The sequence below is a fragment of the Mastigoproctus giganteus genome, chromosome 6 (assembly GCF_048544385.1).
Source record: "Mastigoproctus giganteus isolate SK-2022 chromosome 6, ASM4854438v1, whole genome shotgun sequence".
Lineage (NCBI taxonomy): Eukaryota > Metazoa > Arthropoda > Arachnida > Uropygi > Thelyphonidae > Mastigoproctus > Mastigoproctus giganteus.
In genome coordinates, this window is record NC_143580.1 from 172,385,735 (window position 1) to 172,529,913 (window position 144,179).

The 144,179-nt window shown below is 37.5% G+C and overlaps 2 protein-coding genes across 5 annotated transcripts; both read right to left on the reverse strand.

Annotated features, from left to right (window-relative positions):
• Positions 1–806: 806 nt before the first annotated feature.
• On the reverse strand, positions 807–61,420 carry 7B2 (Secretogranin_V domain-containing protein 7B2). Of its 4 annotated transcripts, XM_090376587.1 has the most exons (7): positions 61,076–61,416; positions 33,327–33,671; positions 29,984–30,112; positions 27,112–27,317; positions 12,038–12,088; positions 4,036–4,104; positions 810–1,067 (listed from the first exon to the last, which is right to left on the reverse strand). In XM_090376587.1, the coding sequence occupies exons 2-7, from the start codon at positions 33,664–33,666 to the stop codon at positions 996–998; spliced, it is 867 nt and encodes a 288-aa protein (XP_090232713.1). In that variant the 5' UTR covers positions 33,667–33,671; positions 61,076–61,416; the 3' UTR covers positions 810–995. The 4 variants fall into 4 exon arrangements, with proteins under 4 accessions (XP_090232714.1, XP_090232713.1, XP_090232715.1 ...); XM_090376588.1 differs by lacking the exon at positions 12,038–12,088 and having other exon boundaries at positions 807–1,067; positions 61,076–61,420; XM_090376589.1 differs by lacking the exon at positions 4,036–4,104 and having other exon boundaries at positions 811–1,067; positions 61,076–61,413.
• A 64,624-nt stretch (positions 61,421–126,044) lies between these two features.
• On the reverse strand, positions 126,045–139,732 carry LOC150084751 (uncharacterized). The gene is made up of 4 exons (XM_090376347.1): positions 139,592–139,732; positions 139,332–139,484; positions 136,601–138,311; positions 126,045–126,175 (listed from the first exon to the last, which is right to left on the reverse strand). Exons 1-4 carry the CDS (start codon positions 139,730–139,732, stop codon positions 126,045–126,047), a joined length of 2,136 nt encoding a protein of 711 aa, XP_090232473.1.
• Positions 139,733–144,179: the final 4,447 nt, after the last annotated feature.

The window sequence follows — 144,179 nt, forward strand, 5'->3', positions numbered from 1 at the left end:
TGCAGCGTCGCTAGAAGAAGTGTGAGCAACTCGGAAGAACCTGTGTTTAAAAATAATACGCAACCATACGTGGCCACTGTTTCACAGTGAGGCTACGAACTCTTGAATACCCTGCAAGGTATTGCAGGGGAGGAAAAATGCGCACGATCTATGGTCAGTTAGTCCGTTTGCTGGATGGAAAATTCGAGTTTTTGGCGCGGGTGGAGGAATTGATGAAGTTCAAATAACAACGATTAGCAATTATTGTAATCTTATCTGAAATTACGAGTGACAATTTTCACAGGGAGATCAACTGTTCGATTCGCTCTTCCCCTCCTTCGCTCCCCCCATTTCTCGGAAATGCTTACGTTTCTGAGCAAAATTCTGAGGATCCAAATTGGCGATATGCTTTATGTATATCTGTTTTCATTAGACGAATCCCATCAAAATTTCTGTCGATGATTTAAATACAGACATCATGCTTTTTTTTTATGTTTTTGTTGCCTTAGTTTTTAGCAATACAATTTTAGAAGCTCACCTACCTAATTAAGCAATATAATGGAAAGAACTTTGCTGATATAAGAAACATATTTCCGAATGATCAACTTTCAGCAAAATATATTTTATTGCAAAAATTAAGAGCTCAAATATCAATGTACATCTAGCAGAACAGTGTCATATATGTACATACATACATAAACTATACATATATGTATATATCGGTACTGTACAAAATTAAAATATTAATGCAGATATTGGTAATAAAATGTTTACAATATCACTATATGATTAATCCCAAATGTGTTACTAATCAGAATTTAAATACAGTTCACGAACAGAGCTTACATAAAATACAAGCATGAAAATTAGACACTTATAAAATGAAGTTTAAAACTATATATAATGTGATATAATTAAAAAGACAAAACAATATATATTTTAGGTACTGTTATAGATTTTTTTCTTTTTTAATTTTTTTTTTTATTTTTTAATCTTAACAACAATATCCAGAAGTACTACTGGGCATGTCTTGGAGCTTTTTTGGCAACAACTGGGAGTTTCTCTCCTTTCAGATATGGATTGGTTGTCTGAAAATATTCAAAATAAAAATTTTAAAAATTGGCCACTGTGAGAATTGTCTGATTTAATGGGACAAATGTTATAATAATTAAAAAAGATTAAATAAATTTCAATGAAGTATGACAACTTTCTTTTCAGGCTGGGTCAAATTGAGCCACCGAAAAAAAGATTTCACGTAAAAGATGTACTTCATCATATTGATACCAAAATCATGTCTGTGTCAATATCTTCAAACTGTGGTCGGAAGTCCCGTATCATGTCACAAGCATTCTGCATTGAATGAAACTGAGTGACCATTTGAATTTTTGAAAAAGAAAGGGCCAATAATCCTAAAACTCGAAACAAAATTTCACTCAGTGTGTTTGTTCAAGGGTGTACAACAGAGAAGGAGCACATTTATTTCACTTAATTTTTTAAAGATAAAACTCACAAATCTAAAACAGAGATATCAGCGGTTTTTTTTTTCATTAAAAAATTGTTTACTATAAAAATGTTGGTTGTTTCTGACGAATCCTGCAAACCGAAAAAAAAAAAAAAATGACCTGCAGACCGAAGTTAAAAAAAAAAAAAAAAAAAAATCATAGCACGTATATTATTGTAACAATCAACAGCTGCCTAAAATACCTAATATTATCCTTTCACAGTTTGGTATGAGATTCTTTTGCCTGGTAAGCAGTAAAAAAAAAAAAAAAAAAAAATTATTTGGGGTCACCCGGAAAGTTATTTCATCTACCATGTGTATTGTGTCTGTAAATTGCGTTCGATTTGCCTGCTTTGCTGGACGAAAAACCTCGGGTTCCGGCGGAAAAAACCTTGCTATCTACGCCTGAGACCGACTAACTAAGGCACGGAGTGAAAAAAGCCATGAAAGTTCTTTGCGTCATCCACAGGATTCGAACCCGGGCTTTTTCCATCCGGTGTGGGGAGGATGGTGACGATAAAACTGTGCTACTACACGTGAGGACCATGACGCGCACTAAGAAAACTTGCTAGCTAAGAAATGCTCGATAGTACGAGCACATACATAAAAAAAAAATATGAAGGTTGGAGTTATTTAGAATTAGCGTCAAGATAATTCAAGAGATGGGGCATCAATGAATCGTGTCTATAGGTTGTGTTCTACGACTGGTTTATTTGCAGGATGCAAAAACCATGGAAAAATCTCGAGGAAACCTACAGTGTAACAAATTACGAAGCTCCATCAGAGATGTATACAAGACTTCTGTAGCAGTGGACTACCAATTAGTGAATAACGACGCAACAATTAAAAATCGGAGATAAAGCAGCGCGTGAACTTGTAGTGGAAATGTAACAGGACTTCATTCAAGGAAGCCTTATGGAACTCCCAACGTCGGTAAGGTTTCGCTCTCATTATCTAATTTGGTAATCCATCCTGCGGTACGCAAGCATCATGTATTATACGTTAACATTTCGCCTGCTACTGTTGAAAAGCAGCTCTTTGGAATTCATTTAAAATAAACAATAAACAGCATACAAAATTCTTGCCTCGTTCATCATGGTACGTCTCTGTCAGTAGTTATCCTAATCTCGGGATCGATGCACCATACTAGAGCATGATTTAACGTTATTTAAATGTGGCGGTGACCAAGGGTCCAGTGTTTTAAAGGGATGCTTTAACACTAGTATATTCATAATATTTACAATACTAAAATAATTATAAAATTAATAATAAATAACAGGAATATTTCAATTAATATTTTAAGGGCCCTACAAAGTATTTTCGCCCAAGGGCCAGAAAAACCTTCAACTGGTCCTTCACCTCTGATGACGTCTTTAGGAAATACAATATATATACCAAATATCCAAAAATCCTTTGGCCAATTTGCAGATGCATGTTAGGTGGGCATCAATTATGGATCACCGTCTATTATATTTTTATATATAATTTAATTTTATAATTAAATTATATATAAATTATACTATTATAATTTTATATTATAGTATAATATAAAAAATATTGATGTGTGTGTGTGTGTGAGAGAGAGAGAGAGAGAGAGAGAGAGAGAGAGAGAGAGAGAGAGAGAGAGAGAGAGAGAGAGAGAGAGAGAGTCAATAAAAGCAACGTTATGCAATAGTTACTCTCGATAAATGGCAGATGAGATATTTGTGGAGTATTTAGCTAACACTTATTATCTGTCGCTAACTTTGATACATGTTACTGACAAATAGGGCAAAAGAAAATCTTTCTACGTAACCTCTAAAGACAAGGACGACGACAGCGAAAGATGGTTTCGAGATGAAATTAATTATATGGTCGTGTTATTTCAAGACGGAGTGCACGCTGATGCGCACAGAACAGACTATCGAGAGGTGAATTTAATTAATGCTGTCACACTATGAGAGGCACAAAGATGAGTACTGTTGTTCTTTCTGATATTGTTTCAACTTGACTCCTGTGTTTATCTACTACAACTGGCAGAGACGGAATGTTCCACTGTACCACGTACAAAGGGAGAACAAAAGCACTAACAGAAGTCAAATGCAACCGTTAGAATACTTCCTTCGCACGTACTTCAAATTTTTTTCTGAATTTCAACGCTTTAGATTTGTTACTATTTTTTTCTTTGCGTGTGCGTGTCCGTTCACTTAAATAGGACTACAAACGGTATCTGGAAGGCAAAGAATTCGACATAATTTTAAGAATATTTTATGCGCTCAATATTTATCTGTAAATAACAAGCATTCATATTTATAGAGCGAAAAGTTCAAATCAAATATACAGTTGTGCACTAGACAACACACATATACACAACTTATCATGCAAATATGACATGCTGCGAAACACAAAGCACAATCAGCTTTCTTCAAAGTTGCGACAGCAAAGGTTTAATTTTAAATGCATAGTAATAACAGGTGTAAACATAAAAGCAGATAGAAGGAAATGAAGATGCATATAGATAAAAGGCGTAAAAGCAAGTAAGGAGCCAAGAACAGGTTACTGTGAGAGTCACTCACAATTCCCCTGGCCTTGTGTCCTGACTTCTTCGCTACCTTCCTGAACTCGTTTAATTGTTCTTCATGCAACTGTAAGAGAAAATTCATCAACATTCCATTACAATAATAATAATAACAACAACTGAAAATACTAAATACATATCATATTTATAGTATCTATTTATGTATGAACACATGTACTGAGATAAATGTTCAAGGTTAAAAACTAACAATTTCTTTTAATTTCCTGCTACAATTAACATATTTACACATATACAGTTCTAATAAATCATGGCACATCAAATTGTTTCATCCAATTTACCACTCAGTTTAATAAATTAGCAACATTATTTTCCATTTTTCTCTACAAAGAAAGTAAATGTTAATTTGTTGTGTGTAAGTCTAAAGAGATCAGTGAGGAGAAAATATTTTTATGCATATATATTTTCCCCATATCCTCTTAATTTGAGCTTAAGATATAACTAAATTAGTGTTAAGTTCAAGAAAAAGAAAAACGCAAAATATAATTATATATACATTGTTTAATGCTCTTTTAAAAATGCGTTTTCCCCCCGATCCACTTATTTAATAAATAGCTTTTTATTCTAAGTCTAATGAATTTGGAGCATTTCTTGACAATGGATAATTTAGTTAGCACCAGTGTTATACAAGCGAAAAACGTTTCCTTACAGAATTGAGTGGGAGGCGTCAGGCTGCTACTCCGATTGTTATTGGTAAGTATCTGGCAAACTCAGTTTCACTTTTTTTTTTTTTTTTTGAGTAGCAAAACATCGTCCACAGGCGCCCTTCAAAGGTTGACGCGAGCTGGCGCATGCCTTTGTCTTCTTATTACCAAATGTTGCTCTCTTCTTATATTTTCAAATAAAACGAAAGAAAAAAATGTTAACTCTCTATTCTTCTTTCATTATTATTTTCACTTATGTAACAGCGTACAAATAAATTGTGTTTACCTTCATGTTTTCTGATTTGGAAATAAATCATTTTATAATTTGCTCTAGTGGATCTGTAATCATACGCCTTATCTTCATTTATTTTGAAATGCAGCATTTCATTTCAGGAAATATGAGCGCAAAAGAAGTTAAAAAAAAAAAAAAAAAAAAGCAGTTCCGCTTGTTACATTACTTTATGTTTTGCGCATAAAAGCGATTGGTTAAATGCAAGATAATAACTCATGAACTTCAATTCATTGTTATAGTTCAGTTTATAAAGGCTACTTTTAAGGGGATAGAAACTCCAATAAAATGACAGGCCCAGTGAACGTACTATTTCAATTTTTTTTTTAACTTGATGTGAAAAGGCATGTTATGAATATAGCATGTCTAATATATAAATACAATAAGTATCAATAAATATTATACAGTATATATAAAATAAACACACCGTGAGTAGACTAAGAAAGAAATTGGAGCCCAGGAAAAATACCACCTTAAAAACGGTCGAGAAGGAAAAAAAAACTGCCAGAGAAAAAAAGCATTAAAATAAAATGAAAACATCTGTAAATATTATCTTCACAAAAAAATTTCTTTGCCGAAGAGCTATCCGCTTCGTTGAGTGTAGTGAAATAAAGTAGTGTCTCAAAAATAGTTTCTCAGTGGTCCTGGAGGTTATACATACGCGGAAGTGGGAAAGCACGTCAGCGTATAACCCCAGGACTGTGCGTATGCAAGAAAATGTATCGCGTATACTCTAAACCTCAACTGAAATGCATTTTTTAAAGTTATTTCACTGTTGAAAATATGGCTGGCTGCACACAAATTCACTAACTCACAGCCCTATTCGGCAACATGAAAAAAGTGGCAAAGCGCCTATCGGGCATAAACACCGCAGTGATCCCACAATCATCACGAAACAGAAACTATACAGGAAATGGCAAAAAACACGGGATCTAGCCGACTACCAACTCTATAAAAAACATCGGGCACGCTTCCTACGCATTCGGAGGAAGGCGCAGAATGACTGGATTGCACACAGAATGAAACTTGGGAAAAGAATCTTCACCAACAAGAATCAACAGTCCCCCATGTCCACTGACACCTTCCTTGAATGGGCTAACTCGCTCGAAACTAAGCCCCTATCTGCCCCAAACCCCTTTATTCGGGTTAATCCACCAGCTAACCAGATCACTGGATAAAATAGCCATCACAAAGGAACGCCTTACTGAGGTCATCAACAGTCTTCCCAACAAGTCTACCACTGGCCCGGATGGATTCCCTATTTTCATGGTTAAACTGTGCAGTGTATATATCATTGATCTCTTGCTTGATGCATTCAATTCCGTCCTCGTAACAGGAGTTTACCCTGCTATCTGGAACACATATTATGTTTCTCCAGTTCCAAAAAAGTCTAACCCAAAATTGCCTAATGACTACAGACCAATTTCTGTAGGATGCACTTTTCTCAAAATCTTGGAAAAAGCCATACTTCCTGCTCTCATCCATCACATGTTCGGCCACAAACCTCCATACCTCCATAGTGTACTGCCTGGACGTTCCACGATCACCAACCTCTTGGACACACTGTTCAGAATTGAAAGTACCTTAAGCAACAAAGAGCAACTGGATATTGTGTTTCTCGACATTAAGGCGGCCTTTGACAATCTGTCCACCCATGCATTATGTACCATACTGTGCAACTATTTCAAAATCTCTGGCAACATCTTAGTTCTCCTTAGGAAACTCCTTCAGTCCAGGATCCTATGGATCAGAAATCAAAACCATAATCACCACATTCTCTGCTCCAGAGGGCTCCCCCAAGGGGGCGTTCTCTCTGCCGCCCTCTTCGCCGCATCTTTAGAACCCTTCCTATCAAACCGTACTAATTTTACCACCTACGCAGATGATATTAAGTTCTTCGTCATCACAAAATGCCCCCAGTCTCTCCAGTCTATTACTGTGAGCTCCAACCGACAGCTACATGAACTGGAAAACTACCTTCATGCGATTGGGCTCTCCATTAATAAAGAGAAAACTGCACAACTCTCTATCACCAAGAAGAAAAATACCAACGATGTGGACATCATTATTGCGAATTCTCCAGTTAAAAAAGTCACCCAACATAAAGATTTGGGTATCATCTGGGACAAAGACCTCACCTTCTTGCCTCACTTTAATGCCACTCGAACGAAAACATATTCGGCTTTATGGGCAGTAAAACAAGAGATCTCCAACTTCCATAACCCGGACCTTATCAGCAAATACATTCTTCGTTGTATTTTCCCAATTCCATTATATGCCTCGACTATATGGTCCTCAGCACCCTCATCATACCAAGCCAGGTTCCTCTCTCTGGAATTCTGGATCTTGAAATGGCTAAATAGGGTTGCCGGGCTAACACCTACAATCTCAAAATCTGTTCTGGTCACCAATCTTAATACGCTTCCTTGGAGGTATCACATCATCTCTAGGAACCTTCTTACCCTCTCTCAGCTTCTATCCGGAAAACTGAGGTCACCCGATATTTGGGATATCATCGCCAGACCGTCCGACAGGAGAAGATGCCAGTCCAACACCTCCCCATACAGATCAAAGCTGCGTAGCATGTCCTCCTTGGACAACATGTTTCCACACAACTCCTTCCAAATATTTAACAGATTAGCCATAGACGCTGAGAAACTTTGCAAGGACAGAACCTACAGATCTTCCATTCTTGCAGACATGTATGCCTTAGTCATGCTCTAGGTGGACTCTCTGTGATACCGCAATATCCACGCTTCGATGTATCCGGATGCACTTTTATTTGTTGTAACTTTATGTTTTTGTACTTGTTGTAACTTTATGTTTTTGTACTTGTTGTAACTTTATGTTTTTGTATTTGTTATAACTTTATGTTCTTGTATCTTCACCAGTGGCTGTTTAAGGCCGTATATTGTATCTGGCTCTGTATGCAATGCATATGTCTGTATTTTATGTTTTTTCTCTGTATATAACTCATGTCCTCTAGCTGCATAGCTGTAAAAGGACATTTCTTCGGAAATAAATTGATATTAATAATAATAATAATAATAATAATAATAATAATATGTCCAGAAAAATACATCTTAGTTTCACCGCCCTTGTATTTAATTTGAATATTTACTTTTGACTATTCTGATAACTCACGAATACTTATAACTCAGAATTGTTCCAAGCAACTTTTTTTTTTCAAAAAATTATGGTTTATGTTAAGAAACTACAATTTCTTTACGATCATACTAGCACCTGCATTTCCATTTAGAATAATGGGCTTTATCATTCACAGGAAATAGGAAAGGGGCTCTCAAGCCGTAGTACACGTACCACTAATAGTCTAATACAAAGTGATAGCAAATATACCAAAAAGGAAACATTTAATGCAATTTTCGTGCGGTGAACTTCAGAACAAGTTCAAGAAAGAAAATTTATGTACTTTTTCGTTAAGAAGAAAAAAAAACGAATGTATAGTTATTTCGTAAAAATTTTAATTTTTTCCCCCTTTTATTAAGTCATATATTGTGCGAAATCGAATTTTCAGTCATAAAAATGCGCTTAAAATTAACGCTGGCTACTCCGATGTGACAAAGTTATGTTCAGTAAATCAAACTCGTCTATCGCATTAAAACTTTAATTAATCCTCCAATCCTCTTACGCTCTGTAGATTATGCCCTCTGGTGACATGTGAAGTTCTATGTTTTTGATTTTGTGGTACAAAATTGAAAATGACTGAGACCCCCTGAATTATGAAAAGATGCGGGAGAATTTTCTAAACTTCCGTATAATAGAAAAGGGAAGTTTATAGCTTTACAAAAGGGTATTGCAAAGTACTAAAAAGAATAATATCATAATCTGAAAGAAAATTAAAAATTAGCGCTAAATTTTTGAATTTCTCACAGCATTTTCAGAAAAAAATAAGGACTTATGAAAAATAATTGCAAGAAGTTTCAGGATTATCTCAATTAGCACAGCAAATTCGCAACTGTTTTATAGTTCATAATTCAGTTACTGTCATACGTAAGATGTTTTTTATGGGATCTGTTGTTCTAAAGTGCAGGGTGAGCACAAATTATCTGTGCAGTTTAATTAGTAAATATAAAACTAAATTACGTAGAAAACTTTTTTTTTTTTTGGAATCTACGACATATATACGACATCTTGAGCTTGTGCAAGAAATCAAGTTCCCCTAGTCGCAGTCCTTGACTTGGGGAGTGTTTTTGTTCCCTAATAACACTAATTATGTACGATAAACAATTATTTTATATGCCAGAAACATTTTAGGTTTCTGGCATATGAAATAATTGTTTATTGTACATATTTTCCAGAAATCTAAAAGGTTTCTGGCATATGAAAATGGACCTGTCATAAGTCTCAAACTAAGACTATCCATCAAAAGATTAAAATCTTTTCTTGGGTTACTCGTAAATGCTCAACTGGTTAGTAAATCGAAATTTAGACTTATTCAAAACCACTATCTGTGGCATGCATTGTGCAATTTTTGCAGTCATCAACAGATCAGATAATCACCTGAACATTTGGAACTTTCTATCGAATTATGTTGAATTATCTATTATTCATTCCTAGAAACGCTGAAAAAATCGACTTTTACTTTGTAAAAGTTATCATTTATTATAATATTTATGATATAAATGTAAACTGAATTACAATAACTTGTAGATGAGTTAGATTTCTAGGAATCTCTCGTCTCCTATATATAATTTCTAGATATATTACGGTCTCACGCAATTCTTAAATTACTGCCGATATGACAGCTACAGAGACACAGAGTACAACTTAGGCCGTACTCTATACGCCTCATCACTCTTTCCAATTTTTGTGCTAATACCTGGTTTAACTTATGGCAAGATACTATTTAAGCCTGGATTTTATTCGAACATTTCGACAGATACATTGCAATGGCTGCTTTGTCAGCACTGACGGTAATGGAAGAACCGTCATGTAATTCGTCGAGTCCATTAATTTTTTTTATGTGTACCCAATTTTTATTTATTTTAATTCACTATGAAGGTATTAATAAAATTTAATTAATAACTGCTTAACTTTTTAACACTAATTATTACAAAGCATGGCATTTAATATTTATAATATTTATTCAAAAGTTTGCTATCAAAATATTCTCATAATATACTACCTTTTGCATTAAATATAGCATTAAATATAGTTAAAAAGCAACTATATTAATCATGGTAATGAAATGGCAGGATTTAGAAAGTATATTTTTATTTAATATAAAAACAAAAGGAGGTAAAAAAAATAAAATAAAGGAGGTTCCCAAGCCGTTGAAGATTGTAAAGCTCAAGCTTGTTTAGCTCAAGCATTTCAAGATTATCTTATGTACTCTTAGTTTTACTAAGTTTGGCCAAGCATTCCTGCTGTATAGTTTAATCTTTTATCTGTTTTACATCTAGCTTCAGTAAATATTCATAATAGTGTATTATAGGAATTGAACATACATCTGAAATCAATAAATACACCGAACATCAATTTTCAGAGTCAGTTCTGTAGTGTGAATCTCGGAAAAAATGTGGAAATGACAAATGTAAAATTAAATCATACCGAGATACAAATAAGAACTTATTTTCAAAAGCTTAAATGTTAGATTATAAACGGGTTTTTTTTTGTTTTTTCCCCCCAGTTTTTTACTGCGCAGGTAAATTGCTGCTACCTGTAACAAGTTATAATTATGAGCCGCTACCTTCCTCCAAGCAATTATTAAATTAACCAAATTAGACAAACTAATGAAACTAAAAAAGAAATCAAATTAACAAGCAAGAGCCAACACTAACCCAAGGAAGCACAAACGGCACAGAATCATTCAAAGTAAGCCGCAACTGCTGATGCCCGGAATGTCGAAAAGAAACAGTAACCATGCATAAATAAAAAATAAAGCACCGACACTCACCATGAAAGGAAAAATAACAAAGAGAAGGGGAAAGATTTTGGCGTAAACATGGTGACAACTTCGTCAAGGAGGCATTAACCACTGTTAATTCCCAAACGTCCTGCTTATTACCATGAAACAAGCACGGATACCCCCATGCGAACGATAAAACAGAAATAAAACTAAAAACATGTGCTTAAATATGGCTGGTATCATCTAAACAAAAAACCACTCAAGCAAAATAAAAGACGAATAACTTTCCCTGTCGACCAGAACTAAATTATGTTTGACTCACGTGTACAAGTTAGTGCATTTGCATCATTTCTGTACATAGCCAACTACATAAGTAGTTATAAATTGGCATCATTAAATATATCTCATATTGTGAATACCTTCACAACGAGTTGCCATGATATTGCACTACCTTGAATAAGTAACAATAGTCTTCTCCTATGGTGAAGCGTTACTTATTAAAGGTAGTGCAATATCATGGCAACTCGTTGTAAGTATTCACAATATGAGATATACTTAATGATGCCAATTTATAACTACTTATGTAGTTGGATAAGTACAGAAATGATGCAAATGCACTAACTTGTACATTAGTTAAACTATTTACGTAACCTGAGGCTTTAGCCCTAAACTATACCGTTTGAATCATGTTTAGTTGTTATTATTAATTGTTAATCTGGTTTCTTTTGTTCTGTGGTCTAATTGTTTTGTCTTTTTGGTTTATTTAATAATTGCTCGGATGCAGGTGGCGGCAGCACCTCACACAAGTATAACCTGATGCAATTACTATCGTAGCAATTTTTGTACGTGGTAGAAAATTGTTAAATCTGATAAATCATTAGCTGATCACACCACGTTTAATTCTGTTTTCATCAGCTGCACATTAAAAGTTCGTTCACCGTACCCTTATTTCCCCCACATCCAGGCTTTTTGGCTGAGTTTTTTTTTTTTTTTTACTTTGTGCATTTTTTCCATGTTAGCTTGTAGGTCAGCATCATTAGGTAGGGGTTTTGCAAATGCCAATTATTTGTCAAGCAGAAAAACTTATTAAATTAATCAATTTCTACTTTGGAACTTGCGTCAGATCAAAATATCATATAATTTAAATAAACAATCGTTATGAAATTGCAATTTTACCTACCTTAGGTGTAAAAAATTTTTTCGCAACCAGATTCTTATGTTCTCCTTCGATCTGTAACAATATTTAAAATTTGTTTCAGTTACATCGGTCACATGGGAAAATGGATGGTTGTCCGAAGACTAAGAGAACTGACAGTTGTTCAACTGTGTGGTGTGAGCTTGAATTATGTAAATAAATTCAAAGTTTCTGCCGGGTTGCTCAATGTTATTTTTGAATTTCATGAATCAACTATCAGTTTTCCTATTGGAACTTACAATTGTAACCGACAACCGCTAAGCGAAGCTTAGTTTCTATTTTTATATCAATAAATAAAGTCGCACACCTTGTTGAGGAAGTATAAAATTATCCACAGGAGGATACAGCTATATTTAATAAATCACACAGTGCATCCCTGCTAATACGAGCATTTCCTTACTAAAATAATAATAAGAATAATTAATGTCATATAATCGCTTTAAACTAATAAGAAACATCTTTTGCAATGAAATTTTTCTTTGCAAATTGTTAATTATACCAAACACGTTTATAATAATTGTGTATCAATTCATTTATAAATTCATGAAACCTTAGTAAGAAACACATGTCTGCAGGAATCACAAAATATCACTGTCAATATGCTTTGATTGCCTCTCCCCACAAAATTCTCTGCAGGAGTTCCTACTAAGTAATATCAGTGCTTTCACGCGGCAAAACGTTTACGCTGCTTTTGTAAAAGTCGTAAGTTGGAATCTCGCCATCAACGAGAGCTTTATTTTTTATATCAAATTTGACCTACGATAAGTAAGTGTATCTCGATTAAGTTGAAGGACCACCCATTTCATTTTTCATTTCACCTAATAAAACATTTAAAACATAAGCAATGATGGGGCCGTGGCTCCACAGGGAGCAGTGAGGCTTACATTATGGAACCTAGAGATATTTAAGTACTGTATTTGAAGAAAAAAAATCGATGAAAAAATTAAAGCTTCTAACGAAACACACACACACACACACACACACACACACACACACACACACACACACACACACACACACAAAAAGACGTTTTTTGATTAGTAAGACAAAAATAATGCAAGGAAGAGGACTTTATTCTGCATCAGCTAAGAAAAAAAAAATAATAATAATAATAAAACGGGAAATTCATACTATTTCTATTAGCATAAGGTAACCATGCAATACAGCTTTGAATTTAGGCAGACGCAGCTCCTCTGTCCAGTTGGGAAGCAACCGATTCCAGTATTCGACAACACGTCGCCAATAGGTTAACTTAATGGTAACCAAAAATATTATAAGTGCGTTGTTACCTGCTCAGGTGGCCTAAAAACTATGCTGATATATAAAATGCATATGCATTATCAAAGCAAAAGTTTTCACTTGGGTAGGTACGATACAAACAAGTTATTTAATGTGTGCAGTGTGTTACATTTCGTTACATCTCAAGAGAATTCGATTTCTTAAATTAATCGGATTTTTTTTTCATTTTGTTATTAATAAAAGTGAAAAGTAAATAACTGTCATGTCACCAATTAATTGTTAGTTGATTAATTAATAACATCAAATAATGAACTTCTCAAGGAGCAACTTTTATCGGCGAACCGAGAACATTTTGTTTCCACTCATCGCCCCTTTTTCCTATCCAATCTTGCAATCAACACATGGCAACAAACATAATACAGTATTATACAGCATGAGACCTTTGTCGAGTGCTTGCCAGCGTCAGGTCGCATGTTTGTGTGCTCCCAGTTTAGTTACTATGTTCTAGTATCAGCTTCACCAAACTGATCCATATTTGACGTCTACGGAATCCGGGAAGTGTAAGCTATACGTCAATCCTTTCCACTTAATTCCACAAGTAACAGGTACAGTGCAATTTCAATTTTAAAATTAATATTAGACGGCCGATAATGTTACTGCTGATTGCCAGAATTCTGGAACAATAGGCTTCCAAGGTTAAAAGTGCTAGTATAGACCCTGCAGTTGAGATAATCCAATCAATTCCCTTAGGAATTTTCCCCCAAGTCCAAGTATAGATCTACCCTACAAGTATCCTTAGGGCTTGTAAACAATTGTCTGGAAATTTCCATTTGGCCTAACAATGAAGAAATCTAAATCTTCTACCTGCCCACGAAAGGAATGTGCACAATTAAAACGTCTAAGTGACAGGCCAATACGTGCCTCCGGTGTTCAGCCAACTAAATGTAGCTCTAGGGTTTCTAGGAATAACTCCCCGACCAGCACTTTCAGATTTCCGTACAGGAAAACCACAATGAAGAAAACACTTGGAAAAGCAAAGAATACGCGAGATAATATTACAATTATTGGACACCCTGATTCTTCGGACGGCATACCTGAACCGAGGACGCCCGGAGCAGTAACCCACACAGAAGACCATAAACCACGATCTGTTGCGATCTTTGAACCCGGTAGCAAAAACAGAGATAAAAAAAGAAAAAATTCAGAATTTCATGTCACTTGTATTAGCGAGATAAATAATTTTAAAAAATATATATCGGCCAATGGGAAAAAACTAGAAAACTGGGTACAACGTCTCGAGAAAATTGAGGATTTAATATTGCACAGAGAAGGGCATGAAACAAAGGGCATTGAGATGATACTTGAAGGCATTAACAGAATAGCCGATACTCTTGAAACATACCCAAGAACCCCGAATAGCTCAAGAAAAGAAAAGGAAGCCATACTCAAAAGGGAAGTGGGTACTCAAACATCAGATCCTGTCTCTTCCGCGCCCAGTGAGACTGTACCGCAGCAACCTCAGGTGCCGATTAATAATAATAATAATAATAAACCTGCTTTTGAGGTCTCTAGTCCTCTTGAAGAAATGCTGAGGAATTCTGACTATTTAGAATTTATCAAAAAAATCACACAAAGAAAAACTCCAGATTCCTTATTAAGAGGAGACAGATCCTCTCAGCTAAACAGACCGAATCAGACTACACACCAGTTACCAGCTGCACAAGGAGAAATAACGCATCAGAACACCAAAAGACCAACTAAAGCGGCCGTCAGAGGTTCAAAACTGAACTACAAAAATTCCAAACAGCCCAAATCGAGCTATCTGCAGCAAAACATACAACAGCATTACTTCCGACCAACAATGGACAGTAATGCAACAAATACAACTGATGGTCACAACATGCCGTTTGAAAATAGTTCTAAGAAGACAGTTGAACCAAGAGCATGGAGAATGAAATCAACACCTATCAACAGTAACGTTACTTCCAAGCAAGACAAGACCTTCTTCACCCAAGCAGCTCATAATCGTGATGCAGTTATTGGCTCTAATCCGAACACATTGGGTATCAAAACAGTGCAGCGTAGAGGAAGGAGGACAAGGCCTACCAGCATTTTTATAAGTCGACTATGCCCGGAAACAACAGTAGAACAAATCGAAAACCTTCTGAAGCAGCTCAACATACCCGGTACCCCCATAAAGGTCCATACCAGGCATCCATCCTATTCCTCTTTCCGGATTAAGATCAAAAGTCCCAATATAGAAAGATATCTAAACACAGATATGTGGCCCGCAGGTCTCTTGGTAATGCCATCGTTTGGCAATCATAATGAACAGCCAGCGGTACAAGCGATCCCGAGACCAAGGACGGACAGTGTGCCTCTCTCTGCATAGCTAGGCAGCGAACCAGACTGCCCCTTCCAACTTACAATCATGCAGATCAATGCACAACACTCTAGATGCGTTGCTGATGAGATCAGGCTCATTGCAACAGAAAATTTATTTGATATAATATGCATTCAGGAACCTTATGTCTCCAAGCACATTTATGGGCAATCTTCCAAAGTTATGGGATATCCCATGACTACAAGAATCATCCAGTCCTCTGCAACAAATCCTAAATCTGCCATCGTCATATTCAACAACAAGCTGGATATCACTGTTATCTCTGGCTTATGTAATCAAAATTCCACCTGTATTTTAGTTTCTACATCAACTTTCTCGTTCTACTTACTGTCACTATATTGTCCACCATCAGCAGATATTAATTTATCACAAAGATATCTAGAACAGGTGTTTGCTATTTTAAATCCCACATATTTAATAATTACAACTGATTCAAACGCAAAATCTTTCTTATGGTTCAGCAGTGTCTTGGACAACAGAGGTAGGATTTTGGAGGAATTTTTATTCACCTACAATTTAAATCTGCACAACTTACCCAACCAACCGCATTACCTTCTCAAACGTCCACGGAGAATCAAACATTGATTTAACCATTTCAACGTCGGCCATGTCGTCGAGGATCTCTGATTGGACCATACATACTGACTACACAAACAGTGACCACCGAGCAATCACTTTTAAGGTATCTCTCCTTCCAAATTCTACAGGTCCCCCTCCTTCTCCTCCTCCAAAAGATCTCAGAAGATTTTCTATCAAAACCATCAAATGGCCTTTATTTATGTCTTCAATTCACCAGGATTTTAACGTTGACACTCGCCGGTCTTTGAACCAGTTCAATTCCTCAGAATATGCATTCTATGTACAGGCTGCCTTACTTCGTGCTACAGAACGCTCCGCTAAGAAGAAAATTAGCAAGCATACTACAGTTCCATGGTGGACAGCTGAACTTTCCACTCTGCGCAAAAAAGTACACAAAGCACGCAAAGACTTTCAACGGAGAAGGTACTGGCCTGAACCAGAAGTCACCAGACTAAAAAATATCTATAAAGGCCAGCGGAATGAATACGTAAATACAATTGCAAAACAAAAACTTGCCTCCTGGTAACACTTAGTTCACTCCACAGGAAATTCTGATCCCTGGGGTCTATTATATAAAATTAGCAAAAACAAGTATCACTCTCATGAAGTGTACAACACTGTAGTGAACAACAACACAGAAACCACTAACTGGAATGATTCAGTTAACGCCATCCTGGATCGCTTGCTTCCCCTGGACGATCTCACCACAGAAACTCCAGAACAAATATCTATCAGGAATAGTAACTCAACCTACCACTCCTCATATGCAACAGATCTCTTCACTCTTCCCGAGCTAAAGCTGGCCCTAAGCAAAATAAATATCCATAAATGTCCGGGTTTAGATCTTGTGGAAAATGCTGTAATTATCAAATTTGCTGAAATCTTTCCAGAAATACTTCTAACTATGTACAACAAATGTCTTACTGAGGGGATATTTCCAAATCTCTGGAAGGTAGCTCTGATCAAAATTATTCACAAGCCGGACAAAAATAAATCTGATCCCAAAGCATACAGACCCATCTCTCTTTTGGCAAACTATTTGAAAGACTGTTAGCACCCAGAGTAGCAGATTTAATTGAAGGCCAAAACTTAATGTCTCCATCCCAATTTGGCTTCAAGAAGGGAAAATCCTGTGAAGACGCCTTGGTCTCTTTAGTTAACCACATATCAGCTTCGAGGGCAAAATATGAAATGGCCATATTCATTGACTTCGAGGGAGCTTTCGATTCCCTCTGGTGGGAGAGCGCTCTCAATCGTCTTACCAAAGCCAAGTGCTCTCAGCAACTATTCCAAGTTATTAGAAGCTACTTCCAAAATAGACTCATCCAAGTAATCTCAAAACAGCAATCTCTCTCAAGGACCATCTCAAGAGGATGCCCCCAGGGATCAGTTCTGGGGCCCCTCTTCTGGAACATAGTTCTGGACAGCTGGCTCACGCAAAAACCTGACAATATCTCTGCCTTCGCCTACGCCGATGATTTGGTTCTTCTAATTCCAGGTCGATCACGTCTGCAACTAGAACAATCAGCCAATATAACTCTTTCTCAGCTAAACAAGTGGTCAAGTATACATAAACTGCGAATATCTGCCACAAAAACAAAACTGATGATTTTTAAAGGCAAGTTAGATTATAGAAGACCTCCAAATGTAAAGATAGACGGAAAGCAAATCCCTTTTGTTCCTGAATTAAAACATCTTGGCGTAATTTTAGACGACAGGTTAACCTTCTCCTCTCATATTAATCACCTCGCCTCGAAGATTAAGAAGTTCACTGCAGCAGTTATCCGAATTTCCAAATCGGACTGGGGACTAAACAGGAAGACTCTCTTACTATATTATACAGCAGTATTCGTACCAATAACAACATATGCTTCGGGAGTCTGGTTCCATAGAGCCGTTAATGTTAAACTCCGTTCCAAGCTCATCTCCATTCAACGGATTATGCTGCTTGCCATGCTCCGGGCCTGCAGGACAGTGTCCTCTGCTGCTCTGCAGGTCCTTGCTGGAGTCTTACCACTAGACCTGCATGTAATTTTCAAAGGACTATGCTATCGTCTAAAGCACGGAGTTCCCGGTGAGATTCTCGGCATCTCATGCAACTTAACTGCTAACATCAAAGACGAGAAACGGAGAATCTGGAATGAACTTATCAGTGTGTGGCAATCACGATGGGATTCCAGTACTACTGGTCAAGTCACCCACTCTTTTGTTCCTGCAGTTACCTTCCCTCTCAACAAGAGCGTCCGCCAATGGTTTTCTCCTAGCCTAACAACATCGTATATACTTACTGGGCACGGCTCCATCAACTCCAAACTATTTCAATTTGCCTTGTCTGACACCAATCTCTGCTTGTGTGGTGCTGAGGAAACCTGGACGCACATTCTGTATCGCTGCAACCTGTACCACGATGACAGAAATACATTACAAGCTGCTGTCAGCAACTTCTCTGAAGGAAATGAAGTGGCGCTGACTGAAAATTCTCAATCGTTCTCAGCTCTACAACAGTTCTGCTCTGCTGTTTTCACTAAAAGAAAGCAACTCTTCTCAAGTTTATCAACATATCAACAACAAGGAACCAACCCAACACCTGCAATGTCTATTATACAGCATCAGCCAAAAATAGATACTTCCCATTTCACCTATTTATTTCCTCCAATAGGTCTGGTTCTTCCTTGAATTTATTTAAACTACATCTACAACAACAAATGGAAGTTTGTTCCAGCAATCAACCACCCTCTGGCTAAAGGCAAATTCCCGCACGTCTATTCTAAAACCGTCCTTCCTCAATTTGAATTTGTGCTCCCTCATGGGTGTGGTCTGAGCAAGAGGAAGAATCCCATCAGCATTGAATTTGCTCAATCACTCTGTCTTAAACACCTCAGTAGGATCACCTCTCAGGTGCCTAGTCTCCAGAGTCTACAGAACTGAAGCCTTTCTTAGTAAGAGCAGCTCTTTGTTCCGATCACCAATCTTGTTTTCCTTCTCTGTAATTGTTCCAGCAGCTTCTCATACTTCCTAAAATGAGGCCTCCAGATCTAAATAGAGTACTCAAGATTTGGCCTGACCAATGGGATAATTAACTCCTTATCCCTGCAAGCAAAATTCCTGTATATCATTGACAAAACCCCATTAGCTTTCATGGCTTCACTGCTTGGAGGACTTCATATCTGACCGCACAATTACCCCCAGGTCTTTTCATTTTCCACTACACTGAGTGTAGTACCACACAGTCGGTATGTTAATCTGGGATTACTGTTATCCATACGCAGTACTTTGCATTTATAAATGATAAACTGCAATTGCCATTTTTCAGCCCATTTGCCTAACTTTTCTAGATAGTGTTGCAGTATCATACCACCCTGTCAACCTTTGTATCATCTGCAAACTTAAGGCATTAAGCCTAATATACCTTCTTCTTCCACTCAACCATCCCTTTATCCATAGCAGAAAATTTCCCTTAATGCCACACTGCTTCAATTTGTACAGCAGTCTTTTATGTGCAACAGTAACAAAAGCTTACCCAAGTACTGTATATGATATCAAAATTATTTTTTACATCCAGTTTTCCTTTGTGACCACATCGTAGTAACTAATCACACTAGTCGAACAAGAGTTCCCCTTAACAAACCCAAGCTGTGTCTGAAGTACAATTCCAGCCTTGTATAGATGATCCTGCATTACTTCTTTTACCAGTGACTCCATTATTTTCCCTGGAACAGAAGTTAAACTAACAGATCTGTAATTACTCGTGTCACACTTTGATCCCTCTTTATGAACTGGCGATACATTCGCACATCTCCAGTCTGCGGGGACCTTCCTTGAATCCAAGGGTGTTCTCATAATTATGGCTAAGGGTTTGCTTACTTCCTTTGCAGCCTCTCTTAATATAATTGGATAGATCTCATCCACCTCAGGTGCCTTTTTTATGTTCAGCTTCAACAATTTCTCTTCCACTTTCCTCTCAGTTATTAAATTTAGTTCCCTGTTAGGGTTTGATAAACTTCCGGAATCCTCTTCCTCAAAGAATTCCTGATGCGTGAATGTAGATGCAAAATACTCAATCGATTTGTCAACAACGTGAACAGGTTCGTCAACAGTCAAACCACCATAATCGAGTGGACCAATTTGATTCAACCCCTTCTTTTCAGTGTTTACATAAGTAAAGAAGTCTTTGCTGTTTTTTTTTTCTTTGCATCCTTTATCAAAGATTTCTCGTAATCTGCCTTTGCTTGCCTAACCTCCTTTGTGACTTGATCACAGGACACTTTATATCTACCATAAGCTTCCTTGTCGCCCGATAATTTATATGCGTTCATGCAATTTTCTTCTCTAACACGAGTTTCATTAGTTCATCTGACATCCATTTAGGTCTATACCTTAAACAATATTTCTTAGTTAGTATGAAACACCTAGTATCTTCCAAGATTAATTCCTTGAACGCTTCTATTTTAGAATTTGCTGATGGTAAGATCAGTTGGTTCCACTGTATAGGAGTCAAAAACTGTCAGATTTCACTGTAGTCATCTTTAAGAAAGCAGAAACCCCTCCTTTTACTGTTCATGGTAGTTATATCTTTAAGTAAATCCCAAATTAATACACTGTGATCACTGCTACCTAGTGGTTGTTTTATCTGCAAATTCTTTAATGCACGAATAATCACTGTTGATAATCAGACCAAGAGTATTACTCCCTCTTGCTGCTGTAGAAGATAGTTATCCAATAAATCCACAAACGTCTTGCTAGTCTGTGAGTGACCAACCAACAAGTTCTAGTCAATATTTGGAATGTTAAAATCCCCCATTATAAGGCATTCTGATTTACTGGCCCACTTATTTCTCTGTACAAGCTGTTCGTTGTACTCATCAGGTTTATTAGGCCGATAACACAATCGTACTCTCATTTTTGCTTTCCCAGTGCTTATGTCCCTGACATAACTGACAGGACATAACAAACTGACTGAACATTTCATCCCCTATTCTGCATTCCTTAGTGACACCACGTCGCTGAAATCCCAACACTCTGCATTTGATGTCTTGAGGAACACTTCCATTCCAATTCATGAAATTTATTTATTATACTCCTAAAATTGGTGTATATGAAAGTATACACGCACCAGTTCTTACTCTTAGTTACCCTAACACAACCCCTGTATTTACTTGTTTCATCATGATTCCCACCAGTTCTGGAAATCTCCAGCACCTTGCTTTCAAGACTGCTGCTCATTCTAACAGAAGCAGTGCAAGAATCACTTTCATCTCTGCCAGTGGCTACTGTTAATCTATTAGTCTGTGTATCTCCCCAGGCTAGCAGTTTTTTCACATATCTAATACTGCCTCGCAGTATCAGCAAATATTCTTGCACCCTTTCTATTTAAGTTCATCCCATTCCTGTAGAAACAATCACTCCTGTTAACAAGCACAGACCACGCTGAGAAAAATTCTACCCCATGAGCCTTGCGCAATCCCCGCAGGGCCGAATTGATTAACAAGGCTCTCATCATATACTCCCTCCTATCGTATCTGGCAGAATTACAGACATATAATTGAATCACGACTTTTGTTAAACATTCCTCTTAACTTCTTAAGTAAGTCTGCAGATCTCCTACTATTAATGTCATTAGTACAACCATAGTTCTCTTACATTAGTACTCTTAATGTCATTAGTACCTGTAAAACAATACTACCTTTTTTGTGCCCTTAAAAGATGATATCTGTTCTACAACATCATCAATTTTTTACCCCTGGCAGACAATACCCTGGTCCTATTTCACCTAATAAGAAATAGAAGAAGTAGACCCATGAAAATTTAGTTTTCCTAAAATAAACAGAAAGTGTGTGAAAACTACCTTTCGCTCGCTGAGGAAGGTGGTCCTTTTATAAAACTGGAAAGATGTAGGAAATTCCTTATACAAAAATTCAGACACCATAAAGGATTTTATTTAATGTACTATTTTTTCAACCCCTAAAAAGACCAAACCTGTATCTGCTTTCGCTTACCCATTTCCTTCGAGCCACTTTAGCCATTTCTAACGAAACTTTTGCCATTTCGTTAGAAATGGCAAAAGTTCATTGCAACACAGTTATCAACAAGAAAATGCCAAAATTTTAAGAATTTCTAAGTTCTCATAGGAAAAACATGAAGTTCGGCAGTTTGAAGAGCAGCAGCCAAAGTTTATTTATTTATTTCAACCTTTACTTTCACCCCCAGGACGAAACTACTTGCGGGAAAGAAATGTCGTAAAGCTAGAAGATATAGGAGCCGTGCAATTAAGATCCAGTTTCCAAGTTTAAGGATGAAACCCTTTCTTATACCTTTCAAGGACATGTCTTCTTCGTCACTATTCACATAAAAAAAATTTTTATGAGTACAGCACATTTTTAAAGTTGGAAGCAGTCCTTTGCCTATAGGATGTTCCTATTTTCCCTTGCATATATATAAACCTGAAATATCAGAGGCGGGAAAAAAATATGATAGAAGTACTACAGTATGATACAAATAAGACAGGTTGGTCCAGCTGATAATACAAGCATTTTAAACAAAAACTATTTATTGTTAATTAGTAACTAATCTCTTATAAGAGTTACAAAAGAAGTGGAATGTATTATCAGCAGAACTTGCAATGGGGTAACTAAATCTAAAAAGAGAAATAATAAATTCTACACGCTTTATACTCCGAGACTTCCACACTAGGTTAGAGGAGTTTACAAAGTAGAGATAATACAAGAACAACACTGTATTTACTAACCACGCAGGCTTGTACCACAGTCACTCAGCTATGGCGACCTTATCTGATTTCTGTCTCATCCAATAGCGGTGATTCTGATTTTCAGGTCAGACCAGTGTACTTGTAAGCAATGGAACCTTTTCCCTTATCTACGCTGGGAGTAACCCATCTCTTCTGCATTATTGTTAAATGCCTCACGCCTTTTCTTATTCGAAAGAACTGCTGTTTTGGCTTTTTTTTTCATTTTTTAGCTTTCATCAGGAAAGATGACCTAAACAGTCTCTCGGACTGCTATTTCGGATGTTTCTGGATTCTTCAGCTTGAAAACTTGTTGGTTGCTACTAACCTGCCATGTACCTTTTCTTTGCCTATAACCTCAAACTTAAGATTTATTGAATTTAATTACAGGTATGTCTTATGTAAAACCCCCAAAACACTTTTCTGCTCTCAGAGAGTGAGACCATGTTCCTCTGAATAAATAAATGAATAATATACATATCCAGGGTTCAGTATCGTGTTGATCGTACCTTCAGGATCGGTTCCGGACCGAATGAAACATCCTACATATAAAATTTTACCAATAATAACACCCAGGACTCTTTTATTTGTGTCGCTCTTGTGTTTATTGACTATTTCTGATTAACAGATCATAAAGAAAACGAAAATATATTAATTTAAAATGCTAATGCTAATCACTGAACGCGACACCATCAGTTAATTAACATTAAATTAGCGCTAAGTTATTATTAAATTATCACTAGCTAATGAAATAATCAATTACCTGTATTCAGTTGGATTTTTTTATATTCGTATGGCCATTTGAAAAAGAATTAATCAAGCAAATGACCACTTCAGCAGAAGTGGTCATTTGACAGAGCAAATTCAGTTCACGACATTTTGACAGGTTAGTATCGGTATGAGGCGTTAAAGGTTTCGTTAATTGATTATACATAAAATTCAATATTGATTATACATAAAATTCAATATTGATTATACATAAAAAAATGATATGCGTTGGATTTTTCGAGAGATAATTAAAATAGTTCTAGTTGAAATTAAAAATAATAAGGTAAAAGCGTTGAGTCAAACATTATTGAGGAACGTTAATAATAAGAGCGTTTATGTCCATAGCCAGTTTAAGAGACTGACGGGAGTATAATGTAGTTGTAAAATTTTGGGATGCAACAATTTCAGTACTAATACAGTTACTGACTCTTCCAAAATGAATACTTTTTTTTTTTTTTTTTTCCCAGTACTTAAAAGCTGTAAAATACGGAAAAACAGTACAAAATATTACATCTGAAAATTTACTATCCTTTAACAAACTTGGTCTAATCCCACCTTCATATGTTTACTTAGCAAACTTAATTTTTACACGTTTTTATATCACAATCTATGCTAACCAATGCTTCATGCAGTTTAACACATTTTTCAGTCGATGTTTTTCAGAGGTTTCAATAGTTTCCATTACCTCAGTTTATTTGCTTTTTCTTATTAAGTTTTTATTAACTGTTTCTTTTTTTCCTTTTTCTTATCGCGCGCGCGCACACACACACTGCAAAATACAATAAAGAACAAGAAAATAAAAATGACACACACACTACAAAATACAATGAAGAACAAGAAAATAAAAATGACACAAACAACACACAATTAATAGGGATCATGCAAAAAAGCAGATCAATGCTACAATACACTGTGTCTAAAAGTTTCATAGTGAATTTAAACAAATAATTTGAAATAATTAATAAACTCAAAAGTTTTATAATAAATTTAAACAAATAATTAACAAGCACTGAAAATAACATGCTGACTAAAATGGCATGAATTAATTTTTATAAAAGTTTTCAAAAATGTAAAACAGAGCCCGTATGGAAATGCGAAAGCAGACTTTGGACTCAAAAACGGGCCTGTTGTGACAATACATTAAAACAGGGGTTCTCAACCAGGGCAGGAGCAGTTTAGGGTTTCAGAAGGGGAATTGGGGTGACAGATTGACAGACTCAAACTGTTGGAATATTGATCTTTGTACAAACTACAATTCTACAGATTGTACATAATCTACAGGATATCACATTTTATTGGATGTGACATCTATCTGTCTATACATTCAAAATGTTTTCCTCCTACTGATATTTATTCGAGCCAATGGGAGAAGAGAGCGAGGCAATTACGTCACTACAAATGCAATTAATCATTGACAACTGCCTCATAACGTTCACTAGCATCATGCATGTGATTCACTGTCTAACATTTTATGTTCCATTGTAACGTTTTTGTATATTAATGAATATTGTATATTTGTAAATACTGTGGTTTAGTATTTTGTATATATTTTAAATATTTGTATAGTTTGTAAATATTTCAATTAAATATTTTAGTCCTGCTCTTTCGGATGCAACAATATTCCTCATGTACAGTATTATAGAATCCGAAGCAAAAGGCCTTTTCCTAATTGACCTATGTAAACGCAGGTAAATAATTACATAGTGATATTGGCTGAAGTCCGGTTTAGTATACACAGGCAGGTACTTCGATGAAAGCGAGGAAAACAGCGATAATTTACAGGTGAAGGCAACACCCTTTTCTGATTGTTTTGTGTCGTCGGGGAGGGGGAGGGGGCTTACCTTAGGTAGAGTGTTTATCCCTCCATCCCGCTGTTTTAAAATGAGAAAACGAGTTCCCGATTTAAAAACAGCGGCAAATATGGGGAAAAACACCCTAGGCATATCAACCTAGGAGGACAGTGGGCGGGGAAAGTAGTGGCATCTGCCAATCACTGCTTTGTTCGTGTCCGTTTGTCGAAATATGGCAGTCGCAACTTGTCAATCACTGCTTTCCCACTGTTTTGTTTATGGCCATGTTGGAGGGTTTACACCGTTCTGGAATTTTACCGTGATATTTATTCGACCTTGAATATGCCGCGCACTAAAAATGCACAGGTAAATAATTACATAGGTCATTTCCTGATTAGATACCGACCAGTGCGTTTCGACAGATGTCTTTTATGTAGAAAAGTTTGACTTACTCTGTATACCTCTACATTTTACGTAGAAAAGCGTGCACGGGGGTGGGCGAAGCCCTAGTTTAAATTAAAAATAAAGATAAATATTTCACTTTTTTATCTTTTTGGAATGCACCTTTTGAGTCAGACAATATTGGAAAGGGGGAGAATGACATCAGTCTTGGAAAGGGGTGGGGGAATGACATTCTGACATATTGTGAAAAGGGTGCATGGAGCAAAAAAGGTTGAGAACCACTACATTAAAATTTCTGTTTCTGTTCTTCTGCTGCTTGGAAAAACGAGGAAAGCCCTAATGTTATTAATGTTTTTAAAAATCTTCCTAGAAACATGTGTTCGATTCTATATATGGATTAGTACTATGGGAATTCAGACTAGTGTATCTACTGAAGCAACTTTACCCACTTGAGAAATAAAAGACAGCAAGAGACACTCACCTAATACCGGCTAATTCACCTGCTTATCAAAATGCCTCAAAAGGTTTTACTCTATTAATTAACAGAACTAGTTCCTAGACGTTTCAAATCACTAGCAAATAGTTGAACTGATGTTTATTTTTTTAGAATATTAAGCATGATTTATAAGCTAAAATCTGAATGAAATTCTTAGCCATTAATTCATATATTCAGTTTGCCTGTTAAAGAATTGAAAACCCGGGTTTCTTCCAGAAAAAAAAAAAACAGAGTTATGCATACGCATACAGGAATTAATAAAGATAAACAATACAATTAGTCAGAATTTAAAATACTATTACAAAAATAAATACTTGCAATGAGGACATCCATTCAAAGTAACTAAATGGTCATCACCATTCATTATTTAAAATTTTATTTTATGATCTTTATATAATTTAAACAATCTTTTTAAAATTGTATAATCTATATATTGATTAAATTTATAGTAAAAAATTTAGTTGTAAAACAACAAAACTAAACAAATTAATAAAAACAGTTTAATAAGAAAATAATTTACAATTTTATGAACTAGATAGTATGAATCAGAGCTGTAATTTTATGAACTGTAAATAATTATTTTGGAAATTAAAATTCTGAGGCATTTTTCTTCCTAAAATAAACACCTCACATCCGTACCTGCATATTCTGGACAATGCGATTCAATGTTGAATCCATAAGACCCTCATTCTGGATTGACCGAGCTAACGCATCAATTTCGTTCTCCTGAGTAGTTCCAGGACAATCGAACATGTGCTCAGTATCACACATACATTCCTGAGCTGCCTGATACTCTCTGCTGAAAGCTGCTGTGTTAACGAAGTCTACAAGACAACCGTCTTCAGCTAAAAAACCCATTTATATATTTAGATCGTACAGCAAATATAACTCATACAAAAATGTTAATAAATAATAAGAGATAACGCCGAACACAAATAGATAATTTGAATAGTTATAAAGTGAATCTACTGTGGTAAGTGAGAATGTATCAGCTCACCACAATATATCAACTTAACACTGGTAGTTTTATGGATTATGTTTTGAATCCTGTCATCAGACCCAAGAAACGGGTTGACAAAATAATCACTAACTACTTTGCCCTATCAATCATCCTTTATGGTGCTTAATTGCGAGTGCTGATGCTTATCATAGAGCGTATTCAATTTGAAATAATATGATGAAAAGATTAATTTAATAACGATGTAAATAAAAATTTGTTTTAAACGGGGAACTGGATGATATGGAAAAACTAGGAAACTTGTGTTGGACCTATTCGTTTATTGTTTATTATTAATTAACATTTTTAGTGACATGGTGCGCAAAACCCCTGCCATTGCTGCTGTGAAGGGTCTATTGTATATACCACGTTTGTATACAATAAAGATTATATATATAATGAAGGATGACGAAGTTCTAAGCACTTCAATTCGCGTACGCTGGGTAAAATCTGTCTTTAATTTTTAAAGAGGTATACAGATAACGCTGAAACGCTTTGTGTTATTTGCTGTAGCAATTCCTCAGTGACCGAATTGCCTTAGACTGTGTGAGTATGTCAACGTCACATACTCACACACCTTTGTGTAATGAGTGTGTGACGTTGACTTGTCCTCCGTTACAAGTGGCAAAATCGTTGTTTTGTCACGAGGATGAATCTTGTTATAAAAGGAAGCTGGTTAAAAAAATAAAACTTTGGAATAGCAGTGGGACGAAACGATAAATTGCTTACTTCGTTTATGTACTCGTAAAAAACTTTTAACTGCTTATTGGTCGAGAGCTTGGAAAAGGCAATTAGATGACTCCACTGATAGTATACTATTTGGAACGATAAGAGCCTAAAAAAAAAAAAAAAAGAAGAAAAATATAAAGGCATACGGACATACGTATGCGAAAACAGAGGCCGAAACAAATAACAACACACAAAAAAAAAACAAAAAAAAAAAAAAAAAAAACGGAAATGCCACCACAGAAATGGATATACTACCTATGATTACACAGTTAGATAGTATGAGTCAGAGCTGTACTACTCTAATCATAGTATTATTGTACTAATAATAAACTGTGTAAATCATAGTATTATTATACTAATACTATGATTACACAGAAATCGTGAGACAAAATTACGAGTAAATCGAACTCATAAACAACTGAATAAAATAATAGAAAACTCAAAGGTTCACCAAACAGAACAAATAGTAAAAATAGAAAAAATAAACAAATAAAGGACTGGACACCAACAGGTAAGAGGGATTTAAGAAGCCATAAATTAAGATGGAAGAATGAAATCAGACTGTAAAACTGAATGCCCAAACTAGCTAGAACTTTAATGGGGAAAGGAAGAAGAAGTTAATATTTATGTTTATAATGTAATTAATTTTTTAAATGCAAATAAAAAATTTACATTGGTTTTTATCTTTAGAATGTTGTCAATTTATTTTCTCTTCATATTTTTATTATATTATATTATTGATTGTAATTTTTATTTAAAAAAGTTTCATATTTTTAATTTAAAAAGACTCCACGAATATAATTTTTGCCTAAGGCCCAACTACACTAAAGATCGGCTTTATTTACCTTATTTTGTCATGTTCTACGACAAGGTCAGCTTGACACTACTGCAAACGTTCTGTGTAAAATTGCGTTTTAGATCAGTTGGGGCTTCCTCAACTGCTGCGGTATTTTCGGACTCCTATTGCTATAAAATTTTGTACATTTGTTATGTGTATTTAAATTTTTTGCGATTACAAATACTCGTGGTCTCTAGGCGCGCCTATGCATAAACGTATTAATGTTGATTTAATGAGGAACAAAAATTTTAACTTGTACATAAAGTAAAACATTGTTTGTTTCTTTGCTTGTACAGTTTCATTATTTGTTCAATGTATTTTGTCGAAGATCCATCGCAAATTTTTTCGCTTTGGGAGACCGCTTAATTTTCCTGCTGGTTAAACCGCCTCTGCTTGATAAACGATTCTGTGCCTACCATTAAATTATTGAATCAAGGAAAGTAATGTGCTCTGGTGATTATATCTTATTCATTAAAGTACTGATAGCGAAGTCATCTAGTTCGCTTTCCCAAGTTGTAGATCGATAAGCAGTTAAGAGTTTTTGACGAGTAGATAAACGAAATAAGTAACCGAAATACTTAAATTTGCCATTACACGCAAATTGCCTTATTTACGAAATGAAGCAATTCTGATATCGGAAACAATTTGCCACCTGTTGTTGTAAAATAAGTTATTCGTGTTTTAATTAAATTCCAACGACTATGCTTAGAAAGCAGATTGGAACATTTAGGCGTGCTGATCTCATTATGTGCCAACTTATCTTACGTGTTTTTGTAATTTCCAGTGTCACGAGAAATTACTTGCTTATTCAATAAGCGATATTACAAGAGGCTGTTACCCAACTTTTTGGAGGGGATGAAGCATTTTCGTTGGTTATAATAGGCTGGATAATATAATGGAGAAAACTTATAAAATTTTGAAAACATTCCAGTGAATTTTCCACTGACCTGAATATCCTATAGGACAAGGATTTGGGGGATTGCAATAAGCAGGCAACACTCCATCAGTCTTAACTACTTGCACGTTTTGAACACTTCCGTCGGGCTTCAGTCGCTGGAATCCCTCACCAGCGCCACCTATATAATAAATATATAAACGATGTTTGCTATTTGTTTACAGAGTGAATGGAGTTTCAATGGAATTTAACTGGAAGCATTAATTTTATAATTTATGGAAATTTGCCTAAACACAACATTTATAACTAAATACAAAAGTTTTAGTTTTTTATGTTTAGGAGAAGCTTTTGGAATAACAATTTTAATAAACAGTAAAATGCATTAGCGTCAAATAATGAAATATTGTAATTTAAATAGCGTGTGATGAAAAATGATTTCTTTACTTTTAAATATTATTAGCTTTGTGATAATGTATTAACAACAATATATCTTTTAATTAGTGTTGAACAAAAGCCTTAATATTAATTATGATCAACAGAAAAGTATAAAAAAATGCCTGTCGAATTGTTTAAATATGACAAAATGCAACGTTTCGTAATGCCTAGTCATTAACCTGAATTTCAACATTTAATGGTTATATAGTAAAAATCAAGTAAAATTTTTTTTCAAAGTACTAACCAGAATTATTAGATTATAAAGAACAACAAATTGTTTTCGTAAATAAGTTTAATTTATGTATTTTAGGCAATATATCTCATGCTTAAATCGTAGAGTATTATACGAGTATGACTGCTTATATGAGGCAAGATCAGAGAAATGGAATAAAACAAAATTTAATTCTTATGTACGCTGTCTTGCACTGTTCCACTCTAAGTGGAACCACTGTTCCACTCTAAGTGGAACAGTGCCAGACAGCGTACGCAATATAACCTAACACTGCAATTCTCAGACAAAATTATAGTTTGCCATATCAGGGAGGATGTTTATCACAATAAACATCTCTTTTCTTCAGCTTTGGAAACTGTCCAATATTTTTCATAGCTAATGTCTCGTGTGGAATGGGCACTGCATATTTTTAAAATAATTTTTGGTGGAGGATCTCTCTTTGATAAACTTCTTTTTGGTGTATTAGCATAACTGGTAATGCCCATATTCTTTTGCTCTATTTCATGAACTTTATGACAATACACAGGGTTTCACGGCAACACAATCATGCGGTAATTCTAAGTGAAAAACAAGTAAAAAGGTTAATTTATTCATGAATCGGAAAAAGATTCGTTTCCGAGTTACAGCCGTTTTTCATATGTTCAGAATGACAGGGGAAAATGCCTTCAAATTCTAACCGGCAAAATGAATGGATGATAGGAGGGTTACTCATAGGGAACGAAACATCTCTCAAAACTACATAATGGCAGCGTATCATTTGTAACCAGTCTGTATCATATCTCTCGTTCAGCAGGCATGCTTCAATAACTGCTTTCAGTGGCACACTTTTTTGTGCATCTTCTGCCAACTCGAGTGAACGTTTACTTTTGCATCTCAGTTTTGCCTTCTGTAACGGACCACCTACGGCACAATTGTATCAAAAACAGTTCCCAAATTGACAGCAGCCACATCACTCCACTTTTTCAAACAGGAGTTTTCGCACAAAAACCCTTCCACCACCACTCCCACAATTGCTGGAAATGTCGGTGCTAGTCACTCTTTTTTGTGGTAAGTGCAACACAAGTAGCAGATTCATCTGTTTGATGTGCAAAAGGTGCAAGATTTTTTAGTGCTTTAGGGGTCATAATTACGAGGGTTGTCATCTTAAAATTCTATAACATGCACTTTTGTCAGAAGTGGAATCCTCATATGACAGCTGTAGGAAGACGCCAACATCGATTTTCAATGTCCAGTGCGAAAAGTCACGTTGCTGGGTGTCTTTGGCAAGATTAATAGAATAACTCCCTGAGGGACTGGTAACTTACAAATTCATTCCAAATGTTCTTTTAACATCTGTGGAAAATGATTTTTGCGGGTTTATTCCAAACTTGTATATGTTATTTTTTATTTCCGGGCATGGGTTCCGGAACGCCAAACTGCCCGAATTCCATTTTCCATCTTACAGTTAACTCTGTGTATTTGGAGTGATACTGAAAATAGGGAACATGTCCTTTTTTAGTGTCGCCTGTATGCGGATTTACGGCAGACTGTGACACACCTTTTTCTTTCCTTTGCTCCTGGACTGGAAGAAATTCTGATAAGCTCCTAAGAGAAATTTCTTCTGCAGACCTTCGCTACCAAGGCTTTCCTTTGCCGAAAACAACTTCTTGCATCTAAACAATCATCTACTGTATATTGATGATGTTTCGATCCAACTACAACCGTATTCCTTCCCATGAGCCAGCCTATGCTTGGAACTTCACCAGCCCTGTCCACAAATGATGATGATGCCGCTGACACTGACATTGTTCACCAAACTATTCTCTTTTCTCAATTTCCCTCTCCCGACAACCTCTCTTTTTCCTTTCTTTTTTATTGTTCTAGAGGTTGAATTTTTGCATAAGGCACACATATTTTTATTTTATGTTCATGACAATAAAGTTTGATTTCAGATGTACTATACTTAGATTAGATGTGTGATAAGCTCCGAAGCAATTAAGGCTATGAAGCGTCAGTATATTGCGTCTCTAACTGCGTGTATGATTTGTGGTTTGCTGGACGAAAAACCCAGCTTCCTGAAAAAAAAAAAACAAAAAAGCACGCAATCTTTGACTAAGCCAAGTCGTTAAAATATAAATAATGATAATAATAATTAATAAACAAAAGCTCCTCCCATCACTGAAAGCACATTCGAAATCAGGCTTTTTACATCGAGTATGAGAGGACGGTGATTTACAGCGCATTGTATTATCCGCGCGGGGTTGGAAGGTAAGTTTCAAGGTGACTATTTTATTATCATGCAGTTTTACAATTGCTACAATTATTATACATTTTATAATCAAAACGTCACCTCCCCCCGACTTTCAGATCCTTGGCACCTTTCAACATGCAGTTTCTTAGGTGGTTGCTGTGATTATTACTCTAACTGCAAATAATATAATTTTTTTCCATTTAGAGTTGAAATATTCAAAAATAAAGGGGTGGGTAAAATTATTAATTACACTAAACAACTTTTTGAATCAGTAACACTTCAGCATAGTCATATAACTATTATCCGCCCAACCACAATTTTTTTTTCAGACTCAGTTACTTTGATGCATAAATACAGTATATTGGTGAAGATTTGGCACTTTTTGTATAGCTACCTCTATACCAATTTTGTCCTACCACCTCATTCTAGCTTCTAAAACATTAAAATAAATACAGGGTCGGTTCCATATTCTGCTAAAATACTTTTAATTTTTCTTACCTTGCATATACTGGTGGCCCCACAGGGAACTATGTTCCAGATATTCTTGGTCTCTCAGTGAGGGTTCTCGTCCAAGCAATCCATCATGACGAGGCCGAAATCGGTCGGGATGAACATCAAACTGCTTTGCTACTCTATTAGGAGGAAGCTGTTGCTTGGAATGAGCTAAAGAAAGATAATCTTCTGGTTGATCGCTGAGTTCACCTCCCATTCGGGCTACTACCTCTCTTAAGAGAGAGTCCGTTAAGGAGTCTAACTGGTCGAATGATTTTGCAAATGCATTAAGAGGAACTATAGCCAATACACAGACAACAAGCAGCGAAGACAAAGTAACCTTCATTTTAGCTGCAACAAAATTAACACTTGTTAAAGAGTGGTGTAAGTTTATGCGACACAAACAGCTTTATATTATATGATCAGTTCTCAAAAAAGTACTATATTGCTGTCTTTTGATCTAATATATCGAATGGAAGCAGTCCTAAGACAGATAGTTTTTATATAACAGCTGTAACAGCTACATATATTTTAAATACAGATTTCTCCAGAATCATAACGAGTGTCTATAACTGTAGCACATCGTTTAATGAACGAGCATATAAATACATTCAGTGGCTACTGAAATATGATCTACCCCATAATGGTAGACAATGAACGGTTCCAGCTTAATGAAAGAAAAGTTGAGCTGCCACTGGTGGTATTTACCACACACACACACACACACACACACACAAAGGCGCCTCCGTGGGCAGGAGCGGCAGTGCGTAGCACACGCTTCTTGATTAGACCGGGGTTCGAGCCCCTGACCACCAAATACGGAGGATGCGGAAAGGTCAGGATATGACCACCGCATACCCCCGGAGCAATATGGCTTTAGTTGCTAATGCTCCTAAAAATCAAATAACACACACACACACACACACACACACACAGTCATGGCATTTATAAACGAGTAATTGCATTAAAATTGAAAATAACGTCATATTTTGCTGTAGTCTGAAAGAGGAGTGGTTGTTAGCAACAGGAGGGCTAATGTCCTCTCTCCGAAATCTAGTGGGCTGTCCCAATAGACACATCAGCAGGAATACCATGCCGATAGACACAGACTCAGAATAGCCGGGCAGTCCAGATTTTTCTTTGCAAAACAGTGTGATGAACCTTACGCTAGATGAAATACAATAGCAAGCATTCTAGTCGCCACTCATAACTAATCCCCACATCATTGAAAACTGATATTACTTTGGGCTAAGAAAGTCTCAATTAGAAAGTTGATAACTAGAAAAGTTTGCTGGTCTGACGAAAGGCAATCTCCTTTTTTGTAGATGATGACGTTATCTAATGCCTTAAAAACGACATTAGACCACGTGCCAAAGATAGGAAGATAATTTGACAGCTAAAACTGAAGAATATTTTGTAAGAAGTTTTTCGGTCCTAAGACCCAATTCATACTAATGCAATGTAAGATTCGTGGATTACAAGAAGATTGTTGGGCCGAATAAACCTCTCAATGTTCCCCGAAAGAGACTATCTATTGACAGGATAATGCATCATATCGCCAGCCAGAAGTGTGTGATATTGTCTACAAAGTATTCCGAAGATTTGACCCTCATCATTTGACACGTCAAATTTCTAGACATACATCAAATCTGTCGAGCATCTGCGAGATGAGGTTGAATGAGTACGGAAGACCATATCTCGTAAGTTGTTTCGCAATCTCTTGATATTTATGGCATAGAGTGTTCAAGCCGTGCTCCATTGGATATCCAACAGGTTATTAGGCATCTGTTTATTTTTCAATAGCCACTGAATGCATAGATACGTAGAGAAAGTACTGCGCATAAATTTTTAAAAAATATGTAAGCAGATCAGTAATGACTGCACATAATGATGGCCATTTTTTAGTCAATATACACCTCTTCTACAGCTGAACTGGCGACAGTACTGAAGGAGGAATTAAAACAAATTTCTGTTACTTGTTACAAGGAACTGTTCGAAAGTGTTCCATGGCTGATTGATGCTGTCAATCAGCCATGGAACACTTTCGAACAGTTTTGTAGTTGGGGCTAAAGGTGTACATACGCCATATTAATTTGCTCATTAAAATCCCAAACGTAATGGCATCCAAATATTTCTGATAGAGTAAGTACAAGTAAACGAAGCGTATTTTTTAAAGACTACGCCGTCTCAACTATGATATACTGAAAATAACAAATGACTATTTCATTTTTTTTTTAAATTGCAAAATAGTGATAGTGCTTAGAATTACATCTATATGTTCACGAGCTCTATTCGAATTCCTATTTTCTTCTTTTGAGGAGCGAAACAGTAAATAAAGTATTAAAACATTTACTTGTTTGGGGAAAAGATTCTTCTGGCAAAAATTTCAGAAGTTTTCTTATTTGCAAATTCCCTAGTACTATTTTCAAGTCTTGATGTACGATATGCAATTTTTATGCAGATTCACATTATACAGTTCCCAATCCTGTTTCATTTTCTAACACCAAGTTCTATTCTGAATTGCGATATCTGGCCGATACCCAAGATCGTCAGAGCAGAATATGAAACTCTTCTTTTGTTATTTGCAAAACAGAGCATTATCTAAGCCAACGCTCTCTTTGCATGACATTACGCAGGCTACACCTTCTTCGCACGAACACATGGAAATCTAATGGCCAATGGCAGATGGATTTCCAAAAGGCATCCGATAATGACTAAGCAACCTTATGAACACTGGTATCAAAAGAAAAAAGATCTATATATCTATGTATATATATGACAGAAAAACGAATGTAAAATAGACGGAAGTGAGAAAGTGAGGAGAAAATTATTAAACTGAATATTCGTATAAAGTTAGGAAACCAGTGAACAGAAAATGATAAGCATGTTAATTAACTAAGTAAATAAATCAAATTAAAAGAAATAAAATAAAATAATATAATTAAATAAAAGGAAGGTAAGAAATTAAAAAAAAAATGTGACAGCATAACTGCCAAGGTCATTAGGATGATGATCGAGATCAACAAGGGGGCGATACAAATGACTACTGACCCTCAGCCAAACAACCCAGAAAAGTAACAGAAGATCGCAAAGCAAATAAGTGAAAGAATTAAGTCGTAAAATTTTGAAGCTTAAAATCTGAAACACAAAATAAAGTTTAATTAACAGCGCAATTCAGTGTCCAGACCTTTCATCCTCGAAGATATGGAATTGACATTGGACTGTGTAAAAGCCAATAGGCATTCACTATTTCTGATGTTAATTAATTTCTGGAAACAATAAAAATGGTTTGCTTATTAATATTGTGCCATAGAAAGCATCTGAAATTATATTCATGTTTTCTGATGATTGTTCGGTCATGAGATAAACTGCAGTAAGTTACCGGTAAGCAACGCTTTTCAATTAGAATACCAAAGACCAATGTGAAATAGCCGCTGCACTCATTTCATTTTTTCCTCTTCTCATTGCAATTGTTAAATCGTCAAAAATGTGTAGATTATCGCTGCTCTATATTCTACTGGTCTGGCTCTTAACATGTCTATTTAGATAGAACCAGACTTTGTCTTGGGGAAAAAATTGTCCAATATGGTGACACTACTTTGCATGAACGCTATCGACGTTACAGTAATCTGTCTAAGTTTGGGTTTCTAAGTTTCTACTTATCTTGGATGCAGTGAGGATGAAACCTCAAGCTGTGTAGCCCATTGTGAAATTTCTTAGGATACTCTCTGGCTTGCTGAGCTAGTTTATGGAGCAATTTTTGTAGATATTTCGATAAATAGCAATGAAAGTTATCAGCCTTTCATTAGTGAGCATCGATGGTCAACTGGATCACAACTTGCCATTGACGCTTCTTGTCTCACGAAAACGCCAAGTGAGTCGATGCAGTGGTGATTTGTTTAGAAACGGGCAGTCTGCAAAGAAATCAATATTAGGTGAGATCCATAAGAGCAACGTAGCTAGGAGTGATTTTCCACATGTTTACAATAACCACAGGGGCTCACATTTGGTGAGTATGGGCTTGGCACACCCAATATGGGCTTGGCACACCCAGGGTCTTGAGCTGGATATCATTATTCTTCTCTTTCTTGGTGATTTCCTTCTACTTCTCTCTCTCTCTCTCTTTCTCTCTCAGGGCAACTCAGAGTTTTTTTTTTGGCTGGTGCAGCATAAGCCTCAGACTTCCTTGTACCATATGGCTAATAATAATAATATTTGGACAGTCACTACTACTATGACCGCAGCTATTTACTTACCAAAACATTTATGCTAAGTAAATTTTATTATTACTGATATTGAAGATTTTAAGCCCTTACATTATGAATTTTAATCACGAAGTGTTGCCAAAGATTACACCTGTTAATAATTATTGGATTCTGTAGACTGGGTGTAATAAGAAATGTGCGTATGTGTGTGTCTTCACGTCCTGAGTTGAATGGTTCTGGGATGAAAAACGCCAAAAAAATCCAACGCTACGCCTGAGACGTTAACTCACATCCGAATTAAAAAAAAAAAAAATCAGAAATTGGTTAGAAGTGAATAATTTCTGTGACGAATCCAACCTTTTGAAACTACTGATGAGATGTTAGGCCTGCTATACAGTCTCAAAAGGATTAGTTTTGATTATACAGTACAATTATTTCAACTACAATGCCATTTTAGCAAGCAATTTTTCACTTATTATGCATATCTTCATTTAAATTTCTGTCGGATCATGATATATTAAGAAAATTGAAGCCTGCTTTCTAAGTAGGCTGAATAAATTCATAAAAAAACATGCTTTCAATTTTATAATAAACAAGATTTGCATACAATATACATTAATAATGAGACAGCATTTTGCAATTTCTTTTAGGTGCTGGCACTGAACGTTAGCCTAATGGACTGTTCAGATTTGATCTTTAGTTACAAAAATATTATTTTGGGCTTGAATTTCTCTGAGTTTATCACTGCATTCTTAGTATTTATTTATTCCATTACTCTAGTATATACCGCCAATCAAAAGCCGGCAGGGGCCGCGAGTAATCCTGAAAGAATTCCTGAGTATATCGCGGCATTTTTAGTATAGTGCAATATTGATCTTTCGAAGTTTGTGTTTTTTTTTAATGCTTTGGAATAGTTTTAATGCCAGTTTTATAATAACGATATCATCATTGTTACCAATAATTGAACTGTAATGAAAATACATTTGCAGCAGTTACTGTTTTTGCTGTCGGTTAAGTTTAGCTACCTATCTATATTAATGAAGGAGGAATTTCCATTTGATAAGTACGTTTATGTATCCAGTTAAAGGTTTGTTGTTCATATAATCACGTAGCATAATTTCTCATTATACACATATTGAAAATTCTCTTTTTTTTTGTTTCCTTTTATAAATTTAAAAATAAATTTCCTCCTTTTTGTGTGGTTGTTGTTTGAGTATAAAATCTCATAAGAAATTTTCATTTAGTTTTCTTTCGTTTACCTGTGCAAGTGGGTTTGGTTGTATTAGTGCTAAAGCTGTGATGGTGCAAAACATTTTTTTTTAAAACTCTGTGTGTATTGGGAGAACCGTTTAGCCACAGAGGCTCCTTCCAAACGAAGTTATAAGACATAACGGTGTACAGTGATACAAATATCACGCAAATAATGCATATCATTAATAATGAGAGTGAAATAACTTTCTCGGGTAAATTATTTAAATATGTGTGTGTGTCGAGAGAGAGAAAAATAAATCAATTTTTACAATATATTTCTACAACAATTTCGATAATGCTTTGATAGCATTTGTTGACTTTTAATGGGAAAATACTGAGATGTGTCTTATGATCCAGGACCTAAAAATTATGAAATATAATAATGATCCCATTTTTTGCTATATTATTTTGATTTTTCCAAATGTTGCGTAGTTTGCTAGTACAAACTATGAATGACTACAGTATTGTACATATTATCATTGAATCGCATATATGTATATATTTCGGAACGTAGAAAAAGATATATAACACTTAACATATTAACCCTCAAAAATAATTTTAAAATTCTACTGTGCCAAGTATTTTTTATTTGCCTTAATTCATTAATTAATTCATTCCATTGTAACAGAAATAATTAAAATAATAGATAAATATTATATCTGTTTACGTGAGTATCTTATGAAGGTATCCGTAAACAACTTTGATCCTTCATCTATTTTGAGAATACTGCTAAACATGAGCCCCTGCTTGGCAGATTTCCGAGTTCTTTGTCAACACAAACCTATGCCTCGGGTCTAATCTCTGTCTTCTATCACTATCACTAACTAATCCTTCCTCTGTCACATAGTGAAGACTCAGAGATTAAGGCTATCAAGACAACCACAAAATACCATCAAAGAGTTTACTACTGTACTTCGGAAATTTAGACAATACAGGATATAAGGTTATCAGATTTATGGGTTGAAATTATAAAATTTTTTCTTTCTTTTAATGAATTTTTCTTTACCAGAGGAAGGAATTGACACATTAAACTTTACTCTGTGGAACGATTAATTTAATAATCTGTCTCGGCTCGTTTTGCGCAGTGTATCCGCACACGGTTAACATTTCTGTTTCCCAAGTTTAGAAAGTGATTGTGAGGAATCAAGGTATCTTTTTTATCAGAGTTAAATTCTAATATTTGTACCATACAACGGAAGCCGCGATTTGGTAATTTTATATGTTTTTTTTTTGTTTGTTTTTAATCTTGTGAAGTTTACTTTTGGGCACGTGATGTAGATCGTAGAAGTGAATTGGCTGCCACAGTGGTCGAGGCGGATAGTTTGAAATAGTCACTTTTTGTTGACGGGGAGGATCCATTGAGCCACAGAGGCTCCTTCCAAAGTAATAAGGCATAACGGTGTATAGTGATACAGATATGCATGTACTGGTATGCATATCATCAATAAAGACAGTGAAATAACTTTCTTGGATAAATTATTTAAATTTATATAGAAAGACAGTTGTAGAATAGAAGTGCGGAAATGTGCCTTTAGCCAGCGGGTAGTTGATTGCTGGAACAAACTTCCATCTGTCGTTGCGGAAGTTGATAGCTTAAATAAATTCAAAGAAGAACTGGACAAACTTGTAGAGCGAATGGATGTGTGAAATTAGGATTTTATTTGTATTATATTTTGGCTGATGCTGTATAAGTACTATTACTACTACTATAAGCTTGCTTTCTTGCTATCACATGCCTCTACTATTGCTAATGCTAATGTTGATTTATACAGAAAATAGTGCATATCAGTATCATTAAAAATAAATCAATTTTTAGAATATTTTATGCAAACATTTCGATTAATTTAAATATCATGAGAAAGTTCTATATTTCTTAAAGATTGATTACAATTGATCACAATGGAGTTTTATTATTATTGCTGCTCTTATATTATTTCTCCCTGATTGGGGTTCCACCTCGTGACGGGTATTGCTACCAAGTACACAGGGTGGTTGTTGTTATGTCTGATGTTACTGTTGGTCGAGGAACTCTCTGACAATCCTACAGGTATTCAGGATTGCGACTTTCTGGAGTTCTTTGTAAGTGTTCGCTGGGAGATGTTGCTAGGCTATTATATAGGGTCTTTGGCACCATACCTGTGGTTGACACGATGATCGGGATGGTCGTTACTTGTTCATATGTCACATCTCTTTGATCTCCCATCTTAGGTTCGTGTACTTCCTGATTTTCTCCCCATGGGTTTTCTGCAGGTTGCCAGTGTTGGGTACTGCTATATCAATCAGAGAGGTAGCCTTTTCCTTCTTGTCTACAAGGGTTATTCCGGTCTGTTGTGCGGGATTGTCCTATCCGTTATTATGGCGCGGTCCCAGTACAGCTTGTGGGTTGGGGTCTCTAGTACTGCCTGGGGTTCGTACTTGTAGTACGGTACACTTTCTTCGATCAACTGGTATTTCCTTGCTAGCTTCTGATGTATTATCCTGGCTACTTGGTCGTGTCTATGCGTATACTCAGTTTGGGTGATCACCTTGCATCCCGCGGTGATGTGTTGGATCGTTTCTCAGGCCAGGTGGCATCGTCAACATGTGTCATCTAACTCTCCGGACTCCATGGCGATGTATTTTTCTATAGTTCCTGGTGTTGATTACCTGGTCTTGGATGGCAAGCATGAATCTTTCAGTCTCGGGGAAGAGCATCCCGCTCGTGAGCCATGCATTTGAAGCAATTTTATCAATGTGACTGTGATGGAGATCGTTGTAGTGTCTGCCATGGAGTGTCTTCTCTGCTCATCTTTCTAGCTTCGTTTGTACCTCCTGGTTGGGGGGGGGGGACTCCTCGCTAAGGTTGAGTGGGATATACCGCTTGTCTATCTTCCTTATGGTCTGTTTGTCTGGTGGAGTGCTGCTGTGCACTCTACCAGGCCATAATAATAATATTATTATTATTCTAAAGGTTGGGGATTTCCTGCCATGGCAAACGGGAACGATGCTATAGACAGCTGTTGTACTCTTAGTCAAAGCAGTTGTTAAACATTGAACTCACCAGTTACATATTCCCTGATTTTGTCGACCATGCCCATTCATTGCAGTTATACTCTAAGAATTTAATTGTAAAACAGAAATAATTCTAAATTACTCTGTAGAATTACTGTATTTATTTTCCATTTTTAATGCAATATAAATGCCTTAAGAGCAAAATTTCTCTCATTTAAAACGTTTTTGTCCTGTTGATTGTTGCTTCAATGCTTTTAAAAATAAAACAATTCTAGAGACTGAAAAATTAGTACTAATTCTAATTTTGTTTATGAAGTATGTGCATATTAATTAGATAAAAGGAAATGTATATTGTTTTTAATTCATTAGCTAAGTTATTGCTTTCTTCACGGAGGTAAACAACGAAAACAGTGCTTTAAAATAATTAATTGAAAAATTAAATCTGTATTAATTTACTACATTTTATTAATATACATAAATGAAAAGATTCACGAGCTCTGAACATGTTATGGATTTCAGCTTTAGATTGATTCTAATGTATGGAAAATATTGAAAAGTTAATCCTAATATTGATTCAAGTAAAGAATTAAAACAGAATGTAAAGTATAATTATGAATTCCAGAAACTTAAAAGAGATGACTTGGTTGGCACCATCCTTTATGTAAGCAGACGATTATGAACTTTTATACGTGATTACACGCATCACAATTCGTCATGAAAATCTCTTTCGTCTGTATCCCGGAAAGTTTGTTTATAATTTCCGATTACAAAATTAACCTTTCATTTCACGCTATAGTTTTTCAGTAATTTTACTAAGTGTAATTCAGCTTGTGGGCCTACGGAACAATTTCTGCATATCTAAATGTTGGAAACCTAAAAGAAACGTCGTATTTACAGCATTAACTCATTCTGTTATTTGTGCCTGTTTATTTTTATTAGTAATGAGATTTAGAAGGCAGTTAAACGTTAGAACTGCAAAAATCTGATGTAAATACTTGTGCATGTGCTATGTAAAAGTATTGAGACATTATAAGATAATCACATGATATGTAAAATATCAACTATATTTATAATATAGGGGTGTTATAGTAGCGAATGGATATAAATTGTATAAATTAAACCTGCAGAATGCACACATCTAGACGGATTTCGGAAACTCTGAAAAAAAAAAAAAAAAGGATCACTGTAGTTCTATGGAAGCAGGAAGAGGAAGGAGATGTAAAAGGTGAATCCTGAAGGCGCCGACCACATTTTTTTGAGAGAAAGAGACGCCTTAGATCATTCAAAAGCATATTGCCAAACAAAACAGCCACTATAGTTGGAGAAAAATCGTTCAGAAGGGCCAGAAGCGTAGAGGAGAAATTGATTCGGGATAGTTTTTTTTTGCTGTACTAGCTCTAGCACAGAAACCTATGATCACAAAACTCAGTGCTCAGCGACCGTTACAATGATGCTCTATTCTGCTTATAGAAACTGAACGTTCGAGGAGTGGAAATGCATTCGCTGGAAATTGGACGTTGAAGCAGACATAAAACACGAAAGAGAAATGATATATTCTTTAATCTTCCAGCACTGGCAGACTAGATCAAAAGGGTCGACCAAAGGGGAAGTCACTAGGAGGTTCCTCCTCTCAGTCAACGGTAGTTCCCCCTAAACCACCTTCCTGGTTTTCCCCAGGACAATATACCACTTTCTTGTTGAGAGGCCATGCCCTCTCAACAAGAAGAACACAAAGCTGTGTAAACTGGGTCTCACACAGGATCCAAAATGTATCTGTGGAGCCGATGAGGATTGCGCTCATGCTCTTTATGGCTGCCCCCAGATGTAGACTTATAACCAAGATTGGTCCTAATAAACGTGGAGATGAGCAAATACTCATCTCTGATGAGGCACATTACATCACCTTCTCTGAGTTTACTCAGAAAGTTTTTGGGACGATAAGAAGCAACCATGTTACTATTACCTAAACTGTGACGTCTTCCCCTATCTAGACAAGCATCTATATCCGAGTGTGACAACACCCAAACCTGACAGGCCTGCTAGAATGTTTCCCACGCAGTGAACTTTTTATGTTAAATTGAATTATATTAAATTTGAATTATTTTCTGGGTTTTGTACATGTAGATAGGAATTACTATTTTCATTTGTAACGTGAAATTATGATGTATATAACCGCCCTCCTTTATACAGAATATTTATATTAATGTCATGTGCACTTTGCCTGACCTTGGCCAGGCAAAGTGCACATTGATAAGGGCAGCATAATAATAATGCCCAATATATTGTAAATATTGTTCAAAGCACGATGTCTTTATGAATATGTTGTAAATAAAGTCAACAATATCTTTATGAATATAAATATTAATATAACATAATGTAAATATGAATACCTTTATTATTTCAGTGTAAATACTGTCAAAAGCATATATTCTGTAAATAATCTGACATTGATTCTATTTTATTGTTGGCACTGGGGGATTAGCCCGAACTTCGATGTGGGCTCCCTTCCCCCAAAGCTATTGTCCACCAACCAATGTAAAACCCCTGGCATTGCTGCTGTGAAGGGTCTATTGTATATACCATGTTTGTATACAATAAAGATTAAAGATGTGAATATTTATATCATATGTGACATAAATATTCATGTATGTAAACTTAAATATTCACATATATCATTCGCAGAATATTTATGTCATATGTGATTTTTGTGTATGCGTATTTTATTGCTCATGGGCGTGAATGCTTATATGTGGATGCGTAAGTTCATGGGTGTGAATGCGTATATGTTGGAAACCTAAAAGAAACGAATTCACAACCATGCCATGATCACGTGTAAACTATGTGGTGACTGATTTTGTTGGTGAATAGTATAAAAATAATAATAATAAATACAATAAAAAAAATAATATAAAAATAAGTTTTTCAAAAATATACCTTAATTCCGATAAAATCTATGGTGTGGCCTTTACCGTAGTTCTACCCTACTGCAACATAAAATGAGGCATTTTATGTTGCAGTAAGGTATATTTTTTAAAAACTTATTTTTTACATTAGTTTTTATTTTCTTATTTTTTTATTTTTATTATTTTTATGAATATAATTTTCATACATTTTTTATAAATAAAGTATGATTACGTCAAAAGAGATTGTTTACAAAATTGCACCCTTCTAATTATATAAGAAGTGGGGAAAATGTCTGAAATCTGGGTCAGGTGTAAATCCAGGTAGACATGCAATGGCTGCATGGTGCACTGCTTGATAAATTTAGCTCAAATTTTGATAGAATGCATTGTCACGCGAATTAGGACTATGGACAAAATTTCAGCCTTGTTATAAGTGACTGAAAAAAAAGCGATCGGCTGATTTGATTATAGAGCCGGTGACTTAATATAAGGTATATAAAAGTGATGGCTAGTTCAGTAGTTCTCAGAGTGGGTGCCACTTACTTTTTATAGGAGTGCCGCGACGTCAAATTTAGCATGCGCTTACATCGTGGCCGTCGCTACAAAAGGTGGTTGAATTTCATGCAACTGTGTAAATTAGAAGTCGTCATGAAATAATTGCTGAACGCGTCGCAGTGTTTATGTACATACACCTACATATACGGAACAGCCGAGCCGAGCCGTCCGTCGCGTACACTGTATTTGAAACAGCACCACCTTACAAAATATTCTGCCAGCGCCCATTGCACCAGGTGCTGGGCATTTTTCATAATGGATTTAGGGTGCCTTCACTTTAAAAAGTTTGAGAACCACTGGTCTAGGTAGTGGTATTATTTATTTGGCACTTGCTTCCTGTTTCTGAATTAGGATGAATGTAAGATGTTTAATGTGTGAGAGTGAGAACTGTGCTATATGTTCTTCTAGTCTGCTTCTAATTTGTTAAAAAAATGTGTCTCTTGTGTAAGCATGACAGGTGTGCAATTGGGTTGAGTGCATGAAGTGTGTGTGTGTGTGTGTGTGTGTGTGTGTGTGTGTGTGTGTGTGTGTGTGTGTGTGTGTGTGTGTGTGTGTGTGTGTGTGTGGTTCTAGCAGACCCTCTTTGACAGCAGCGGGAGTAACCTAGTAGGAAACTCCTCCTGCCCTGCAGACGTCGTGCCCCCAGGTGGCATGATGTGGGCTTAACTGACACCGGCTGCAGCTGGTCTGGCCGTTATGGGATCACGAAACAGAAGCACTTTACACAGCGTAGTCTCCCTCTCTCCACATAAGGCACCCTGGCCCTATGACATTTCTCCCCTACAATCCTGGTTCCCGCCCACTTCCCATCCCAACTTCTTTGCCTGGTGGACCCTACAACCACAAACCTTTTCTTATTTTTGTCAGTCCTCCCATGTGGAGGGTGAATTCCCTCCACATGGATGCCCCCAACCCTTTAACTTCTAATTTCCCCTTCTTCCTCCAACACTTGAACTATCACTCGCAAGCCTTCCAGAGGGCTCGTACTTCCCTTCCTCGGGGTCTGAAATCGATGTGGCCAGAGACATCTATAGAACGCTCCGAAATCCCTACATTAGCAGCAATAGGAAATGAAAAAGAAATCTTGGCAGGACTTAGTCTCTACAACTGGTAATAATGAGCACTGGGGAATTGTTTATGGCATTGTGACCAACAAGCTCCTCGGGGGAGAGGTCCTATGCTCTACATCTAGATCTGACGGATCACTCGCCCTGACCTGGGTTGAGTATGATGTTCAACAATATGTTGGACTCTATTTTTTCAACTGATGATCACCCAATTATAGATGAGCAAAATCTCATCATATCAAGGAACAACGAATACTTAACTGAACACACTGACCAGCCTTTCCAGCTGGACGAACTTCAAATTGCACTCTCCAAAACTAGGGAGAACAAAACCCCTGGACTCGACCTCCTTGAAGTTGACGTTATAAAAAAACTTCGCTAAAAATTCCCCACAGTACCTTTTGGCTACTTCAATATTTGCCTAGAGATTAGCCCCTTTCCCGTCATCTTGAAGGTGAAACTTCCAGAAACGTATTACTGACAGACTCCTCGAAATCTGGCAAAATCTTGGACCAATACTACCAAAGACGCTATACCCAAGCTGTTTCTTCCCTCCATTACCTTCACCTGCCCAAAGCCTCCTTCCTGGTTTTCACGGGGACTTCAAATAACCTTCATCCTCACTGGACATGGTCCTTTCAAAGAAAAACTCATCGACTTAGGGATAGAGCAGGAGAACCTGAAACTTGGGAACGTGTAACGTACGCCAGCCTCCTTTATGCCGACTTCAGGATTAGAGTCATAATCAAAATCTAGGCTAATATCCGACACCAGGAACACCTCTGTCTTCAGGATGAGACTCGTTACCTTGCCCTATTGAATTTGCACAATCAACATTGCTTGAAAAAGATCTTGTGTGTAAACTGTATGTGTAAGTCTTTCATCATAAGTATGTGTAAGTCTTTCATCGTAAGTGTATGTGTAAGTCTTTCATAAGTCTCTCTGACATCTGATCTTTCAGATCAGATGTCAGAGAGGCTTCGGTGGCTATTGTTGGATTGGTTTCGCTTGAGCTAAGGTTTAATTGTCTTTATTGGCTAATTTTTGATTTAATATTATCATGTCTGCGCGGCAGCATAGTGGTATCGTCACCGTCCTCCCCACATCGGATGAAAAAGCTCGGGTTCGAATCCCGTCGAAGACACGATGAACTTTAATGGTCTTTTTTCACTCCGTGGGTGAGATGATCGGTTTCAGGCGTAGATAGCAAAGTTCCCCCCTCCCAGAAACTGGTGTTTTTTCGTCCAGCAAAAACAGGCAAATCGACCAGAGAACACACGCATTTTACAGACATAATATATAAACGGGTATATGTAAGAAATTCCGGGTGGCCCTAGTATAATCATTTGAAATTTGATTGTTGTTTGTTTGTTTGTTATTTAGTTTTTAGGGGCATTAGCAACTGAGGCCATATTTCTTCGGGGATATGCGATGGTCTTCCTTGACCTTTCCGCATCCTCCGTATTTGGTGGTCACGGGCTCGAACCCCGGTCGAATCAAGAAGCGTGTGCTACGCACTGCTGCTCCTGGCTACGGAGGCGCCTTGAAATTTGAATTTAACATTATCTAATCGTTAACTTGCATATGTTAAAATTATTGACAATACACAATGAATTTGATTGTAATTTATTTTGAAGAGTGATTATTTGTTTCTGCTCAGTGATAATTGTTTTGTTAAATGGCCAATATGTAGTAGTTGAACAAATCTCAACCTTTTTCCCTTCTTTCTTTTCTTTTTTTTTTTTTTTTTATAAGTACACCACGGGAACTTCCTTTTTTCCCTCCTCTGGAGTGGGCCCCCAGAGGAATCTGGTCCACCTTTTAGCAACATCAGGTGAGCTAGAGTCTCGAATCTCGAATTGAGACAGTACGAGCACTGTTGGGACTGCACACCTTCCCGTGGTGTGGACAAGTACCCAGAAACATCAGGTGATTGATGCTTCTGAGTAGCCAAGTGGCCAGACACAACAACAACACAACACACACAAACCTAAATTACTCACTATCTGGCCTTTTTGCAGTTTTTGCAGTAGAACTGTTCTACTGCAAATAGACACGAGGAGGAGTTGAACTGACGTTCTAGGAGCCGCTCTTTAAAAAAACACATGGCCACTTCTGGCATTTACACAGTTCTGTTTATTTCACACGAGAAATGATGGCGCAGTTGTAGGAAACTACCGATGGTGTCCCAACCCAAAACACTATTCCATTACGCAGACCAACACTACTCACACTATCACTAGCATTTACAGATTTTGTATTGCGACACGGTATACGAGGGGGGTATCAAACAGTTCGTACTCTGACCTAGTTAAAATATCAGTATGAAGATGCCGTTTTTAATATAAGTTGTCTACATATTCAATAACTAACATGTGAAATTTCATTCCCGTAGGTGATCGTACACCAGGGGTGGAGCCCGGAATCTGAGGAAGGACGCTATGGTTGACAAAGTGGACTATCGAGCAGTCATCAAGTTCCTGCATTTGCAGGGCAAGAAAGCTCAGAAATGAAAGCTGTGTATGGGCAAAATTGTCCATCCTATGACACTGTAAAACAGTGGAAACGGGAGTTCCAGTGAGTTCATACAAGTGTCTTTGACGAGGCAAGAGAAGGACGGCCATCAACATCCACAGACAGTGAGACGGTTACAAAGATAGAGTAGCTGGTTCTGAGTGACAGACGTGTGACAATTCATTTCATCGCAAATGTAGTGGGAATTAGTTATGGGTCTGCCCATAGCATTTTAAATGACCATCTGCACATGTCTAAGGTATCCGCACGATGGTTCACGCCTTTGCAGAAGCAAGTCGAATGCAATGTTCTCGCCAACTATTGGATTTGTGTAATGCGGATGTTGAGAACTTTTTTGATCAGTTGGTGACAAATGACGAATGTTCCGGATCATACTGGGTGTACCAGTATGATCTGGAGTCTAAAGACATGTCAAAGCAGTGGAAGCACACCTCTTCCCCACTTCTCAAAAAAGGCAATGGCCACTCCATCTGCGACGAAGGTGATGTTGTCCGTGTTTTGGGACAGAAAAGGGGGTTATCCTGACAGATTACCTACCTCTTGGTTCCGATTCCACATTTACAGGAGAATACTGTACTACAAAATTCTTTTGAAAAAGTTACGCGATGTTTTGAAGGTGAAAAGGCGTGGAATGTTAACCAAAGGTGTCTGCCTTCTGTCAGACAATGCACCAGCTCATACGGCCGTTGCCAACACCAACTTTGTTGCCCAGTGCGGCTTCGAACTACTGCAGCACCCACCCTATTCGCCTGACCTAGCACCGTCAGACTTTTTCTTGTTTCGAGAAATGAAGAAACCATTGCGTGGAGGCCGCTTTGATTCGTCTCAGAAAGTCATCAATGAATTGGAATCGTGGTTTCAGGCAAAAAAGCGCAGTCTTTTAGATCAAGGCAACAACTGATGGGAGAAATGTGTTACTATACATGGAGAGTACATAGAAAAGGATTAAAGTTCCTGTGAAGTTTCACCTTTCTAGGGCTATTATCTCTAGGTAAGGGTACGAAATTTTTGATACCCCTGGAAAAAACGCTGAGTTGGGGGACCCCCTGGTGCCACTTGACAGATTACCACTGTATGCTGTTAGCCTGACTTAGCCGAGTGGTCAAGCGCGTGAGTGCAGTAGTACGCGCTCTTTGAGTTCAAGCCCGGTACTGCTAAATACGATTAACGCTTGTATTGATGATTTATTGTAAACTCCACTGACCTGATGGTCGTGCGGGAGTATAAACAAAAACATTTTTATATTGCTTCATACTGAAAAGAAGCTGAGTCTGATGGCAATTTGGAGAATGCTGCCATATGGACTACATTTGGAAGCATTCTCCTGATTCTTCTGATTGTCAGTCTGCCTAGTGTGAAGTAGAGTGGTGGAAGTGTGATGAAGTGAGGATGCTTTTCATAGTATGATGTTCGAGCAGGACAATGATCTCCGCCTTAAAATGAAATTTGCGATGTCCTGATTTTATGAGAACAGTGCTGCCCCTGGAAAAACCAACTCAGTGTTTCGTTCGTAATCCTATTGAGTATCTGCAAGATGAACTGGAGAGGATATGAAGGCTGACTTCACAAGCAGCTTTTAAAAGATTTCCTACGTGAGGAGGAAATATTTCCTGTGGGAAATATTTCCAATTCTACTGCTGCCTGCTGCGGAGAAGCACGAAATCGATTATGGCAGATCAATGCAAATTAGAATCAAATGCGGGCCTATGCCTAACTAATTTGTTCATTAATTACACGTTTTTTCCAGACTGAATGCTTTTCGTAGAAGGGTGTAAATTTTGTTCCATTTTGTCAGGTATTTCTCTTATCCACTATTTTTCTACCAGTTTTCCGCGAATTTTTTTTACACCAACATTATCTGCATTTTAAACTTCTTTATAAAATGCAGGCAAGTGAAGGCAAGTTATTGCCACAGCGCTACTGTACTGTATAAAAGCACTACTCAGCTCTACTGTACTGTATAAAAGCACTACTCAGCTCTACTGTACTGTATAAAAGCACTACTCAGCTCTACTGTACTGTATAAAAGCAAAGCAGTCTCTTCGAAATCATACAGTAGATGTTTGCCTGCACTACAGCAGCAATGCCAACAACGTTTCAGGAAAAGGCGCTATTAGTGAAGCTGTACTATCAGAACAGCAACAATGCAGCTGCGGCTATTAGAGAATTGCGGCGTCAGAAGCGCATAAGGCCCATGTGGACCTATGACTGTGCTGTCCGCAAAATGATTGCGAAATTTGAAGCGATTGGACACCTTGGTGTTCAACCAGGTAGAGGTCGAAAACGAGTGGACTCTTCCTCTCCTGTTGAAGATGTGGCTATGGCTGTCGTGGATTTCTCAAGTCAATCTCCATGCGGTAGCGCAAGTCTGCCAGCTGTTTCTCGTGAAGTGGACATGCCGTATTCCACTGTAAGGCTAGTAATGCGTCAGGTGTTGCGGTACTGTCCTTACAAAATGCACATGCTACAGCAGCCAAAGCATGGTGATGGAGATATTCGTTTCACATACGCACTTCAGTTTGTGGCGCTAATAACAGTGGATATCACTTGGCCATGGAACATCCTTTGGAGTGATGAAGCCCATTTCTGCTTAAATGGACAAGCGAATATGCACAACTGTCGTATTTGGGCAACAGAAAACCCTCGAGTTATCCAAGAGGTCCCGTTGCATTCTCCAAAAGTGGACAGTGTGGTGTGGATTTACGGCCACATTCATGATTGGGCCATATTTTTTTGAACAGGTAACACCGACTGAACCCCGCACCTGTTCCGTCACTGGACAGCGATATTAGTGTAAAGTGTGTTTAGGGTCAAACGGCACCAGGGGTTTCCCCCATCTCCGCGTAGTTTACATTGTGGGTGAACCAGTTGACTGGAAAAGCCAGAGATTTAAAAGTGTATGGACTTTGTATATGTGCGATGCCTTGTACCGTTGTTCATCTAGTCATTTAGCCGCTGGGCCCCTACTGAGGCCCAACGTTGCCCCACTTATATAGCGATATTATGAAATGTTGGCAAATTTCGCAATACCAGAGAGCAACGTGGATGCCTTCAGGATACCATATCCATACAAGATGGTGCGCCACCCCACATCCACCGTTGTGTCCAAAGTTTGCTAAGGCAACACTTAACAGACGATCGGGTCATCAGCCGTTGTTTCCAGACATCTTGGCCACCCCGATCACCGGACCTCATCCCATGCGACTTCTGGTTGTGGGGTTTTTTGAAGAACCAGGTGTTATCGAGAAGGATGTCAAACTCTGGCAGTTCTGAAGGACAGTATTAGACGTCCTTCAGATGGGTTCAGCACGCTGAATTCTGATGGGATCCTTCCACTTGTTCAGATTACGAACCTAAGGGGGCATAAATTCAAGTTAAGAAAAGACAGATGTAGATTAGATGTGCGGAAATTTGCCTTTAGCCAGGGGGTGGTTAATTGCTGGAACAAACTTCCATCTGTCGTTGTGGAAGTTGATAGGTTGAATAAATTTAAGGAGGAACTGGACAGGCATTTGGAGGGAATGGTGTGATTTTTTTTTTTTTTTTTTGGGCTGATGCTGCATAAGCTCATACACTTGCTTTCTTGCATCACATGCCACTACTACTACTACTACTACTACTACTACGTCATGTGCTGGCTATTCCAGTTGACATGTTACGTTCTGCTGTTGAAAATGTTGTTCTTCGAATCGAAACTGTTGTTGATTAAAATTGGAGGACACGTTGAACAATTGCAGTGCTGTTCAAGTGATTTGTATTGCCACAGCGCGATATAGTGACAAATTGTGTAACTAATTTTTTTTTTCAATAAATGGCGAGCGCATTCTTTATTGTACCTGTTGTCCAAATTTCTCTTCAGTACGAGCCTTAGAACTCACTTCAGAGCCCTCTACATAGGGATACTTTAATTTTAACAACCCTGTATATTAGTAGGCAAAATGATACAAGTAAGGATTATGCGACAACAACCATAAAAAACAATAAAATGAAAAATATACCCAGTTCAGTTTCCCGTCTCTTCTAAAAATTCGTCAAATCCTTTAAATTATTCAACCTACATAACACCAGGTGTAAGTTTATTCCACGACTCATTTACTTTGGCTGAAAGCAAATTTCCACGAATTTGTCCTACAACCTTTAATTCATTTTCGAATTAAATTTGTACCCATTCTCTCGAAGAGTAAGGATATCATCAACATTTAATTTACTCAATTTATTTAAAGCCTTAAACACTTCAGGCAGGTCTCCTTGCTCCTAGACGCTGCAATTTATAGAACTTGTATCTTTCCTGGTAAGAGTATCCTTTTTGTGCTTCTGACTAACCTTCGCCCTTTCAAGCAGAACCTTCCTTCCTAAAATGATGCAGCCAAACCTGTATACAAGATGCAGTCTAACCGTGCCTTATACAATGGGTTATTTGGTAGATAACTGTAAATGTTAACTCGTAATTGGAATAATTTATCGGTGGCTAATAGAAATCCGTTATTATAAGTCAAATGAAAAATTTGAATTGTAAATACGCTGTTTCTTTGTGTTGATTATAAATAAATCAGGAATGTGTCCAGAGTTGCCTAAGTATCCCCTTGATACTTAGATATCGATTTTTTTCAACGGTGTCTTTGTTGACCCTTCGAAAAAGGTCTATTTGATTAGCTGGTACACTTCATTTCCCAAATATTAGTTGTCTTGGAACTCTTTGATTACACCTGGTAGCAATTAAAAATTTTATATAACCATGTGTCTGATTGTACAAGGTTACCTAGCTTTGGTTGTTTGAATTTTAAAAAAATATGGCAGTGGATTTTCGGTGTTTAAAAATAATAAATACTAATAAGCAGACGAATTAAAATGTTTAACTAGTAAAATGTTTATTCAGACTGGTACACATTCTTATTCGTATTTGTTTTATATTGTTTTTATTATTTTTTAACCATTGAAAACTCCACAACAATTTTTTAAAATTCAAACAGCCACTGTTCCACAACCATTCAGAATCGGAAACATGTTTATATGAACCTTTTAATTGTTTTTGAATCGATCCTGGAATTATGGCCCACATATTATGAAATATCCTGTATATAAGTACTGCCCACATATTAATGAAATATCCTGTGTATAGGAAAACATATATGCGATTATATACACTGAGCGAAAATTTTATTAGATACATTTACCTAATAGCAAGTAGGCCCACCTCCTCTAGGAACAACCTCGATTTCTCGTGGGGAATCAGGATGCTGAAAGCATTCCACGGGGATGGCCCTCATTGTTGACTCAGTTTTCTTCAACCATATTTGCTTCGATGGTTAGGGATATCCACTCTAAGCAGGTCGTTCTACCTCATTCCACAAGTGCAAAATTTGATTGACAGCCGGTGACTGAGAAGGCAACCGTAATAGGTTGCATTCACTGTGACATTCCTTGAACTAGTTCTGTACAATTCTGGCCTGTTTTAAGAACCTTTTTACAGATGGATACGCTGCAGGCATGCAGTAGAGATGCCACAAGCATCTACATGGAATGTAGATGTTTGTAGCATCTAAATGCTGCTCTGCTGATATCAAGGGAACTCAAAGCCCCCAAAACACTTCTAATACCATTACACCGCCACCATCAGCCAGTATTGTAGACACCTGGTAGAATGGCTCCATGGGCTTATGTTGTTTTTTGCCATATTCCAGTGTTCCCATGAGCGCGAAACAGTGGGAACTGGGATTCGTCAGACCAGTCATCATCATCATCATCTGGAAGTCGTTGTCTTCCAGGTTTTCTTCTAGTTCCTCTTGGGTACCATTGTATTATTTTGTTAGTTCATCTGTCCTCATGTCTTCGAGCTATGTGTCCTGTCCCAGCCCATTTTAGTTCTTTAGTTTTGATAAGAATGTCCTTTCCTTGAGTTTGCTGCCTAATCCATGTGTTTCTCCTCTTATCTAACAGTCTGATTCCTAATATAATTCGTTCCATTCTTCGCTGTGTAGTTTTCAGCTTCTCTTCCATTCTTTTGGTGAGTGCCCAAGTTTCACTTCCATAAGTCATGGTGGGGAGTATATATTGGTTCATTATTTTACGTTTCAGACAAATTGGGATATTTCTCCTCAGTATGTGACTATATTTCTTGAATGCTATCAATCCAAAATTTATTCTTCTCTTGATTTCCAGCCATTTATCATTATTACAGCTAATGACTTGTCCCAGATAAGTATATGAATCCACCTTTTCAATTACTGCTCCTTCAATCAATATAACCCTTTCTGTGGCATACTCGTTCATCATTACTTTTGTTTTAGTCATATTCATCTTTAGTCCGAAATCCTTACTAACTCTGCATAATTGATTAAGATTTTCCTCTAATTCTTTGGGATCATGGCTAATGATCACAATGTCATCTGAAAATCGTAAAGGATTTAGTTACTCTCCATTCGCATTGACTGCTTTCTGCAACCAGTCTAATCTTCTGAAAGCTTCCTCAAGGACAGCAGTAAACAACTTCGGAGATATTGTGCCTCCTTGTCGAATTCCTTTCTCAATTTTAAATTTGCTATTGTCATTGTCTAGTCTAATAAAGGAGGTAGCGTTCTCATATATCATAATATATATCAGGTATGATTGCCTTGTCTTTCCAGTGCCCGAAACATTGCCTTATGCTGTATGGAGTCGAATGCCTTTTCATAATTCACAAATGTCAGACATAATGGTGTTTTATATTCATTTGCTTTCTCCATTAGCTGCGATATTACGCGAAGGTGATCCATAGTTGAGAATCCTGTCCTAAAGCCAGCTTGCTCTTTCGTTTGATTCTCATCAAGTATTCTGTCTAATCTGTTAGTAATGACCCTTGTGAACAACTTGAAGATGTGGGATAACAAGTTAATTGGTCTATAATTTCCAATTTCTGATTTATCTCCTTTCTTATGCAGCAAAACTATGCATTATTCCATTCCTTAGGCGTGACGCCTTTTCTAATGCATTTTGTGAAGTCTTGCCAGTTTCTGTGTCGTGTCTCTTCCTCCCAGTTTTAACAACTCTATAATAACTTCATCTTCCCCCGTGGCTTTCTGATTCTTCATTTTCTTTAACGCATGTTCTACCTCATCAGGAAGGATATCGGGTATGTCGTATGTGTTACTAATTTGTGATCCATCTTCCCCATTGCTGGCATCATTTCCTCGCTCCTTGTATAATTCTCTATAGTAGTCTTCTGCTATTTATAAGTACATCATCTATATTCTTCAGTCTCAATATCAGTTGTCTTTCTGTATTACTGCTCATAGCTGCTGGTTTAAGTCTTTTGTTTTCCCTTAATGCTTGTTCTACTTTTCTTGTGTTAAATCTTCTTATGTCCTCTCTGAGTCTCTATCTAATGGCTTTGCATAACTCAGTATACTCAATTTTGTCCTTGTCAGTATTTATCTTGCTCTTCATTTGTCGTCTTCGGTTCATCATGAGAAGTGTTTCTTGACTAATTTTTTTTTCTTTGGATTTCTTTTTACCTATAGGTTTCTTGGGCTTTATCACTTTCAGAAAGTTGTAATATTCCTCGTCGATATCTTGTTCCTGAACAGTCTGCAGAAGCTCAAACGTGTTCTTAAGTTCCAATACATACTGCTTTTTCACCTCTTCTGCTATCTCAAAGATCTTCGTATCATTTTCTCGAGTCAATTTTTTCCTTTCTTTTCTTACATCTATATCAAGTGTGCATCTTACCATTCTGTGATCACTTCCAACATTTACCTTGTTCAGGACAGTAACATCATTCACGATATATGTTCTGTTAGTGAGGATGAAGTCGATTTCATTAGTTAATCCATTTGGGCTCTTCCATGTCCACCTTTTTCTTGAAAAAAGTGTTCATTACGGACATGCCTCGAGATTTTGCAAATTCCACAAGTCTTTCACCTCTTTCATTTCTTTCACCAATTCTAAAATTTCTTATAGTTCCCCTTTCTGCGCTGTTTTGTTTGTTTCCAACCTTAGCATTGACCCCATAGTGATAGTGTAGTGGGTTTCCTGCTCATCTGGAAGACTCAATTTCGGTGTACGATTCCTCAACCTGTTCATCATCATGACTCGACGTTGGTGCATAAATCATTATAACCTTTAGCTTGTACCTCTTATAAATCCTGAGTAGTAATCTTGACACCCTTGGTGATGTACTTTTGAATTCCAAAATTCTGTTTTTTATATCTTTATGGACCAGAAAGCGAACTCTACCTTCGCTCCTTTCACTGTTTCCATTAGTTTACAGCAGATTTCCACTTGATAAACTTATAGGTGATTTATTTCTTCTACTTGTTTCAGCCAAACCGATGATATTCCAATTCACATTTTCTAATTCCTTTTCCAGCTCTGATGTCCTATCTTCACCGATGAGCGATCTTACGTTGTAACAGGCCAAGTTCAGTTTCCGTGCATGGCAGCCTGGTCGAACCCAGAGATTCTTAGCATCCTCTGCTTCCACTCTGATCCTCTCACTACCGTAAGAGGAGGAGTGAAAGCTTCTGGGGTCTGAAGGCCATTTGTTTCGTCGTGTCGTGATGGAGGGTTTAGTCTTTTCCACGCTGACGTGCGTGGAAAAGACTAAACCTTCACGCTGACAGGCGTCTTGAAGAGAACCACTCTACACGTTCATTGCTACCTAAGTGACGTAATAGGGCTTACCATCGAGAAGGTGTGCATAAATGGATTTTAGGGAGGCAGGCCAGCCGAACTTCTCCTAAATCTTCTGAAATAGAAAGATATTGGATCCATCAGTGTTTTAGATTGAGTGTCTTATAACACACAGAATTCCTGTTCCCATCTAAGCCCCTAGAACAGGTGACGTTTTTCAAATCCTCCAGTGTTCGATGTTGGTGTTCCTGAGCCCACCGTCACCACCTCTTCTTGTTTTATGTTTTATGGAATGGAATTCAGTTCAATCGTGGCTGCAGTACCTCATTTGTGATAAGGTACAACGAATTGTGCTTTCTGAAATACTTCTTTGGTAACTACTTTTGCACTGGGTTGTTATTTGATTGACTGTAGCCTCCTGTTAGCCCTCTCGCATCAACGAGATGTTTCCGACCACAGGATCGACTTTGCCTGTTTGTTGTTTGGATACTGGACCAATGTCGCAGTGATATTTGAAAACCGCAGCAGGTTGCAGCTTCCGAGATACTCGTGTTGCTGTTGCTGATTTTTAGGCTCATTAGCGACTTATATTCCGTGAGACACTCATACTGGCCCGTTTGGTGCCGAATACCATGCCACTTTCAAAGCCATTTAAATCTTTTATCTTGCTCATTCTACCACTGAATTGCATACGTACAGCATCCTTACGTATATGTCCACGTGTTTTATATCGCAAGTTACGAACTCTTACTGAGGGATCTACTTTACATTTAGGAATGGAACTACTTTCCATTTAGTGAAAAGGATCAACGTGCCCAATAAAGTGGCCACCTAGTGTAGTGCTTCCACTCATTATATAGCGAATAGTGGGTTGAAGTCCCATGTTATTTAGTTCTCCAAATTGGGGAATAAAGCAGTCTTCAAGCATATTTAAATAGCAGTTGTGGTTCACTATTCCTTCGAAAACATATGAACCAAGCAAATAATGATTTGACATGTTTATCTATGATATGACGTGCTATGGGTTATGTTCCAATTATTTTCCATGACCTAATAAAGAGAAGTTGTTTCGACATCCCAAACACATACACTGCATATTTAAAAAATCCAAATCCACATCAACACATAAATACAAACTTCATAAAGCTAAAAAACACACAGACACATAAACAAATCTAAAAACGAATTTTTGCCATTTCTGATTTTGTCAAATATGTCAGTAAATCTGGTGTAGTAAACCACAGTTTTTTTCTTAATATCTCTCTGATCTCATGTAAACCTGTTTACATAGAACCAGTGTCAGATGCTAGCTTAACTAGTCACATAAAGCAACAAATATCTGAAAAGTGATTACCAGCTGTATCTTCTTGTTTCTTTGCTGACAGGAATTAGTAAAGTTGGATGGGCCCAGAAACATCAAGACTACTTGGGCCCATCTTGATAAGTGTCAACAATACAGGCTGGTGGTGGCGGTGTAATGGTGTTCGGAATGTTTTCGTAGTGCACATTGATACCAGTGTAGCAACGTTTGGATGACACAAATTACTGTAAATTGCATCTCACCAGGTGCATCCTTTCATGGCTACAGTGTATCCATCTGCGAGTGCGTTCTTCCAGTAAGATAATACACCATGTTACAAGGCCAGAATTGTACAGAACTAGTTCTGAGAACATGAGAGTGAATTCGGCTTACTCTGGCTTGCCCAGTCACCAGGTCTCAATCGGATTGAGCACCTCTGGATTGAGGCGAAACGAGAGCTCTTGGGGAGTTCTCGAATAGAGATCCACAGCCATCGAATGAGTCAACATGGACCAGCATTCCTGCGGCGCGCTTTCGACACCTTGTTGGGTCCATGCCATGACGAATCCAGGCTTTTGCGAGGGTACAGAGGAACTACTTGCTATTTAGTAGGTGTACTTAATAAAATGGCTATTCAGTATATGTACACAATAATATAGAGAACGGGCCATAAATGACGCACGTTCTTTATTCCAGAAAGGATAATGGCAGAAATATTATCTAAAGAGGAAAGAGCTACCTTGGAATTACCGAGGAATTTGAGTTCACCAGATCTTATAGTCCCCCCGGTTTCTTCCCTTGGAGCAATCAGAATTCTGATATCTACTCAATAACCATTATGAACTAAAGGAAAATATGTCGGAATGCAATATTACAAAAGAAACGCGTCAAAGGGTTCAGGTGTTGCTTCAATAGATTCGTTGTGTTTTACACATTTTGAAAATACGTTATGGTTTAACATACGAGTATTGTAATTCATGCATCCCTATATTGCGAGACTGCCGATTGTTTTTTTTTTTTAAATCAATACATGTAAATATAATGTTTTACATAAATATGTGCGCTCTTTTTATTAAGAATATTTATCAACATTTTTCACTTCTCGACAAACTCTTAATGTTCTAACGTCAAATAAATGGCTGTTTACTATATAACCTCTTCGACTTCCTCTTCCTTCAAATACACCAGAGAAGAAGAGGGCAAAGAGATTAATGGTAAAAAGCCAGTACAGTCTATGATTTCTTTAATCTTTGTACTCTGATACATACTTGTCTTGTTCTCTCACTAATGCTCACTTTGTTTTCCGTTGAGCTCTGGACCTTATGATTTGTTCTGTCAATAAACATTCTCTCTCTCTCTCTCTCTCTGTACTAATAAATGTAATTAAGTGAAGATTACATAACAGAATGGTACCAGTGCCCTGTTACGCATAGTACATAACAACGATATATTTACATAAGCTTACAAGAAGTGCTTTTCAGAGACATTTATTTCCATTAATAATAGTTTCCTAATAAGATGATTTTCGGTTTCACTACTAACTTTAGTCATAAGCTATGGTCTGAATGAGATAACCTATGTTTTTGTTAAGAATTTGTACTATTTTAAAATGCGCTTTAAATCTGTTAAATGGAAAAGGAACAAATGGTAAAATTTTTAAAAAAGTGAGATTTGGAATAAATATATTATAAAGTGGTCAGAAACGTGTACCTTGTTATTACGATACCAGCAGTGGAACTAATGCCATTAGAATGATGTACGAATAATAATTCGTGCTATATTAATGTGTATAAAAATCTCACAGATGTACTTTAATGTGAATGAATATTCATTTCAGGAACTTTGGTTGCGTGCGAGAGAGAGAGAGAGAGAGAGAGAGAGAGAGAGAGAGAGAGAGAGGAGAGAGAGAGAGAGCCCATCTGCCGGAGCTGATACCAAATGTATTGTTCCGTAAATAGCTGTAATACATTTATTTTGTCTCTATTTAGTGTTATTGCATTTATTATGTCAATAATATCATCATCAGGTTCGCGAAAAAATAACTACGAATATATTTTCAGTATCATATTATAGAGAATATGAAAGCCTGTCGAAAAGGCCATGGAAGTATTTCGTCTTCAGTACAATTTCTTCATTAATAAGATCGAGGTTGTTAAGTGCAAAATGTGTTCTCTAATTACGGAAGTATCTCTACTATATAATCATTACAGAGTGATGCACTATGTAACGGATACTATACTACTGTCAGCAACCACACGCGCACACACTTACACTTGCATTTTAAATACATATACCGTTCATTTTCAGAGTACTCTAAAGTATGAATAAACAACAAACCCACCTGGAGTCGGCAATGTTACTGGATTTCGGGAGTCCTTGTGCCACTCAAGATGGCGTACGGCAACCAAAATCTACGAAGCCGCAGCGCTCTACGTCACAATAATCGATAATGCAGCAGAACGAATGTCGCTGAGCTACGCTAGTGGTGTTGATAACTACGTCAAAGCAACTTAGGATGCATGAACGATCAATATACTGTACTGTAGTAATATTCAGGGAACTTAGTTCTTGCTTTTAGTCCCATATTCATTTAAATGTTGCACTTTTACGTGTTTGCTTACGAACCTCTTTTATTGCTAGACGAAACCATGCGGGTCATATATGGGAGTCCTTTGTTGTTCTTTAATTATGTCGCCGGCTAGCGGACTCTATTTACCACCCGTGCGCTTAACTGGCTGGGTACGTTGGTGTTGAGTAGATTAGACCCATATGCCAAGTAAGAACGGCTGATAATGAATCAGCTCACTGTAGGAGTCCTGTGAAAGTAGTGGTCTATTCGTTTAGTTGGGAAAATTTGTGTATAGAACTAGTTTCAATGGCGGGTGTGTCCCAGCGGAGTTTTATGAGAAATAAACTCAGCACTGCACGTAGCTGACCTTTTTAACTTTTAAAATATCACGAGTTGTGAATGACATTGACATTGTCGTAAAATTCTGCTGTAATGAGATTCTGTCCATAGTTTAATTAATATTTATCAGTCTAAACTTTGTCTTTCTTAACGAACTCCATGAAAAGCCAATTTTTTTTTTTTCCCCTCCCACGTAAACTTGGAATTGGAATTTTTTTCCGGCATTTTCGGAATAAAGTTAATCTCGTCATGTTATTTTAGTTGGTTTTTTTTTTTTTTTTTTTTCCTGCATTGACTGCTTTGGTTATGGTTTGCTGGTCTTTATCGTGTATGTATATAAATCTGATCTGCATGTTGCAGGAAACACTTTACTTCTCACCCTGCGGAAAAATCTGCATTCCCCTCCGTATGAGATCGGCTAACTACACAGCCAACTGAAGAAGCCTTTAAGAATTCATCCAGTCTCATGGGATTGGACGATATTAAGCGTAGGGAAAGCACTTCCTTACAGCACCGCTTAGTCCATGGCCTGCATTTTTCAATAAGACTTTCGTAATACTATTGGACGTCATCCACATCAGTTCTCTTGCTTCTACAACTATCTCCTCAGGGAGATATTCGTAGGTGTATTTTTATGAGAATAATTTCAAATAAGATTTTCTGAAGAAAAGGCTGGGAGCATCTTGTGGATACTGTCAAACGTGAAATTCTACTGCGCGTAGGGATGAAAAAAAATTCATGTGGATATAGGTCCCGCAGCTCTTCACTTCCGAGTTATAGCCCGTTTTCTTTTTTTTTTTCATAGAGTGTAGATTCAGACCCCTGTCAAATAAAATGATAGATAAATTTGAATCATTTCTATGTCTGACGTCATTGTACCTGCATGCAAATTTTGGAATGAATCCATCTAATCCTTCTGGCTGAGGCAACTGTACTTAATGAAAAAATTAACTTGACAAGCGTTAACGTATCTGTGAAAAAATGAAAGCGGACTATAACTCAGAAGGAAAGCTTTTCTGGGCCTGTGTCCATAAGAAATATTTTCATCCCTAAACTCACTAGAACGCGCTCCCAAAGACATTTCGTAATAATACTATTGGACGCTTCATCCCCATCAATTCTACTCTTTGCTTCTACGACTAGTTTCAATACCCAAAGTTCTTTGCTGAATTTTGGATATTGAATTGCATGTTACCTTTAATTCATTTTCAAAAATGATGTAATAATCATTACATTTTAAAATGAAGAAAATACTTTTTATCTTTTTAAGCGATATAGGACTTTCTATGTTATACATTAGAAATATGTTTTTAATGTGCGCGTAGACGTGCGTACATGCCTACGTCTTTGGCGGCGTCATTTCTTGTGGGTTTATAAATCCTGTCATTAGCTTCGTTCTCCCTGCATGACACCTCGTAGCGAGTGATTAATACTGTGATATACTGTACTTGTCCAGAATGTGCAAAAGGCTGAACTGTTCGCATTCAACCTTTGCCCGCCGTGATTATAGCTACAAGTGTGGGAGAGAGAGAGGCAGAACAGATATAAAAGAAACCGAACTTGTAAGCCAGTGGAGTATACGGTATATAGCTTATCAAAAACTTTTTGTTAGTTAAGGTATTTTGCTATGTATAAAGAAACCCGTCAAATCCCGTTCCTGGTTATCTCTTTACTTTGCCTTAAATTATTGCGAATTAATGGAATAAATTATTGGTAATTTATTCCAATGATCAAACTTTCCGCCTCCGTCACATTGGTCAAGGTGGAGAATCGAATAAAATTCTTTGAAAAAATTGGTCAGTTTTTAGTGAGTGGGAAGTATGAGGATTTCCCGATTTTTATTTCTTTTTTTTTTTTTTTTTTTTTGTATTTTAATAGCCGCACATCTCCTATTTCTACGGGTGGACCCTCGACTGCTGGATGAAAATAAAGATAAAATCTTAATCCTATGTTAGGCCGTTCTTAGTGTGCATTTGGGTCGTGATTCCATTTTATGGACGATAACGACCTCCCCGGCCTCGCAGTAGTAATGTTACAATTGCTGGGGTTCAAATCCCATCAAGACTGAATGAATGATTTGTGATTTTTTTTTTTTTTTTTTTCATTCCGTAGTCAAGTCAGATTGGCTCGGATGAAGATTTTACGTTCCCCTGCCCAGAAAACTCGAGTTTTTCATTCAAGTAAAGAAACAAATTTACTATATATGTAATTTGAGATTTTACGATACCTTTGTGGTTTTGATTTTAGTTTATGATGCCTTACTATTTGAAGAATCTTTATTGCAACACATAGATGATAATTTACATAGTAGTGTAGTTGCAACTGCTCGTCAGGGCACAGTAGCCAGGGGTAAACAATGTACTATAAAGACAGGTTGCCTCAATAAACCAAAAAAAAAAAAAAAAAAATATATATATATATATATATATAATAAATAAAATAAAATAATAATAAAAATAAATAAAATAAAGTACTAAAAAGTCGGGAAACGACTGAGTATGCTATAGATATAGAATATTAAGTGAGTGTACAGACAACTGGTTACAAAATAGTTAACATAAACACATATACATTGAATTGCATAATTATATACAATGAATTGAATTCAGTAAAAATTTACGTTGCTCGGGACTCAGGTTATAATAGTGGTTGCCTTGGCCACCCACCACGGAGTATTCTCTTTCGATATTGTCGAACCGGACTTGTTGAGGTCCACATCTAGGTCCTGGACACGTGGTAACATCTGCTGAGGAAGGAACCGGTTCGACAACTGAAGGCGTGTTTGCTGAAGGGGGCATAGCTGTGGAGTTGCTCACAGATGCGCCACTGGGATCCTCCATGCACAGTTGTTCCAGAAGGAGGGAGAGGAGATGAGACCAGTGAAGAGTTTGACCGTTGTGACGCGTCTCCTTTCATCAATGAGCCATGTGAGCCTTGGGACGTTTAGTGTTTTGGCCATGGCGGTGGTCCGGACCTGAGGCGGTAGGCTAAGCTTGTGGCAAGCCCACTTTAGGAAAACACTGGTTTAGTGTTAGAGGGAGATGCGGATGCCCAAATGTCTGCAGCATAGAGAAGTGGGGGATAAACTACTGTTGCAATGTATCTGACCATGGTGGATTTGTCTGTTACATTGAAAATGCTGCTTGCATATCCATCTTAGTCTGGCGGCTTTTGGTGATAAGCATGTCTACATGTTGGCTGAAAAGAAGCTTTGGGTTGAAACTGACCTCTAGGTCAATGTGTTTATGAACAAGCGGAATGGAGGCTCCATTGAGGGCTGGGTGGATTTTTGTTGGGTGTTGCTTTAACGAGAAGACCATGATTTCTGACTTGGGGATTGATGCGCAGACCAAACATTTGGTTGCCAATGCTGATTTTTTTTTAACTTAAAGAATTTCAGATTTACAATATTAGCTTTTGGAATGGCCAGAGTGGAAAACAAGTCCTAAAATGCACTTCGCATTCCCAATTAGGTAAAACCTCTGACTTTAAATCTCTATTTCCATAGCTTAGAAAAAATATTATATTAAATATTTCCATAGCTTAGAAAAATTATATATATATTTAAAAAAAATATATATATATATATTTAAAAAATATATATATATATATATATTTAAAATATATATAAAAATTATATATATTTTTAATAAAAACATAAAAATTAACATAAATTAAATCAACAGGGAGGGGGAAAGTAAAGTTAACAAGACAGAAACCGTAGCCACAAGTCCCCAAATAATTTAGAATTCAATTAAGTCCAATTAATAATAATAAATCCAATTTAAATTTAAAATAATGCCAATTAAAAATAATTTAGTGGTACTCCCCCCCCCTTATAAGGTACCAGTTCCGAGAGATGTGAAATATCAACAAAAAGGGAATAAAATGAACTACTAAAAGAGCTTGTTAAGCCATTATATATATATGCACAACCTAATTAATAATAAACTTTATTAATTAATGAGTTTGAAATACTGTATATTCTGATCTGTAAAATTTGATTTATTCATATGTAAAAGACTAGAAAACTTTATATAAATAAGGTTGTATCGATGTTTTAATGTAAGACTACTCTATTTATTTATTTATTTTTATTTGTAAGACTCTTTCAGTCTAGCGTCAGTATTCCCGCATTGATTTAGAAAAGTGAAAAATGGATGGACCTCCCGTATGTGTACAGTCCTTTCCTTTCCAGCTGTCATCGTAATTAGAAAATCGTACTGATAATGCTTACTAATGAACGTGTCATGTTCGTCTGAACTTACTTTTAGCACGCTTCAACTATGATAACTGGCAAAGTGCACTCTGGGGGATTTATACCAAATAGACGCGACTAGTGGAAAAGAATTTTCTGGAATATGTTCTTCTTCTTAGTCCCTAATGTGCACACACCAAATATTGCCAAAATATCTTAACTGGTTACTTCATCCACATGTGGTTGAATAGGCTAAGTTTCATTTTGGTCACCGTATACATTTCGTTTAGTTATTTTTATGCATTTCTGGCAAACATTTCAATACTTTGACCCAGTTGAACAAACACACACAATATTGCTACTATACAATTCATTTATGTTCGTCGCTCGTGAAGTGTGTTATTATTCAACTTCATGAATAACTTGCAGCTTCTCCAGCTACGAAATAGCAAAGCTGAGCATCACGTAATGTGCGTGCATCAATATTTTCGAGACAGAGGTGTGAACTAATAAATATTAATCATGCTGAGTGCCTACCGGTAGCTACTCAGTTAAATATTCATGGCACAATTTAAATGCTGTCTTTCACATCTTATACTAAATCTCGCTATCTGTACTTTGCTGTTTTGAAACAGCATTTTTAGAAAACGGACCAAGTAGAATAGAAAAGTCCGTTTCCAACGTTGTTTATATAAAAGCCATAAAACTATAATCAGAAAGCATATCCAATGGAAAAATCAAAGTGAATAGAAGAAAATAAAGAGCAGGTGGAATATTTTAGTTAGCCAAAAGGCTGCTATCCACGTGATGATGTTGCATTTTTGATAATTTTCTTTTTTTAAACTCCAAACACGAAAGGTATTAGAACCTATAGTACTTAGTATTGTGCATGACATGATGGTGTAGAAGATGAAAGAAAATACTTGTTGACATTAGACTTGAATTTTTGTAGATTGTAATTTTCAGGAAATACGTAGTTCCAGAAGACGGGAGTTTAAGGAATAAACGAGAAAGAAGAAAAGTTGGTTCTGTGAGATTGAAGAAGAACAGTAAATGGGCGTTGACTGGTTGCGGCACGTGTTCGGATTGGTTTGGAAGAGAGAGCAGGAATTATAGAAGCCTCTTCAGAAGAACACTTCCAGGGAAGTACACTCCCTCCTAGAAGTTTGGAATCACAGTGCATGACACTAAAGTTTTCGTTTATTTTATTTTTTCTTTTTTTGAAATTAGCCATGGCATAGTGTGCATAGTATTAGGGTCAGGCGCCACCTGTGGTTTCCCACATCTGCGCCATATGTTCGCTGTGAAGGAATACAGTACTACTGTAAATGCCAGAAAAGTGTTGTGTGTTGTATATAACATATTGCGTTAGATTCTGTTGTGTGTCCTGGCATTTGGCCGCAGGGTCCCTTGGGACATGGCAATGTAAGATTTAATATATATATATATATATATATATAAACAACACACTACAAAAAATATTTTAAGCATTGAAAAATTTAGAGCAAAATATATTAAAATGATTAATATTAACAACAATGTGTTGATTTCCATAAAAGTATCCTCCACAAGATTTTAGCACTGCCCTAGATAGAGGTGGCATTTTGGCGATTAATTTTATAATAGTGTCTTACTAACATTTTTCAAAGCGATCTGCAGGGTTTCCATAAATTTTGTGAAATGGGCAGACTTCACGGATTTGACGATCTAGATGATTTCATAAAAGCTCTATTGGGTCAGGCGATTGGGGTGGCCACACCATAATTTGCTGTACCCCTTCTTGTTGTTAAGTTGCTAGAAAATCGCTGCACAGCTTAGAGCTGTGCTTCGGGTCATTGTCTTGTCGTAATATAAAATTTCTTTCACAAAGTCGAAATCCAGAGGATACTGCATTATGTTCAAGAATGTTTTTATAGCCTTCTTTTTTTTTAAATTCAGTAATTCTGACGATGTCACCCAATACAGAAAAACAAGAGCAACTCTAGATCATGATAGAACCACCAACGTGGTTCTATCATGAAGGCATTGAACAATGTGGCACCATTTTTTATTTTTATTAATTTCAGTTGATCGTCTCACGTGAACTCTATGCTCGGATCCAAAAATTTCAAATTTTTATTCATCCGTCGATAGTGCTTTTTTTTTCACTCTTCAGTTGTCCAATGTTGGTGGCGCTTAGCCCAAACGAACTGTTTCTTTCGATTTTTCTGGTTTTAATAAGGGTTTTCGGACGTGTAAGGACCCGTCCTTACATTAATTAATAAAAATGGTTAAATATTATGAGAATTTAACTGTAGTACGAATAGTGGTTTTCTGGTACAAACAACATGGATTAAGAAACACTGGAATTCAAAAATACCTTCCAGTCACTCTCTGTTTAGTAGTAGCTTGTTTGTATAGAAGTTCTTTGACGAGTGAGTGAAAGTAATATACCATGACAAATCCCCCATTAAGACAGAGGCAGATGCACCATAGTAAGGGCCAAGAGTGCTTAAGCTGACCCTCTTAAAGATTTCACGGTGAAACGCTATTAGAGGTGGGCGACGTCACCAGGTGTGCGCGCGTGAGGTCACGGGAGGAGCTGTGACGCTTCTCAGTTGACCTGAACTTCCGCTTCTCTTTCTGGATTGTTCTGGTATGTTCGAGGTCCACGGAAGTTGGGGCACAAAGAATAAAGAAGACCCGCCCACGGAAGAGGAGAGGAGACAAATGAGAACACAGGAAAAACGATGTGCAGATCTCCTATTGGCCAGGAAGAAAATAGAGGGAATTTTGAGAGGGAGATTCTGAAAAGGTTTTCGGGGCATTCTGGAAAAGTTTTCGTGAGAGTCGGAAGAAGTTTTCGGAGCGGTCTGGAGGATGATTTGAAGGAGTTGGAGAACGATACAAAGCAGAGCAGCAGTCTAGTTTGGGTGATAGCTGCATACCTGAGGTAGATGGAAGCAGTGATAGAAATTCTGCATATCCTGACAGCCAGTAGGAATGTTCACCTGTAAACATGGAAGCCATAGTGAGGAAGAATCACACCCTGAGAATTATATAGGTAAAGCCAGTCGAATGAGTGGTCGAACCATTGACCTACTCGAAAACCCCTCTATCCACGGAAGAAGAAATGCTGACCGGTAAAGAGTATGCGACCCTGATTGATTCCAGCCGTGCAGTACCCGGTAGGGAGACACCATAAATCACCGAGATCCCCAAATGAGCGCCCCCGCATTCCAGTACCTGAATGACCGATATGAAAGGAAGCCGAGCAGAGAGGGAAGTTCCAGGCCTAACACGTAAGTGCTAGAGAGTTTACCAACATAGGTGTACTTAATTTATTAAGGAGAGGACTTTAAGATAACTAGACATATATGGTTAAGGAGGGAGGTTTAAGTAATGAATATATGAATAAAAGTGTAATGTATTTAAGACGGACGTAGCCTATAATTTGAAGTGAAGCTCCTCATATTAATGCTTGCTGGAAGGAGAGATTATAATAGATAACTGAGAATTGTTTAAAGTTGAGAAAGGTTTTTATAATATATATGAAATTAAAGGTTGAAATTTCAATTTATTATGAGTTGATTTGTGGAGAGTATTTCTGATTTGAGTAGGGGCTAATTAATAAGTGATATATAAAGGTATAGAGGATTAACTGTTCAGAAGGGTAATGTTAAATTGAATTGATTAATATTTCCTGTTGACCTGATTGCAGAAAGGGTGTCTAATTGAATAAATGCAATTTTTTTTACAAATTGAGACACGAACTCTGAAGGTTTTTGTGAGCCAGTTCATTGGCTGGTAGTTGTTGGTTTATTATACAGACTGTTCAGAAGAAGAGTGGGAAGAATCTATGTAAGGTGTATGACACGACCTATTGAAGTCCCTGTAAAGAACATGAAGAGACACCATGTCATAATGAATAATAATGTGTATTAGAATAGAATATCTGATGATGAGATAATTGAGTTTGAACAAGATATTTACACATATAAAGGTTAATGAATTAACAAGTCACCAGCCAAATATAGTTTGGCCAAATACTATTGCTAATTTCTGTATGATATGTTAATAAACATTGTTTTATTTTACATTCAAGTGTTGGAGTCTGTCATTCCGAAACTCAGCCAATCCTGTGGAGAAATACTTAAAATAATTAAGGTCCCCTACGAGTCAGGTAATCTTCTGAGAACAAACAAGTCAGATGCTAAGTGGGAGGATTGGACTACGGGGATATACATTAATACAAAAGGAAAAGATACAAAAAAATAACCCCATAAGTAATAAACGTTACCCCGCCCCCCACAATTGGCGAGCCAGCCAGGATAATTCTGCACAATGGAAGGCTGAGTTCAGAACGACAGGAAAATATACATACATGTATATATATATGTAATCAGTTGCTGAAACTGTAAAATTCAGCTGGCGAGCCAGAAAGCGTAAGTTAGAATTATATATGTATTACTGAGTTGATTATTGTTGAATGAATTTAGATTGAACAAGTAAATAATGGTGGATTTTAGAGGCAAGTATTGATTTAGTGTTGAACTGGAAATTATTATTTATGTACAATTGAATTAATTAGTGAGACCGAACAGGGAAACTTCAAGGATAGATAGGTAAAACTTAAGGAGTTTTATAATTATTGGGTGTTGAACTTTTACTAATTGATTATTGACCAATCAGGTAAATGTTAATGATAGATTGAATTGGATTATCTAATATAGTTAAAGAATTGTAGAAAGATTAATCGGCAGACATATTGATTAGTTAAAGTTGATAGCTAGAGATTAATAGATATAAAATAAAAAATGCCAAGAAAGGGTAGGAAACGCGGCGAGGACTGCGAAAATTTTGGGAGAAGCGAAATCGAAGGGTTAGCTAAACATTTAAATAGCATCGAAAGAAAGATGGAGTGGATGATGGAAAGGCTCTCTTTAAGCAATGATGCTAGAGAAAATCAGCAACAAACGGAAGTGAAACAAAGATTGGGCATAGTTTCACGAACAAACGAGGGAGGAGACAAGGACGGCGGTCGTAAATGGTGTTATAAGTGCCAGAACTCAGACCATTGGACCCGCAACTGCAAAGTGAAACAGGGTGCTAAAGAAAACTGGGAAAGGGAAGAGTATTGGGAACGAGACAGGTACCCACACTTAAAAAACCCCAGAAACATGGACAAGCACAGGGAGGAAAGGCATTGCGCAAAACCAGGGGGGTATCGGAATGAACGAGAGCGCATTAACAATGCCGTAGTCAAGAGACATGGATCTTTTAGACATGCCCGCTGCGGGAGGCCATCATTACACTCAAACACCGCCAAAGGAAAAACCATATCTTTAGGTGCGGTAAGTGATAATGGCAGTAGAAACGACCTATTATATGTGAGAGGCAGCTTAGGAGGGGTACCAGGTAAGTTTCTGGTGGACACAGGAGCCTCGAGGTCTATTTTAATGTGGGACTACCTCATTAAATACTGCAAAAGGCCGAATAAGGGAGATATAAGATGTTGCCGCGATTTTCTTGTGGAGGGGGTAGGTGCTGGAGAAATTCACACCGATTATATTGTCAGAGACAAGGTAAGAATACAGGGATGTGATAACTTGGTGGCCCATTCATATTATGTGGCAAACAGAATAAACAGTCGTCGACACGACGCAATACTAGGCACGGACCTCCTAAGGAAATTAAGAGCCAAGATAGATGTGAGAAATGGCCGCATTACCTTCGGCAGTAATGCCCAGGCGAGTCCAAAGGTAGACAGGAGGCGAAAGGCAGGCGGCAGAGCCCAGTATGAGCCAGAGAAAGGGGAAACTTCGAAGGAAGCTAGTGGGAAAGAATTAGAAGGGTGTAAGGCAAGCACAGATAATAAAGTTTTGGTTACACAAAACAAATGGGAATTAAATAAGAACACCAAAACAAATAGGAATAATGAGGGAAGGTGCCAAGAGAATGGGAGGGTGTTACACGTAGGAATTTTGGAAACGAGAGAAAGGGTCGGTTTACATTCGGGAGAGAAAACACGTGAAGGGGGAGAGAATGGCTGTGATGAGAAGGATCGCAAATTAAATGGAGCAACAGAAATTAAAGGAATCGAAGGATTAGGAAATTACAGAACTGAAGCTTCCAGTGAGGAGAAGGCACACAAACTGAAGGAAATAAACAGGATGCAGCAAATGTATCTAGGAGCAGTATTCGACGAAAATATGGGATGGGAGTAGTTAATGAAGCTTAATATAAGTTTAAGTAATGTCTGGTATATAAGTGTAATTAGAAAATATAGAAAGGCAATTAGAGGAGATTGGCTGTCGATAAAGTGGATCTGGGATTAGGTCATATCCGTCTGAGGACAGAAAAGAAAAAAATTTATATATGGAATATAAATTTTTTTAGGGGAAGAGGAATGCTATGTAAGGACCCGTCCTTACATTAATTAATAAAAATGGTTAAATATTATGAGAATTTAACTGTAGTACGAATAGTGGTTTTCTGGTACAAACAACATGGATTAAGAAACACTGGAATTCAAAAATACCTTCCAGTCACTCTCTGTTTAGTAGTAGCTTGTTTGTATAGAAGTTCTTTGACGAATGAGTGAAAGTAATATACCATGACAAATCCCCCATTAAGACAGAGGCAGATGCACCATAGTAAGGGCCAAGAGTGCTTAAGCTGACCCTCTTAAAGATTTCACGGTGAAACGCTATTAGAGGTGGGCGACGTCACCAGGTGTGCGCGCGTGAGGTCACGGGAGGAGCTGTGACGCTTCTCAGTTGACCTGAACTTCCGCTTCTCTTTCTGGATTGTTCTGGTATGTTCGAGGTCCACGGAAGTTGGGGCACAAAGAATAAAGAAGACCCGCCCACGGAAGAGGAGAGGAGACAAATGAGAACACAGGAAAAACGATGTGCAGATCTCCTATTGGCCAGGAAGAAAATAGAGGGAATTTTGAGAGGGAGATTCTGAAAAGGTTTTCGGGGCATTCTGGAAAAGTTTTCGTGAGAGTCGGAAGAAGTTTTCGGAGCGGTCTGGAGGATGATTTGAAGGAGTTGGAGAACGATACAAAGCAGAGCAGCAGTCTAGTTTGGGTGATAGCTGCATACCTGAGGTAGATGGAAGCAGTGATAGAAATTCTGCATATCCTGACAGCCAGTAGGAATGTTCACCTGTAAACATGGAAGCCATAGTGAGGAAGAATCACACCCTGAGAATTATATAGGTAAAGCCAGTCGAATGAGTGGTCGAACCATTGACCTACTCGAAAACCCCTCTATCCACGGAAGAAGAAATGCTGACCGGTAAAGAGTATGCGACCCTGATTGATTCCAGCCGTGCAGTACCCGGTAGGGAGACACCATAAATCACCGAGATCCCCAAATGAGCGCCCCCGCATTCCAGTACCTGAATGACCGATATGAAAGGAAGCCGAGCAGAGAGGGAAGTTCCAGGCCTAACACGTAAGTGCTAGAGAGTTTACCAACATAGGTGTACTTAATTTATTAAGGAGAGGACTTTAAGATAACTAGACATATATGGTTAAGGAGGGAGGTTTAAGTAATGAATATATGAATAAAAGTGTAATGTATTTAAGACGGACGTAGCCTATAATTTGAAGTGAAGCTCCTCATATTAATGCTTGCTGGAAGGAGAGATTATAATAGATAACTGAGAATTGTTTAAAGTTGAGAAAGGTTTTTATAATATATATGAAATTAAAGGTTGAAATTTCAATTTATTATGAGTTGATTTGTGGAGAGTATTTCTGATTTGAGTAGGGGCTAATTAATAAGTGATATATAAAGGTATAGAGGATTAACTGTTCAGAAGGGGAATGTTAAATTGAATTGATTAATATTTCCTGTTGACCTGATTGCAGAAAGGGTGTCTAATTGAATAAATGCAATTTTTTTACAAATTGAGACACGAACTCTGAAGGTTTTTGTGAGCCAGTTCATTGGCTGGTAGTTGTTGGTTTATTATACAGACTGTTCAGAAGAAGAGTGGGAAGAATCTATGTAAGGTGTATGACACGACCTATTGAAGTCCCTGTAAAGAACATGAAGAGACACCATGTCATAATGAATAATAATGTGTATTAGAATAGAATATCTGATGATGAGACAATTGAGTTTGAACAAGATATTTACACATATAAAGGTTAATGAATTAACAAGTCACCAGCCAAATATAGTTTGGCCAAATACTATTGCTAATTTCTGTATGATATGTTAATAAACATTGTTTTATTTTACATTCAAGTGTTGGAGTCTGTCATTCCGAAACTCAGCCAATCCTGTGGAGAAATACTTAAAATAATTAAGGTCCCCTACGAGTCAGGTAATCTTCTGAGAACAAACAAGTCAGATGCTAAGTGGGAGGATTGGACTACGGGGATATACATTAATACAAAAGGAAAAGATACAAAAAAATAACCCCATAAGTAATAAACGTTACCCCGCCCCCCACAGACGCTACACGACCATGAAATCCTGCTTAAGACAGAGTTTTACAGTGGATATAGACATTGGAGTTTCTGTGTTCCTATTGAACTCAGCTCACATTTCAGGTGTAGTAAGTTGTCGATTGTGTTTAGAAATCAATGTTATGGTCTTATCATGTGTCGTGCGGTCGTCCTGATCGTGATTTGTCCTTTAAACTGCCAGTCTCCTTGAATCGTCGAATGGCAGTTTACTCCTTTAGAAGAAACACTTAGTTTATTTCCATTACTTCTCATGGAATAACTTTTTGTATACAGAGTTATATCAGCACTTCTTTTTTCAACGCTCAGTTCCTTATTATTTTTTTGGGGGGGTCAGATTGACAGAATGGGGTAGAATTTTAAGCCAGAGAAGATTCGAAATTACTAATCTCTAAACAGGGAAAATCAGAGTGGACATATGTACAAGTATCACCTTTGGAGCAAATGGAATCGTACAGCGAATTATTAGGACAGCTGAAGTGAGCAGCGGTTGAATCAACCGATAATTGGGATTCTTTGAGAAAAAGTATGTGGCATTGGCAGACTGTAAAAGAAAATAGACGTCATTGAGACTGGAAATTCTTGTAGAGCTTTTAGGCTCATCAACAACTTAGGCCATATTTCGCCGTATATAATATGCTTGTAAATTGCGTATGTTCTGCGGTTGATGTACTGGACGAAAAACCCGAGTTCTCATGTCTTCAGAGCAAAATATGGATATTAGTATTTAGTATTAGTATTAGTAACGGCCGCATGGTGCAAGAAAGCCTATGGCTTATGCTGCACCAGCCAAAAAAAAAAAAAAAAAAAAAAAATCCGAACAAAACAATGATAAAAACAAAAAAAAAAAAATAAATAAAATAAATAACTAAATAATAATAATTAATAAATAAAAAAAATAAAATAAAATATAAATAAAAAGGAAATTAAACCTATCATCCTATGCGCTTCCCTTACCCGAAAGTACTATCCAGATGACCTTTGAATTTCCCCAAACTGTCGGCCTCTACCACCCGTGAAGGCAACTTATTCCAGTAATTTATAACTCGTTGGCTAAAATAAAACTTCCTGCAGTCCAATCTAAACATTTTCCCCCGTAACTTGAATTTATGTCCCCTAGTTCTAGCATCATTTATAATCTTGAAAATTTTGTCCTCATTCATTTTACTGATGCCTCTCAGAGCCTTAAACACCTCAATCAAATCTCCTCTAAGGTGTCTAGTTTCCAAACTCTGCAACCCACATATTCGAAGTCTTTCTTCATAAGAGCGCCCTTTTGCCAATCTCACCAGGCGAGTTACCCTTCTTTGCACCCTTTCAAGAAGCTCGATGTCTTTCTTTAGGTGCGGTCTCCATACTTGAACACAGTATTCCAAGTGTGGTCTAACATAAGCCTTATATAATGGGATTATCACGTCCCTATCTCTACTTGCAAAAGTTCGATAGATCAGCGATGGGACACCATGGGCCTTCCTTGCAACCTGTTTACAATGCTCAGAGAATTTCATGTCTGACCGTATCGTAACACCCAAGTCCCTTTCCTCCAGTACTGGGTTTAGTTGAACTCCACCAAGTGAATAAGTTTTTTTGGGATTACTGTTTCCCAGGTGTAATACCGTACACTTTGTTGGATTAAAGCATAGCTGCCATTTTTCTGACCATTCTTGAAGTCTATCTAGGTCTTTCTGAAGAAGCTCAGCTTGACAGTGATCATTAACTACTCTACCAATTTTAACATCATCTGCAAATTTAGACATCACGCCCTCTATCCCTTCATCAATGAAAATTAAAAACAACAGTGGTCCTAATACTGATCCTTGGGGAACCCCACTTCTTACATCAACCCAATCTGAGGAACAGCCATTTATCACAACCCTCTGCCTCCTGCCCTGAAGCCATCCTTCTATCCATCTAAGGATTTTCCCAGTGATTCCAACCTGTCCTTATAAAGCAACCGCTCATGTGGGACTGAGTCAAAAGCTTTGCTGAAATCTAAATAAACAATGTCGAAATTATTCCCTAAATCCAGCTCTTGAGTGACCCTTTCGAAATAGCGAATCAGATTTGTTAAACATGATTTTCCCTTTACAAAACCATGCTGAGTATCCTTGAGAATTTCATTTCGATCCAAATGATCCTGAATTCCACCCTTGATCATTGCCTCCATGATTTTCCCTACTACTGAAGTCAGACTGACAGGTCGATAATTTCCAACTTCACTTTTAGAGCCACCCTTATGTATGGGAGATACATTTGCACTAGTGATGCTCGCATAATTAGCCTCAATGGTTCACTGCACTCGGTTGCCGCCTCTCTTAAGATTATAGGGTATATTCCATCAACTCCAGGAGCCTTACTGGTCTGTAGGCTGGAAAGTTTTTTCATTAAATAATCTTGCGAAATTTCAATATCATTAATTACATATTTTTTAACTTCGCTCCCACAATTTCCCATTGCCACAAAAGGCTTTTCATTTGTAAATATCGATGCAAAATAACTGTTGAGTTCATCTGCAACGGCAGCTGGTGTATTTATTACTATCCCCTTTCCCTTACGTAAAGGTTTGTCCTGCTCTTCTTGGCTTTTATATATGTGAAGAATTCTTTATCCCCTCTGTTTGCTAGTGATTTCTCATAAACTGCCTTTGCCTGTCGAACCTTTTCTGTGGCTCTATTACACATCACCTTGTAGCTGTTATAGGCTTCAGTACTTTTTATTGCTCTGTAACCTTTCCATGCCACCTTTTTCTGCTCAAGTAATGCGGCAACTTCACTATTCATCCAACTTGGAACCCTTCTCGTGGAGTATTTTTTTAATGGTATATACGCATTCAAGGCATCTGTGATTAATGTTTTAAAAGCGTACCACAGTTCAATTATATTCATTCTCTGCGCGATATCTACCCAGTTAATAGAGGCCATGTAGTACCTTAAGGCATCGTAATTTCCTTTTCTGAAATTAAAACCCATTCCTTTGCCTTTTACTTCTGCTACCTCTCTCGTCATCATCCACCGTAGAACTCCGTGATCACTTCCTGCTACTGGTTCCTCTACTGTCAGCCCTGTTATGTCATCTGATTCATGTGTGATGATGAGGTCTGGGTTATTCTTTTCTCTAGTACTTTCCCTGACATGTTGATACAAATAACAGTCATCTAGTTGATTTAAAAATTTTGTTCCCCATGTCGAGTTTCCTTCCCATTTACTCCAACCAATTAGAGGCAAATTGAAATCACCCATAATAAGGCATTGACGCTTACTTGCCCATTCCATTTGCATGTAGAGGCTTTTGTCATAATCTTCACAATCACCTGGTCTGTAGATTACTCCTACTCGCATTATGCCTTTGTTTCCAACTGTCTCACACCATACAGACTCTATACTAGCATGTGAAATGGCTGAATCCGGGAAAGCTATCGTCGCACTCAGGCTGCTTCTGATAAAAAGCATTACCCCACCACCCCTTCTATCTAACCTATCCTTCCTAAATACATTATACAAGAAGCCGTACTGAAAGTCATCATCCCCAATTTCCGAGTGGCACCACGTCTCTGTAAGCCCTATTATGTCCGCGTTACTTGTTTTAACCAGCAGTTCGAATTCGCTCATTTTATTGACGACATATTTTATTGTTTATACAATATACAATTGTTAATTGTATAAACAATTAAGATTTACTGTTCTTGTATATTTAACAACCCTAACACAACCCTTGAAGTTTTTTAGGCTCTCTTCCCTGATATTAGCTACCCGCTCATGAAACGTCTTTGCCCCCAGAACATCTAGATAATACGTCCAGTTGGGGTAACAGATAAGAACTCTTAAGGTATGTGCAAGAGTTACATTGACCAATATTATCAGATAAACGCGTGTAAGTATTACCCACATCTCCCCTAACTAGCAGTTTCCCTGAACCTTTAAGGTATCCTCAATAATACTGGCAAAAACTTTTGCACCACCTTTGTTTAAGTGTATCCCGTCTCTACAAAACAAATTCCTTCTACCTACAAGTGTGGGCCATGCTGATAGAAATTTACTCCCTAAAGCCTTGCAGATTCCTTCAAGTCTTGAGTTAATCCACAAGGCTCTTAACATATAATCCCTCCTATCGTGTCTGGGCAGAATTGCAGACACATAGACATTATGGCCTAGCTCGCGACATTTCCTCAGCATGGTCCTGTATTTTTCCAACAAATCGTCAGATCGTGTACGTTTAATATCATTTGCCCCCATATGAATAATAATATTTTCTTTACCCCCTTTAAAATCTGACAATCTGTTGGTGACATCATCAATAGTTGCTCCCGGCAGACATACCCTGGTTCTGCTCCGTCTATCTTTATTACAAAAAATATTCCCCGTTTCCCTGACAATGGAGTCTCCTAATAAAACAATGTCCTTTTTAACCAGAGTAGTTTGCACTTGGTTTTTCTGTTTTGAGGCTCGAATCGGGTGTGCATCACTTGGTAGATTGCTGGAGTTTTCAGTCCCTGACGAGCTCCCAGATGCATTATTTTCGAGGGCAAGCACTCGTTTTTTCAGGGACTCAAATTGTTCCATCAGTGCACCAAATTGTAATTTAAGATCGGTGCACTCCTTACATCGATCACAAAGAAAAGAATCCCCAGGTGAGGTAGGATTAGTCACCAGGTCGAACTTGGAAACCATCCACAGGTTCCACAACGGATTAAATCATGACTCACCCGTAAATCGCCATCTGCTATTTCCGTGTGAGTCACGATACCCTGTGACGTGTTTAAGGCAGATCTCGTAACTACCATTATAAAATTAAATAAATATCAATGAAAGTAACTTTAAAAAATTATATCTATAATATTATTAAAATCAAACAGTTACAGGAAAACCTATAACAAAATAATCCAACAATATCTAAATAAATCAAATATTTAAAAGCACTATCCAAAAGTAAACCACTTAACTGAGGAGCCCTGTCTAAGCGCGTCCGCTCACCTCGAATGCCAACGTAAATATTCACAGTAAGAGTTGACCTGTCAGAACCCGAATGGAATACTAAATTTATTTAAACATGATTAGTTCATTTTATATCTAGTTTATCTAGTTGAAGAAGATTATCATGTGGAAGGGTGATTATCTCTTTGTGGGGGGAAACAGAAGGGTAACCAAAGAAACTTCTTGTTATTGCCTAAGAGCGATCAGTGAAAAGGCATAAAATTAGAGGAAAATAAAAGTTTTTCATAAGATCAAGATCGCATTCAATGCTTATAGTTCTCTGAATGAGTTCTTATTAATGATTTTCACGATTTTTTCTGCCTACCATTTTGCTATGTCTAAGATGACGTCATACATACATCTTTCTCATCTTCTACCAATGGACAAGTGTGTAAAAATTCACGGTGTTAGAGACATTTATGTTCCTGGTTTATAATTATCCTTTCCAGATGGTGCCAATAAACTGCTGAAATATGTAAGTTGAAACGATTTTCTTTCTTTAATTATTGAACCTTCATCTTAAAAATTCTTTAAATAATGCTCGCGCATTACCAAGTCTCTCTGAAGCGAATGCCGGGGTGTTATTTATGCTGGGCAAAGCAATGGCAAAAGTAATAATTTGCATTTATGACTAATGGCGAAAATCCATTTGAGAAATATCTAATAAGAAATACGATGCCCAAAGCAGTATAACTATCATTTTTAAAGATGTGTTAATAATTTTCACCCCATATTCCATTTATAAACTAAAAAAAGTGTGTGGAGGGAAACAAAGCGAAATTCTCTTATATACATATATCTACATTTTTCATCTAACTGGAATGGGATCCTTCAAATGATGTTGGGGAAATCTCGGCAAGCCATTTCTCCAGAGTCCTTAAAAAGGTTTAAAAGAAACTGAATAATTAAACAAATTCAATTTAAAAAAAACGCAGCTAAAAAAAAAGGTACTGGATTTAGCATTGCTTCCCAAAGTTTCTGGACAAGCATTGCTAATATAATTTTCAAAAGTACTGTAATTTATTTAAATGCTGATAAAACATTTATCCGTTTTTAACAAAAAAAAAAGTGATTATCTCTAGATGCAATTATTACTTCTCATTTTTCGGTTATGAAAAATTGAATTGTTTTTATGAAAACCAAAAACACGAAATATATTAGAGCATATAGTGTTTAGTACCGTGCATAGGTTGAAGGCTGAGAAGACGGAAGATACCTTTTGACGTTAGACTTGAATTTCTGTAGACTGTAGTGTTCGGGAAATACTCGTACATGTGAAGTGAAGTTTCAGAAAATTGAAATAGAAGAGATAAATGAAAATGAGAAAAAGTTTCTTCTCTGAGTTTGAAGATGGACAGTGATTGAATGCTGACTGTTCGTAGCACATATCCCAACTGGTTTGGAAGAGAGGAACGCTGAGAGTGGAAAACAAAATTTTTAATGCAGAGGAAGTAATATGATGAGTTTATGCGAATTCCTAATAGAGATGCTTATGCATCTCTATTAGGAATTATCCTAAAAATCAGGTTAATTCCTAATAGAGATGCATGATCTTGTCTAGAAAGTTGAGTGTCATCAAAGATAAGCGTATAAATAGTTGACTCTTTTTTGCGAGAAATAAGACAGGACTCAGTTTTTCTTCGTCTCATTGGAGACCAGCACATTTAAAGAATTGGTAACAGATATTCGAGAAGTTGAAGCTATTTGAGCAAGGCCAGATTTCTTAAGTTGTTCTGTGGAATGCAATGTGACATCATCATCATCAAAACTATGGATAGGATTTCTGGTCAGCGGAAGAAGATCATTATTGTACAAGAGGAAAAAAGTGGGAGAAGAACTGAACCTTGGGAACACCATCATTAGTGGAGAAGTTGGAAGACAGCTTCGTATAAGACCACCGGTACTGAGCGTTTAGAGAGAAAACTGGGTTCCTAAAAATTGGGGTCAAAAAATAAAAAGTCGGTAGGCCACAATATAGGAGCGTGTTCAAATGACATTTATACAAAACACGACAAAAGTTTTATAAATGTCAAGAAATGCTTGAACTTAATCAAAATTTCCATCAGATTTGTCCAATGATGAATAATATAAGCCAATATATACTACTCGACAAAATTAACAGAACAAGATGTTTCTCATGAATATTTTATTGTGAATAGAGTCGCCGAAGGCGAATATTTGATGTAATAGGCATCCTGGCATAAAAATTCGTAGTATCAAATAGAAATCGATTTATTAGAAATCAAATAGAAACCTTACAAAGCCGCACATTATTCAAATTATTCATGCCTATAAAAACACTGGTTGCAACCACATCACTTCATTCCTGTTTTTTTTGGCTAGCTCAGTAGGATAGCCATATCTGCAGTACTCAGAATTGCAAGTTATCGTCGTTTAGATGATTCTTTGAGATGGTGAGCCATTGGACGACTTGTCGCCCGAAGACTTTGCCAACCAGAACAGACTGCTATCTGACTCTAAGGTTACTACTGCCTTAGCTGAAAACGTTTCCAGCCGGACAGTGTTAAGAAGGCTCAATTTAAGTGGACTCTACGAAAAGAAGCCGGTGGTTTGTATGCCATTAACCCCAAACTACCGCAGAGCTGGTCGAAACTGGTGCCATGAGCATGTGACTTGGAGCCCTGACAAATGGGGTATAGTTTTGTTTTGTGATGAGTGCTGTTTTATCCTAAAACAGATTCTAGACTATTTCACTTGGAAACAACGAGAAATGCGGTACCATCCGTCCAACATCAGAGAAAGGGACACTGAGTTGGGAGGAGATGTGGTGTGGAGATATTTTCGTGATATGGACTAGATTCACTGGTCGCAGTGCCTGGAACCACGCGAATGTTGCTCACACTGATGTTCTTGACAATTCTGTGCTGTTCATTGTGGCAATTTTATGGACCCTTGAATCTTCAAACACGAAAATGCTCCATGAAAAAAAAAAAAAAAAAAAGTAAAAAAAAGCGGTTTGAAGAGAATAACATCAGAGCATTGCATTGGCCAGCAGAGTTTTCCAACCTTAGTCCAATGAACCATCTTAGGGATGAAATGGAACGTAGAATTAAGGCACGGCCAAAATCGTCCTTATTGTTAGTGCTTGATTCGTTGGGAGGAGATGTGGTGTGGGGATATTTTCGTGATATGGACTAGATTCACTTGTCGCAATGCCTGGAACCTCACGAATTCTTTAAAGCAGGGGTCCCGAAACTTTTAGAGACGCGGGCTACATACGAATTTTTGGAATATTTGGCGGGCCGGAGAAAATTCCTAATTACTGAAAACTACATTCTTTGCATAACTTTGATGGTACGAGATATGTAGTATAAAATATACCAGTTTGTTTATATAAAATTTTAATTATTATGTATTTTACTAATCACAAAAAATACAGTTAGTAATGAAACAAAATTATAATTAATGCGATGAATGTGGTTATAGAGAGCGACTAAGTTTCGTAATATCGGGTTTTAAAGTACTAGTTCCAATTCTTAAAAAGTCATTAAATTTTCATTTTTGAAAAAGTCTGCTCACATATATATGTACTTCCGAAAATCGATGTAACCTTTCTTGCAAAATATTTAATTTTTGGATAATCTGACTCAGATGATGTTGAATAATATTGAATTAGATTTTCATTTTTAAATACTGTATTCAGTGCATCATTAGATTGAAGATCTATCAACTCTAATTGTAAATTCTTATCAACATCGTTGACTGGTACGTCAAACGGATTTTGAAAAAGTTCAAACACCTTTGAATTATTTTTAAAATCAGAAAATCTATCCACACAATTTTACTGAAACAAACTAACGTTTGGAACAAAATTTTCAGTGGGAAAATTACAACTAGGCATATTTTTATATAAATTATCGGAACATGGAAAATGTGAAAAAATATTCCGAAGTAGTTGACTTTTAAATAACTCCAGTTTTGTTTCCAATGCCAAAACATTGGAAACAAAAGTTTGTCTCGTCTTTGTAGTTTCATATTAAGAAAATTCAGGTGTTGACATGTATCTGTTAAAAAGGTAAAGTTCCACAACCATTTGAGATCTGACAGTTCCGGAACAGGTTTAAATTTTTCGTTCATAAATATATATATTTCGATCCTAAGTTCAAAAAATCGGTTCGACACGTTACCGTGACTCACGGTAACGTGTTACCGACACGTTATCGTACTTCAGTGTAGTACAAGAAATCACCGTATTCAGCCTCAATAGTTTCAAGAAAAATTTTGAATTGCCGATGATCCAGACCAGTATTCAGACTTGGGAATAAAATTTAGTGTTGATATTACAAATGACATAACTGAATCTACGCCCAAAAATTTTCAGCACAAAGACTGCTGGTATACAATGAAGTTGCATTGGTTTTTTAATATTTTTACTCTCAAGATATTTATAAAGCTGACCCATGAACCCAATTTTAGTACCGACCGTATTTTTAGCGCCATTCGTCGTAACCGTTGATTTTAAATACCAGTTCAATTTGAGGCCATCAATTGCTTCTGACACACTCAAAAATATATTTTCACCTGTTGTTGTATCTTTAAAGCTTTTTAATGCAACTAGCTCTTCAGTTACTGCAAAAGTTTGATTTACACCTCGGATATAAATTATTAATTGAACTGTATGGCTCAACTAAAAATGTGTGAATTCACGAACTTTTTCTACGAGTTGATTTTGAACATCGGCTCGTAGCTCTTCAATTCTTCTCGTTACAGTTGATGAAGATAAACTTACAAACGCAAAATTCTTTACTTTCTCAGGACATACTTGTGCATTCGGCAATGATTTGGGAGCTCGAAAACTAGCTCTAACTGCAGATAAATTTTGATGAGTAAAAGTTCTAATCTTCTGTTGTTGACTTGGAAAAGTTTGGGTTAGTTCTTGGAGTTTTTTCTGCCCTAAATCTCGAAATTTATCATAATTCTAGGCGCGTTTTGTGGTATAGTGACGTCTCAAATTATATTCCTTGAACACCGACAAGGCTTCATTGTAAATAAGACACGCGCAATTATCACTGAGCAGTGCAAAAAAGTGATTAAGTGGCCACCCCTCATTAAAAACGCGACACTCAGCATCAAGTTTTCTTTTTTTCGACATGATTTTTATGGAATAAAATAAAATACTGGAATAAAAAAAAATACTCGTGAATATTGAAGTAAATAAGCACTGACGTGTCTTAGAATTTTATGAAATATATTCATATCACGTGAAATTAATAATATAGTTTATTAGACTGTTTGCCTGATAAACTACATTATTATAATATAAAACTTATAGTTTTATATATAAAACGGATATAAAAATGGATTATCCGTTTTATTTAACGGATCCATTATATAAAACGGATATCTTTTAAACGGATTATTTTAACGATATTTCAAAGAATAGCTTTGAGTGGAAATAACAGCATTAATATCCAACAAGACTAAGCTGACGAACAGAGGCGTCAACACTATTAATCAACCGACGAATGTTAAAATAATCTGTAAAATATGTTTTTCATAAATTTTATTGTGGTCTAATATAAACATTAATTTTCACGATCTAATTGAAATATCCTCGCGCCGGCTAAAATTCTTTCGCCGACCGGATACGGCCGTAGTTTGGGAATTACTGCTTTAAAGGAAGGGTAGAGCCAACTTTCTACCAGAAATTAGTATAAAGATAGGTTTTTAATTTCTTACGTTATTAATTTATTTAAGCAAATTATGTTTTTATTCATAACCACAACTTTCCAGATTCCTTTCCCTATTCTCTCTCTCTCGCACGAATTCCTTTCATACTTGTATTAAGGCTAAGTATCATTGCTTTCTTATTATCTGTTCTTTATACAAACTGTTTAGCAGCTAGTCCATTCCTTCATTTTTACAGATGGTTAAAAAAGCACCTTCTCGTGTAGTACAGTGGTTAGAGTCGTTTTTCTCAATGCCTGATGGAAAGGTCAGGGTTCGAATCGGCTACTATGCTACACTCTTTAATAAGACAACAGCCGAAACTTACGTTATTGCACAATACTTATTTTAATAATTAACCTAGTGTTAAATTTTTTTGAATATTGTAATTGTGCCGATAGATTCAAATAGTGCATTTGATAATGACCAAAGCAGTGTTCGGTGTTTCTTCTCGAATTTGAATCTTGGATACCAGCGTGATATCATAGAAATCAGATGAAGCTAGTATCCTACAGTAATAGGACTTGTTTCTGAGATCATAGTTACAAATATTATTCCCTCTCTACGTCACCGTATATACGGTTACTATGGTGATAGCATTAAAACTGACTGTTGTTAGCGCATGGAGTTTCTAAGCCGATAACGTTCGCTGCCCTACGAAAACACTCAAACAAAACTGAAAGTAAAGTGAAAACAAAAATAAAAAACTTCGTTATAGCATGTCGTCTCTATCGTGACGTAAAAGCAGGATGCTGACGCCATGGTTACCTGGGGCAACGGAGAAGAAGGAGACGTTAATTGAGTTCTTGAAAAGAAAAACTAGTTTGCTGTAAAAGGGTTCACAGCTTCTTGAACATTGTAAGATTATTAAAAGTTGAGAACAGTTTCAAAAAGAGTGAACAGAATGTAAATAAAGAGGCGAAAATCGAATAGTTGAAAATGACTTAACTTCTGCAGCTTTTATTAAGAGTAGAAGTACTGAAGTGTTGTCTGCTGTATTTAAATTCAAGATTTCGTTCTTTATCTGCACACGTACGATCATGAGTTACTTCTTAAACTTGAACATAAGAAATGATATTGGATTGTTAAGTTAAGAATACCTGAGTGCAAAAGAAATGATTGTACTTTTTTTTTAATCAGAGAAATTAATTATCGCCTTATTTTCAGAATTAGAATAGAAAATAAAAAACTTTTAATAAAATAGGATAATAAATAAACGTTGTGATGTGGTTAAAATTTTGGATAAAATTTAAAATTAATAGCAGCTAGTAAATAAATGAAATAAAAACAAAAAGTAATAAAGGGCAACTTTTCTGGATTTACTTTGAATTCTTATGATCAGTCAAAAAAGTAAGGGGGATTCAAAATGTCACAGCAGCTCCTACCAACGCAAGCAAACTACCAAAAACAACAACTTTTTTTGTTTGCTCGCGTTGGTTATAATGTTATGTCAGTAATTCGCTTGTATTTACGGTCTGGTTTGCATTTTACAGGACGAAAAGGTTAAGTAATGTTGCTCAATTTGGGTTGGTAGGAGCATAATCGTCGTAATGGACGATAATTCTCTTTGCCGTAGAGTGTAACTGGTGGTCGACTTCCTTCAAAGCGAACAGGAAATATTCACTAATAGTGACTTCTTCACAAAGATTGGCTGACTTCAGCCACGATTCAAGAGCCGTTGAGAATTCCTCCAGTTTCAGACGGGATTCAAACTAGATCTTTCCACACGAGTGACAAGTGGCGAAATCACTATATTGTCACGGAGATCTGAACATGTATGGAATGCTCAGGGTAGACAAATCTCCAGTTGTCAAACTCCTCACAATTGTATATGATTTACGAACTGCCCTCGTGAAAGAGTAGGCTTCAGTATCACCAAAATCTTGAGTCTTATTAATAAATGAGATCCAATTGTGAGTGTTGGCTGGCTGTCACTGCCAGCCAACACTCAGCCCCCTCTTGGAGCTTATAACCAGCTTCCTCTTTTGTATAGGCAGCGCAGTGTTACTTTAGATGCTAATTGTTTGTTGTAGGGTTCTTTTAGGCGCATCAGCGACTTAGACCATATTGCGCTGTATATTCTGTATGCAAATTGCAAGCGTTCTGATTTACCTGTTTGCTGGACGAAAAACCATGCTATCCTCGCTTGAGACCACCTAACTCAACCACATTGTGAAAAAGACCCATAAAAATTCTTTACGTCATGGAAGGGATTTGAACTTAGGTCTTTTTCGCCCGGAATGGGGGAGGACGGGAATTCTACCAACTGCGCTACAACTAGGGCTTAGATACTAATATGCTATATAAGTACCAACGCTAGCAAAAAAATACGAACTCTTTTGTATTAAGACAGTTGTCTGCGTGGGTAGCACAGTGGTATCGTCACCGTCCTCCCCGCACCGGGTGGAAAAGGCCCGGGTTCGAATCCCGTCGATGACGTGAGGAACTGTAATGGGCTTTTTTCGCTCCGTGGCTGAGTTAGTCGGTCTCAGGCGTAGAGAGCAAAGTTTTTCGTCCAGCAAAACGACCACAAAACACACGCAATTTACAGACATAACACATAAACGGGTATATGTAATAATTTACGGGAGACCCTGATATAATAATTTGAATTTGATTTTGTATTAAGACAGTCACAGACAGAAGCAATTCAAATAAATGCGAACAGATGCAAAGAAAACTGTGACCTGGATTGATGCCGTGTTGCTTTGTTGAGTATAAAGATTGCGCAGCTGTTTGACTGCAGTTATCTGAAGCCAGAATGGAGAAAACGCCTGAACTCAGACTTTGAAAAATGTCTTATCGCGGGTGTACATTTAGCAGGAGCCATTATTCAAGAAACGAAAGATTTAACAGGTTTCTCAAAAGCATCTATTTCAAACATTTTTAATAACAATTTGCTGGCTTGCTTGAATGCAAGCAAGCGAATTTTCCACATCTCAGAGGCATAAATATGGCAGAAACGTAATTCTTCAAGAGTGAAGCTGTGGTACCCTAAGGCGGACTGTATGCAAAAATAGGACATCCAGTGTGCAGAAAATAGCAGCTGAATTCAACCAACCCTATTTCAACCCGTCCATGCGCAGAGAATTAATAGTCGCCTGCCTTATTCGGAAGCCACTTATTTCAGAGAAAAGCAAATAAAATCTGCGTGCAGTGGTGCCGAGAACGTTGTGATTGTGGAACAATGGAAGAAAATCATGTGGTCAGACGGATCACAACACGCTTCGTTTTGCATTGATGGTAGGCAAAGAGTGTGGCAAGAAACTAACGAAGCGGTGGACCCTGCTTGCCTTGGTTAAGATAACCCAAGCATCTGGAGGTATCATAGTATGGGAAATGTTTTGTCGGCACGGACGCGGTCCGTCGATACCGGTGGTAGGTCGAATGTCATTCAGGGAGTACCTGAATTTTGTAATCAGATCTACTGCACCCTGCAGGGTTACACTTTTATCTCTAAGGTAATGACCACTTTATGGATGGCAATTCAATAGCGAATCGTGCAAGAATGGTTCGAGGAACATTACACGGATTTCCCCTATCATCCCTGGTCCCCAAATTCACCTGATCTCAGTCCTATCGAGAATATGTGAGGTATGCTGGAGAGAGCTATTCGCCAACAAAGTCCTCTTCCTTCAACTTTGCCAGAGCTGCGCGATATTTTGCTAAAAGTATGGTTGCAATTAGACCAGAACGCACGCACCAAAATACCTTATAGAATCCATTCCATGCCTCACACTTGATGTTACACTGTTCCACAAAATTAATAAAATATTTTTCATGAATATTTGATTGCGAATATTGTTCCCGAAGGCTTGCTCAGTGGGACAGCCACATCTCCAGTACTCAGGATGGCAAGTCATCGTCGTTTAGATGATTCTGTGAGAATGCGGGCCGTTGGACGACTTGAAGTCGGGCAGTCGCAGGCCGAGGCGGCACGTTTTGGCTTAATGTGTCACGTGGTGTTGTCCCGGCACTATAGAAACAGTTTCAGGAGATAGGAACCATTACAAGAAGAGCTGGCCAAGGTAGCCTGAGGGCTGCGTCAACCAGAACAAAACCGGCTCTAACAGCAAGACGAAACCCTACAATGTCCTGTCATCAACTGTCTCTTGAGGTTGCTGCGCCCACAAGTGAACATATTTCCAACCGAACTGTGTTACGAAGGCTCATTTTAAGGCACAGACTTTATTGTGGACTCTCAAGGAACCCAGTGGTTTGTCTCCCATTAACCTCAAACTACTGCAGAGCTTGTCGAAACTGGTGCCCTATGCATGTGACTTGGAGCTCTGACAAATGTGGAACAGTTGTGTTCTCTAATGAACCCCGTTTTAGCCTACAAACAGATTCTATATGTTATTTCACTGAGACAATGAGGAATGTGAGACACCAGAGAAAGGGACACACTGTGGAGGCGATGTTCTCGTGTGACGCGGAATAATGTTCAAGGACCGCACTCCTCTCCATATTTTTGATAGAGGTAACGTAACTGTGCAAAGGTACTGAGGACAGATCCTCGAACCTTAATGCGACTTTTTAGGGGTGCGATTGGCCCAGATTTTCTTTTCATGCCTGACAACACCACTGCACATAGAGCTCAAGTGGTGGAGGAATATCTTGAAACTGAAGATATCCAACGACTGCCGTGACCAGCGCGATCACAGGACTTAAATCCGATCGAACATGTGTCAGATGCCCTTGGGCGTCACATTACATGCCGACAGGCAACTTCTCGATCACTGATGAGTTGGTCTGCGCTGGTGGAAAAATGGGATTTGTAGCCACAGAATCTTATATACATCCTTATATGGAGCTTGGTTGACCACTGTCAGGCCTGTTAAGTCGTTGGAGGGGATCATACGCCGTATTGATATTATGTGACCATATTTTCGAGCATCGTGTATCTACTTCTGTAATGTAACCTTTTTTGGTAATTCTTATACAACTCATATAAATGTCCCTTATACCTGTTTCCTCATTTCATCGTTATTCTATGGTACACTACCATACCAAATTTTGTCTCGCTTCATCGCAATCTTCAGGAGTTACACCACGTTTTCTACATGTTCTGCAAATTTTGTTGAGCAGTGTATTAGAAACAAAGGCTGCTCGATTCCATACTAAATAAAGGTTTGTATTTTTTTTTTTTTTTTTGGCCAGTGCGTGTATAACAGCAACAACTTCTGTATACTCGGGTATGCGTGAGTTCACTTGCATATTTCAGGAATTTAAATGTTTTTTTATACACGAGAACAATGTTTGTTATGATGTGTTAAAATTTTTGTGATAATTCATCATTAATTGTTTAGAAAACGATTGCATTTTTAATATTTATACCTTAACTTTTGTTATCTAGTGTGTACTGCAATGGATGCCTTGTCAGACATCCATTTCGTCAACAAGGTTATTAATAGGTTATTAATGCTCTCAAGTGTATGTTTTGTAATATGCTTGGCTGTTCTACTTGAAATCAATCCTATTTATTATTCAATTGATTCTGTTATTGGCAGGAGAAAAGAGAGGAGTGTTGTGGATTTGTCTATTCAACATTTAGTTTACATTTGAATTATATTTCTGCTAAGGCCCTGAAATTAATTTGACTTCTGAAAGTAACCGCCCGTTCCTTTACTTAGGATACAGAAATCTGAAACTTTATAAAATGCTTGTATGACTACATTTTGGATTATGGGGATTAAAGTTTAATTGAACGTTTTGGAAATGGTTCCGACTAGAATAATTAAATTTATTTGTTATACAAATTCGATATGCAGTACTGGGATTATTTATTTTTCTCTGTATTCAGTTTGGTTTTGCGAGTATTTCCTTTAAATTGAGAGCTGTTTATGATCATCTAAAGATGGTCATAAACAGCTCTCAATTTAAAGGAAAAAAAAAAAAAAAGTAAAGTGCAGCCATTATCAACCCACTGCAGGATGGAAGCCTCCTCAACAATTCATGCTGAGGGAAATGGACCATAATCTGCCACGCTGGTGGCAGATTAAAGAGGGTCATAAACAGCTCTCAATTTAAAGGAAATACTCGCAAAACCAAACTGAATACAGAGAAAAATAAATAATCCCAGTACTGCATATCGAATTAGTATAACAAAAACGGCCTCCGTGGTCGAGTGGGCAGGAGCGGGAGTGCAGTAGCACACGCTCTTTGAGTAGACCGGGGTTCAAGCCCCTGACTGCTGAATACGGTCGATCTGCCAACCCGCACTGGACCAGCGTGGCAGATTATGGTCCATTTCCCTCAGCATGAATTGTTGAGGAGGCTTCCATCCTGCAGTGGGTTGATAATGGCTGCACTTTACTTTTTTTTTTTTATGACCATCTTTACTGTATTTAATTATGAAATTACTAGTCCAATTGTATACTATGTTATTGGAAGTATTAGGTACTAGTACACCAAATTGTATGGTATGGTTGCATTATCAACTTGGAAGGAGCTCTGATCAGAGCATAGAAGAATGTTCAGATATTCTCTGGGTATGCCCAAGTGTCTTCCAGTGGAATTAGGGGACAAGGGCATGCCACAGAAACATACCTCAAACTATTACACCTCCTCCAGTAGCCGCTGAAACACAACAGGATGGTTCCAGTGCTTCGTGAAGTTTCTTCCAAATGTTCACTCCTCCGTCGGTTCTGTAAACCGTAAATTGAGTTCGCCAAACTGCATGAATTTCCTCCAATCCTCCTGGTTCCATCCTTTGCATTTCTGGTGCTAACACGACTTTGTCTTTTTTTTTTTTTTTTTGTTAGTTGTTGGCGCATCGGCTTCTGTGGCCATAATGCACCTCTCAAAGTTTTTGCATTTTACTCTGATCCAAGCCCAAGGCGGGATTCGAACCAGCGACCCAGAAGCAGGGCTACGATCCCCCAAACAATTTGGCTTTCGTAGAGGCTGCTCCACCGTAGACACCTTGGAACGTATAATAATCGCAGCTACCAGCTGTAACCGCAAATACTTCCTGATGATCTCTGTCGATTTTGCCAGGGCATTTGACTCACTCTGGTGGCCAAGTGTCCGGCAGACTCCGGGAGGCAAATATCTCCAATAACCTGTACCACTGTATCAAAACCTACCTATCTGATAGAAGGATCTCAGTATGTTCTCCCTACTCCCAACTTACTCGGCCTACCTTCCGGGGTTGCCCACAAGGTTCAATCCTGGTGCCACTCCTTTGGAATCTGGTGATGGACGGCTGCCTTAATCAGAATCTCAATGGGGCAGATGCACAAGCTTTTGCAGACGACCTCGTCCTGATGCTGGAGGCGGACAGCCGGGCACACCTGGAAGCCACTGCAAACCGGGCAGTTGACTCCCTGCAAACGTGGGCGAAACAGAACCACCTAACGATATCACCAACCAAGACATCCTCAATACTCCTCAAGGGTTCTCTCGACACGAGAAGGCCACCACAAATCAAAAAAGAAGGAAACACGATTAAACTAACTACAGAACTAAAATACCTCGGAATCGTATTGGATAAAAACTTATCCTTTACTCACACCTCGTCTATCTCCAGAGAAAGATCAGGAACTACTCAGCCCTCATAGCAAGAGTCACAGAAAAGATTGGGGACTAAGGAAAAAGACCCTGTCTCTCTTTTACAAGGCTTTTTTCATCCTTGCCGTCTCATACGCTGCAGAGAGATATAGCATTTTGAAGCCCACACAACATGATTTTGTTGAGGAAAAATCATGTTTAACTACTAACTTATTAGGCTATTTTACACAGTTAATCATGAACCGGATTTATGTAATAATTTTGACATAGTTTATTTGAATTTTAGCAAAGCATTTTACTCAATCCTTCATGAGAGGTTAGACTAACCGATTTATAGTTACTAACTTCACTCTTATAATCGCCTTTATGTATTGGAGATACGTTTGCACTTCTAAACTTAAGTTTTCACTGTCATAACATTTATAAGTTTGAACAGTTTGGGATTACTGGTAGGATTCTAAGATGGATTGGTTGGTTATAACGAGTTTTATGGCTATTGTGCGCCAAGTCTAAAGGTATAAAATATAAATATATAAGAAATATGTAAAAATATACAATAAAATAACAATAGCATAAACACAGTTATAGTGTATTAAATATTGAAGAAATCTAAATAAAACTATGTGGATTAATTAGTTGTAAAAACTTGAGTACATCTGACACATTGTCGTCGTCGATAAAATCTGCCTGAGTGTATAAGGCTCAGACAAATGAGTAAAACATAAACGGCGTTCATTATTAAAAGATGTACATTCTACTAAAATATGACGAACAGTTAAAATCGCTTTACAATGTGATTATCCTGTGCTACACACATTATAATCATCAGTCCTCAGCAAATACGAATGCGTCAGGTGAGAATGTCCTATGCGTAGCCGAGCAAGAACTACTTCCTCCCGGCGAACCCTGCGCTGACTAGAATGCCAATGTATTATTATAGGCTTAATTTAATTTAGCTTGTTGGTAGGGGACCCATTCCACGTGTAATTTTTTGTAGATTAGTTGCCTGCAGTCTGTATAGGGGACTGAAAAGCGGATGAGACTTTGTGACGTTGCTGATTTGGCTGCTGCATCTGCCAAATCATTGCCTTTAATATCAACATGGTTAGGGATCTAGCAAAAGCGAATATCGAAGTTTAACTTTAAGAGGGAGTGTAATGTTTGCTGCACCCGACACAATACTGGGTAAGTGCTTCTCACATTGGATAAGATGGATTGCTGCGTAGATGGACAGAAGGTAGAGGGTTGTGATTAATGTATATTCTTCAGATTGTCGTAACATTAGGAGCGTGTCCCTCAAAGATCGGTCCCTGGACCACTGTTGTTTCTTATTTTCATCGACGAAGGGACAAAAGGGAGTGATGTCAAAATTTGCAGACCACGTAAAGATTGGTAGAGTGGTTAATGATCAGTGCCAAGCAGCGCTTCTTCAGGATGACTTGACAAGATTTCAAAGATCGTCAGAGAAGTGGCAGTTCTTTTTTAATATTGCTAAACGTTTTCTAGTGCAGTAAAAGCCTGTGGCTTCCTTGCACCGTATGGCAAATACTATTACAATTCCTGCGCCTCCTGTTAGAGTTTCTCTCGAACAGTTTGCATAGTCTTCACTAAGCATAAATTTTGTTTGTTGGTGAAGCAGGTTATTTTTATTTTATTTTATTTTATCTTTTGGATCTGCCAAAATATCTCTTTTTTTTCACTTTTAGGTCACAGTAAATAAGTAATTATATAGAAGAGGTTTCTTGAGGAGGTTAGCATGAATTTAAATAAAGGTAGGTTTATGTTTTCAGACTATTTGGAAAATACAGAAGCTTAATTTTTAATTAATCAATAGAAATAAAAAAATAGTAACGTAAATTATATGTGCCTAAAAACGTGTAAGCGTTTAATTTTACTGGCGATCCCAAGAATATCATATACGAAACTTGACACTCGTTGAAGTTATAGAGATGATTTATTAATGAAAGAGCTACATGCAGTGGAAGTAAACACAATGTTGGTAGATATCGGCTCGAAGAATTGTGTGCCTGAAATTTGATTATATTTCTTTTTAATTTCTTTGTAGATTCATGAGATAATACAACAGCTTCTGGTGTTTCAGCCCACAAAACTTGCAAATCAGTTTGTGAGCACAAACAAAAGTCATAATGCCGACAACCGAAACAGGTTTAACTTGTTTTAGTTATCGCCATTATGATTTTTCCGATATGTTCTCGTTGGCCAAATTAATGATTTTTTCCCCTACAGAGACGGGAGCATTTACATGCTGTATAAGCAAATTTATCTGTGTATCAGGCTGGGTTTTCTAGTCATTAATAATTAATGGGCATCTAGCCATCCTGTATTACTTGGTTGTAATTTGTGGAAATTAGCAGTCTGAAGAGTGATGATCGGAATGAAGATGCAGTAAAAGGCGTGTATTGGTCCAAAGATAAACGTAGGTGCTACTACATAAAATGACAGCCTTTACGTGAAACATTTAACATTGTGCACCATGGTCATTACGTCTAGCATTTTATGAATATGAAACGTATCGTCAGAATTTTATGTTTTAATGTTTATAGTTAGTTTTTTTACGTCTTGCGACAAACTCGAAAGAAAATAAACCATAAAAAGACCATAAGCTTGTTTACTTTCAATATAACTGAAATTTAGAATGAGGGGAAAACATGAGACTCATTCAAAATTGCTGGAGCGTTGAATCACAGAGCCACCTTATCTGCTAGCAACAGCCATGCTTACGGTGTCGGGAACACAAATAATAATATCAATTTAGGCTTTTGCTCCATAATGTTCCTTTTCGCAACCTGTTCACACACACATCACCAAAATATTCTCTACGGGTTACGCTGGCTAATTAATTACGGCCGCCAGATTTTCATTAAGAACCTTTAGGAAGTTCGTACAATTACATTTTCTAGAAAACTTAATGGGAGTCTTCATAATGGAGTGTGTAATAGTGACTAAGCTCTCCAAGGAAATTAGATTTAGGAAAAATAATTACGTGTGTCTGTCTGTATTGTTTGCAGGAGAGCTACTTAAGAAGCTACATGACGTCACCGAACACATTTTATATGTCTCATTCTGTGCGTACTACCTCGGTGTGGACAGTGGATATTTAATTAAACAGGAAATGGGTGTGCACTTAGTTTAATTGTATTTTCTCACCAGAACACTTTCAGAACACAAAGGAACTTGCGTGATACCTTGGATTATAAGATTCAGTAAGCTTCATGTAATAATCTTCATAACAGATTAAATATTACTTGTTTGAGTCATGCGAAACATGCCCTCTGTTAGGTATAAGGCGGAAGTCTTAGTCTCCGACGACAAAGTATTGTAGACAGCTTTTCTCCGAGAACAAACTACTATGAACAGCTTTCACTGATGGTAATTGAAAAGATAAAAGTTCCATCACCTCGAAGAAACTGGCATTCGTCTTGCATTAAGTGACTGTATTTTGGCCTGTCTTTGCTTAATAAATTAATTTTCGCAAGCACGTATAGTAGGGGATGATTTATTGCAAGTAGCTATCGCAAGAGCCTGTTAAGACTACTGCAAAAGTTGTAAGGGTTCTGTTGGGCAGTTTTGAATTTTTGCGAGGCAACGAAAGAGACGAGGCATCATTTATCATGCCTGCGAATGCGTGTATTCGTTGTCGGTTTGTCTGTATGCTGGATGAAAATCCTATGCTTCCGGGAGGGGAGCATCAACCTTCGCCCTGGGACGATTAATTCGATTGCCTTGTGATAAATAAGATTATTGGCTTTTAATGTATACACAGGAAAGAGAGAGTGTTATGAAAAATTAAATTTGTCCGAATTTATTTGGTGACCGTATGTTTTATTAAAAGAACTACTGAAGGCAAATAAGCGCGCCTAATGGCCAATTAAAAGTAAAGTTTTTTGCTACATTCAATCTTTCTTGAAGCCCCCCATTTCAAATGGGATTGTCACTGCAGTTGTGAAGCTTAGCATTTTCTTAATGGAACCAGGTGATTCCATTGATCTCTTTGTTTTGATATTTCCAGTTTTATCTTTTAAATTTGCAATAGTAATCTGCATTAATAGCTTTCCTTTGGAAGTTCAGTTTCGTAACTTGTAAATTTGTCCTGGCTTCATATTTTTCTTCGACATAGATGTTATGGTGTGGTTCGCAATGGAACATGACATTTCCTTTTAGACATGATACTGGTTACTGATTAAACCTGAGTCTTGTCATGCTTACTATTAGTTAATAGTTATCCTTCTATTTGGAGTACTATAATCATAGCTGTTAATGTGCCATGAAATCTTAGCACAAACAAAACGAACGAACCCCTTCATCCGATAATATCATCTTAGCCGACTCACATCCTTACGTTTCTTAATAACCCAGTAATATATAAAATAAATTTCCATTCGTGTTTTGAACTCTCTAGTATTTATGAGGAATAAGTCTGATGTCAAGTCACTCTTTTAACCGACCAGTAATCCTTGAAATCAGTTTCCGGATGCGGAATAACAAAGTAGCACTCTGTAGAAATTTTAGTCTCTCTGAAAAATACTTAAATAAATATTGAGTAGATTTGAGCTTAAAAGTAAAGCCGAACAGTATATTCGAATGAATAACATTAGACAAACAGGCGCCCCCCCCCGACAACCGTGACGTCTTCTTTTTAGATATAGTATTCAAATCAAATACTTTAAAAACCGGTTATCTTTATATCAAGAAGCGGGCGAGGGAAGATGGATTATATTCCAATCTTTTGAAGGACTTTGGATATGAGAATATAATTGTAAATATAAATTGAAAACGAATTTAAAAAAAAAAAAGAAAAATTAGTTTTAGACGGAAACTAGCTTACCTTTGATTTTTTTATCGGTTCCACGTAACTTTTCCCAGCTCAGTACAAGTTTAACTGAGAATATGGGAGATGACAGTTGGTGTACGCGAATAAAGTCCAAGTTAGTAAAATATAATTTACATAGCATATGCTATTTATAATAGTCATAATTTACCTAGGCATAAAGTTCTGTTTGTTAGGTTAGATTTACGACAATTTTGTTGCTTTTTTCGAAGTGTTTCCTTTGACATATTTGCATTTACCAACTTTGTTTAAAATCTTAGGTGATTATAAAGCTAAAACAAATAAATATAGGCATAATATATATATGTACTACCTTAGCAAAAGTATTGGACACCCATCCCAATATAGTGAAACATTGCGACCGTGATGTGTGGAAAGGAATTACAGGCTTGCAAACGTGTAGGCAGTAGTAAGAGATAGCAGAATGAGTCGTAACAAGAAGCTTGTCAGATGCCATTGCGTATCAGAGTACACTTTTTAACCTCACAGAGTAAATCGTAGCCGATCTAATGAAAGGATGAGAAAAATGAGCGCCATGTAGATGCATGCAGATAGTGAGATAGGTGAAACAACTGAAGGACAGGAATCTCAGATTCCTGAAGAAACTGCTGAAAGTGAATCGAGCAGCGTTCTTTGAAAATGTTACGTTGGAACTTTATGCAGACCAAGGAAGCGTTTATAAGTGACCCGGTCCATGGGACTTACTCGGTATGAGTTTCATGCCAAGCTGCTGCTCACAACCCCCGTGTCAATCCAATAAATGCAGACATCATTTGTAGTAGTGGCTGGTTCATTGTTCTTGAACCACAGAATAGTGGAAAGTGATGTGATGGATGACGAACCGCGCGTTACAGTCTTTAAATCAGATGGCTGAGTATGGGTGTAAAGAATCTGTACAGACTGTCATCAACAGCAGTGTATTGTGCCCAATGCAGTAGTAGTTGGCGTAATGTGCACCATACACAGTACTCATAATGAAGTTCGCAGGAAGTAGAGTCATAGCATAGGGCTGCTTCTCGTGGTTCTGACTCGAATCGTTTAGGGCAAGGACAATCGACGGGAGTCGTACACTGGTATCTTAGATAATTTTGTCGTAACCACTCTCTAGCAGTTCTGTATGGAAATGGACTTTCCATATCTCAGCAAGGTAAATCACGTAAAATTCCTGATCTGAGGAAAATTAAATCCTACAACAGTGTTCCACTGGCCCAGAGCTCAGGCCGGAAGCCGATCGAATATCTTTGGGATACACCAGAACACCAGATCAGCGGACGATCACTACGCTTATCTTCTATTATTGATGATATAACGAAGAAGGTATGGACAAAAGTTCTTCCTTCCTGCTACAATGAACTTGTCTAAGGTTCATTGCAACAGGCATTGAACCGTTCCACGACAGATCCTTTATGACAGCTGAGCACAGAGCTGGGCCTGCCTTATTAATTTGTTCGTTATAACTCGTGTTCTTCCAAATGTGACGGCGTGCGAATACCTTTCATTGAATGCATATACATATATATCAGTAACACAAATGAACAATCAGAAATTAAATGAAGTGATTACAGTGTAATCCATTAATTAATTGTTTACTTTACTTTAGATTTGTTTGCATTTTTTATTTATGAGTATAGTATATCATTATTCTGAATTTCTTCGTGATTAACAGAGCATGCGTTGACACAAAGAAATACAGCGAAGTTAAATCAATATTGTCGGAAGTAAGGATTCCTTATCCTGTTCGATTATAAACTCATCCATCTGGTGGCGTAAAGGAAATAGTTTCAGAAATATCCTGTATGGCAGGAGTTATATTACAGCTACGGTAACGTTACAGTTATTACTGATGTAAACTTTACTTGCATGCATCTTGAACGAATATGTACATATATCGCTATTGATATTTCCTCTGACCCTTCTAAGGGGCGTTCTATCAGTATCATTTTCTGTATAAATCCATTTTGATCGATCGTATTATAATTTTTCTGCTTTCATTTTTGTTATGTGCTTTTTTGTTCCTTAAAAAAAACAATAAAAATTGAGGAACGAGAAAATGCAAAATTATGTGCATTCTATACCTTTCAAACAGTTTTTAGAAGAGATTGTTTCGAAAAACAACTTCTTGTAAAAGTTTCGCAATTTTTTTGAAAACTGAGGTTACAGTTCAATGTTCTTAAAAATAAACGGTCGCTTTCTCCATTTTTATTATTATTATTATTATTATTATCATCAATTTATTTCTCTTATGAGAACACCCGGTTACAGCCACAGGCTAGAGGGTGAACATACATATACAACTATGTTACAAAACATACATCTATGTTACAGTTATAAAATACATGAAATACATAATATCTGATTTATAATTATCTGGAATATAGAATATTTCAGTTATTAATTACTTACTACCGTAAACTGGTAAGAACTTAATACCATGACAATTGAAGCATACCTTTTCTTTTTATCGCTGTGTTGTAAGATCAATTAGTACATTGGCTAGGTTAGGTATTAGCTAATGAAACTCTTTATAAAATGTTATTTATAATAATGTGTTGAAATACTTAATTTTTATGAGAGGAACACCCTATGATATAACTTGGTATTGCCAATTGCAGAATCCAAATTCAGTAAGTACTGCTACTGGACAGTACTGCTACTGTCTTTTCTGGAAAACTACTTAGGGACTTTAAAACTGTAATTACAGACTTAATTAAGCGTTATCAGACATATACGTAGCAATTTTGATAGCGATGAAGATCTTTTTATCTATTTCATTCCCATGAATCTCAATTACATCATCTAATAGTTATCTTAAAAGGCAGTGAACTAACAATGAAATAAGTTAGAATAAAATAGATGACAATAAATAAATACAATTATATATTTACTCTGTGACAATGAAATTGCAGCGCCCAAATAGAATTGCATGCTAATCAGGAGGCGGATGAGTTGCTCCGAGATATACAAATGATTTAAAATACGAAACCAATCGGGCGACGCTTCGGCTAATATAAAAACGATTGTAGAGATTGTGGAATCCAAAGCAACGTGTGTATGACGCTGTTAATTAACAGGGTATTACAGGAACGTGACTTAAGAGTGCAGAGAATGCCTAGATGTCACGTTCCACACCGATTTGAGCGACTTCGACATTTGACGGATTATCGGCTTTAGAGGACTGGATGGTTGCTTCGTCTGTAGCCGAACTTGTGGACCGTAACAGTACCACAGTGCACACAAGTTGGCAAGTGTTTTTGAGAAGGTACGACTGCTCATCGAGTGGAGCACGACGAAGGGCTACAGAACGGAATGATCGTCTTATCTGTCGACAGGCGCACACTGCACCTAGAGCCACGCTGGCTATCATCTAGTGAGCTGTGATATCAGCTGGCTGTCACCCCATGACCCGTCGAACCATTGTACCGACCTGTTCTTTGCCCCTGGCCTTTGCTGATGATCTCGTGCTGGTTATAATGGGCAGCCTGGCTCACCTCCCAGTGGTTGTGGCGGGCAACGTGGAGTCCCAGTAGGGGCTCCGCGGCCAAGCAGCCAGACACAACAACAGAACAAAGCACAATACTACATTAACCAGACATTACACTTTTTTTCTGGCTGTGCAGTAGTTCTGCATTTCATCACAGAGTACATATGGTGCAGATGTGGGAAACCACCGGTGGCGCCTGAACCTAAATACTATGCCACTGACCTGTTATAAATCTAAATACTCTCTAGCCATAATGGTGGACTTTGTGGGGGCCTTCGATCGACTATGGTGGCCCAGCATACTTCAAAGACTTCGGCAGGCCAAGACGTCCAGCATTCTATATAACTGTATAAAGTCCTACCTCAGCAATAGAACAGTGCAGGTAACCAACAAACCAGGAATATACTGCGAGGCTGTCCTCAGGGCCCTGTTCTTGGGCCATTTCTTTGGTCCATTGTCTTGGACGAGTTCCTGGGGATGGATCTCGGCGAGGTCAAGCCCCTGTGCCTTTGCTGATGATCTCGTACTGGTTATTCATTCTGGTATAAGAGCCACATTGGAAGTACAAGCCAACTTTGCACTGGGAAAACTTCAAGACTGGGCTGCCATGCACAAATTAACAATCTCCAGTGAAAAAACAAAGTCAATCCTTCTAAAAGGAAAGCTCCAAATCCGACGGCCACCAGTGATGAAAATTAACAACACCCCAATCCGTCTCTACACAGAAATCAAGTATCTGGGCCTGTATCTAGACGCCAACTTATCCTTCCATACCCACTTAAAATATCTGTCAGCTAAAATCCGAAAATACACTGCAATAATAAGGCGGATTAGCAGAGCGGATTGGGGCCTAAAGAATAAAGCTCTATCATTAATATATAAAGCAGTATATGTCCCAATTGTGTGCTATGGAGCCTCCATCTGGTGTGAAAAGGCAATCCTGGAAAGGAACAAGCGCAAGCTTGATTCCATTCAAAGGTTTATGTTATTATCGGTTAGCAGGGCGTGCTGTACTGTCAGCACCCCTGCATTACAAGTCATTGCAGGATACTTACCTCTCTATCTGGAAGTTGTCAAGAGGGGTCTCTTCCAGCGCCTGAAGAAGGGAATCCCAACTCAATTGTTAAACCTGCAATTGAACCATGCAAATGACCCTAAGAAGGAAAGAAGAAAAATTGCAGACCACCTACAAAACCTCTGGCAAGAAACATGGGACACAACCCGAAAGGAGCAATCACCAAAAGGTTTATTCCCTCAATTAGTCGGACTTCCCCAAAGCCTCCTCCCTGGTACTCGCCTGGATTGCAAGTCACCCTCCTGCTTACAGGCCATGGACCGTTCCAGCAAAAACTAACAGCCACGGGAATAGAAAATAACCCATATTGTCACTGTGGTGAAGAGGAGTCCTGGGAACACCTTATGTACGAGTGTCTCACTTACGACAACGCCAGACTTCAATTTCTCACAGAGATTCAAGGAAACTCCCGCAATCAGGAGTCAACTTTACTTCAAGAAGAGGCCACATACCTAGCCTTAACATGCTACGCCCAGGCTGTTTTCAATTGTAGAAGAGCAAGACTTGCGGAACTCAGGGCAGAACAGAATAACGTGTCACCCACGCGATCTCCTACAGGGATAGGATAATGCAATTTACCCTGGGTGCAGGATACTCACAGGAGCACCTGCTCCTGTAATTTCCAACTCCCTTCTCCATCCTCTTCCTTAGTGTGGACTGCCTTCCCTCTTTGGTCCACTCCAACTACTGTTCCCCACATTTGACCTCTTCTTCTTCTCTTACTCCCCCCATATGCTCTCTTATCTTTTTATTTTATTTATTTTTATTTATTTATTATTTTTTTTACAGCCTCAACTTTTTTTTTTTCGCTCTTCATTTTTTATTATTTTTATTTTTTTATTTTATTTATGATTTTTTATTTTATTTATTTTTATTTTTTTATTTTATTATATATATATATATATTTATTTATTTATTTTATTATTTTTTTTTTTATGGCTTCTGTCAGGTAGCTCAGGCAACCCTGGCAGAGGCAGCCAGAGTATAATGGGCAGCCTGGCTCACCTCCCAGTGGTTGTGGCGGGCAACGTGGAGTCCCAGTAGGGGCCCCGCGGCCAAGCAGCCAGATACATACAACAACAGAACAAAGCACAATACTACATTAACCAGACATTACACTTTTTTTCTGGCTGTGCAGTAGTTCTGCATTTCATCACAGAGTACATATGGTGCAGATGTGGGAAACCACCGGTGGCGCCTGAACATAAATACTATGCCACTAAATACTATGTACCGACCTGTTACTTGGTCTCTGTCAGGAAGCTCAGGCGACCCTGGCAGAGACCAGCCAGAGTATAACGCGCAGCCTGGCTCACCTCCCAGTGGTGGTGGAAGACAACGTAGGATCCCGCTAGGGGCCCTGCGGCCAAGCAGCCAGAGACATAACAACAGAACAAAACACAATACTTCATAAACCAGACATTACACTTTTTCTGGCCTTTGCAGTTGTTCTGCATTCCATCACAGAGTACATACGGCGCAGATGTGGGAAACCACCGGTGGCGCCTGACCCAAAATACTATGCCACTATGCACCGACCTGTATGCCCTTCACCTTGAATTCATCAAGGCAGACTACATCGTAAACTCAGAAAAGGGATCCTTGCACAGTCGCTGGCATTCAGCTTGATATGGCTAATGACCCAAAACAAGAAAAGAGAAGGATAGCAGACAAACTGCATGAAATATGGCAAGATCACTGGGATTCGACAACTGTTACCAAAAAATTTATTCCAACTGTATCACTGACATACCCAAAGCCTCCTCCCTGGTATGCTGCAGATCTCCAAGTCACCTTCCTGCTTACAGAAACCACATTAACCACGCTTGGAATTGAAGAAAACCTGTTCTGTCTCTGTGGCCATGAAGAAAACTGGGAACATGTCATGTACCTCTGACCCCAGTATGACGACTATCGGACTAGACTATTCATGAAGATACAGAAAAATCACCGAAATTCTGAGCACCTTTTTCTCACGGAAGAAAACTTCTATGTAGCTCTCACTGAGTTCACCCAAGGTGTATTCCAGAGAAGGCGTTCTACCCACTTGAGGCACACATTACCAATTCCCGGATAACCCAACTGATGACATTAACTCTTTGCACTTTTTTTTTTTTTTTTTTTTTTGCATTTGAATACCTTTGGGTTGGTTGGGTGCAGCTGAAATCTGTCTTGCCAGATGTGGTATGCCAACATGGCGCTCTTCTTTGCAGACCTCCCTTGTTCTGCAAACCGTCTTCCTTCCCCTGCAATGGGTGGGCTCCCAATGCCAGGGGTGATTCCCACTTCTCCTTCTCACCTCTTTGTTCCGCTGGAGGATGCCTTCTTTCCTCATCCTCCTCCTTGTTCCCACTTTGATTCCACTTCTTGTACTATCTTCCCCACTCAATCTCACCTTATTATTATTATTTTTTTTTTTTTTTTGTTCTCCGTCAGGAAGCTCAGCCCTGACGGAGAGCAGCCAGAGTACTGTGGAAGTCCGGCTCACCTCCCAGTGGTGGTGGCGGGCAGCGTGGAGTCCCACTAGGGGACCCTGCGGTTAAGAATTCAGACCATTACAACAGACCCCAACACAACTTTTCACATACAACACACTACACTTTTTCTGGCTTTTACAGAGTTCTGTATACATCACAAGAGTACAAGTGTAAACTCCTTCAGAGTATGAAGGAATTTACTTATGCATGGATTAATGCACACACATCATTTATACTACCAAGGTAGTTTTAATGCGTCGTTTTAATTATATCTCATATTGTGAATATCTTCACAGCGAGTTTCCATAGTATTGCACTATCTCGAATAAGTAACACTGGCATCATGGCAACTCGTTGTGAAGGTATTCATAATATGAGGCATAATTAAAACTATATTGGTAATATAAATGATGTGTGTGAATTAACCCATGCATAAGTAAACTGTAAACTCCTTATTCTGAGGCTTTAGCCAACAAATGTCTTTTAGACTAAACCACTGCACACCATCAGGCATCTCTCATATTGTGGAGTTATACTTCATAACTGGGTTGTCACTATTGCAACAGCAAGGTACCTCCCCACGCACCGATGAGAAGCCAATAAGCTTCGAAACGGTGCCGTCTGCGAGATCTTGATGCTGCCCGATTTACCGAGAATAGGTAACAACAGTCTTCCCTAATGGAGAAGCGCTGCCTATTCAATGAATTTGTGAGGAGTAACTGCCCCTTTCCTCTAGCTTTTTGCTTTCATAAGTCTAATAGGGACGGAGATGTGGATAACAGTTTTTATCCCATATCCTTTTGCAAACTGTTCTGTTTGGGTGTTGGTCGAGTATAAGTAACAATAGTATTCGCCGTAGATGAAGCTTTATTTATTCGAGTTAGTGCAATACCATGGAATCTCGTTTTGCAGGTATTCACAATATGAGATATTATTAAAACTTGGTAGTATAAATGATGTGTGTCTGTGCATTAACCCATGCATAAGTTAACTCCTTCAATATTATAATAACTAATAATATATAATAACTAAGTATTAAACTATTAAGCGTCTATTAATTATAAAGTTTAACTATGTTTTACTAAGTTGTACGTATTAAAGTTTAACTTATTCGCGGTGCACATAATGAAGAGAAAGGAACTTTTTCTCGCGGACCACACTTTTCGTGCCGCAGATCACAACGATAGTTTTGTCTTAAGCAGAGAAAAACATTTCCCATTATGTCTTTGCAAATGCTCAAGATTATAGCTTTGATGATATTTAGCAACACTGCTTGCTGTTAGTTTTGTACCAGTTGTGGGAGAAATTGAATGTGTAACAAAATTAACCATTATAATACCATATATAAGAATTGCTGCTAATTGCAACAAAAATGCTAGAAAGGTGCTAACTGCAACCTACACACAAGCACAAAATGAAAAAATAAAAATACCAAAATTAACAAGCAAGAGCTGTCACTCAGCTAGGGAACCACAGCGGCACGGAGTCCTGCATAGGTAAGACAGCTGCTCTCCCCGTTCCGCCAGACTCTGGAGCGAATGTAGACACCTACTAAGAAAGAAAAAGTAACACGGAAAAAAGTTTGGGAGACCACAGTGGCTAGTTTATCAAATAGGCATCAGGCACTGCGAAAATTCCCAAACTGTCTCATTTTTGTCATGGTATGCTAAATCGGCAAATCGACCATGCCGATGCTGGCAATAAGGACAGATTGGAAAGAACATACGCCTTAAATATGGTTGTTCAATAATCCGGAAACAACTCAGCTAAAAAGACGAAATATAAAATTTCCTTGTTAATTTCAGCCAGTCGATTTCCATGCTGATTTTGGTCAGCTAAATAAAATTAAAAAGCAAGAATTAGCATTAACCATATGGTGACATGAAGCCTCAAACTTTTGCTTCCATAGCCAAAAAAATATTTACTAAAAATGTAATTAATTAAAAATACTAAATAAATAATATAAAATAAACTACTTATTTTACTCCCTCCTCTTGTAGGTAGATCCAGCCGATCTTTGAATTTCCTTAAACTATCAGCCTCAACAACCCATGGATAATTTATTCCAGTAATTAACAACTCGCTAGCTAAAAGAAAACTTACTGCAGTTCAGTCTAACCCTCTTTCCCTCAATTTTAATTTATGGTGCCTAGTTCTGGAATTATTTATAACAAAGATTTAAAAAACAGCGATAAAATTTCACCACCATTCATTTTAATTTTCCTCTCAGAGCCTTATACACCTCAGTCAGTTCCCCTCTAATGTGCTTGGTTGCCAGTATCTATATCCCACATAATCGAAGGCTTTCCAATACGGGCGTCCTTTTGTCGATCTCACCAGGCGCATTGCCTGTCTTTGGATCCTTTAAAGAAGCCCGATTTCTGTTTGTAGGTATAATTGAACCTAATATTCCAAGTGTGGTCTCGCAATTGCATTATATAGTGAGATTATGACTTTCTTATTTCTACAAGCTAGTGTTCGACAAATTATCATTAGGCCTTGTTTGCTGCCTGCCTATGCTGCTTGGAGAACGTCATGTCCGAATGTATTGAAACTCCCAAATTCCTTGCTTACCCTACTGTTTTTAATTAAATACTAAATTATTAAAATACTGAATAACGTAACACACAGAAAGTCAAAAGAGTAAAAGTTATTTTTTAAATGTAATATGTAAATTAAATCGTTTAATTGGTTTAAAAGTTATATATTTACAAAAAACATATTTGACTATTTCCTGAGTAATAAAGTTGGTTCAAAAACAAAAAGACATTTTTAAAAATCCGAATGGAATTTGATTTATGGTGTTATAGTCATAATGCATCAAAATTAGTCCCAAAGCGTAATGAAAAATGGTGTGTACAGTTTATCCGATAGGTGGCACTTATGCATGGCTGCTCACAAAACTTGATGAAGACGCTTAAGCCTAGGACATCAGATAAAAAGAAAAGCACGCAACTGTCACTGGACATGATAAATGGGCTTTCTTAGAGACATCTATTCATCGTGTACTCACATCAATAAAACCAGTATTATCAGGTTGAATGCATCACTCCAAAATCCCTTTATAATAAAACTTTGTCACCCAGGCAACAGCTTGGAAATAGCCACAACTCAACAAGACCAAATGACACTCAGCAACAGTTCTGTTGGCGTGCATTACGATTTTTTTATTTTATTTGCTACATTTAGTTGAGAAAACTAAGAGAGATAAAAAAAGATAAAGAGTCAGTTAGGTAAACATGTGGGAAAAGTACCAAAGGACTTTATATACTAGGCAGGTGAATGTATTTGATGAAGAGACTGTTCTCTGTTATTCGACATTGTGTCCTCTCGCGTGTTCATAAAATATTCAAATAGCTTTGTCCAACAAGTTACAAAACACAGCCTTTTGTTCATAAGGACATGCTTAGAATAATTATAATGCTTAAATCATCAAGTATTTCATTAATTTTCGTTTCTTCCAGGAAATTAGAGGAAATTTATTGGAAACTGAGATCTCGTTACAATAAAAGTAAACATTAAAGAAAAAATTGCGTTAATGCAGACTTTATGTAAAAAAATACCAGAATCTTCTTTGTACTTTTAGAGACTGTTCTGACAGTTTAAAATAATTATGGAAACGTCCTTTGTATTAAAGGGACAAGTTTTCAGATTCTTTATGGCAAAGTGAAGAAAGAAACTCGAATTAGTTCAATACTACTTCCGACAATTTCATTTATGATTGAAATCTGCTCTTCGGGAATTCGATTTCATTTAATATACGATCCGAATTTCAGCGATAAAACTTCGAAAATTTTTAATTTACTGCAATATTGAGAGGTCATCTTTTGCCATAGCTATTCATGCTTTTTTGAAAATTTCAAGTTCATATTTAGCAGAAGTTTCCTTCAGACAAAATAACCTGTCAAAAGTTGTACCTGTAGAACAGGGATTTGGTTAATAAGGTTTTAATAGCGTTATAGGAAACTAAATTTTTAAATTAATTCTGTTATGTTAATTTGGACGCACAAATTTTACATCATATCACAATTTTAAAAAAAGCGCGACAACTGATTTTTATTTTTCATGAAAAAGTTAGAAAATAAGTACCGTTTACGGAATATAGGCGGCAGAGGACAAAAGAGGTATACAGGAGAGGTGACTCATTATGAGTCATCTTTTATTACCGTCCCTTATAGCAGGTTCGTGCAATAGTAGTCGCCAGTTGTCATCTATGCTCATTGGAAGTCGCTTTTGTTTTTTTTTTTTAACTTTGTTTTTCTTTGTATAAATTAGTTTTCTGACTGTCAATATGGAGAAATGTCACCACCATGGCTATGTGAATTCTCCAGAAAATTTTTAATGGTTGTACACAATTTATACTAAAAACGCAACTTTATAACAAAAATAGTTATACACGCTTGTTATCTCTACTTGAGATTACTGGATTATCTCTCTTTCTCTCTGGATTACTTGGGAGATGAAGACTGAAGCTGGACATTGCAAGTATACTGCATATGGTACTGTTTAAAGCCCATTGAGTGGATGAAAGGAAAATCTTCATACTCCTATACAACCAATTGCAAAGGATTTCTCATTGTCGGTGGAGAAAAGAATCAAACGAAACTGCCAAGTAACATTCCACAGAATAGCAGGGAACCACATTTAATTGAAGGAAGTGAACTTAATGACATAATATGTGTAAATCTGTTGAAACATGCAGAACTATTGGAATCAAAACTGCGAAAATAGATTTGCTAGCTACATATTTAATAGCTAGTTGACGGCATAAGAATTTCCTATTCAGAAGGAGAAATAAAAATTTTCAATTTTTTTATGGTATAAAGGATTCCCTTTGTGTGTGTACCTAAAAATGGCTGATGGAAAATTGGCATTTGAACACAAAGCTAAAGAATGGGAACGATTCATTGATTTATCTCCAGTAAGTTTAAAGGCAAGTCTTCTATATAACGGAAACGTTAAGCCTCCAAAATCTGTAGCCCATTCTATTGGAATGAAGGAAATTTATGAAATAAATATGCCCAAATATTGAATGCCATCAGACTATAAATAACATTGCTGGCAATTTTTGTGTTGATTTTAAGATTTTCGCTATTTAACCGAATTGGGATGGATTTACCAAGTATTGGCTTCTTTCTCTGCTTCTGATATGATGTAATCTCGCGATAAAACAACGCTATTGTCAACGGTCCTCAGTTGGTATTTCTTTCTCCGTTGCATATAAAGCCTGGCTTTGTGAAAAGTTTTTTTATGAACTTTGCACAAAGAAATTGATGGTTTTAACTGTTTAAAAGAAAAAAAAATGTAAAATTAAGCAAAACTGAAAAACTGAAGATTGCTATTATCAGTTTAAGCTTTAAAGTTCATTCAGTTATCTGCATGGAAGATTTATAGATTGTTAGTTCATGGGTTCTTAGACAAAAAAAAAAAAAATAAAAAAAATAAATAAATAAAAAGACAAGAAACTATAAACAACCAGCGAAAGAATCAGATGTCTCTTAAAATTGTGTATATATATTTTTCATTCTCATCTGAATTTTTTCCCCACTAACTTGGGTACTATTAGTGATGAACAAGGTGCAAGGTTCCAATATGTGTATTTATGAAACAATGGTATTAAGGAGTTGCACCCAGCCGTGATTGGTGACTCTTTTTGGTTTTGTGAAGAGGTGAAATCCTACGTGAAACAACTCAGGCAAATGTAACATACGTATGTTACTTTTCAGGCGCGTTTGGTTTGTCTTAAACTAATTGTGTTTTATATATACAAATTATAATATGTATTTGTATACATTATAAATATATTTTATATATTAATAATATATAAAATTGATATAATTTTGTTTGTTATTTGGTTTTTTAGGAGCATTAGCAACTAAGGCCATATTGCTCCGGGATATGCGGTGGTCATTCGCTGACCTTTCCGCATCCTCCATATTTGGTGGTGACGGGCTCGAACCCCGGTCTAATCAAGAAGCGTGTGCTACGCACTGCTGCTCCTTCCCACCGGGCTACGGAGGTGCCCATATATTTTTTTTTTTTTTTTTTTTTTTGTATCATCATTATTATATATATATATCCCTCCCTGTTGTATAAGTTTATTTCCTTCATCTGTACCTCAAGTTGATATTTACAGATCTTCTTTTCTCAAACAAACCTATTGCTCTAAAAAATTTCCTTTTCAGTTATTATTTGGCTACTTAGCTATATCTCTGAATCTCTGTTTGCTCCGGCTGTTTCTTCCATTTTGCTTTACGACTTTTCGCTATACTATTGATGCTTTTTAATACGAAGCTTATTCCTGTGCCTTAAACTCCTATATGCAATATCGTTGTTTACTTTACTCTCACTGCTTGGAGATATCAGGATGGAATTTGGTCTAGACAAATGCAAGATCCGCGGATTGTATCAGGGGAAATTAGTCGGCCGAAACTACCTGCTGCAGACTGGTAAAGAGATGGAAGCCATGACAGGGGGGGGGGAGAGACCTTCAAATACCTAGGGATGATGCAGGCTCAGCAGTTAGAGCACGAGATCAAGTCCTGCCTGACCGAAAAATACTATCAGAGACTTAAGAAGCCTGCTCATAGCAAAGCTGAACTGAGGGAACATGTTTAAAGCCATAAACACCTATGCAATCCCAGTGCTAACATACTCCTTCGGGATCATAGATTGGGGGGGGGGGCTATCACCAAGCTGGAGGATGTGATGAGGACAATTATGACCAAGAGCCGCCAACACCACCCGAAGTGAACCATGGAGAGACTGACAATAGGTCGGAAAGAGGGAGGAAGAGGCTTGATAGACCTTATCGAGGAACAGAAAACAGCGATAGCTAACCTGAAGGATTACTTCCAGAAAAACACAGCAGCACTTTACCAGGGGCCATAAGGAAGATTACCCCACTCAACCTAAGCGGAGTCCTTCCCCCCCACCCAGACGGCACAAACTAAGCTAGAAAGATGGGCAAAGAAGACACTCCATGGTAGACACTACAATAACTTCCATCAAGATCACATATATAAAATGGCTTCCAATGTGTTGCTCACGAGCGGGACGCTCTTCCCCGAAACTGAAGGATTCATGCTCGCCTACCATGATCAGGTAATCAACACCACAAACTATAGGAAATACGAGTACATCGAAAAGAGCCTGGAGTGTCAGATGACCCATGTCGACGATGCCACCTGGCCTTGGTCTTGGGTTCTTATAATAATAATAATAACCCAAGACCAGGTAATCAACAGCAGAAACTATAGGAAATACATTACATCGCCAAGGAGCCCGGAGTTTCAGATGACACATGTTGACGAAGCCACCTGGTCTCAGAAACGATCCAACATATCACCGCGGAATGCAACGTGATCACCCAGACGGAGTATACTCGTAGACACGACCAGGTAGCCAGGATAATACATCAGAAACTAGCGAGTGAATATCAGTTGATCAAAGAAAGTGTTCCGTATTACAAGTACGAACCCCAGGCAGTACAGAGACCCCAACCCACAAGCTGTACTGGGATCGGGCTATAGTAACGGACAAGGCAATCCCACACAACAGACCGGATATAGCCCTTGTCGACAAGAAGAAAAATGCTACCTATCTGATTGATATAGCGGTGTCCAACACTGGGAACATCCAGAAAACCCACGAGGAAAAGATCAGGAGGTACACGAACCTACAACAGGATGTTAAAGAGATGTGGCGTATGCAACAAGTAACGACATCCCGATCATCGTGTCAACCACCGGTATGCTGCCAAAGACCCTACATAACAGCCTAGCAGCCCAGAGAATACCGACAAGGAAACTTCAGAAAGTCGCAATCCTGAACACTTGTAGGATAGTCAGAGAGTTGCTCTACCAACAGTAACACCAGATATAACAACCACCCTGGGTACTCAGTAGCAGTACCCTTCAGGGGGTGAAACCCCTAGTCAAAGATAAATAATATAAGAGTAATAATAATAATAATAAAACCTCAGATCATATTAAGCTGGTAACACTTTCGTAATGCATTTTACGTATTTATTCTGAATTGTAGTAAAAGTTGAATTATAACAGGTATTTCAATTTTCTGTTATGATTATCGTGATTTGTAAGCAAATAATTGGTGATATGTATTTAGTAAACTGATAACAAAAAACATGATCTTCAAAAACCACGACTTTTATATGTACACTGGTTAAAATGAGGCGTTTATTTTCTGCGCATCCGCCAAATTGCATATTCATTCCTCCAATCAGCGCATATTATTACGTTAAATTATTACTGGATATTACGTTTGTTTAAACAAACGTAATATCCAGTGCCTCAGTGCAATATTTACAGAGGAGAAGCTCGTGGGAGTCCCTTGTTTAATTTTTTTGCGATTATCCCAGCCTCTTTTTAAAAAAAATGGTTGGATAAGATTTAAGACTATTTTAACCGGGGATCACCCTTAGCTGATATTCTTTTCGCGCCCTTGTTAACAAATTGGCAGCACACATCTTAATATATAGTATATGTATCGCCTATGTGACATCTATTAAAAAATAATAATAAAATACATAATAATAATAATTGCCGGATTTCTAAGTATGAACTTGCCCAATTTCAGTGACATTTTGAATAGCGTGACAAATATTTCAGAATGAGCAAAATATAAAATTTCATGAAAATCCGTCCATTGGGAATCGAGTTGTTAGATGCTCGTGGACGGATGTCATACAGACACCACATACACGGGTGTTCAAACAAAGTGTATCACCTAGGAATTTCACATTTCTAACCTTTTTCGCGATGGTATATTGCATTAATGACTAGCATCACAAATAGAAATATAAACAAAAGATATTTATTAATAGTTAAGGCAAAGCTAAGTAATATTTGACAGGTGTTCTCAAAATATTCCAAAATCAGCATTTACAACCTTTATACAACAGTTTTGGTAAACACGACAATTATGGCTGAAATGTTATCAGAAGAACTCAATTTGCTTCAGTTTATCATTTTAAATGGAAAACAAAATGAAAAGTTCACCAGGTGCAAACTAATATTTAGTTGAACCGCCTCTGGCCCTGATGACAGCAGCACACCGTCGAGGCATTGACAAGATCAATTTCTAAAGATAATCAATTGATAGTTCGTGGTTCCAAACACGAATTATGGTTTCCTGAAGTTTACGAAGGGTCTTTGGTTTCTTTCTGGCACCTGCAGATTCCACACGATGCCAACAGTTCCCTGTAGAATTCAGGTCCGGGCTGTTTCCTGGCCAGCTAAGAGTTATAATGGACCTTTCTTACAACCATTTTTTCACCTGTAACAAATGTAAACACATTACGGTCGAACCTCTAATGTAGAAATGAAGCTAAAGTAACTACAGAAGTGCCTACTTAACACTTTTCACCCGATGACAACGAGCAGAGTCGTCCTAAAAGATGCAGTTACTTGGCAGATTGAAATGGGCTCTAATGGTTGGCAGCAATTTGCCTTCCAATATAGCTAGGTATCCACTGGCATTTATGGAACCTTTTATAAACTGCAGGCGACCTACTCCGCGATACGAAATGTCACCCCATATCATTTAGCTGGTAGGGAATTTCACTGTAGACACCATACAGTTTGGATGATATTCTTCACCATGTCTACGGCGAATCGTTTGTTTCCCCATCAGAGCCATGCAGGTTGAATTTCTTCTCATCCTAGAAGATAACTGACTTCCACTGCTCGGGGGTCCATTTAACATGCTCCTTACACCAAATTAATCGGGTGATTAATTTGGTGTAAGGAATGATTAAAAAAAAATGATTAAAAAATTAATCATTTTTTTGTGTAAGGAGGGGGCTTCTCCTTAGTACGCCGGGCTATAAGCCCATTTTTGAAGAGGCGTCTTCTGATTGTTACTGCACTTGCTACCACTCCTGTATGTTCTTCCTATTCTCTTTTCAGCTCAGACGAAGAAGCTTTACGGTTTTTAAGGCATAAGCGCTTCAAAACGTGGTTCTGTTTTGGCGTAGAGACCCGTTTGCGCCTGGTTCCTTTTTGCCTATCAGCAGAACCGGTATTCTTGAGTTTGGAAAGGAATCTACTCACTGTCGACTGACTACAAGACACTCTATAAGCAATATGACGGGAAGAACATTCTTCCTCACGTAAAGCAACAATAGCACTCTTTCTTCGTGGCGCCAACTGTACGTAACTCGCTATCCTGACACAAGCAAGGAATGAGTGTAACTCTTGCAGAACGTGCTTATATAGCTGAAAGTAACAGCTGATGCAATATTAGTCATCACCTACTCGTGTCAATCTTATCTGCTGCAATCTGTAAGAAAGATTGCCATATATTTATTCGGAAGACAATTACAATTTTAAGGGGTGATGCACTTTCTTTGAACACCAGTGTAGGTACTTGGCGCAGGCCTTCATATCTGTATATGCACCTAAGCGTTGTGTGCATGTGCCTAAACAACAATTTTATTGAGTTTCGAGCCACGTCTGTATTTTTTTTTTTGTTTTAATATTTCTACACGATGTAAAAATATATTTTATTAATGAATAAAAGCTTATTCTCTTTTAAATAATTCTTGTTTGAAATTGCATAATAAATATTTTTTTTTCGGCAAATAAAGGATAGGACTTCCTTGCATTATTATGCCATTTTAATTCTAATGCCAATACTAAAGTTTATTAATTGATAATAAGCGTACACTCACATGTCTTGCATAAAAATAAAAAATAAAAGTTTATTTGTTTATTTATTATTATTTTTTAATTGTCATTCTCGTGATTAGCGTAGTAGTAAAAAAGTTTTAATATTTGTTAATTAGCAGCTAAAGAAAATATTTCTCTCGGATGGTTGATCAAACAACTGTATGACATTTTCTCCCTTGACACTTCTTGATTATAGATGGTAAATAGCTACCAGTCTTTACAAGCAAACCCCTTCATCGAATATTTACAAAATCAACGTGTACACCGGAACATGTAATTATGTCGTATATCATATGTATTACAATGCATTTTCCTGCAAGCGATGCTGCTTCCTAATACAGGGATGCTGCCTTTCGTAAAGTAACCAGAGGGAATGCTAATGTTTATGCAATAACATTTCACGGGAATAGTTTAGCGAAATATTAAACACTATAATAGTGTAATAACATATAGTTTGTTTTGTATTCGGTTTTATTTCTATTTAAAATTTAATTTTCTAGAAAAAATTAAATAAAAATGACGCTTTCCTGGAACGTTTTATAGGAATATTAAAGAAATTCCTGAAAACTAATTTACTTTCAGGAAAACTAATCAGTAAAGTTTTTCTGAAGACTAATAAGAGATATGCACATCATAAGAGTACTTTTTATGTGACTGTTTCTTCTCATCCTAGAAGATAACTGACTTCCACTGCTCGGGGGTCCATTTAACATGCTCCTTACACCAAATTAATCGGGTGATTAATTTGGTGTAAGGAATGATTAAAAAAAAATGATTAAAAAATTAATCATTTTTTTGTGTAAGGAGGGGGCTTCTCCTTAGTACGCCGGGCTATAAGCCCATTAATGCTATTTATAGTTTATCGCAACCTCTTAAAAGTTTTCTTCTGAAATTGAGAAATAACAAGACGAGCATTCATGCAGAGTCATAACGAACTGTTTTCAGGAAAACATGCTGTTTTTTTCTGGAAACCCTTCTTCCATCGTTATTCCGTCTTCGAAAACACCTGGATTTATGCTTTATAATATTAAAGATATTTCTAGAACAGTTTTTTTTAACCACAGCGCCTAGCACAGTGATTAGGATCACCGTCGTCCTACACCGGTAGAAAAGACCCGAATTTGAATTCCGTTAATGACGCGGGGAATTTTTATGGGCTATTTTCCAAGCGGCCTTGAGTTAGTCTGCCTCATCGTCCAGCAAATAGCAAACCGACCGAAAAATGGAAATTGGACTCAAACAGGTAAAAAAGACAATAATAAATGCTCACGATGTACCTGATTTGCCAGTTCTCTCTCTCTCTCTCTCTCTTAACAAATCAGTATCGTGGTATTCTGAGATTTACTAAAGGTTTAAACGGAAGAGAGTATTAACTGCCCTTGTAAACTAAAGTAAACACGCTTGAAACATAAAAATAATCAACAGCTTTAATTTGAGTCTCAGATTTAAAATATCAGACGGACTTAAATGTTTTCTGTCAGCTTCCGATCTTTAATTCCTGTGGATTTTATTTAAAGTTAAATTCTGCTTACAATAGTTAATCGCTGAAACGGATATAAATCGATTTTAAACAAGTAAATTTAAATAAGTTATTTATCCATGTGAAGTAGAAATAGAAGGGAGAGTGACACCGTATGAATAGGTCGTTTTAAAATTATATAGGGATATTAAAAAGTTCACATTTACAAGAGTAAAATTCATTATAATAATATTAGATGGACACGTTCTAGAATGATTTGTATAAATGTTTTGGAAGTGAATTTTAGGATGAACACAATTATAATTGGTTGAAATGTGCAGTAAATGTGTAAGCTTGGCGAACAAGAATGAAGGGAATAAAGGGAATTGAAACCATTTATTTTTTATTTATTTATTTATTTATTTATTTATTTAGAGAGAGAGAGAGAGAGAGAGAGAGAGAGAGAGAGAGAGAGAGAGAGAGAGAGATTAAAACTAAAACGCCAGTTTAATATTGTAAGGCTGTTTAACTCACTCATAGATCCCGAAAGATGAACTGTACACAACATGATGGGGCCAACTGTACACAACATGACGGGGGCGCCGCTTCTCTCGCTTCAACAGTTACTGTCATTCTTCTATATTGTAAATGCTGAAAGATATCCATCCAGTTTAGCAAATAGGCACCATTGAAGTGATAAATATTGCCATTCAGGGCTGGGCCCAGGTAGTAGCAGCTAAAGGGGCTAATAGTCTTCTTATGATCCAAGTCGATTCCCCGGAACTTCCTCTTTAGCAAATCATCTTGGGATCGCCGTCCTTGACGTCATATATTCTTTATAGGTATAACCTCCAACTGATCCCTTCTATAATGGCCCCGCATTTTGCTTTCAATCTCCAGGGATTTTAACCAACTAGTGGCAGTATGTATTATATTATTGTACTATATATTATATGTATTATATAAATTATTTGTACGGTATTTTATATAGGTGGCGGGTTTGCCAGAAAAGCTGACTGGGACTGCAAAGTTTATTAAATAATAATAATAAAAAGTCTCTTCTGGCATGATGTGGTTACAAAGGAACTGAATGCAAAAAATAATTTTGATATCATATATTTGGATTTCAGGAAAGCTTTTGACACTGTTGCGTATGGAAAACTATTGTGCAAATTGGAGCAGAATGGTATTAAGGATAAGTTGCTACAATGGATAAAAAGGATGGTTGAGTGGGAGAAGACAGAGGGTGGTAATTAATGGGTGCTGCTCTTCGTGGACTAATGTTATTAGTGGAGTCCCACAGGGTTCTGTGTTAGGTCCTCTGTTGTTTTGTATATTTATCAATAATATTGATGAAGGTATATCAGGCTTAGTGTCGAAGTTTGCAGATGATACAAAGGTTGGCAGGGAGGTCGCCGTAGCCTAGTGGTCAGGCGCGCGGGTGCATAAGTACACGTACATTGAGTGACCGGGGTTCAAGCCCGTGACTGCTGAATACAGTGCTGTTTCTTGTATTCTGTGTATCTCGTAAACTCCTCTGACCGTTTGGTCGTCCCGGAGTATAAACAGAAAAATTTATTTATTTATGACAGTAATGGCAGTGTGCTACTGCAACAGGATCTAGATAATTTGGGCAGATGGGCTAAGAAGTGGCAACTGAAGTTTAACCTTGACAAATGCAAAGTACTGCATATGGTTAGAAGTAACCCCAGAGAAACTTACCAACTGTGTGGTACTACATTAAGGTGGTAGAAAATGAAAAAGACCTGGGAGTAATTGTGCAGTCAGATATGAAGTTTTCTGAGCAATGCAGACAGGCTGCCAAGGCAGGTCATGGAGTTTTGTCAATGATATATAGGAATTTTGCTAGCAGGGAAAAGGAGGTGATTGTCCCTCTGTATAAGGCAGTGGTCAGGCCACGCCTTGAGTACTGCGTACAGATCTGGAGGCCTCATTTTAGGAAGGATGTAGATTTGCTTGAGCGTGTACAGAGAAGGGCAACAAGATTGGTGAGGGGAATGAAGGAATCCTCTTACCAAGAGAGGCTTAATTTCTGCAAATTGCAGTGGCTGGAGACTAGGCACCTGCGCGGTAATCTGATTGAGGTGTATAAGGCCTTGAATGGGTTGAGCACGCTGAATTCTGATGGGATCCTTCCACTTGTTCAGATTACGAACCTAGGGGGGTATAAATTCAAATTAAGAAAAGACAGATGTAGAATAGATGTGCGGAAATTTGCCTTTAGCCAGCAGGTGGTTAATTGCTGGAACAAACTTCCATCTGTCGTTGTGGAAGTTGATAGATTAAATAAATTTAAGGAGGAACTGGACAGGTATTTGGAGGGAATGGTGTGGTTTTTTTTTTTTTTTTTTGGCTGATGCTGCATAAGCTCATACACTTGCTTTCTTGCATCACATGCCACTACTACTACTACTACTACTACTACTACTACTATTTGACTTCAGATTTATTATCTTTCACTTCTGGTATTTTCTGCCCTCTCATTATTATATAGTCTTGATTTTTTTTTTTTTTTTTTTTTTGCTTCCTTAATCGGTTGTTACTAGTATGAATGCTTATTTAAATAACTGGGAGGTATTTTGACAATGAACTGTATCAAATGGGTTTTAAATAAATATATCAGTTGCTTTCCATCTTTCAATTAGAAAATATAATAATTCTTAATTAAACATATCCATTTTTAACAAAATTCCCTGCACTCAGGAGATTTTGTACGTCATGTATATACCATGATGAGTTTGCCTATTTATTTATTTAATTGTAGATCGTAATCTCACCCCTGGACAGCAAAGTGCTAGCGTGGTTCACATTAATTACAAGTCAGTAATTACAATAATGATTACAAGCATCAAGAGATAAATGATTAATGTATAACAATATAATAAAATATGAGATTTGAGATTTATGGGAATAAACAAAATAAAAATAAATGTGTAACAACAAGAGTAATTAGATCAAATTAATTCAATAAAAATGAACAGAAATTCATTTTTCTGTTCATAGTACATATATTACATAGTAGTATATATATTCTTTCACTGTTGTGATGACAACGTCTGTTGTTTTTATTTCTTTATGAACCTTTGTAAACTCTTTATTACCATATATGGTCGCACTCTTGTACTTTTCTTTTACATCCAAATATCCCAGGCCGAAAGACTGCCTTTGAAACAATGCTTTAGGTTACGTTATAAAATTGTCTTCTTAGTAAATCCGCTATTTGGATACCCGGCTCCTATAGGAAATGAAGGATACATTAACATGGTCTCCGCTTTATTTTCTCAAGTTTTCGAAACAAACGCTTTGATTAAATATTCAAAGCTGCAGTAACGATTTATTTTATTTAACCATTTAAAATAGGAATACCTACTACAGTACTCGTATAGTAGTCATAAAAACTACAGAGAGAGAGAGAGAGAGAGAGAGAGAGAGAGAGAGAGAGAGAGAGAGAGAGAGAGAGAGAGAGAGAGAGAGAGAGAGAGAGAGAGAGAGAGAGAGAGACCTTGATGCAAATGGCATCTAGCGAGGACCTGACATTTCATAATAGTTAGCAGAGCTACCAGTTAGCAGATGATATAATTTAAACAGCCATTGGAAATATTCTAATATTAACATTATCCAGATACATAGAAGACAGCACACCGCTGAAATGTCTATCACGCCAATTACATCCGTCTGTTCTGTATGTAAAATTCAGCGTATCTCTCTCTCTCATCTCTGTGGTTTCACGTATGTCAAATTTTCACTAATAAAGGTAAGTAATTAACTGTTCTATATTGATAAAAATAACTAGTGATGTATAGTAACATATTGGCGAAGCTGATAACTATATTACTGGAGAGAAACAAGTCACACATCGAGCCAATATACGAAACTATATTGTAGTTTGAAATTTATTACGACAATAGTTTGAAATCTCGCTGTATCGATTTGTAATTAATTATAATGAAATATTTTCTCACTTTTTTATGTTTCTCTTATCCCTCTATCGTTTTTGCTCTCTATCTTCTGGTCTTACTCGTCATCACCTTCATCTTATCTTCCGGAAAGAGATTTAAACAACGTGGAATAAACTTCCATCACAGAAACGACTTTTCCATTTTGGCCGAACCAATAGTAATTCAGTATTGATCTTCTCGGACCAACCACACTATAACGTATTGAAACTAGTCTGGATGAGATACCCATAGCAACAACCACCACCACCCACGTAGTCTTAGAGGTCATACGGTCCTTTGATTCGATGTGACCGTGAACGTGCGCCCTGACAAGGAGTAGGAGGAGGTGGATTACATGTAAGAATAAAGATGTGGGAGTTTATAGAGAAACAAAAAAACACAAGAAATATAACATAATCCTTGGGTGTTTGATCAACTAAAATGAACCTAAACAGTAATACAAAAGGATGTCGAGCTTTGAGAGATCACGTCCTAAATTCTTGAAACCCCTGCTAATTCCAGAGGCTTTACTTGACATATACTGTACGCATCTTGAAACCTTTTGCTAACGAATATAAAGAAACAGTATTCGAGTCCTTATCCATATTGATGCATATCTATTAATATATTGTTACACAAGCAACGGGTAATCTCATACGTATAGATTTCTTCCGAATGATTTTTTAAAACATCTGAAAAGTTTTTTTTTTCGAAAAAGATACTGTCACAGAGAAATCTAAACATTAAAGGACACAAGCATCTCGAGCAACGCTTGTACTCCACAAAAAGATGTTATCCATATAATTTTAGTGAACTTAAAGGTAAGACAGGCTGACCTCTAAAATAAACACTGTGTTTTCTCAAATTGTGTGCACAAAACAAATTGGTAAAACAAATTTGTAATACTGATACTGTACTGGTCTGTACAGTATCAGTATTACAAATTTAGGTAAAAGAAACTCAGGGAATAGTGAACGGCATATTAACAGAACATACTGTAATCATCCATCCCATGATATGGATTACTAAAAGTCATCAGTGACCGAACAGTTTTAGAAAACAATATATATATATATATATATATATATATATATATCTGATAATTAAAATAAATATGATATTTAAAATAAAAACATCAGCCAGTAGTACGGCAAATAAGCAGCGCCTGTGCCGCCATCTATTCTTTTCCTTTCTATTATATAAGCTGGTTAAGCTTGCATTATGTCAGTGGTGTGGCTCTGATCAAGAGTGCTGTCTGTTCTATAGTTTATTTTTCGCTGCATAAGGACCACCGCCATGCAAATCCTCTGCATTGGTTGATCTATCGGAGAATGGAGGTGTTTTGGTTCTTCGATATTTCTGCCTTTGCGATGATTTGTATGACGATTGAAATGCAGCGATTCCATGACCATTATTGGCCTCGTGGTCCTCTGTCGATATGGGGCATGATGGTCAGTCTATTATTTTGATATTTTAGTTTTTTGGTAGTTTCTTTAACCCTTTTTGGTGATATTTCACGTTTTTTGGAACTGGTACCTTCGAGGGGGGTACCGCTAAATTATTTATAATTGGCATTATTTTAAATTTACATTTTTTATTAATTGGGTTTAATGACTTAATTGACTAAATTTTACAGGGGATTATCGACTACCTTTTTGTCCTATTATCTCTACTTTCCCTTCCCTGTTTGTTTATTTTAATATTATATTATTTTGCGTTTCGTTTCGCTCTGCATTATTGCCGTACTACTGGCTGATGTTTTTATTTTAAATATCATATTTATTTTAATTATCAGATATAATTAGGCATCATGTGGAGGATGTGCATTTGCTGCCTCTAATGATAGCTACATAGCCATATTTATTTATTTTTATTACTTTTGCCTAACTTTTATCTCACATAATATATATATATATATATATATATATATATATATATATTTACGTATATGTGTGTTGTGGTCACAGGCAATGGTATAGCAGTTTAGTTTAATAGGAGGCGAAAACAGGTGAGGAATTAGAAATGGACACTGTTGCCTTAGTATAAAGTAATAGCCCAGAGTGTGGAAAAAATTAGTTTGCACAGTATATGAATGAAGAATATAAATTTAATGCTCGGGTTGTCCGGGAGCGCGATTTCCCATTCTTGCTAGTAATGGGTGTGGACATTGTAGATACGTGAATCAGTAAATAATTGCATATATAGGAATATATAATAATCTTATCCTTTAATATAATGTTATAATAATCTTACACATATAGTTACTGGTTGAGATATGCGAAACGGTATCTAATGAGGGTGCCACCCCCATTTCGTATAATATGCACTGAGAGAACGAGAGAGAGAGAGAGAGAGAGAGAATGCTTAAAACTATCCAAAAACATTCGCTGAAATAATTACATGTTAATTTAGATTAGTAAACTGCACAGAAAATTATTTGAACAAGTTATTCTCAGAAATTTTATACTGATTTTTTGAAAATGGAATCAAGCTTACAACGTATAATATAAATATTGTATGTGACTAGCTGTTCCTAAATTTTCCATCCTTCGCCATCATTGAGGCCCCGGAATTTTGTGTGTAAGAGCTCCTCATAAATTATCACTATGTAATAAACTGCACGTTCATATCAGTGAACTTAATTAAGTTTCATTGTTCCATACTGCCTTTTGTTTAGTTGTATATCTGACATCATTGTAAGTAAAATTCTGCCCGATTTCTTTTCTGTATATCCTGTTGAAATCAGTGTTACAATGTAGTGAAATTCCCAAACTATTGTGTCTCATTTTGCATACAACCATGCGTATTTTGAACTACTAAAATGTTAAAGAGAAAACCTTTTCATGGAGAAGCCAGCTTTTGTCTGTTGTTAACAATAGGCCTGTCTCTTCCGTTTTGAGATATAAACAACGGACAAATGAATACTGTATACAAAACTTTAGTAGGGTCTTTTTTGTCGAAGCAAATAATTAAAAAAGCGACTTAAATCCCATTTCATTAATAATTGAAAGAAACCGATAACTGAGGAAAGAAGGCAAATATCCTTCAATAAAGGAAAATATATTTGTTTTTAATGTAAGAACTACTTTAGCATTTGATAAATTCTCTCCCTCAAGAAATTGGTTTATGGCTTATTTTTTACTTATGCTAAAATCTATTAGAGACGCTCTTCGCTTCACTTAGAGAGCACCACTTAGTTAAATTAATGGACATTTGCAAACTGCTTAGAAAATTCTCTGTCCTCAGGGAACGGGCAATAGAGAATCATTAATTTTTTGTTCTTTTATTCATTGAACAAAATATAAAATGTTTTTGTTTTTGTCTCCGTGCATTATTTTTCAGTGAATTTTACTCACAATAATGTTGATTGGTAAAAAAAAACAAACCTCGAAATTAAAATAAAATATTTACCGTATTAATTATTGTTTCTTATCCAGCAACTAATAATTCTGAACATGTCTAAAATTTTATTCGTTGTTTCTCTCTTCCCACTGGAATGATACCCTGAAATACAATACAGTTAATGCCGATAAAGTGTTACCTCATACCTAATTAATAAAAGCTATCGTTTTTTTACTGCAGTTACCCAAATTAAATGAATGAACTGGTTGATCCATGAGAGCCGACCAGAGAAAATATTTAAACATAAACTAAATTTCACCGCACTTTACTGTCATTCACTCTCTAGAGTTCTAGATCTCGCGGCGTTCGTTATATGCTCTGAAATAAGAACTCAGCAAAATTTTAAGGTTCGTTATAGTCGCTTGTTCATCTGTTCGAAAGATTGACTAAAACCAGTTTTCTACAGTGAATGCTCCGATGTCGCTATATTCTCTGATTATTCGGGTTACGAAATACCTTTCAGAATTTTTTTTTTTGTTTTGGTAGTCGCAAAATTGGTAATGTCGTCTCGTAACCAATACAGCTACCTTCAGAGTTGGCAGTGTTGAACACGCTCTGCGCTAACGGAAAATATAGGCGTTAACATAATCTATAATGCTGGGTGATGCAATGCCTGGGGGTTTGAAGAACGCTATTACTGTTACTACTTTCCAAAAGAAAATCTATGGCAATTAGGAAAGTTGAAAATGCAAGTAACTGGACAAAGTACTGGAGCACTCACATTCAGTTTATTTCTGTTTGCAGGAATTCTTCCATAGTATCTTTAATTTCAGCGGAATGCAAGTTAACCTTTGGCCAACCCGAGGCGACATAACTTTATCGTATATGTATTTGTGTTTCATTCGTGTCGTTCATCAAGCACTAGTGGACAATAATTATTGTCATATTTAACTTGTTGAACCCGCTGAATGAAAAAGATTTCAACACCTTTACCAAGTCTGATCAAAAAGTCCAAGATTTTATTCATTATAAAAGGAGCTGTAGAGAAAGAGAGCCAAGATGATAAGCGTGGAGAAGGTTATCCCCATTACTGATTCGAGTCACTTTCCCGCTACACCAAACTATTAACGAGCAGCGCGTGTTAAAAGTTCAGACGTGTTTTAGGACTCTGTCGCAGTCGTAAAGGATACTAAAGCAGAACAACATGTGCGCATCAAGTTTTTCATAAAGAACGACAAAAAAAAAAACGGCGCGGATATCCTTCAGCTTTTAAAACTGCATTTGTGATACTTGTTTAAATAAGACTGTGCCGACCTGGCTAGCCGGGTAGGTAAAGTGCCTGCCTGGCAACCCAAAGGTCGCGGGGTCGATTCCCGCCTCGGGCTGGATATCACGATGGTGCCGAACCAACCGGTTGGTTGGATATCCCAGCCACGATACACGAAGGAAGCAAAAAAAAAAAAAAAACTGGTTCCTTCGTGTATTGATCACATCATACGAAATAAATAAATAAGACTGTAGTTTATTAATGGATGAAAAGTTTCTAAAAAAAGATCAAGAATCTATCGAAGATGACCAACGTTCAGTCGCACTTCAACTTTAAGTAGTGAATGCTTGCTAAAGTAGGTGGAAAAAAGAATTCGTTTTGATTGGGGATTAATCATTCAAGAAATTGATGAACTGGGAATCTCTTTTGGATCATGCTAGGTGATTTTGAAAGAAGTTTTCGTGCGCCAAGTAGTGTTATCAGAATGATAATCAAAAGGTTCACTGTCGAAACTGCAATTTGCAAAGAATAGTAGAAATTGATTATTTTTTTTTCGTTAGTGGCATTGTTACTGGTGTTGCATGGTGATATGGCTGTAACATCGAAACGAAATTCCAGTCATCCCAGTTGAATTTAGCCAAGTTGCTCCGTCCAAAAAGTTGTTTCTTTTTCTACATTTAGGGTATCGTTCTTTATGAATTTCTTCAGAATGGTCATAGCGTAAACCAGGCCTATTATAAAGAGCAGGTTCCAATTCAAAGGAGGAAAAAAGGAAAATAACACTGCAAGCTGTTTGTAACTAGTGGATGGTGTCTCCCTATGACAGTGTTCCACACATTGCCTAAACTAACATAACCTAACCTGTCCTTGTGATATTCTGCTCTCCGTATTCACCTGACCTTGCTCCCTTTAATATTTTATTTTCCCCAAACTTAATATGAAGTTTTAAGGAGAAAAGTTTGATCACATTCTAACTATCCAACAGAGTGCGACGGTGGAACTCATTCAGCTCACATCGAAGATTTTGATCGATGCTTCCAGAAGTTGCAGGAAGGTTGGGCACCTGAATATCATCAGGAGAAAGTACTTCTAAAGTGGCCGCTTGTAAAATATAAAAATGTAATATACTCTGTTTTTATTATTATTATTTTTTTAGCTTTATCTTTGGTTCAGTAAGTGAGGTAGAGCAGTGAATATTATATTGGTACTGTTATTTACAATATGTAATTATTGACGGCTGACTGATTAGTTTCTCACAGACAGAGGCAACTAAATCCATAATGCGTCTCGGCTGGATCTGTAAATTTGCATGTTCTTGAGTTTTTTTTTTTTTTTGTTTGTTTTGAGATTAAAAGCGGACTGCTATTGTTTGAGACTTTAGTTGTAACGACTACTTCCAGTCATAGTATGTCAGTCCACGTGATATGCTGGTTGCTATGTTATTTTACCATGTATTATATAATTCCTCCATTCTTCGAAGGTATTTCCTCTCCAAGCAAACGGCAAATGGCGAATCCACCCACTGTACATACTGAACATGAAAAGACAGACAGTATTGAAAGGAGTAACATTAATACAGTATTCCATTTGAGTGTAATAATATTTCGTTGCTCAACACAACTAGGCAGAGTTATTATGCGTAATTACTGAAATCTTTCGTCTTTTATATATATATATTTTTTTCTTATTATTATTTCTAATTTAAGTGCACGCTCTTTAAAAAGTGAATAGTTTAGAGATTGTGTCGAGGCAACTGAATCAATTGGGATTCAGTACATTGCGGCGTCTGTATTATTGTTTTACGCAATTAATAAATTATTATCAATTTGAGAGAGAGAGAAAGATCGCTAATTTGTACAGTATTTTGTTTTTAACAGAAAAATTAGCATAACATTCAGCAATATCCTCGCGTCTTCTTGACCAACACTCCAAACTACAGCTGTGATTGAAGGCAGTTTGAATTTGATGGTACTGCTCCAATTTTTCCAGTTCCTCTGACATTCATTGGCTCTTGTATAGCTCATTTCCAAGTTATAAATTTAGTGACCTAAGGAAGAATTTGTATTACTGACTGTTATTTGCCTTCGAGTCTAATCCTAACATAATATTATCTTCAGTTTCAATCACATTCAAATGATTATTGTTGTTCGATTTTGTACCGAGGAGACTAAGGCCACAAAATGTCAGATTGTTGCGTTTTTGAATTGTGTTTATACTATGATCGGTTTTGCTGGACGAAAACGTGAATTTCCTCTTGGGGAGGCGGGAAAGAGGGAGCATGTAATCTTCATCCGAGACCAACTAAGTCTGATACGGTGTGAAAAACGTCCATAAAAACTTCTCATTTTTTGGCGGGACTCGAATCCATGCCTTTTCCACACGGTATGGAAAGACAGCGATCGTAACCCTTGTGCTACCCAGGAGGGCATTATGTTCAAGGTATGCTTCAATAGGAATCGCTGGCAATATGATAACAAGAGACTATTCCTACCATTCGTAACTCGTAGTATTAGTATTAAAATGTTCATGTAACATTTTATTCTACGATCTGTGGTATTAGAACGACAGTAGTATAAGGTTGGGGTTCTAACCGACTTCGGCTCTATGAATTTTGGCGTCAATTTTCGTGCGTGCTGCCGCGTCGGTCGCTTGTTTTGCCGTTTAGGTTTTGAGCGTCTGCCGGTGAAGCGAGCCGAGGTTTAGGTTTAGCGGTTGCGCCGAGGCTTAGTTGCGGAAAAATATATTTTAGTTCTTATTTCGCCCGCTAGATGGCGCCACTTATTTTCGCCATTAAATTAAAATTTTTTTTTTTCTTTACCCAGGCTCGAACCCATGTCGTTGCTACTGGTGGTCCACTGCTTATCCCCACGGCTACCCTTTCAGTTGTAAGAATATGTGTAAATGTAGCTCTTATAGTTAAGAGTGGTGTGAGTGTGACGTATGAAGTTGTATTTCGCCTTTTTCTGATTGGAGGGGGATATGAACCGATGTTCTGATTGGTTTGGGGGTATAAACCGACTTCGGCTCTGAGTCTACCGGTGATTTTCTGGTCTGTTGATGCCGTAGAAATCGTCTGCTTTTGCCGCATTGGTTTTCAAGGTGGCGTTGGAGGGTGCGCAATGAATTGTGGGTTCGCGCACGCACACACACACAAGCCCGAGCTCTTGAGCTCGCGCACGCACACACACACACACACACACACACACACACACAAGAAAATAGAGCAGTAGACATTCTTTCCCAAGACAAAGGTTTTGGCGGGAGAAACGTGGACGCTGTAGACATACGGGCACTTGGGGGGGGGTCACAAAAGTTCGAGCCCGACGATGGCCACGACAACAGAAGCCCACGAAACAGTGCCGCCATCTAGCGAGTCATTCTGAAAGCTGAAATCAAAGATTTTATTTTATTTAAGGTGTTTAAATTTTTTTTTTTTTTTTTTTTTTCCTAGGTAGCTATGACTTTGCCGTTTAAATATATTTCAGTGGCTTTGCAATATGTGGCGCCATCTGTGGAAGCAATCTGAAAGCTGAAAATTAAAAGATTTTATTTAAATATATATATATATTTTTTTTTCCCTACATACTTCTTGAACGGAGATTGCCACGACATCGTAACAACCAAGAAAATGTGTCGCCATATAGCGTGTCATTCTGAAAGTTGAAATTAAGGATTTTATTTAAATATATATTTTTTCTCTCACATACGGATACTTGGTGTCACAATACTTCTTGAACGGAGATTGCCAAGACATCGTAACTACCAAGAAACTGGTCGCCATCTACCGATCTATTCTGCAAGTTGAAAAGCTGAAAAATTAAGTATTTTTATATGTTTAATGTTATGTTATGTGCTTTTTTTTGATGGTTAAATTTTTATATGTATATATTTTTACCCATAACTATTTATGATGGTTCCTCTTCAAGTTGAATTTTGTATCCTGATGCTTAGTCTATCTTGAAAAAAAAAAAAAAAAAAAAAAAAACCTGAAAAGTAAAATGTATTGATGTGTATATATATTTATTTACCTTCTTCAGATTCTTTCCACAACTTTGAATTTTTTTAAATTTCTACTTTCTAAGAAAAAAAGACAGACAATATTTTTCAAATAGATATGTTTATTGATAAATAATAAAAAAAAAAAATAAAAAAAAAAATAAAAAAAAATTACAAGATAGTGGGGTCATCGCTATTTTTACCCCATCTTTAACCATTAGCTTCCAAACCCGCCATATAAGATGCAAAGAAACAGGGGTCGCGCCATAAGTACTCCTGGTTTTCGTAGAAGTCCATCTGGAAAAGAAAAAAGAAATGTTACAAGATTACAACGATCCGCGCGTCGTTGGAAGTTTTAGTGGTGTTAATGCATTACAAAAACATACAAAATTACCCAGACGTATCGTGAAAGAGTATTTGTCATCTCAACCTGCTTATGTCAGACACAAACCTCAAAGAGTTAATTTTCCTAGAAACCAAATAATAGTTCCTGGTCTACACCATACGTTTCAGTGTGACTTAGCAGAAGTTTCCAATCTGTCTGATGCTAATGGCGGAGTGCGTTATTTACTCGTCTGTATAGACGCTTTTTCTAGATACGCCTGGGTGAGAACACTTAGAAATAAAACATCGAAGCAGATGGTAAAAGCATTCAAATCAATTTTCAAGGAAGAAACGCCATTCAGTGTTAACAGTGACAGAGGTAGAGAGTTTATAAACAAAGATGTGAGGGCCCTATTTAAATCTCTCAACATTAATTTTTATACTACTAGATCGGAGAAAAAGGCTGCAATCGCTGAACGTTTTATTCGAACTCTGAAAGAAAAAATATTTAAATGGATAACTTATTCTGAAAGTAAGAAATATGTGCATGTTCTTCCCGACATTGTAGCTACTTATAATCGAACGCCACATTGAGCTATAGGAATGCCACCTGCCGATGTCACTTTGCATAATGAAGAAGACGTCTACAGGAAATTGTACTTGAAAAAACCAAAGAACAGACTCCTAAATTTAAAGTGGGGGATCGTGTCGTTCTAAGTACAGGTTCGAATCTTTTCCGCAAAGGATTCTGGGGCAGTTGGACGCGTGAAATTTTTACTATATCTCAAGTATTGAAACGAAGAAAGCCAGTTGTGTACAGAGTACAAGACAAAGCAGGCGACACTATCGAAGGTACCTTTTATGAGCAACAGTTACAACTTGTTAATATTCACGACAAGTTGCCACAGGATACATATCTTATTGAAAAAGTACTTAAGGAGCGACGTGTGGGAGGAGAACGTCAATTCCGTGTTAAGTGGCTAGGATATCCTGCTTCCTACAGCAGTTGGGTTTCGGCTAAAGATGTTCTTCTTAACACTACCGAGTAATGCATGCATGGATTTCCATCCCCAGAATACGCAAGCTAATTTTACTATTATATTGCCCGACACTATACCTCTCAAAGGCAATTGGGAGGTGGCACTTGCAGAAATACACGTGCCTAAGTCATGGGACAATATTTCCGAAGGTTGGGCCGAGTTTGCAATTCTGCAGAAAGAACCGACAGTTAGGAACCCTGAGGTTTACATGCTGAACGATGAGTACGAAAATTCGTCTAAATTGATTGAACATATGTGTGGTCTTAATACCAATTTAGAGCTTAAAGTAGAAGAGACAGAATTCAAAGTGAGATTTACAATTCGCGTTAAAAATGGCTGTGAGTTGCGCATGACTTTACGAACTGCCAGAATTCTAGGACTAGTACACAAAGTAGTAGTGAGTGAAGCTGTTGACAAATCTAGAACTTTTAAAGGGGAGTACATAGGAAAGTGGATACCTAAAGGTAAAATAGTGTTACCACCATTAAAGCCTAACAGTGAGTGTGCTGATAGGAAGCTTGTACTCGTACAACAGCCGACTTGTGATGTTCGCGAGCATAAAATTCCTTATGGTAATTACGGTAGCATCTCCGAAATTCTAAAGGTTATGACTTTTATAGCCCCCGAAATTAAAGGTTCTGTTAATGCCCGTGGTTTTGTTTCTTTCGAAATAGAAAGCGGTGTGCGTCTTCGCTTCCCTGAGACAGGACTCGGTGAGTTACTCGGTTTTGAGCGTATGCCCGATGGTTTCGAAGGAACAGCGAGATCGAAATTTCCCGGAGATATAAATAGAGGTGTAGGCTCTTATTTTGTTTATAGTAGTGTGATAGAAGACCAGGTCGTGTGTGATATCAGAGCGCCTCTTTTGCGAGTAGTACCGTTCGGAAGCAGTGGTGAATTCTTACATTTGGACTATTACCCTGTACTGCTCTCGAACATTCAATCCATTTCTATTCAAATTCGCACAGACAGTGGTCAGTTATTTCCATTCAGAGGTGGTAAAACTCTAATTAAGTTACATTTTCGACCCCAATGAACGCGTACGTTGATTACTACTCAGTGCAAGCGGGGGGAAATCCCTACTTTGTAGGAGCAGCGATCCAGAGAGGTCAAGGTTTAGGCAGTATATTCAGATCAGCATTTACATTTCTCTCTCCTCTTCTGAAGCCCGCAGCCAAATTCATCGGTCGCCAAGTGCTATCGGCAGGTCGTAATATCATAGATGATGTCATTTCGGGAGCACCCGTGAAACGCTCGTTTATAAATCGAGCTTCTGAAGTAGGACAGGCCATTAAGCAAAAAGTTCGTAGTCAGAGTGGAGGTAAACGTCGAAAGAAAAAAAAATATCAGGACATCTTTCAATGATGGGTGAAGTTATGATGTCAGAACTAGACCTGTTTGCACAGCCTGCCACTAATCTATGCATCGAGCGATCTTCATACATTACTTTTTTGCCTTTAGCTTCAGTGGATACGCCGGGCCCAATAGAATTTTCCGTACCGGGGACATCAGAAGAATATCTGGACCTGGGAAAAACTTATTTGCGACTCAAAGTACAGTTAACTCAAAGCGACGGAAAAGAATTACAGTCGAGTGTAGGAGTTGTCAACAACTTTTTTCACTCCATGTTTAAACATGTGGATCTTTTCGTTCAAGACAAATTAATTAATCCAAGCAGCGACACATACCCCTATAGAGCTTATTTAGAAACGCTTTTGAATTTTGACAGAGGAGCAAAAAAATCACAGCTCACTACAGAACTGTTCGTAAAAGACAATTTTTCGGATGTTTCGCAAATGTTTTCTCAGCCTGACAGTGGTATGAATCAACGTATGAAGTTTTTTTCGAAAACCAAAACTGTGGAACTTCTGGGTCGTCTCAGACTAGATTTGTGCCATCAAGACAAATATATTATTAATAATTTATCGCTCCGCCTAAGAATGGTTCGCAGTTCGCCCGAGTTCTGTCTGTTGTCTCTCGACAATACTGCTAAAATTCATATACGCGAAGCCTGTCTTTTTGTGCGTAAAGTTAAACTTAACCCCAGCATACAGTTAGCCCACATGAGTGTTCTTGAAAAACATTCTATTGTATATCCTATTAATAGAGCTGATGTAAGTTACTATTCAATACCAAAAGGCATGTCAGACTCTACCCGAGATAATATATATCTAGGCCAGATCCCCACTCGTTTAATAGTCGGTATTGTGTCCAGTGATAGTTTCAACGGCTCCCTCAAAACCAACCCATTCAATTTTGGTCACTACAACTTGTGCTATTTACTTCTGACGGCTGATGGTGTGCAGCATCCTTCCATTCCGCTAACACCCGATTATAAGAATGGACATTATACGCGGTCCTACCTGTCTATTTTCACATCGCTAAACAAATGGAATTCAGACTGTGGAAACGACATATCAATCCTGGATTATACAGAAGGGAATGTGCTTTATGCTTTCGACCTAACTCCCGACAGTAACGCTGTTGGCACGCACATCACTTCTTTACGGCGAGGCGGTGTTCGACTTGAACTGAAATTCGCAGAACCTCTTCCCGAAAACGTAACAGTGATCTTGTATGCCGAATTCGAAAACATTCTTTCTGTGACTAAGGACCGTTCAATCATCGTGAATTATGAACACTAGAGATATATTAAAGGTTTTAGAAGCAGACAGTGAATCGAGAAAACATCTGATCAGTGTCTGTGCCAGGGACGAGTTACCGTCAAAAATACAGAGGAAACCAGCATTGCTAGTCATCAATACAGACAAGGCACACATGCCAGGTAATCACTGGGTGAGTATCTTCCTAGGAAAAAGAGAAAGTCAATATTTCGACAGCTTTGCACGACCGCCGACACCGGACATTGCAGAGTTCCTTAACCAAAACAGTAAGAAATGGACTTATAACAAAGTGGTGATTCAACATCCAGAATCTATAGCGTGTGGACTACATTGTATTTTTTTCCTGACTCATCGGTGTAGAAATATTTCTATGTCAAAGATTGTAAACAAATATTATTGTAAAGATTTGTGGGCAAATGATTTGTTAGCCACATTACATGTAATTGAACCTTTACTTACAAAATAAAATTTTATTTATTTTTAAAAAGTGTCTGTTTTATTGAAAAAAAACTTACCACAACGAAATCCACGTATGTTTACGTCTCAAACGACGAGGCGATATTAAAGCCGTATATCGGCGCTTGACCTGCTTACGAGGCTTTACAACTTCGCTCTTGGAGTACCGTTGCTCCGACGCTTCAGAGGATGGAATTGTGGGTAGCGAGGCCGTTACGTTCGATACGCTGGTCTCGATATCGCTTGATGCCGACGAGGACGCTTGTTTTGCGGCATTAGTTTTCAGGCCTAAATATGACTGTAGTATCTGAAGATACATTTTAACTTTAGACTCGGGCTGCAAATCCTGTCTTTTTAAGATTTCAGACATTTTCTCGTCTAAAGAGAGCATCTGTTTTTGTTCTGGCGGTGCAGCTACAAGCAAGAATTTACGGAAAGATTCACTCATCTTCTAATCAAACTTGTAATGAGCGGAACCACTATACTTGCGATCAGGGGGAACAGTGAACCTCCTTGTTGAAGAATTAATTTCCGCCTAGTTTTAAATGCTACTTTTTTATCTGCTAGTGTTCTAAGCAGACGTTTTTTGCGTTGTAACTTGCTTTTCACTCTGTCTGTCAACGGAATGCTACCTTTGACTATGTTTTTACATATTTCACAGAGTGAATTTATTTCTGTTTGATTTGAACTCCTTAATAAAGCGGTTGCCTGTTTCGGCCGAACTTCCGACAGATACCTTATAAAGTTAGCATTGTTTTTTAGACGCAGAGCCATATGGGGATGTAAACAATCGTATGTCCTTCGTTTGGTAACACGTGTGAGCTCAGTCTCAACCTATCATCTGTGTTCTGACAAAAATCAAACAGTAAATATGAATGAGGATCGCGTGTTGCATGCTTATATATGTCGACTAAAACACGTGATCTCCCGGGGAAAACTTGACTTGCTAGGTGTGAAATTTGTCTTGAGTCGCGAGGGTTTTTAAAAACAATCAGATAGTGCGAATTCAAACTGATAGTACGGAACTGCGATCCTTGCGAAAACAGGTTTTGTGTTAACAAAATAACACTCAGATTTCTATGATGTGATCCTTTTATAAATATTTCAGAAACGACAATACTATCCTTTGCTTGGTTGATGAGATCGTCTAAAACAAGTAAATTTTTTACTGATGGATCGAATTCGGGGATGTTTAAACCCTCCACGAACTCGATTTGCGAGTAACACCGAAACTTATCTTGAAACTCTGAATAGCAATAGACGATTCTTTGAGGTGGTGGCGAAATTAAACTTTCACTATTTTCTAATAACGACAATACAAACGTCGTCTTTCCACTCTGTGTTGCTCCCGAGACTATAGCTGTGAATGGATGGTGAAACATTATGTAAATGAGCGCGCGCTAGTCTGGACCAAGTATTTATGTGTGTGTTCGCGCGCTGATGCGAGAGGTAGGACTAGCAACTGTAAAGACAGAAGGTGACGTCTCCAGAAAAACGAAACATTGTCCCCTTTTTTAAAAAACTGTGAGTTATGAAAAAGGTTTTTTTTTTGGAAGTTGTCTTTTCCATGAAACCATTCTTGACACAGAAAAAAGTGTATTCCTCCATCTAAGCGCGCCCGACACTTCGTGGCGGGTGGGATGGGGTGCCGCGATCCCCCCGTGCGCGCGCCCATCACAACGTGATGGGTGGGAGGGGTGCCGCGATTCCCCCGTGCGCGCGCCCATCACAACGTGATGGGTGGGAGGGGTGCCGCGATCCCCCCGTGCGCGCGCCCATCACAACGTGATGGGTGGGAGGGGTGCCGCGATTCCCCCTGCGCCCTGCGATTCCCATCCGAGTGCCGTCACGAATGTGACGTCGGTGGGAATAGGATGGGGAAGACGTGCCCGATCGACTTCGCCGACATCCTGAAAAAAAAAGGAGACGTCACCAGAGGTAGCCATTGAAAACTGCTTAGTGTCAAAAACATGGGGATTTCACTGGGTTTTTTTTCTAATGTTGATAGTATGATGACTAGGTGGTTAGCTTTCGCTATGTGTCTTGGAAATATCCATAAGGGTAAGTGCGTGTGTTGTCTCCTATCACACGTTTAGCGAAAGTAAATCCAAACCTTTTTGTTACTGAGGACTCAAGGAGACGAGAAGTACGTTTGTCTCTCCGGACAGAAAACGGTACATCGACAGAAACGTCAACATGTTGGCCTTTTGCAGCAGCTGTCATAACATTCATGTTGACTAACTTCGCGTTTTTGGCATTAAGTGTCACACCCTTGCATTTGGTCACTGTTTTACCCCCTTGGGTGCGGAAGGAGTATGATTTGGGACCGGTCGAGGCAAACTCAACAATGTGGTCCCCAGACAATTCGTCTGTGAGCTGACCCAGCGAGTGACCTATGGGTGGACGTTCGTCCCCCTGTTTTTGGACAAACACCACCGAATCAGTATCGCAATATAAAAGAGATTGGCGTAGAGGGGCCATAGCTTTGTAAAGCTTTATTCGGCCATAGGAAGCGACGAAAGAGCCAATGACTGCATTACCCCGACGGTATGGTTCTTCCGTTCCATCAATCGGGGCAAATGCAACTTGCATTATTTCTTCCGACACTAACATGACGTCGTGGATGATTTTTGTGTCATCCATAAAAAGCTGTACAACGCTTTCGTAAGTGTTACATACTGCAGTGCTCACCCTATTAGTTCTCATTGCGAGCCGACCCCATAAACTATTGAGACATAATTTTGCAAGTGAACGTCTAGCAGGGTTCGCCTTTATTTCATGCCTGTCCATAGAGATGCCTTCCCTACTTTTAAAATCGGAAATGTATGCATCGGGTTCAACCCCCTTGGGCCAGCCCGACGCCTCCTGTTTGATTTTCAAGAAGGTGTCTATGTAGCCACCAAATAAAGACTTATGGCTCTCTTTGAAATGCCAAACTTCGTAGATGTTATCAATTTTATAACCGCTCTCAACAGCCAGGTAAAACTCAGGCGTGCACCAGATTCCCGAAAAGCTCCGATCCTCGTGATTACAGGTGGGAGACAACTGCTCGGCACAAGCACCGCATAGCGGGAACACTAGCTTGCCATTGGAGCTTATTGGGAGGACGGGTAAGAACTCCTTTTCGGGCGCTGTCACCCTAGCATGGATTATACCAAAGTATGCATTGTGACTATAGTCAAAGTCGCTAAGAATGACTTCGGGGTGACCGCGAGGAAATACGCCGTATTTGCAAACCCACGGATACAACGAACAGAAATCCACATAGTGAATCTCCTCGTTATCCGCCACCTGGTGGTAAAGTTTAAAGCAGTCAACTCTACCTCCTCTGAGAGCGCTACGTGGTGTAATCGATTCGTACGTTATGAAAGCTGCAACAAATTCTTTCATGGCAGGGTCGTTTTTCTGTTGGTTGTCAAACTGGCATTCCCATACGGAAACCACATCATATCCTCGAGACCTAATGAAGGCCTCGCGATCCATGGTTTCAGCATATAGAGCGCCCATAGGTTTGTTTCTCTGTGTCAGTATAGTACTAGATCGAAAACAATTCTTGCACCCGTGATAGTAACAACCGTAGAATTCGTAAGCGGTGCTACCACATACCCCATCTAATAAAAAAGGACCTACTCTAACTTCACCACCCTGTGATCGAGCTTGTTGAATTTTAATGTTGTTCTGTTGTTCCTGCCACGAAAGCCAAGCCAACGCCTTCCTACTCTGTGTGTTACTCCCTATGTAGCCGCCAGGTGGTAGGATAGCCATTGTGTTTGGTTCTAAATAGTTTCTGGCGAAGATCCTACTACAAGCACCGGCGATAGTAATATCCTGACAGAAAGGATCAACTTGAGAGACTGCTATAAAGAGAGAACGGAACTTATTGCAGGAATCTCGCAATACTCTCACGTCGTCTAAGGCATAGGCCAAAAGTTCACATTTCAGGTTGTATGTATCTCGTGACTTCTCTTGGTACCATAACACGAATTCCGTACGGGTTTCTTCGCTCATGAATTCCGGTTTAAAATATTTTTGATCGGGCAAAGCTCCCACATAATCTAATGTGTCTATCTTGTGGAATTCGTGAGGGAAGAAGCCCTTACGCACCTCTGGCAGCTCGAACATAGCTGGCAGTTTTCGGAGTGGAACTGTTAGAAAAGAATAAGAGTCCAAGAAGACTATGTTTAACGAAGATAGAAAGATACCCAAAATCTTTGACCCATCATAGATAGTGTGAGGAGCTATGTGTTTCGCGAAAATATAAGAAAGCACAAAGTAACCGTCAAAACCACGAAGGTTGTGGGCGATTACTCGCACATTCTTATATTTTGGCTCTATGTGTCGAAGTTTTCGGCCATCACTACCTCGTTTCAAAGTCTCTCGGGTTCCTAACAGCTCATCCAAAAACTCCGCCATGCAATTGCGGCCCCAGTAAACGCGTTCCTGATCGCCAAAAGAAGCAACGCAGAGCACAGCCACATGCTCACCATCCAGCAAGACTGTTTCTGTGTCAAAGTATACAACAGAAACATCGTGCTTCGGGTCCTCAGGTTTTTGAACAAAGCAATGTTGTGTTTTGTGCACAGTTTTACAATAGCTACAGAAGTCGGGATCAATGCATTTGTGTGCTGTGTTGGTAAGAAAAGTGCACATACAAACGCCACAGCGATGCACTTCAGAGCAGGTTTTGTTTGCCCTGTGAGCGTTAATGCATGCTTCGCCTTGGAAAAAACGATTACAAAAATTACACAGGAGAAGGTTGTCTTCATTATGAACGGCGACAGCTCTGCATCTATTGCACTTGAAAGAGCAATTCTCGAGTAGGTAAAACCTTAAGGCATAGGGGACAATAATAATCACTGCCAAACAGAGCTTTCAAAGATCGCACAAGATCATAATGTCTGTCGTGACTGAGTAGAAATATCTGTTTAGCAGCAGCGGGGCCCCGATATGCAACTTCAAAACCGCACTCAGCGGAAATTACAACCAGTTGGTAATCAGGGATCGCTCGCTGAAACAACTCAACTTCATTCAAACCACAACTTTCTAAGGCAACCCCTGCGATACCATGTAAATTTGTAGCTCTGATAGTTTGCATACTACGCTTATCCTCTCGCACCTGTCTGTATATTTTTGCATCATCCTGATGGGCCGAAATACCAACAGCTAATGCTCTGGCGAGACATAAACTATCGGTATTGTTGATTTGAATGACAGCTTTTTTTTTTTTTAAAAAGTCATTCAAATTCAACATTGCCCTTTTTTTAATATTCTCAGAACGATAACCACCATCCCCCCTATTCGTGATATTAATAAGAATGACGTCCAGACTCAAGTCGTCCGTTATCATAAATTCACTGTTTGATTGGTCGACAGCTATAAATGCGGCCATCACACGGTCAAATGTCAGATCGGTTAGAGGCATAAATGGCAAGTTTATGGGATTTTTTAGACTGGGTGCGTCTAAACACAACCTAACATGAGAATAATCACCCTGATTACTTAAATTGGCGATTATCTCTTCTAGCATCCGCCGAAAGTTCGAAAAAAACAGATCCCCGTCTGCTAAGTTTACAATGTTTGTAAACCGGACCTCATACGTTTTAAATAAGGTCTGATATTTTTTTGAATAACGTGCAACCCCATCCTGTACTTCGTAGTACTGCTCAAAACTTTCTTGTACGGCTACTTCTCTCTCTTCCATCTAAAATTAAAAAAAAAAACGTCGCATAAGCTTTAGGTGTTTGTTTTTCGCGAAAAACAAAAAAAAAAAAAAAAAAATATATATATATATATATATATATATATAGGTATACTTACATCATCATCATCGTCATCGTTCAAAAATCCATCTAGTAATAACGGACTCTCAGCCTCCAATTCTTCTCCCCCAGCACCTTCTAACGTGTTGTCATGTGAGCATCCTGGTCGATGCTCAATACCGTCATCACCATAGCCAAAGAACTCCGCATTCTGAAAGGGTAACGTAAAAGAAACTCAGTTACCAAACAATAATTCTATAAACATTTTTAAAAAATCAAATAAAAAAATTTTTCAGTAATGAAAAAAGAAATACTTACACTCGAATATACCAAAGTTTGGCAGAATTCTATCTCAGCCTCTATCATCCTAGCATCTTCATGATCCTTCTCTACCCTGATAACTTCATCTATGAACTTCGAATCTACTTCGTCCCCAAAGAAAATATCTTCACTACTCATTTTGATTTCTTGTAATAGGAAAAAGGCACTTGTGAATTGTTGTCGTGTTGACCCCTTTTTAAAGCAAACTCGTGGATTGAAACAACATTTGACGTCAGCCAATCAGTGCTTAGATTCAATAGTATGTGAAAGTCACCGCCAATAGGAAAATACCATGACATGAGAGCGAAATCCTTACACATCAGTAAGGGTAGGTGTGGTATCTTTGAAGGTAACCTTTTGAAACTGAGTTATCTTTTACCTTTTGTTACTACAAGGGCATGTGAACGATAACAGCGCTAGTTATATAACCTTTGTACATGTTTCTACTTGTTCCCAGCCAACACCTTTGAAGTTGAACTAGCTTTTACCACTACTCTAAATTTAAACAAAGACTTTGGGGTTGGTATCACCTTTAGTTATATGATGAAATATAACCTTTGCATGACATGTGTCTAGCCGTTCCCGAACGACATCTTTGAAGGTGAGCTATCTTTTGCTTTTTTTTGTTACTCTACATTTGAACAAAGACTAAGGGAGCGGTTTTTGAACAAAGGTTTGGGAACGGTGGCGCAGACTTGGGGGTGGTATCTCCTTTAGTTATATGACGATATATAGCCTTTGTACGCCATGTGTCCACCTGTGATCACCCCACACCTTTGAAGTTGAACTAGCTTTGTTATCTTTTGCTTTAGCCCTCACTAAATTTGAACAAAAGACTTTGGGAGCAACACCTGCGTTAGCTATATGGTATTATATAACCATTGTACGACATGCCTCTACCTGTTCCTGACACGTCACGAACTTATGAGCCAGTAACAACACGACTAGATTCTAATCACATGATGCTATAGCCAGTGGACCACATTACAGTTTGGAGCTTTCTCAGTGTGGTTGTGAATTTTTCCACTGTTGCAGTTTTTTCCAAAATGCCAAAGCACGAAATGTTTGATGATATAAGACGACCAAACGTAACTTTCTACAGACGTCTGAGCCATAGTAGCACAGTTCGTGTTTATTGTCACGAATTCGAGCCACATGTTACGATTGAGACAACTAATACGCACATGATGCTATCCAGAAACCAGTGGGAAGAATTCAAAAACAAAATGACTGATATCTTGCTTTCCGTAAGAGCCAGATCTAAAGATGAAATCCATCTACCGGGGATCCGAATCAATACAGATGTCGGTGCTTGTGATTTCTATTGGAAACAATTCTCGCTATCTGCAGAACGACGAATGACTCTCCACCTTTCTGAACTTGAAGCTATATCTAATAGAATCATAGACATAGATTCTTTTCTTCAACGTCTAGAAGACGAAAAACCCGCATTTCTGTTAATGCAATCAGTTATACTTGAGCATCTTGATTGTGTTAGAGAACGTATAAAGAACGATGTGTTTACTGGCTCTATCGATGTTTCGTTTAACGACGTTTATGCGTACTTTGTAAGAAATGCTGAACCATCTACAAGTGTTAAAATTTTTTCTGCTAAGTGCTCGAAAGAAGGTGTAGTTACTGAGTTCAACGATTATGCTTTGTACAATGCTGTAGTTTCGATGATCGAAGAACTTCAAACTGCTTACACTACGAAATATACGAAGTATCCGTTCTGATCAAAGCAATGTGCATATGTAAGTTTTTGTGTTGATTTTTTGTGATTAGTAACAACATCTGTAAAAACTTACCAATAAAAACATGTCTATTTGAAAAATATTGTCTGTCTTTTTTCTTAGAAAGTAGAAATTAAGTTTTAATTTTCCATTAATCAATAACCTTTTTTTTTTAAAAAAATTGAGAATTTACTTTTAGGAAAGAAATGATTTCGAATATAGATTTTTAAAAAAAAAATTCAAAGTTGTGGAAAGAATCTGAAGAAAGTAAATAAATATATATACACATCAATACATTTTACTTTTCAGGTTTTTTTTTTTTTTTTTTTTTTTTTTCAAGATAGACTAAGCATCAGGATACAAAATTCAACTTGAAGAGGAACCATCATAAATAGTTATGGGTAAAAATATATACATATAAAAATTTAACCATCAAAAAAAAGCACATAACATAACATTAAACATATAAAAATACTTAATTTTTCAGCTTTTCAACTTGCAGAATAGATCGGTAGATGGCGACACAGTTTCTTGGTAGTTACGATGTCTTGGCAATCTCCGTTCAAGAAGTATTGTGACACCAAGTATCCGTATGTGAGAGAAAAAATATATATTTAAATAAAATCCTTAATTTCAACTTTCAGAATGACACGCTAGATGGCGACACATTTTCTTGGTTGTTACGATGTCGTGGCAATCTCTGTTCAAGAAGTATGTAGGGAAAAAAAAAAATATATATATATTTAAATAAAATCTTTTAATTTTCAGCTTTCAGATTGCTTCCACAGATGGCGCCACATATTGCAAAGCCACTGAAATATATTTAAACGGCAAAGTCATAGCTACCTAGGAAAAAAAAAAAAAAAAAAAAATTTAAACACCTTAAATAAAATAAAATCTTTGATTTCAGCTTTCAGAATGACTCGCTAGATGGCGGCACTGTTTCGTGGGCTTCTGTTGTCGTGGCCATCGTCGGGCTCGAACTTTTGTGACCCCCCCAAGTGCCCGTATGTCTACAGCGTCCACGTTTTTCCCCACCAAAACCTTTGTCTTGGGAAAGAATGTCTACTGCTCTATTTTCTTGTGTGTGTGTGTGTGTGTGTGTGTGTGTGCGTGCGCAAGCTCAAGAGCTCGGGCTTGTGTGTGTGTGCGTGCGCGAACCCACAATTCATTGCGCACCCTCCAACGCCACCTTGAAAACCAATGCGGCAAAAGCAGACGATTTCTACGGCATCAACAGACCAGAAAATCACCGGTAGACTCAGAGCCGAAGTCGGTTTATACCCCCAAACCAATCAGAACATTGGTTCATATCCCCCTCCAATCAGAAAAAGGCGAAATACAACTTCATACGTCACACTCACACCACTCTTAACTATAAGAGCTACATTTACACATATTCTTACACCTGAAAGGGTAGCTGTGGGGATAAGCACCGGACCACCAGTAGCAACGACATGGGTTTGAGCCTGGGTAAAGAAAAAAAAAAAATTTTAATTTAATGGCGAAAATAAGTGGCGCCATCTAGCGGGCGAAATAAGAACTAAAATATATTTTTCCGCAACTAAGCCTCGGCGCAACCGCTAAACCTAAACCTCGGCTCGCTTCACCGGCAGACGCTCAAAACCTAAACGGCAAAACAAGCGACCGACGCGGCAGCACGCACGAAAATTGACGCCAAAATTCATAGAGCCGAAGTCGGTTAGAACCCCAACCTTATACTACTAACGACATTATTAGTATTAAGTATGAAAATGACAATGCTTATTTAGAATCTGCCAAAATGAAAACAATAATAATAATAATAATAAATAATCAATAAAATAAGATAAATAAAATGAGATAAAATAAAATTGCTGTTATGTTGTATTTCGTCTGTCTCTTCCAAATATTTATCTAATCCTTTAAATCTACGCAAGCTCTCCACCTCTATAACGCTTAGTGATAACCTCTTCCAGTAGTTGATTGCTCTTTGCATATTTATTGAAAAGGTCAACCCTTTAGTCAATTAAGAATTTTTAAGAATAAGAGTAATTAAGAATAAGAATGGAACAATTAATATGGTTAATTAAACTAACCTTTTTTTAAAAACATACGTGGTATAAGATTGGTTATTTAGGGAGAAAAAACATCTTGTTAGTTTTTTTTTTCTTTTGCTGTTGATATGTCTATATCCCTTTAGTCAAAATAATCTTGTCAGTGTTTTCTTCTCATGTACATCTGTCGGCAGCCGTTGAAATTCAACGGATTCCGATCTTCCTTATTCCGTGCCTCATATATCTCTTGGCCGTTACCATGACCTTTCCGCCAAGCAGTCCAACTTTTCTATTGCAATGTTCTTTTGGTTTGCTTAGTATGAAAGACTGTTTACTTTGTAGTGTAACCTCTTCCCTGCAGAAGTGTAGAACGCTACACTTCTGCTGCAGAAGCAGCGGAAGTGTAGCGTTTTTGAATGTAGAATCTAAGTGCTGTAATATTTTTTAACCTTCTACATACAAAATAAAGAGCCTTTTATGTTTATATCAAAATTAAAAGTTTTTTTCAAGTTCTCTTTGATATTTCTTTTTTCTTTACATTCCTTTTGTGCAGAAATTCTAAGGGAAATACTCCCCTAATAATAAAATGAATATGAATTGTAATTCAGTTGTGATATCTGTAGTACGTCTTATAAACTAAAAGCCATGCTATGGTAGTGATACAAAATTGTTATCTATAGAACCATTCCAAATAGTACTGTATTGCTGTCCTGATGAAATTGTGATAAACAAAATACTGGTGAATAGTGAAAAAAAATGGGCTCCTTTACTGATGATTAAAGGTCACATTAGCAACGAGAGAGAGAGAGAGAGAGA

Excerpts from the sequence above, each read along its gene's own strand:
- 7B2 (XM_090376587.1), bottom strand. The coding sequence starts at position 33,666 with ATGAAGGTTACTTTGTCTTCGCTGCTTGTTGTCTGTGTATTGGCTATA. Across the intron at positions 4,105-12,037 it reads AAAAATTTTTTACACCTAAG|TTGCATGAAGAACAATTAAA; the intron begins GTAGGTAAAATT and ends TTTCTCTTACAG. Across the intron at positions 1,068-4,035 it reads GACACAAGGCCAGGGGAATT|ACAACCAATCCATATCTGAA; the intron begins GTGAGTGACTCT and ends GAATATTTTCAG.
- LOC150084751 (XM_090376347.1), bottom strand. The coding sequence starts at position 139,732 with ATGAGTAGTGAAGATATTTTCTTTGGGGACGAAGTAGATTCGAAGTTC. Across the intron at positions 139,485-139,591 it reads AAACTTTGGTATATTCGAGT|AATGCGGAGTTCTTTGGCTA; the intron begins GTAAGTATTTCT and ends TTACCCTTTCAG. Across the intron at positions 138,312-139,331 it reads ACGATGACGATGATGATGAT|TGCAATAGATGCAGAGCTGT; the intron begins GTAAGTATACCT and ends TGCTCTTTCAAG.